Genomic DNA, 106538 nt, shown 5'->3' on the forward strand with positions numbered 1-106538 from the left:
AAAGATGGCTGATGTCATCTCTCTCTCTCTCTCTCTCTCTCTCTCTCTCTCTCTCTCTCTCTCTCTCTCTCTCTCTCTCTCTCTCTCTCCTAGGCTAAGAATAGAATTACAGGGAGTCCTTGCCTGGGGTGAGGATCACTCCAACCCAAGGAGAAGCTCCCAGCCACACATACTGAGCATAACAGATAGGAGTGGGAAGGGGAGCAGGCAATGGGTCAGGGGCATTAGAGAGGGGGTGAATGAGTAGTTGTCCATGTCTCTGGATAATATTTTGCATTCCAGTGGGAACCCAAGGGTTCCCCCTGACAATAAGAATGGGACTGTATTTCCAAAATTGTTATGGCAAGTGGGCCCCAAACAAGGCAAGACACAAGCAAAGCCAGTCAAGCACCCTCTCTCACTCAGCAGCACATCTACACATATAAACTTAGTGGGGGGGGGGTTTCTTCATCATGCATGCCCTCATGCACTGAGAGCCTCCAACAGGAAGTGTTTTGCAGAGCCCACAGCACTCACTCAGAAATACTCTCATATTCATTCATACACACAACAGATATACACATACAGTCACCAGCCCCCCCTATCACTCACACACAACTGCCCAGGAATGTATGAGTTTGCTGACTACTGACAGAGAGTGTGTGTGTGTGAGAGAGATTGGAAAGGGTTCGCTCTTTCTAGTCAGCATGTGGCAACCACATGGAGACAGTATCCCAGGTGACAGATAGGGGATCAATATTCTCGTCACAACCTCAACAGGCATTCCCCAAGGAGCCGTTCTCTCCAGTACTATATTTTCAGCATCTCTTCAACCACTTCTACAAGAAAATCCAAATCTACTGGCATATGCCGATGATTTAAAATTATTTATAATCTCCAAAGCCAGTGATGATATTCGCAAAGTTATCAATGATGCGAATTCACAGATTTGTGAAATCATCGAGTACCTGAAAGATCTCAATCTGAATATAAATGCAAGCAAATCTGCTCAAATTACTTATTCCTTTCAGAAACAACCCAATCACATAGAAATAAAAATTGCAGATGTCCCAATCCCAAATGTTTATGCTCACAAAGACCTTGGAGTTGTTTTTGATAAAAATCTCTCCTTTAATGCCCACTATTTATATGTTGCTCAAAAAATTCAAAAAGCAAAATGGTTAATCAAACAAGAAACAGCAGCGATTCAAGACAGAAAAACAGTCATTAAGCATGTTCAAAGATGCATCTTTCCCATTCTGTCCTATGCTTCCGAAATCTGGTCTGGTGCTCCTCGAGTAACCGTCAAGAAATTCCTTGCCCTAGAATATTGGGTTCTTAGATGGCTCAATAGTAAGCTTCGTTTTCCCCATACAATATCCAGGCAACAGCTTTATAAAAACCTAAAAACAAAGCCTTTGCAACAGATGATCAACGAGTCTGGAGTCATGCTTCTAGCAAAGTTAATCACCTCTGCATGCGATTCACCAAACTTAGCCAATATAATAGCTATCCCCAACAGGGAAAATTCAAGAAACCAGCAATTCAAATCCAACCTCTCCACGCTCAAAAAAATGGACAGAATGTTCCCCAATGCATCTCTTCACCTCATAAATCATCTCAACATTGATTGCAACAGGTTAATCAACTCTGAAGCCTACAGGAGTCAGATCTCCGATAAAATGAAGAAAAATAATCCAACCTAGTAATTGCAACTGAAAGCCAAATGTCCTGTCTGCAATTTTTTAAAATTCATAACTGTTCTGCAATTTTTAAATTCATAATTAAAATTCCTAGGCATTGTTAATATCTATATAAAATCTGCTATGTACATATACTTGATTATTTTATGTCGTTCCCATTGTATTTTTATCTGCCCCTAGCCATGTGCTGTGATGGGCTTGCTGTATTTGCAATAAATGAATATTTATTTATTTATTTATTTAAAGTGATAGAGTCAAAGTCAGGAGGGATCAGCCTGGAGGTTAAGATATATTAGTAGGTTTCTCAAACTGCAACTGCATAGGGATTGGCCTTATGGTAGCATTACCAAGGGCATATGATGCAAGAAAGCAAGCTTATACAGCATCAGCCAAAAAAAAAAAAAAAACCATTTCCCATTTTGCCCATTCATTCACTTTAAAAGTTTGTCTGGTTTTTCCTTGAATTTATTTAAGCTATGAACTTCCAAAACGACAGATGGAAGTTTGTTCCAGCAATCAACTACCCGCTGGTTAAAGGCAAATTTCCGCACATCTATCCTACAACTGTCTTTCCTCAATTTGAATTTATGCCCTCTCAGGCAATTATTCTGAGCAAGAGGAAGAATCCCATCAGCATTGAGCATGCTCAAACCATTCAAGGCCTTATACACCTCAGTCAGATCATCTCTCAGGTGCCTAGTCTCCAGACTCTACAATTTGCAGAACTTAAGCCTTTCTTGGTAAAAGGACCCCCGTCATTCTCCTCACCAATCTTGTTGTCTTTCTCTGTACTTGTTCTAGCAACTCTTTCATTCTTCCTAAAATGAATCCTCCAGACCTGTATACATTGCATGACCATTGCCTTATACAAAGGGATAATCACCCCCTTATTCAATAAAAGACAAGACCTCCATGACCTGCTCTGGCAGCCTGTCTGCACTGCTAAGAAAACTTCATATCTGACTGCACAATTACGCCCAGGTTTTTCTCATTCTCTTCTACCCTGAGAGTGTAGTACCACCCAGTTGATATGTTTCTCTGGAGTTACTGCTATCCAGTACTTTGCATTTGTCAATGTTAAACATTAGTTACTACTTCTCACCCATATCCAGTACTTTGCATTTGTCAATGTTAAACATTAGTTACTACTTCTCAGGTTGGTATGTGGAGGACAGATGAGGTGTTATGTCTTAGTGTCTGTTTTCTCAATTCAAAGACAGTTTGAGAAAACTTGGTGAGAGCTTTATAATACTTAGTTTCTGTGATGAACAAATATTCTTGGTTTCTAGATTGTAGGCTGTGATCCTTGTAATAAGTAGACTTCGGGATTGTCATAGATTGGGCACTCATATAAATAAGTCCTGCCAATCTTCAGGAGAACCACAGATGCAAAGCAAATCATCAGTGAGGCCAATTTGATGCAGCTTGGGCTTAAAGGACCCATGCTCAGTTAAGAGAACAGTCACAAACAGTCCCAAGCAAACCAGGGAGACCAGATCTGGTCTCCACTGGTTTGAAGACCAGAGCCACATTGGGAGGAATCTGTCACCACACAGTTTGTTGACTGTTCCCAGGCTGTTTGGCAAAAATGCTGAATAAGCACAGTGGTAATGCTTTCCCTCCCTCTCTCTCTCTTTTAATTTGATATATATTAATTTGGTTGGCTAACTCAAGTGTTATACCCCAATATTCTGCAAGTGTGGCAGAGAGTAATACTCTTCATCTGATTATTAGTAGTGATTATTCATGCATAAAAAATCTGCAGATAAAAGAACCGCTAGATGACAGCAATCACATTGTACTGATGTGGGATTTACTTAAAGATGTAGCTACAAGGAAAAGGTTGGGTTTTTGCTTTCATAAAGGTGACTACAGTGGTCTCAGACAGATTTTATATTCTATACAATGGGACCAACTGATGAAGTTACCATCAGCAAATTCTAAATGGAAAGTATTCAAGGAAATACTCATAGAAGCTACTAAGCTTTTCATACTAACTAAGAAATACCATTCAAGGTTTAGATCTAAATGGATCTCAGAATAACTAATAAGACTCGTTGCAGAGAAGAAAAATGCATGGGTTCATATAAATTATATATAAGCCTGGGGTAGATATAAACTAGCCTGCAATCAAGTCACAAAGTATATTAGCATTAGCATAGGCATACGATGCAAGAAAGTAAACTTATGCAGCATCACCAAAAAAAAAAAAAAAACTCCCATTTCATCCCTCCATTCGTTCCAAATGCCTGTCCAGCTCAGCCTTAAATTTGTTTAGGCTATCAACTTCCATAACAAAAGCTTTAGCATTAGCATTAGTAGAGGCATATGATGCAATAAAGCAAGCTTATGCAGCATCAGCCAAAAAAAAAAAAAAAAAAAACCCACTCCCATTTCACCCCTCCGTTCGTTCGAAATACCTGTCCAGCTGAGCCTTAAATTTATCAACTTCCACAACAAGGGATGGAAGTCTGTTCCACCAACCAACTGCCCGCTGGCTAAAGGCAAATTTCTGCACATCTACTTACATCTGTCTTTCCTCAATTTGAATTTATGCCCTCTCAGGTGACTATTCTGAGCAAGAGGAAGAATCCCATCAACATTGAGCATGCTCAAACTATTCAAGGCTTTATACACCTCTATCAGATCACCTTGCTGGTGCCTAGTCTCCAGACTGTAATTTGCAAAACTTAAACCTTTCTTCGTAAGAGCACCCCTTTGTTCCATTCACTAATCTTGTTGCCCTTCTCTGTACTCGTTCCAGCAGCTCTACAACCTTCTTGAAATGAGGCCTCCACAACTGTATAAAGTACTCAAGGTTTGGCCTGACCATTGCCTTATAAAAAGGAATAATCACCTCCTCATCCCTGCTAGAAAAATTCCTGTATATCATTGACAAGACACCATGAGCTACTCTTGCAGCCCGTCTGCACTGCTCAGAGAACTTCATATATGCCTGCCCAATTTCCCCCAGGTTCTTTTCATTCACTACCATTGTCAGTGTAGTACCACAGAGTTGATGTGCTGCTCTGGGGTTACTGTTTCCCATATGTAGTACTTTACATTTGCCACCTCTCAGCCCATTTGCTCAACCTTTTCAGATCCTGTTACAGCAGCATAGCGTCAGTAATGTCCTTAACAACCCTGCCAACTTTTGTATCGTCTGTAAACTTGGACATTAAGCTTGATATACCATCATCAGTATTATTTATAAATACAGAAAACAATAATGGACCCAACACTGAACCCTGAGGGACTCCACCAATAACATTAGTCCACGATGAGCAGTGTCCATTGATTACCACTCTGTCTTCTCTCCCTCAACCATCCCTTTATCCAAAGCAGCAATTTGCCTCCAATTCCACACTGCTCCAATATCAAAATTATTCCCTGCATCCAGTTCTTTTGTAACTGCATCATAGTATCCAATCAAATTGGTCAGGCAAGACTTTCCCTTAACAAAACCATGCTGAGCTATAACTGAAGTCTTGTCTAGATGATCCTGCAGTGCCTCTTTAACCAGTGCCTCTATTAATTTTCCTGGAACAGAAGTTAAACTCACAGGCCTATAATTACTTCTGTCAGCCTTTGATCCTCCTTTATGAATTGGGGTCACATTTGCACATCACCAGTCTATGGGTATCTCCCCTGAGTCCAAAGAAGCTCTCATAATTATGGCTATGGGTTTGCTTACTTCCTTTGCTGCCTCCTTTAATATAACTGGATAGATCCCATCCACCCCAGGTGCCTTTTTTATGTTTATTCTCAACAATTTCTCCTCCACTTTCCTCTCAGTTATTACAAAATCATCTAGCTCACTGCCAGAGTTTACTTCACCTCTGGCATTCCCCTTCCTGAATAACTCCTCAAAGTACTCATGCAAAATACTCGTTTAGTTTGTTAGCCACCTTAGCAGGATCCTCAACTGTTGAACCATCAATATCCAGTGGACCAATCCGATTTATCCCTTTCCTTCTAGAGTTTACATAGGTAAAGAACTCTTTTCTGTTTATCTTTGCATCCTTTGCCAAGGATTTCTCATAATCTGCCTTTGCCTGCCTAATCTCCTTTGTGACTTGGTTACAGACCAGCTTATATCTATCATAGGCTTCCATGTCAACCTTTAATTTCTATGTATCCCATGCATTTTTCTTCTCTGCCATATGTCTCATTAGTTTATCTGACATCCATTTAGGCCTAAACCTTAACAATATTTCTTAGTTGGTATGTAAAGCCTAGTAACTTCCAAGTTAAGTTCTTTGAATGCTTCCGATTTTGAATTTGCTGTTGGAAGTCTGTTCCACCAATCAACCACCCGCTGGCTAAAGGCAAATTTCCACACATCTATTCTACAACTGTCTTTCCTCAATTTGAATCTATGTCCCCTGAGATTCTTCCTCTTGCTTGTATATTCCCAGGGGCTCACATCTGGTGAGTATGGGCTTGGCGCACCCAGGGTCCTGAGCTGGATATCATCATTCTTCTTTTTCTTGGTGATTCCCTTCTACTTTTGTCTCTCTCTGTCTCTCTCTCTCTCTCTCTCTCTCTCTCTCTCTCTCTCTCTCTCTCTCTCTCTCTCTCTCTCTCTCTCTCGGGGTAATTCAGAAATTTTTTTTTTGGCTGGTGCAGCGTAAGCCTCAGGCTTCCTTGCACCATATGGCTAATAATAATAATAATAATAATAATAATATTCAAGTCCTTATACACCTCAATCAGATCGCCTCGCAGGTTCCTACTCTCCAGGCGCTGCAGTTTGCAGAACTTAAGCCTTTCTTGTTAAGAGCAACCCTTTGTTCCTCTCACCAATCTTGTTGCCCTTCTTTGTACTTGTTCTAGCAACTCTATATTCTTCCTAAAATGAGGCCTCCAGACCTGTACACAGTACTCTATGTGTGGCCTGAATTAGGCAAGCCAAGGCAGATTATGAGAAATATTTGGTAAAGAATGCAAAGGAAAATAGCAAAGGTTCCTTTTCTTATGTAAACACTAAAAGAAAGGGATGAATCACATTGGTCCACCTGATATAGAAGATTCAACCATTGATGATCCTGCTCAGGTTGTTGACAATGTGAATAAGTATTTTGCATCTAAATCTCACACAACCTAATTCTCACACAAATCAATGAGATCACCATGTTTTTTTGATTGTTCTCCAATAACCTGTTTACTGCCTGATCCAAATTTACAGTTGGGAGAATACTAGGTAACACTGATGGTATTCTCTTTCGATATATCATCATGAAATGTGATAGCTGGTGTTTTTTGGTGACCTGTGTTAAATTCAAAAGGACTTGATGGTAATTAATTATAATTATACACATTTCATATAATTATTTAGACTAGTTGTTTATCATTTCATACATTAAATTTCAGGTGGTAGATGACTTTCATCGACCGGTGAAATATCACCACTTTGCTTATTGGAGGCTTGAAGTGGTGAAACCCATGTTTAGTCTCTAGAGCAAAGTTTCCGGTATCCCCCTCCCCCCCATATTTCTCCTTCAACCCATGCACGGTACTAAGTACTATAGGTTTTGATACCTTTCGTGTTTGGGGTTTTCATAAAAAAAAAAAAAAAAAGGAATGAGCTGTAATATGGGGATGTATGTGAATTGGCCGAAACATTTTGTTTTCTTTCATCATTAGTCTATAGGTAATTAAAATTCTGAGAAATCACTTGTTAGATAATTAAACAGTTAAAAATACCTCATCATTATCACAAAATCCTTCATTTTATTTTTGAAAATTTTATATTCCAGAACTTCTCCCAGATTCTTTAAGAAAAGAGATCCTTGAAAGGGTTTACAGCATGATACCTAAATATGGTAACAGTTACAGAATTTTTTTTAAAAATTTTACTCATTAGTAGTCATATACAGGGCAAGTCATAAGTTGTTTTACCTACCATTTGTTTTTAAAAAAGCAATCTATGGTTTTAAACCTGCTAGAAAACAATAATGTAAACATATTAATAAAAGACTCAACATTTTTTTAACTATTTTATTTTACATCTACCCATTCAAAATGATGGCCTCGCTCCTTAAAACAAGAAGCAAGTCTTTTTTAAAATTTTTACAAACTTTGAAACATAATTTCTATCAGCTGCTGCAAATGCTTCTGTAATTATTGTTTTCATCATCTCAATAAAGTTAGGTTCCCAGTCATAGACCCTATTTTTTAAATGTTCCCACAAAATATAATTCATGGGTGTTAAATGTGGAGATCACGCAGGCCACTCAGTCAAGCTGCAACTTCCATTCCATCTGTTTGGGAATTTTTCATCCAGAAATCTTCTCACCATTAAGGAATAATGGGAAGGTGCACCATCCTGCACAAAATACAAATCTTTTTTAGCAATTTTTGGCCGGATGAAATCCTTGAGCATTGCAAGATAACTCTCACCTTTTACATTTTCATCAAAGAAATAAGGCTCTATAACACCTGAACAAATTCTGCTCAGACAGTCACTCCAGGCATGTTCAATTTTTGCTCAATCACATGGAGATTGTCAGTAGCCCAGTAAACACAATTCTGCCTATTCACATTACCATTTAATTTAAAAAATGGATTTATCTCTTCACATAATTTGATAAATGAAATTTTAATTTTTTTTTTTTACACATCTCAAGCATCTTCTCTGAAAATTGTAATCTCTTGTGTGGAACATCCTCATTTAAGGCATGTAACAATCTTGGAATATAGGCCTTATATCCAGAAGCCTTTAAAATTTTGATTATTGTGGTCTGATTCTGATTATTAAAGGATATTCAGTTCCAATGACAATATTTTGGTTGATTTTTGTGGACTTTTTAACAAGGACACATGTAACTTATAAATATTTGTTGCAGAAACAGATGAAGTGGGTCTTCCACTTTTGCGAAGGTCTGAAACATTATCTGATTTCTCACATTTCTTCATAATGCTATTAACAGTGGGTTTTGAGTTGAGGAGTCACTTCTGAATGTTTAGTGCATTGTCACTAAAACAGTTTTTTTTTTTTTTTTTTTTTTTATCACAACCAAAATTCTTTTTTTCCAACTTAAAAGGTGACATGGTCATGTAAATCTTCTATCTTTCCTTCAACAAACAAAACAATAATTAGAAAAATATCTTTAAAATGGTAAAGTGACTTATGACTCGTCCTGTATATGGCACATTTTTAATTTGAGAATTTATTTTTAATTTCAGAATTTATTTCCAAATAAAAGAAATATTTGACATCAGTAAGATTAAAATTTTTGTTTCCTTTTAATTTTTAAGACAACAAATCTCTAGAGTAGTAAGAACATAATTTTGCAGAATTTTTTCGAATATTGTAATGTAATTACCAAGTGAGCTGATTAATGTTTTTAAACATTACAAAAATAATGGTTTAATATAAAAGTGAAAACTTTTTGAGAATGTATATAATGTAAAACACTAAAATGCATGTGAAACTCCAAAATACAGAAATTGAAAAGAATGATAAACTATCCCTGAGAGATGGGTAACATCTTATATTAACATATTTTTTGGTGTTTTCATTTAGTCATAATATAAAGGTATGGGTATTAAAAACTTAGAATATATTAGTACCAGTGGTCACCATAAGTTTAAAAAGCTGGAACAATAGTATATACTAGAGATATGTTGTAGTTTTAGACATATGACCAGAAGTGTAATCTTTTTATATAAATATGTTAAAGGATAATATCATTTCTCTTTTCATTTTTTGTGCAAAAATGTCTTGTTTGGAATTTATTTTAAGCAACCATAAATTCACAATTATTGAGTCTCAGGACATCAGTATGTTTGGGACACCCGGATGTGAACAGCTAAGCAGACTCAAGGATTAAGTTGTAGGAATACTCTTTTGCATTTTAACATGATTAAGGGGATGCAGTTGGCTGCTCTGAACCTGTTTTTTCTATTGAATCTGTTCATTGCAGACGTACTTTCCAGCATATCAAAGTTGACTGTTTCATGTTTAGTTAAATGAGAAGGTAAGGCAGTTGTGTAAAAAAGAAATCTGTTGTGATATTACCGTTGGAAATTTCTCAGGTGGTAAGTTTGATATCACAGTCATTGTGCCAAAGTGTGAACTATATACACTGTGTTACAGCACAGATAACACACTCCACAATGTGAGACACACACACACACACACACTCTTTTTTATTTTTCAGATATCACAGGAATCAAAAAGTAGATAGGCAGTGACCATAAGGAATCAGTTTCATGTAGTATTTTTTTTATTTTTAATAATAAACATTGAAGTTTCTTCATGCTATGGAAATGTTAGAAGAATTTTTGATAGACATTTTCTGTTTAGTTGATAAATCTCACCTTGTTTATCCGCAATTATTGGATGTGGAAATAATGAGAACTTCCATGAACAGAAGATTTATTGAAGCAAAGCACAACTACATTTATATGGAAGAAAAGCCAGATGAGGAGACAAGGCTTTTGCTGTATTCACTGTTTAAGCAAGTAATGTAATTTTATTTAGTATGTATTAGAAATATTTGTGTTAAGTAAGCTGTTTTTCAGAACAGAATAAATTAATTTATATTTTCAGTTTGGAGTGAATGAATTATTATTATTATGAGAGAGAGAGAGAGAGATTAAAGGAAGCAATTTTCTTTTTACTAAATTTATAATGTTATAATAATGACAGGTAAGTTTAATAAAAATATTTTTCAGACACACTAAGCATTAAAATAAATAATTATAAAATTCCTAAAAATTGAGTCCTAAATAAATGCATATGATAATGAAAGTGTTTAGTGAAAGTGTATCTGTTATCTCAAGTGTAACTTGAGATAACAGAAGAGGAGAAAAAGAAGTATGCATTGGAACTTAAGAACAAGTCTGAGCTTCTGCAGATCTTTCAGGACCAAGATATTGACGAGGAATACAACTTTCTGAAAGTGATAAAGCCCAAAAAACCCTATAGGTAAAAAGAAATTAAAAATTAAAAAACAAAGAATTAAAAATTAGTCAAGAAACACTTGTCTTGATGAACCAAAGATGAAGAGTGAGGTAAACACTGATAAGGACAAAATTGAGTATACTGAGTTATGCAAAGCCATTAGAAAGAGACTCAGAGAAGACATAAGAAGGTTTAATACAAAAAGAGTAGAATAAGCATTAAGGGAAAACAAAGGACTTAAATCAGCAGTCAAGAGAAGCAATACAGAAAGACAAATTATACTGAAACTATAGAATAGTGATGATGTACTTATAAATAGCAGAGATGGCATAATTCAAATAGAAGAAGACTATTTGAATAGTCTTCTGCTATTTGAAAAAAAAATTATATAAGGAGTGAGGGAATGATGCCAACAATGGGGTAGATGGATCACAAATTAGCAACACATACAACACACACCCAATATCCTTCCTGATGAGGTAGAACATGCATTGAAGAAAATGATGAATCAGAAAGCCCTGGGTGAAGATGGAGTTACTGTAGAGCTGTTAAAATTGGGAGGAAAAGACATGACACAGAAACTCTCAACTCTTCACAAAATACATTAGAAAAGGTGTGTGATGCCTAAGGAGTGAAATAATGCAATCATAATTTTGCTGCATAAGAAAGGAGATAAATCAGAAATTGGAAATTATAGACCAATTAGCTTGTTGTTCCACATCTACAATTTGTTCACAATGGCCATTACTAACAGATTAGAAAGAATACTTGATGAGAATCAACCAAAACAACAAGCTTGCTCTCCTCTGCATCTGGTCTAACATATCCACATCTTTCAGCAGATTAAGCTTCCAGACCTGTATGCAACACTTAAGACATAGCTAACTATTTCCTTATATAATGGGGTAATCATCTTCTTATTCCTACTGGCAAAATTCCTGTATATCATTGACAAAACCCCATGAACTGTACTGGCAACCCATCTGCACTACTCAGAGAGCTTCATATCTTTGTATTGCACAATTATCCCCAGATCTTTTTCATTCTCCACTACCCTAAGTGTGGTACCACTTGATTGGTAGATTAAACTGGGATTCAACTACCAATATGAAGCACCTTGCATTTGTCAAACTTCAACTTCCACTTCTCTGCTCATCTACCTAATTTATCTAGATCTTGTTGCAGTAGCATACTTCCTTGATTACTGTCATTAGCCACTTCACCAACCTTCATATGATCTGTAACCTTAGACTAGGCCTGATATGCCTTCATCAATATCATTAACGAATATTGAAAACAACAGTGGGCCCAGCACTGAACTCTGGGAGAACTCCACTAATAACATTTCTTCAGAAGAGTAATGCTCATTGATAACAACTCTGTTTTCTGCCACTCAACCAACACTTTATCCATAACAGTAACTTGCCCTTACTGTGACTTTGTTCCAGTTTGTACCACAGACTTTTATGTGCAACATAAGTTTTCAGAGGATATGAAGGTTGGCAGAGTGGACAGTAGCAACAGTATGCCACTCCAGCAAGAGCTGAGAAATGGTAGTTGAGGTTTAACATTGACGAAAGCAAAGTACTGTATATGGGTTGCAGTAATTCCAGATTAACATATCAGCTATACAATACTACACTAAGGGTAGTGGAAGATAAAATATACATTCACAGTATGAGATATAACTAAAACAATGCCATTTTTAGCTTTTTTAAGAATTGCTGCATATTATTATGCTGCATTTGGACAAGCTTGTACGGTGTCTAATTCTTTTGCAGCCTGAGATTTAAGCCCTTAAAGTGCTCTAGTCTAATTCACTTTATACGCCATCAGGCATCTCTCATATTGTGGAGCTATACTTCATAACTGTTTTGTCATCATTGCACACCAAGGTACCTACCAACCCACCGAAGAAGGGCCAGATAGCCCAGAAATGGTACCGTGTGGGTGGTGGTATCTGCTGAGAATAAGTAACAATAATCTTCTCCTTGGGTAAAGTGTTACTTATTTGAAGTAAGTAACTTCAATATCATGGCAACTCGTAAAGATATTCACAATATGAGATATAACTAAAACGATGCTGTTTTTAGCTTTTTTTAAAAATTTCTGCATACCAATATGCTGCATTAGCGCAAACTTGTATGATGTCTAATTCTTTCGCAGCCTGAGGCTTAAGTTCTTAAAGTGCTCTATGACATTCTGATTTTATTGGCCCATTCTATATGTCCGTACAGTTGCTCATTTTACTCATCAGTGGCATTAGCTCTATAACACACTCCTGCTCTCATTTTTCTTTTCCCATTGTTTGTTACACATTTGACTGACTACATATTGCCCTGATCACCCATGTCAACTGGACGCACCGCCTTAGATTTTGTGTTTTTTAAGTTAGAGCATAACCCTCACTTCCTCCGGCGTCTCCGTAGCCAGGTGGGAAGGAGCAGCAGTGCGTAGCACACGCTTCTTGATTAGACCGGGGTTCGAGACCGTCACCACCAAATACGGAGGATGCGGAAAGGCCAAGGGAATGACCACCGCATATTCCCGGAGCAATATGGCCTTAGTTGCTAATGCTCCTAAAAACCAAACAAACAACAACAATCACTTCCTCCTGTCCTATGTATCCTTTCTGTGCATATTATACTTCCCATATTCAAATTCTGCATCCCTAATATCTGAGTGATACCATGTCTCTGATATCCATGTCACAATGTCTGAACATGGTGATTTGATCAGAACTTCAAATTCATCAGATTTATTTACTGTTCCTAGCAATCATTGGTGTATATTCAAGGATATGTGCACCTGTTTTTACTCTTAGTAACCCTAACACAACCCATGTATTTGTTTCTTCCATGAAGAACTCCAGCAGGTTTTGTAAACCCTGATACTTCATTTTCCAGGCTGCTACATGTTTCAGTAGAAGCAATGCAAGGATCACTTTCACCTCTGCCTGTAGTTGTGGTTAATCTGTTAATCATTGTATTCCTTTTTAGCTAGCAGTTTTTCAACCCACCTAACACTGTCTTGATGGCATGAGCAAATAATCTCATACCTTCCCTGTAAAAACAATCTTTCCTGTTAAAAAGCACAGAGCATGCTGAGAACAATTCCATCTCATGAGTTTTGCAGTCTTTTCTTGGCTGAACTGATTGACATGGCTCTCATTATGCATTCCCTCCCATGTGTCCCACCTATTGTGGGTGGATTGCAGCCTTTTAGTTTCATTCCCAACTTCTTTAACATTGTCTTGCACTTGTAAATTTAATCTGCTGATCTTCCACTCTTGATATCATTAGTATCAACTAGGGCTGTTGAATGATTAAAAATTTTAATCTTAATTTTAATCTTAAATTTCAAGTTACAGGTAATCCAAATGTACAATGAAAACTAAGCATTAAAAACTACTAACAAACAGTAATACAGTGAATTATTACCAAAGTAAAAGTTTTCATTTAAAATAAAATAGTAAAATAAAACTAGAAATTTACTGTTTATTAGGAACTTTAGTCCTGAGATAATTAAAAATATAAAATATATAAAAATGTAACTTGTTAACAAGAGAGACTGCTTCTGTGGATGGGATACACTTAGATAGAAAGGGTGCAAGAATATTTCCTGATGCTATCGAGGCAGTGTTAGGTGCATTAGAAAACAGCTAACTTCGGGGGGGGGGGGGGATTCACAGACTAAACGGTTAACAGTAGCCACAGGTAGAGGTGAAAGTGATTCTGTCATCATGGAACAGGTAAATACATGGGATGTGCTAGGGTAACTAAGAGTAAGAATAGGTGCCTGCATACTAGGATGTACACCAATGCTAAGAGTATAGTTAATAAATTTGATGAATTTGAGGTGCTATTCAAGACATCAAAGACAGAAATTGTTGGGATATCAGAGACATGGTGTCACACTGATGTTAAGAAACACAAAATCTAAGGAAGTACATCCAGTTGATGTGGGTGGACAATGAAATTTTGATTCAGTTTGGTGACATAAGCACTGGAAAAGCAAAATTGAGAGTAGGAGGAGGAGTATGTTATAGGCCAAATGACTCTGATTAGTACAGTGAACATCTGTACAGAGAAATAGAATGGGCCAGTAAATCGGATTGTCTTATAATGGGGGATTTTAACTTCCCAGACATTGACTGGAACTTGTGAGTTGGTCGCTCGGATATTAGCAAGACATTTGTAGATTTATTGGATGATTGTTTTCTACAGCAGTAGATAGTAGCATGTTTGAGAGGCAACAAGAGGAAGTAATACTCTTGATCTGATTATCAGAAGTGATTATTTATGCATTAAGAATATGCAGATAAAAGAACCACTAGGTGGCAGTTCTCACAGTGTACTGATGTGGGATTTACTTTATTTACTTAAAGATGTAACTAACATCAGGAATAAAGTTGACTTGCTTTATTATTGCTTTTGTAAAGGTGATTACAGTGGTCTCAGACAGTCCTTAAATTCTATACAGTGGGACCAACTGATAAGGTTACCAACAGAATACTCTAAATGGGAAACATTCAAGGAATTAATCTTGGAAGCTACAAAGTACTAAGTAGCAATTAAGAATAGTGCATTAACATTTAGGCACAAATGGATGCTAGATGAACTAATGAGATTTGTGGCAGAGAAGAAAATGCATGGGATGCATATAAATTATCAAGTGACACAGAAGCCTATGGTAGATATAAGCTAGTCTGTAATCATGTCACCAAGGAAGTTAGGCAAGCGAAGGCAGATTACGAGAAATCTTTGGCAAGGGATGCAAAGAAAAATAGCAAAGACTTCTTTACTTACATAAACCCTAGAAGGAAGGGGATGAATCAGATTGGTCCACTTGATATCAATGGTTTGACAGTCAATGATTCTGCTCAAGTAGCTGACAAACTGAATGAGTATTTTGCATCTACATTCACACATTAGGAATTCTTTAAGGAAGCGGATGCCAGAAGTTTATCAAACTCTAACAGGGAGCCAAATGATTTTGTAATAACTGAGAGTAAAGTGGAGAAGAAATTGTTGAAGATAAACATTAGAAAGGCACCTGGGGTGGGTGGATGGGATCTATCCAGTTATATTAAAGGAGGCAGCAAAGGAAGTAAGCGAACAATTAGCGATGATTATGAGAGCATCTTTGAACTCAAAGGAGGTCCCTTTGGACTGCAGATGTGCAAATGTATCTACAATTCACAAAGGGGGATCAAAGGGTGACATGAGTAATTACAGACCTGATAGTTTAACTTCTGTTCCAAGGAAAATAATGGAGTCACTGGTTAAAGAAGCACTGCAGGATCATCTAGATGAGATTGCAGGTGTAGTTCAGATGCAGCATGGGTTTGTTAAGAGAAAGTCTTGTTTGACCAATTCAATTGGATACTATGATGTGGTCACAAAGGAACTAGATGCAAAAAATGATTTTGATATCATATACTTGGATTTCAGAAAAGCTTTTAATACTGTTGCACATGGAAGACTACTGTACAAATTGGAGCAATATGGTATTAAGGGCAAGTTGCTGCTAGGGATAAAGGGATAGTTTAGTGGGAGAAGATGGAGAGTGATAATCAGTGGACTATTCTTTGTGGACTAATGTTATTAATGGAGTCCCCTAGGTTTCAGTGTTGGATCCAATGTTATTTTTCTGTATTTATCAATGATATTGATGAAGGTATATCAGGCTTAATGTTGAAGTTTGCAGATGATACAATAGACGGCAGTTTTGTTAATGATGGTAATAACTCTATGGTACTGCAACAGGATCTAAAAAATTTTGGCAGATAGGCTGAGAAGTGGCAGCTGTAGTTTAATATTGACAAATGCAAAGTATGGTATATGGGTAGCAGTAATCCCAGAGTAAAATACCAATTGTGCGGTATAGCACTCAGGTAGTGGAGAATGAAAAAAAGACATGGCGTAATTGTGCAGTGAGATATCAAGTTTTCTGAGCAGTATAGGAAGGCTGCAAGAGTAGCTCATGGGATCATATCAGTGATATACAAGAATTGGAATTTTTCTAGCAGTGATAAGGTGCTTATCCTCTTGTATGGGACAATGGTCAGGCCACACCTTGAGTATTGTGTACAGGTCTGGAGGCCTCATTTTAGGAAGGATGTAGAGTTGCTAGAACGAGTACAAAGAAGGGCAACAAGATTGGTGAGGGGGACAAAGGGTTACTCTTATCAAGAAAGGCTTAATTTCTGCAAATTGCAGCATTTGGAGACTAGGCACCCACAAGGTGATCTGATCGAGGTGTATAATATCTTGAATGGTTTGAGCTCGCTCAATACTGATGGGATTCTTCCTCTTGCTCAGATTGTTCACCTGAGGGGACAAATTCAAATTGAGGAAAGACAATTGTAGAATAGATGTGAGGAAATTTGGATTTAGCCATTGGGTGGTTGATAGTTTGAACAAACTTCCACCTTAAATAAGTCCAAGGCAGAACTAGGTAGAAGTCAAGCATTTGGAGTAAATGGATGGGTGAAATGGGAAGTTTTTTTGTTTTTTTTTTATCAGCTTGCTTTCTTGCATCATATGTCTCTGTTATGCTAATATTATTAATTTCCTCGATTATGCCACTTATTGGGACAAATAATTCAATTTAAGTTGGCAGCAGCATTGAGCTAAGCCTACTTTTTATCAAGTAATGTCCAGCAAGCAAAAAAGACTCACACACGGCACTGTAGTTGTGGGTAACATCAGCTATTAGCATTAGCATTAGTAGAGACATATGATGCAAGAAAGCAAGTTTATGCAGCATCAGCCAAAAAAAAAAAAAAAAAAAAAAAAAAAAACAAGCACTTCCACTTCACCCCCTCCATTCGTTCAAAATACCTGTCCAGCTGAGCCTTAAATTTATTTAGGCTATCAACCTCCACGACAAGGGATGGAAGTCTGTTCCACCAACCAACCAACTACCCGCTGGCTAAAGGCAAATTTCCGCACATCTATCCTATATCTATCTTTCCTCAATTTGAATTTATGCCTTCTCAGGTGATTATTCTGAGCAAGAGGAAGAATCCCATCAGAATCCCTCAAACCATTCAATGCTTTATACACCTTTATCAGATCACCTCGCCGGTGCCTAGTCTCCAGACACTGTAATTCGCAAAACTTAAGCCTTTCTTTGTAAGCGCAACCCTTTGTTCCATTCACTAATCTTGTTGCCCTTCTCTGTACTCGTTCCAGTAGCTCTACATCCTTCTTGAAATGAGGCCTCCAGACCTGTATACTCCAGACCAAGGTGTGGCCTAACCATTGCCTTATACAAGGGAATAATCACCTCCTTATCCCTGCTAGAAAAATTCCTGTATATCATTGACAAGACACCATGAGCTACTCTTGCAGCCCATCTACACTGCTCAAAGAACTTCATATCTGCCTGCACAATTACCCCCAGGTCCTTTTCATTCTCTACCACTGTCAGTGTAGTACCACAGAGTTGGTACGTTGCTCTGGGGTTGCTGTTTCCCATATGTAGTACTTTACATTTGTCAATTTTGAACTTCATTTGCCACCTCTCAGCCCATCTGCTCAACCTTTCCAGATCCTGTTGCAGCAGCATAGTGTCAGTAGTGTCCTTGACAACCTTTGTATTGTCTGAAAACTTGGACATTACGCTTGATATACCATAATCAATATCATTTATAAATACAGAAAACAATAATAGACCCAACACTGAACCTGAGGGACTCCACTAATAAAATTAGTCCACGATGAGCAGAGTCCATTGATTACCACTCTCTGTCTTCTCCCCCTCAACCACCCCTTTATCCATAGCAGCAATTTGCCTCCAATGCCACACTGCTCCAATTTGTGCAGCAGTCTTCCATGTGCAACAGTATCAAAAGCCTTTCTAAGATCCAAGTATATAATATCAAAGTTATTTCCTGCATCCAGTCCTTTTGTGACTGCATCATAGTAGCCAATCAAATTGGCCAGGCAAGACTTCCCCTTAACAAAACCATGCTGTGTCCGAGCTATAACTGAAGTCTTGTCTAGATGATCCTGCAGTGCTTCTTTAACCAGTGCCTCCATTAATTTTCCTGGAACAGAAGTTAAACTCACAGGTCTATAATTACTTGTGTCAGCCTTTGATCCTCTGTGAATTGGGGTCACAGTTGCACATCTCCGGTCTATGGGTACCTCCCCTGATTCCAAGGGAGCTCTCATAATTATGGCTATGGGTTTGCTTACTTCCTTTGCTGCCTCCTTTAATATAACTGGATAGATCCCATCCACCCCGCGTGCCTTTCTTGTGTTTATATTCAACAATTTCTCCTCCACTTTATTCTCAGTTATTACAAGATTATCTAGCTTACTGCCAGAGTTGAATACACCTCTGGCATTCCCCTCGTTGAATAACTCACGTGTAAATGTCGATGCAAAATATTCATTTAGTTTGTTAGCTACCTGAGCAGGATCATCAACAGTTGACCCATTGATATCAAGTGGACCAATCTGATTCATCCCCTTCCTTCTAGAGTTTACATAAGTAAAGAACTCTGCTGTTTTTCTTTGCATCCCTTGCCAAAGATTTCTCGTAATCTGCCTTCGCCTGCCTAACCTCCTTTGTAACTTGGTTGCAGATCAACTTGTATCTATCATAGGCTTCTGTGTCACGTGTTAATTTATATGTATCTCATGCATTTTTCTTCTCTATCATATGTCTCATTAGTTCATCTGACATCGATTTAAGCCTAAACCTTGAACAATATTTCTTAGTTGGTATGTAAAGCCTAGTAGCTTCCAAGATAAGTTCTTTGAATGCTTCCCATTTTGAATTTGCTGTTGGTAACATCTTCAGTTGGTCCCACTGTATAGAATTTAAATACTGTCTAAGACCATCGTAGTTGCCTTCACGAAAGCAATAACCCTTCCCTTTACCCCTGATGCTAGTTTACCTCTCTGAGTAAATCCCACTTCAGCACACTGTGATCACTGTCACCTAGTGGTTCCTTTATTTGCATTATCCTATTTCAATGCAAGCTGTGCAATAAGTGGATACGATGCATGTGTAATCCACCACTGTAGTGGAGAAGCAATCTACTCTGCGTGAGGCTCAGATTTGTAATGTTTACTTGCAATATGCACATCAGATTCTGCTGTTTCACTTTTATTATCATCTGTATCAGATGAAAAATCAAATAACAATTTGACTTTCTTTCCTGGAATTTCATCATATACAACATCACTTACTGGAACACGAGCAGCTTTAAGATCCTTAAGTTTGCTTTCAGTAATTGACCATACACTGTTTCTCTCATGTTTCTGCAAGCACTTCAACTTTTTAAATCTGGGATCTAAAGCTAAAGCAATTTTCAGTCATTTTTGACTGCAACTTTACAGAAATTTCTCCATATCATCATGGAAAACAGTTTTAAATCTTAAGGCATATGCAGGCTGATTGATATTTTTGCTGTTATTATTAGTAATAGCCATATAGTGCAAGGAAGCCCGAGGGTTAAGCTGAGTGAGCGAGCGAGCGAGCAAGCAAGCACAGCAGTCATGCCCCCCATCATTTTTAAAGAGAGAAGACATCAGAGCCTTCATTAGTGATTTAAAAATACTTATACACACCTATCCAGAAGGAGGTGATTATTCCATTCTATAAGGCAGTGATCAGGCCACATCTTGAATACTGCAGTCTGGATGCCTCATTTTAGGAAGGATGTAGAGGTGCTGTTACAGAGAAGTGAGGGGAACAAAAGGTGCTCTCACCAAAAAAGGCTTTAGTTTTGAAAATTGCAGCATTTGGAGACTAGGCATCTGGAGGTGGTCTGATTGAGGTGTTTAGGCTTTGAATGGCTTGAGCAAACTCAGTGCTAATGGGATTCTTCCTCTTACTCAGACTATGCACATGAATGGCAAATGAACCTTAAGTTCATTTGCTATTTTCACAACAACAACATTCCACCCTTGTCTATTGCTTTGTTTCCATACAGCCAACAGGAAACAGGCTTGGTCACTTGTGGTATGGAAATTTGTTACAAAGTTACTTGAAGGAGTAACTTGGGAAAACAAAAAAATTCAGCCAATCACAGAATTTTTCATCCAGCTGTTATCCAGAATCATGTACTATTCCGTAATTCTAAATTTTCAAGTATACTGATCTACAAGTTTCTCAGAGGATGAAAAAAATTTACCCATTACTACCATTCCTTTCTAACTTGTGATAGAAAGGCTGAAGACGTAAGTGAATTTATTATTTGTTTTCATTAGTCTACATGATGGACCATTCACAAATTATTTCCAGGGGCTCACATCTGGTGAGTATGGGCTGGCAAACCCAGGGTCCTGAGTTGGATATTATTCTTCTCTTTCTTGGTGATTACTTCTCTCTCTCTCTCTCTCTCTCTCTCTCTCTCTCTCTCTCTCTCTCTCTCTCTCTCTCTCTCTCTCTCTCACAGAGTAACTCAGGGAATATTTGTTTTTGCTGGTGCAGCATAAGCCTCAGGCTTCCTTGCACCATATGGCTAATAATAATGCGTGACATCGGCAATTGAAAATGCTGTCCAGTTTTGATACTAATATATGTTATTCATTGCTGAAGATTTATATATTTATTATTTTTTTTTTTACTATTCTTTGCATTTTGTTACAATTTGACAGCATGATTTATAATATTATTACTCTGGTGTCAGCAATTTTTTTTATTGAAAATTTGTTTTAGGATCATTTACAGATCAGATAAAGATATAATATGAATTTCAAAAAGTTATTTTTCTTGTCCGCACCTTTTTTTTTTTCTTTTTCTTTTTTGTGCTCAGTGAACAGTGAATGTGCACTCTGAATAGAGAAGTATGCATTGATTTGCTTTATGTGCACAGTTCAATGCCAGCTTTGTAGCGATTCTGTAATAAGCAATTTTATTATTCCATACAAGTGAATTTATTATTCCAGTTTCTTAAGTTTATATGATGGACCATTCATAAATTATTAATGGTCCATGGAGTTAGCGATCAAATGTTGTATAGTTTGAGATACTAATATATGTTCCTCATTGCTGTAGATTTATTTACTTTTTTTTTTTTTTTTTTTACTTTATTATTTTTTTTTTTACTATTCTTTGCATTTTGTGTTCGCGGGTAGCACAGTAGTAGCATCGTCACCGTCCTCCTCACACCAGGCAGAAAAGGCCTGGGTTCAAATCCTTTCAATAATGCGAGGAACTTTTATGGGCTTTTTTTGCTCCGTGGCCTGAGTTAGTTGGTCTGAGGTGTAGATAGCAAGGTTTTTCCCCCGAATCCTGGGGTTTTTCGTCCAGAAAAACAGGCAAATCGACCAGAGAACACACACAATTTACAGACACAATACACATAGGTAGTTGAATTAACATTCCGGCTGAGCCTAATAAATAGTTTTTTTATTCTTTGTATTTTGTTACAATTTGACAGAACAATTTGTAATTTTATTACTCTGATGTCAGTAATTTTTTTTTATTGAAAATTTGTCGGATCATTTACAGATCAGAGAAAGATATTATAATATAAATTTCCACCAATAATTAAGAACTCTTCAACTTCCTTTCTCTTAAATTCCGCTTTCTGCAGTCTAACTTTTCCTAATATATAGGATCCCTTTATGCTGGTTCAATTTTCGAATTACTGGTGTATCCTTCTCAAAACGTAGATGCAGTAACTTAAATCGTTTCTGCATGCAAACCACTGTTCTGAATAGGTTTAACAGAGTGTTAATGAAAACTTGTCCTTTTTTGTTGATTCAATTACTTTGAGTAGGTAACTATTTTTTTTTTCACTTGTAAATTTTCATATTAAACTATAGTGTGTAATTTTTCTCCTTTGTGAAAATGAGCAAAAGATAGATTCAACACTTTTGTGATTGATGGATCAAAGACGCTAAATATATATGAACTGGCTTTGCAAATTAGATTATTTAAAACATCTTAGTAAATATTGTAAATGCACACTGACAGCCAAATTAAGTGATATTGAAAGGCATCTCACATCGTAAAACAAATGAAGCACGAGAAAGCCAAAGAGACCTTTAGTTTTCAGCATCAGAGAGTATTACTGTTCAAGAAAATTGGCGATACAGAAGATGCAAAGGGAAAGAAGTAGCATTTCATTTTTCATAGCTGTGCATTGTGCATTAAGGGTAGTTTATCATTTAAGGGAGCTTTGTAAATTTCATTTTTCAGACAGAGGGAATGTCAGGGACTTAAAACTGCAAAGAACAAAATGTACTTCAATAATATGTAATGCTATAGCACGACATATAAGAAAATTTTTACTAATTCCTCTGTCGCCTTATTTCTTTTTAGAATTGTAGAAAAAAAGAATACAATTCTGAAGTTGTCTTCTTTCTTCACAGGGAGCAACGTGAGCTCTTCTATTACTAAATCAATGGATACAACAGCATCAATCAACATGACAATCTTTTACAGCCCATCTACAGATATAGACGTAAAAAACCAAGCAAATAAACCTAAAAATCAAACCAAATAATTGATATTGTAATTATTACCAATGTCAAAAATTTCTGTTATTTTTTTAACAGTTAATAAAAATGTATGTATTACTATGTATGTAGCATTTTATATGCACCCTTTGATGAGCATGAAATGCTATTAAACCTAAAATTTACTCAGTAGAGGGGGGGGGTCTCTTAAAAGTTATAGCTCTAAAGAGGGCTGGATTTAAGGTTGTTGTGGCCAAATTTAAAAACCAAATTATGATTTTTTAAAAGAGTAAAATGTAAAATGCAATGAAAAACCATCTACTAGGAGCCAAGTTATTACATATGGATGGATCGATGGGCATGGCAAAGACAATGTGCTTTGTGCATATATTCTTACAGTACATGCTTAAAAATCTGTCAGATGATTATAAATGATCAAGGGACACAGTTAAATCAGGCATGTTAAGGCAGGCAATGAGAATTCCTTGACTAATAACACAAATAAATGTAGCAAGAATAATTTCATATTCATCCCTTTCTTTCTTCTTTCCTTTCCCCCCTTAGAGTTAATAGTAGAAGGAAGGGGATGAATCATATTGGTCCACTGAATATGAATGACATAACTATTGATGATCTGGTTCAAGTTGCTGTGCAGAGCTTTCATATCAAAAGAACATCTTCCACATGAAATACTGCTGTATAAATTGGAGCAGTGTGGCATTAGGGACAAGTTATTGTTATAGATAAAGGGATGGTTCAGTGGCAGAAGATACAGGGTGGTTATATAGGGGCAGTGCTCTTCTGTGGAACTACACTATTGTTATTAGTATAGTCTCTGACAGAAATATAGGCATACTACTGCAGCAAAACTTAGAAAAATTAGGCAAATGGGCTGAGATGTGGCAATTGAGGTTTATCATTGAAAAATACAAGGTATGGGATAGGGGCAACAGCAGACCCAGAATAAGTAAAGGTTGGCACCACAGTTTCTGAGACAAGGTGTAAAGAAAAAGAGACCCAGGTAATTGTATGGTGCAGACAGGCTTCTAGAACAGTCCATGGAGTGCTGTCAATGATATATAGAAGCTTTGCCAGAAGTGACAAGGTGATTATCAGTGGTTAAGCACTGTATACAGTTCTTAAGTACTGCATACAGGTGTGAAAGACTCATTTTAAGAAGGATACAGATCTCTTGGAAGGGTATAGAGAAGAGTAACCAGATTAGTCAAGAACACAAAAAGGGGTACTAACTGTAATTGATTGGCATGAACTTCCAGCTGGTGTTGCAGAAGTGGATAGTTTGAATTAATTTAAAAAAGATTGGAAAAATTATCAGAAGTGATGAGAAAAAATAAGGTGGGTAATTTTTTTATTTTATTTATTTAGTTTATAGCTGATGCTGTATAATCTTACTTCCTTACAAGCTTGTATACCACCAGTAGTAGAATGACTTGTATTGCAGGATGGTAGAGATGGAATGAAGAGCAAATATGATTTTCTCCACTTCAAGTCTCTGTTAAGAAAAGTGGTAGTATTGTGCCCAGATGGTGAGAATTATCTATTTCTTAGTGTCAGAGAGGCTTAACCATTCTTCTGTGTATTGTGGATGCCAGATCTTTAACCTTTGCTTATGTTGGTTTGCAACTGGTTATAAACTTCAGTATATTAGGTATTTCAGTTATTCTTAGACCTTGCAAACAGAGGATATATCCAAATTATTCAGCTGTTCCATCAGCATGAAGGAGCAAACAGAGAATTTGGGTGTTTTCATGTATTGAAATCTGGACTTTGCCAGGTTTTCAGAATGTAACTCATTCTAATTTATAGAGAAATGAAAGTTCCAAAGTTTGTTTTTAATCCAGGAATATTTTCTGAGATATATATATTTCCACTTCATACAGTGATTTCCAGGAATGTATTAATTGGAATGTATTAATTTTGTGTACACAAGGGTTACATGTATTAAATTTTTATGTTTGCAATATTGACTTTTGCATGAATGATGCAAGTAAAACCACAGAAATTGGTCTGTATCATAGGTTTTCTATAAAGAGTTTTAAATTAAATTTGGTGTTTAAAATGTTAAGATTAGGAAATTCTGAGTTTTCAAAGATTCCATAAATGGTATTAACCCCTTCATGGATTATCCTGAGATATCTCACTTTTAGTTTTAAAAGTTATTTGGAACTACAAGAAATATCTCGGGATACAATAATACCCAAAGCAAACAATAATACCTCCAAATTTAGGACTAAAACATATTTTTTCTGGCATTTATCTGGCTAATTTTGCATTAGGCAGGTAAATCCCAAGTTTTCTCAGGATTTTTTTATGCCTGGCAGCAAAGGACTGGCTTTAGTTTTACTTATATTGTACAACAATGTTAGAACAGTAGCACGCGTTCCTGTGCCACCAGTAAGCAAAATATAATTTGCCATCCTAAATGCAGAATACCGAACCCACAAAAACTGATGCTATTGAGGTAGTGTTAGGTGGGTTGGAAAACTGCTAGCTTTGGGGGGCGATACACAGACTAAAAGGTTAAGAGTGGCTGCAGGCAGAGGCAAAAGTGATTCTTGCACTGCATTCTATTAGAAGGAGCAGCAGCCAGGAAACCAAGGCAATGGAGATTTTCACAACTGCTTGGAGTCATAGTGGAACAAATAAATACATGGGCCATGTGCGGGTAACTAAGAGTAGAAACAGGTGTATGTATACCTGCATGTACACCAATGCTAGGAGTATAGTTAATAAATTTGATGAGCTTGAAGTGCTAGCGCAGATATTGTTGGGATATCAGAAACGTGGTGTCACACAGACATAAGTAGTGTAGAATTGGATTATGGGGGAGTACACTTTGCACAAGAAGGATAGACAGGACAGGAAGGGAGAAGGGGTTATGTTGTTAGTTAAGAAACACATAAAATCTAAGGAAGTGCATCCAACTGATGTTGGTGGACAATGCAATGTTGAGTCTGTTTGGTGACATAAGCACTGGGAACAGAAAAAATGAGAGCAAGTGCGTGTAGGCCTAATGAATCCGATGGGTATAATGAGCAATTGTGCAGAGAAACAGAGTGGGCCAGTAAATCAGAATGTCTTATAATCGGGGATTTTAACTTTCCAGATATTGACTGGAACTTGTGCTTTGGTCACTCATACACTAGCAAGACTTTTGTGGATTTATTGGATGACTGTTTTCTACACAACTGTTCGAGAGGCAACCAGAGGGAGTAATACTCTTGATCTGATCATCAGCAGTGATTATTCATGCATTAAGAATTTGCAGATAAAGGAACTACTGGGTGACAGTGATCACAATGTACTGATGTGGGAATTACTTAAAGATGTAAGTACCATCAAGGCTAAAGGGAAGGGCTTTTGCTTTCGTAAAAGCGAATACAGGAGACTCGGACAGTTTTTTTAAATTCTGTATTGATGATGTTACCAATGTTGAATTCTAAATTGGAAGCCTTCACGGACTTAATTCTGGAGGCTACTAGGCTTTTCGTTCTAAGAAATACTGTTCAAGGTTTAGGCCTAAATGGATGTCAGATGAAATAATGAGTCTCATGGCAGAGAAGAAAAATGTATGGGATGTATATAAAATATCAGGTGACACAGAAACCTATGGCAGATATAAACTAGTCTGTAATCAAGTCACAAAGGATCAAGTCTCATAATCTGCCTTTACTTATGTAAAATCTAGAAGAAAAGTGATGAATCAGATTGGACCACGTAACATACATGGATTGACTATTGATAATCATGCTCAGTTAGCTGATAAACTAAATGAGTATTTTGCATCTACATTCACACATGAGGAGTTATTCAATGAGGGGAGTGCCAGAAGTTTATCAAACTCTAACAGGGAGCTAAGTGATTTTGTAATAAATGAGAGCAAAGTAGAGAGAAAATTGTTGAAGTTAAACATAAAAAAGGCACCTGGGGTGGACAGGATCTATCCAGTTATATTAAAGGAGGCAGCCAAGGAAGTAAGCAAACCCTTAGCCATAATTATGAGAGCTTCCTTGGACTCAGGGGAAGTCCATATGGACTGGAGGTGGGCAAATGTATCACCAATTCACAAAGGTGATTCAAAAAGTGACACAAGTAACTATAGACCTGTTAGTTTAACTTGTGTTCTGGGGAAAATAATGGAATCACTTGTTAAAGAAGCATTGCAGGATCATCTAGACAAGACTGCAGTAATAGTTAAGACACAGCATGGGTTTGTTAAAGGGAGATCCTATATGACCAATTTGATTGGATACTATGATGTGGTCACAAAGGAACTGAATGCCAAAAATAATTTTGATATCATATACTTGGATTTCAGGAAAGCTTTTGATATTGTTGCACATGGAAGACTGCTGTACAAATTAGAGAGGTATGGCATTAAGGGTAAGTTGCTACAATGGATAAAGGGATGGTTGAGTGGGAGACAACAGAAGGTGGTAATCAATGGACACTGCGCTTTGTGGACAAATGTTATTAGTGGAGTTCCCCAGGGTTCAGTGTTGGGCCCATTGTTCTTTTGTATATTTATCAATGATATTGATGAAGGTATATCAGGTTTAATGTCCAAGTTTGCGGAGGATACAAAGGTTGGCAGGGTTGTTAACGACAGTAAAGACAGTAGTCTATTCCAACTGGATCTAGATAAGTTGGGCAAATGGGCTGAGAAGTGCCAACTGAAGTTTAACATTGACAAATGCAAAGTACTGCATATGGGTAGCAATAACTGAAGAGAAATGTACCAACTGTGTGGTACTACACTCAGGGAAGTTGAAAGTGAAAAAGACCTGGGGGTAATTGTGCAGTCAAATATGAAGTTTGCTGAGCAGTGCAGACTGGCTGCCAGGGCAGGTCATGGAGTCTTGTCAATGATATATAGGAATTTTGCTAGCAGGAACAGGGAAGTGATTATCCTGTTATACAAGGCAATGGTCAACCACACCTAGAGTACTGTGTACAGGTCTGGAGGCCTCATTTTAGGAAGGATGTAGAGTTGCTAGAACGAGTACAAAGAAGGGCAACAAGATTGGTGAAGGGAACAAAGAGATGCTCTTACGAAGAAAGGCTTAAGTTCTGCAAATTTAAGGACCTGCAGAGTAGGCACCTGTGAGGTGATCTGATTGAAGTGTATAAGGTCTTGAATATGTTGAGCAAGCTGAATGCTGATGGAATTCTTCCCCTTGCTCAGATTAAGAACCTGAGGTGGCACAGATTCAAATTGAGGAAAGACAGTTGTAGAATAGATGTGTGGAAATTTGCCTTTATCCAGCGTGTAGTTGGTTGGTGGAACAGACTTCCATCTTTTGTTGTGGAAGTTGATAGCCTGAATAAATTTAAAGCTGAGCTGGACAGGCCTTTGGATCAAATGGAGGGTGAAATGGGAGGATTTTTAAAATTTTGTTTTGGCTAATGCTAATTTCATTAATAACAGGCTAGTTTCTAGTAATTTGAATATCATTGGTGTATGTATGAATGTCTGATGGAGATACGTGTAAGGCCTGTATTTCTATGGCTGTGAGGTAAAGCTCAGTTAATAATATGAATAAGAGATATGTTCAACAAGCATCCAGACTGCTTATATAGTGAAAATAAGCATGCTTGTGTGTAGGAAACTTAATCCCTTCCAAATAGTGCCCTTCTGAGGCATCATTTAGCCCAACAAGTTTCCCATTTTTGGAAGCAGTTCTGGAAAGCAGATTTCAAAACTGTCAAAATTTTTGAAAATACACCGACAAATTGACATATTTTCATGGTTGTGGTGGTGGTGGTGAGTTATATAAAGCAATATCTGCTGAAAATAGGGGTTTGCTAGACTTGAACCATACCATGTTTGGCCAAAAATATATGCACAAGTAGTAACAAATATAATGTTGTATTATTGTGGTGGGGCAACCAGTGTTTGACTTCCACTTTTCCAGTCTTTTTCTTCAACTTGCATTACAAAGGCATCTTCAACATAGAACTATTTATTAATTGTCTGTCCCTCTAGAGCATATTCATGGTGGCCAACACCATCAGTGTCATAAAATACTAGCAAAATCACCTTTGTTTTGCTGCACACTTGCCACACTTTTTTTTTTTTTTTTTCGGGTTAGGGAAATGGAGTCTTTCACTGAGATGACTGGCCATTGATTTCTGGATCATGCCCACCCATAAACTTGCATTTCCTCTTCAGTTATGAAACATTTCAAAATTGACTCATCATTAGTTACATGCTCAAACAACTTGCTGGGTAGTATTTATATTGTTCTTCTGTCAACAGTTGTAGCATAAACTTTGTGGAAATGTGTCCTGTTCAAATTTTTAAAAATATTTAAAATTTCTTAAAAATTTACTTCAGAAATTTCACAAACAGTTCTGTTGTTTGGTTTTAGGCACTTAGGCCATATTGTGTGAATGTGTATTATGTCTGTGTTTGTTCCATTCTGATTTACATGTTGTGTGGGCTGAAACCCTACTTCCTTTGGCTAACTATATACTCAATTGAGCAGACTTTAGAATCCAATCATAGGTGGAAACTGAATTAGATTTCTTCAATAAGTGACAAAGCGACTACACTATCACAGAGATTCAAATTGCTGCTTTGTATAAGTGCCAGTAGAAACTTCAGGTGAGTGCAGAGTCCCCATTTGCTATTTTAAAAAGATGAAAGGTTTAACTTGCAGTTTTTCATATTTTAAAGCAAAATTCAATGCACGTGTTAATTACTCTGACATTTATTTTGAAATACAGAAAGATATGACACACCACTTTGTTATTGGCTGACAACAACAGACTGTTGTAAACAAGGGAACAGCTTATTGTGTGAGGTAAGCATGAGATATGTTTGAAGAATACATTATGCTTTATTGTGGTACACTCTTTGGCCTCATTTATGAAGAATGAGTATGTAGTAAAGTCTATATTAATGCTTGCATACATAGAATAAAGTATAATTTAGTCTGTGCAAAAAAAAAAAAAAAAAAATGAAAAGCTATAATTTAAATTAGTCTTTTATCCCATATAAGAATGAATTCTTTCTTCAACACCTGGAGAAAGAAGCATCTGAACACAAATTTGTGCTGTATGTGATTATTATAGCTTTATTTTTTATTTCAAGATGGTTGCAATGCAGAATGTATCAGGAATGCATCTACTTGTTATTGCCACAGTACTCTTTCTCTCAGTAAAGCTTACTGCCACAAATTTTGTTTCACAAAAATCAGAGCAGAACTTTCAATTCATAGTCAGTTAACACAATATCTTTATGAAACTTCCATCTAATTATAAATTATTTGCATTTAAATCCCTTGCAATAAAATGAATTTCATCAAAGTCACCTGACCTGGTTAATGATTACATCACTAATGGAAGTTACTTCATGATAGCACTTAATTGGAAGATTTTCTTTATCTCATCACACATAATTCTGTGTACATTGAGACAGTGCTATTTCATTGCAGTTTTTTTCTTTTCACTTGCATATTCATTCTTCCAGATCAAATGACAGTGAGGTGACCTTTAAGGCTCAGTTTGCTGTATTTTTTTTAAATCCTCATGAAGAAACTTGAAGTGCACACATGCTGTTTAGGTGATCATTTTTAGTTTAATTTTCAAATTTTAATTTCACTTTTATTATTGAAGAGAATTACATATTGAAATTACATTTACCTATTTATTATGGTTGAAATTTTAACATAAAAGAAATTTTCTCACAATTTAAAAAAAAATTTTTTCTTATGATTAGGCAACTGTTGGCATATGCACTATACCCAGCCCAGAACACTGTGATGATTTCCTTAAAATCAAGTGGAAGGCTTGGAATGCTCTTGGTGGCATGTCCCAGGTAAGGATTTCATAGTAGCAGATTTTCAGTTCTTCCCAATATATTCTGCTATATTTAAAAAAAAAAAAAAAAAAAAAAAATCCTTTATTTTGGGTGGAGGGGAAAGTATAGACCTCTCAAGTCTTCCCAAATGTTTGAAACAGTAAATATAAGCACTTCCATTCCACTATTATGAATAGTGAAACTTCAGAAATTTAATACTGGAAACTGCAATAGCATATTCCATTTTTCATTTCATGAATTATTAGGCAAACCTGAACTTCACTTTGGTATGCATTTCATTAGAAGATATAATTTAAAATATCAGTGTACTTTATAAGCAGAAATTTGGTATTTGATGGATGATACTGTCTAAGAAAATGTTGGTACCCTGGAAGCAATTAAATTAAATTAGAGGACTCATCAGGTATTCAGGGTTCCTATTCAACACTTGAGTCTGCTCCAATGAATCTGGTTGTAGAGATGGAATGATGTATTTCTCAATGTATACCATATTTCTCTAACAACTGAATTAGAAATTATATTTGCAATGACCAGTCAAAGACAAATACTAAACATATTTTGATAAAATATATGTATAAAAGAATGAAGAATTTATTACATGTGATCTGAAGATCATAGCTGTGGATGTAGGAACTATTGTTCGATTTTTTTTGGTGTATTAGTGACTTAGGCCACATTATGGGCTGATTTGCATATGCAGGCTGAAACACCCATAACTTACTTGGGGAGGAGGAATCCTTCTCCTACCACTTGAGATTTGCTAACTATAGCCACGATTGAAAAGGTATTTAGAAATTACCCCCGTCATCAATGGGATTCAAACCCAGACATCTCCAAATGAGTTACAAGTGGTGGAACCACTATACTGACACCAGGAACTACTAATATGAGATACACTACTCTGTGATGGATTAAGACAATTTAAAGCTTTTTTAATCACCAGCTACATACATACTAATACAACCAGAAGTTTTGAAGTGCTCTGTGGCTCTTTTATCTATGGTTTAAACTGGAAAAAAAAAAAAAACAACAATATTAAACTTTACACATTAGAATATAACGGCTAATTTTCAGCTGTCAGACACAAAGGGGCTGGCTTCAGTAGCGGAGAACCATTAAGATTGGTTGCAAGGTGCAGTAGAACAAAGCCCTTTCTTCACAGCAAGCTGTCACAAATACACCGATGAGCCAAAACATTATGACCACCTACCTAATATGATATTGGTCCTCCACGTGCAGCCAAAACAGCTTGCACCCAGCGATGCATAGATGCTACAAGATTTCTAAATGTGTCTTGTGGTATCTGCACCAATGTGTAACCAGCAGATCCTTTAACTCCTGTAAGGTCTGTAGTTCAGATGCTGCAGATTGCAGTTGCTGTTCCAACACAAACCACAGATGCTCAATGGGATTGATGTCTGGGGAATTTGATTTGGAGGCCAGGGCAATATTATTATTATTATTATCAGCCTTATGGTGCAAGGAAGCCCGAGGCTTATGCTGCACCAGCCAAAAAAAAATTTGAGTACCCTGAGAGAGAGAGAGAGAGAGAGAGAGAGAGAAGTAGGAGTTAATCACCAAAACCTGAAAGTCTTCTTCATGTTCTGTGAACCAGTCTCGAACAATCCGAGTGGTGTGGCATGGCGCATTATCCTGCCGAAAGATGGCACCGCCAGGGGGGGGAAAGACCGTTGCCATGAAAGGGTGTACCTGGTCAGCAATGATGGTTAGGTAGGTAGTAGATGTCAGAGTGCTCAGAACATGGATGACTGGTCACAGGGTATCCCAGCAGAAATCACCTAAAGCATGACACCACCGCCACTGGCTTGCTTTTGTTCCACAGTGCATCCAGGTGCCATCACTTCCTCAGGTAAACGATGCACACGTACCCATCCATCCATCCACATGGTGCAACAGGAAACATGATTCATCAGACCAGACAACCTTCTTCCAATCACTGAGGGGCCAGTTTCGATGCTTGCGTGCCCATTGTAGGTGCTGTCGCTAGTGAACTGTGGTTGGCATGGGCACTCGGAGTGGCCTGTGGCTATGCAGCCCCATTTTCAGCAGGGTTCGATGTACTGTGTGTTGTGGCACATTACTCCCATCACCAGCATTCCAATTATCGGCGAGTTGCGTCACAGTTGCCCTTCTGTTGCCATGTACCACCCAGGAGAGCCTTCGCTCATATCGAGCATCAATGAGCTATGATCGTCCAATACCTTGCCAGCGGTTTGTGGGTTTTCCCTAATCAGCCGTGATTTTCAGCCATGATTAGTACCTACCAAGGGTGGTCCTAATCGGACCACTCTTGGTAGGTACTAATCACAGCTGACCATGAGCATCCCACCAGCTGTGCCGTTTGGATATGCTCTGACCCAGTCATCTGGCCATTACAATTTGGCCTTTGTCAAACTCGCTTAAGTCTGCAGCCTTTCTCATCTGAAGAACAAGAGTAACACTGATTAAAGGAGTTCAGTAGCAGGTGTTTTTTATACTGTGTCCCAACCTGTGCATGCGCAGTTGCTTTGATTTGCATACCGACTCGCTGGTCATAATGTTTTGGCTCATTGGTGTATCTGGGTAGAAGAGGTGGAGGGGCTCAAGGAGAGCTGACAGCTACTCTGAATGGAGAGAGGCTTGTGGTTTGATGGTCTCTGAGTGGCTGTGTTAGGGGAGTTCCAATTTTTTTGGCCAGGTCAGAGTGTGCTTGGACTCCTTATATATTTTGCTATCCTGTTGCTGCTGGAGTACCACAGAATTTATACAACTCTATTAAGGATTATCTCAGTAACAGGAAAATTGCAGTGACAACCAGATATCAATGCATACAAAGGAATGTTACCCATGGATGACTGCAGGGTTCAATGCTGGGCCCCTGTTTTTGAAACCTGCTGCTGGACGAGTTCCTGGGAGCAAACATAGGGCAGGTGAACAAGGTCACCTTTTCCAATGACCTTGTTCTCCTTGTGAAGGGTAACACCAGAAGGGGCCCTAGAAGCCAGTGCAAGCCATGCCCTCACCTTCTGTAGGACTGGATAAAAATGCACAATCTGATTATCTCAAGCACAAAAACCAAATCCATCCTCTTAAAAGGAAAGTTAAACATAAGAAGAATGGCCTCAGATAAAGATTGCAGACAAAAATTAGCCTTGACAACAGAGTTAAAATATCTAGGAGTCATTTTTGACTAAACTAACCTTCTTCCCTCATTGTGCAAATGTTGGTAGCAAAGTGAGAAGCTATGCTGGCATGATAGCCAGAGTTAGCAGAACTGACTGGGGCTTAAAAAGGAAAACACCTGCACTCATCTACAAGGCTATCTTCCTCCCAATAATAACTTACGGGGCTGGAGTCTGGTATTCTAGGATGTTGTTCACCAACAATAGAACTAAACTAGAATCTATCCATCATGTCATTCTACTCGTAATAACTAGGGCATGCTGCACTGTCAGTACCCCAGCCCGGCAGGTCCTGGCTGGTGCCCTGCCACTAGATTTGAATGCAATACGAAGAAGCTTGAACTACAGGCTTAGAAGACATATCCCTGCCAATATCTTGGGAATTAATCTTGACTTAATAGCTGATCCCAAGCAAGAGAAGAAGTGAATACTCACCTATCTATAACAGCAATGGCAGGACAGGTGGGATCAATCAGACAAATGGGAAGTCACTAGGAGGTTCCTGCCACAGGTAACCCTAGTCCCACCCCCAGACCACCACCCTGGTTTGCACAAGGCTTATACACCACATTTTTGCTAACAGGGCATTGTGCCCTGAATGCAAAACTATATAAACTGTGCCTCATTAGCATTAGTTGAGGCATATGATGCACAAAAGCAACAGTATACAGCATTAACCCAAAAAAAAAAAAAAAACCTTCCCACCCATCTGGTCACTCAAATTATTTGTCTAGTTCAGCCATAAATTTTTTTAAGCTATCAACTTCCAGAACAACAGATGGAAGTCTGTTCCAGCAATCAACTACATGTTGGCTAAAGGCAAACTTTCGCACATCTATTCTACAACTGTCTTTCCTCAGTTTCAATCTATGCTGTGTGCCCCCTCAGGTTCTTAGTCTGAGCAAGCCGGAAATATCCCGTCAGCATTGAGCCTGCTCAAACCATTCAAAGCCTTATATACCTCAATCAGATCATCTCGCAGGTGCCTAGTCTCCAGATGCTGCAACTTGCAGAATTTAAGCCTTTCTTCATAAGCATACCCCTTTGTTCCTCTCACCAATCTTGTTTCCCTTCTCTGTACTCGTTCTAGCAACTCTACATCCTTCCTAAAATGAGGCCCCCGGACCTGTATACAGTAATCAAGGTGTGGCCCGACCATTGCCTTATAAAAAGGAATAATCACCTCCTTGTCTCTGCTAGCAAATTTCCTATATATCATTGACAAAACTCCATGACCTGCTCTGGCAGCCCGTCTGCACTGCTCAGAGAACTTCATATCTGACTGCACAATTACCCCCAGGTCTTTTTCATTCTCCACCTCCTTGAGTGTAGTATCACAGAATTGGTACTTTTCTCTTGGGTTACTGCTACCCATTGCAGTACTTTGCATTTGTCAATGTTAAACTTCAGTTGCCACTTCTCAGCCCATCTGCATAGCTTTTCTAGATCCTGTTGCAGTAGCATATTGTCTTTTGTGTCATTAACAACCCTGCCAACCTTTGTATCATCTGCAAACTTGGACATTAAGCCTGATATACCTTCATCAATATCAGTGATAAATACACAAAACAACAATGGGCCCAGCACCAAACCCTGGGGGACTCCACTAATAACATTATTCCACGTAGAGCAGTGTCCATTTATTACCACTCTCTGCCATCTCCCACTCAACCATCCCTTTATCCTCTGCAGTAACTTGCCCTTAATGCCATACTATTCCAGTTTGTAATACAGTCTACCAAGTGCAACAGTATCAAAAGATTTCCTGAAATCCAAGTATATGATATCAAAATTATTTTTAGCATCCAATTCCTTTGTGACCACATCGTAGTATCCAATCAAATTGGTCAGACAATACTTTCCCTTAACAAACCCATGCTATGTCTGAACCATTGCTGCTGTCTTGTCTAGGTGATCCTGTATCACCTCTTAAACCAGTTACTCCATTATTTTCCCCAGAACAGAAGTTAAACTAACAGGTCTATAATTATTTGTGTAACCCTTTGAACTCCCTTTGTGAATTGGGCATACAATTTGCACATATCCACTCCATGGGGACCTCCCCTGACTCCAAGGATGCTCTCATAATTATGGCTAAGGGTTTGCTTACTTTCCTTGCTGCCTCCTTCATTATAATGGGATAGATTCCATCTGCCCCAGGTGCCTTTTTTTATGTTTAACTTCAACAATTTCTCCTCCACTTTGCTCTCAGTTATCACAAAATCACTTAGCTCCCTGTGAGAGTTTGATAAACTTCTGGCATTCCCCTCCTTGAATAACTCCTTATGTGTGAATGTAACTTCTCATATAAGACCCTAAATGTACCTGTTGTGCTAATGAGGACTGGGCCCATGTCTTATATATGATTGCCCCAATTATCATCCTCACAGATGTATATTAATCAGCAAAACAGGACCTATAAACTGCGGAGATGAGCAGTTGGTCATCTTTGAAACGAGGGGAAGAAACCATGCATCTTTGAAAAGTTTTTGAGATGAGGGGAAGAAACCAAGCTACAGCTACTTAATGAGACCCCCCACTTGACAACTACTTACCCGATTATGACTTGAACTCAAACGTGTTTCCCATCCAGCTCCAGGTTACTAAATTCATTTTATTTTCAATGTATCATATTATATTATATGTACGATTTTATTTACATGTTATTTATTATCCTGTGTATGAATGTGAGTGAATATGTATGTAAGTGAGTGTATTTGTGTAAGTATATGAGTGCATGTAAGTGTGTGTGTGGGTGAGTTCCACCAAAAACACACACACACACACACACACACTTACATGCAGCTCCAGGTTACTAAATTCATTTTATTTTCAATGTATCATATTATATTATATGTACGCTTTTATTTACATGTTATTTATTATCCTGTGTATAAATGTAAGTGAGTGTATTTGTGTAAGTATATGAGTGCATGTAAGTGTGTGTGCGGGTGAGTTTGGGTAGGTGTATATGTGTTAGCATCAGCATTAGAATTAGAAGAGGCATATAATGCAATAAAGCAAGCTTATGCAACATCAGCCAAAAAAAAAAAAAAAAAACCCACTCCCATTTCACTCCTCCATTCGTTCGAAATACCTGTCCAGCTGAGCATTAAATTTATTTAGGCTATCAACTTCCACAACAAGGGATGGAAGTCTGTTCCATCAACCAACTACCTGCTGGCTAAAGGCAAATTTCCACACATCTATCCTACATCTGTCTTTCCTCAATTTGAATTTATGCCCTCTCAGGTGATTATTCTGAGCAGGAGGAAGAATCCCATCAGCATTGACCATGATCAAACCATTCAAGGTTTTATACACCTCTATCAGATCACCTCGCCGGTGCCTAGTCTCCAGACACTGTAATTTGCAAAACTTAAGCCTTTCTTCGTAAGAGCAACCCTTTGTTCCATTCACTAATATTGTTGCCCTTCTCTGTACTCGTTCCAGCAGCTTTACATCCTTTTTGAAATGAGGGCTCCAGACCTGTATACTCCAGACCAAGGTGTGGCCTAACCATTGCCTTATACAAGGGAATAATCACCTCCTTATCCCTGCTAGAAAAATTCCTGTATATCATTGACAAGACACCATGAGCTACACTTGCAGCCCATCTACACTGCTCAAGAACTTCATATCTGCCTGCACAATTACCCCCAGGTCCTTTTCATTTTCTACTACTGTCAGTGTAGTACTGCAGAGTTGATACGTCCCTGGGGTTTCTGTTTCCCATATGTAGTACTTTACATTTGTCAATGTTAAATTTCATTTGCCACCTCTCAGCCCATCTGCTCAACCTTTCCAGATCCTGTTGCAGCAGCATAGTGTCAGTAGTGTCCTTAACAACCCTGCCAACCTTTGTATCGTCTGCAAACTTGGAAATTAAGCTTGATATACCATCATCAATATCATTTATAAATACAGAAAACAACAATGGACACACCACTGAACCCTGAGGGACTCCAATAATAACATTAGTCCGCGATGAGCAGTGTCCATTGATTACCACTCTCTGTCTTCTCCCCCTCAACCACCTCTTTATCCATACCAGCAATTTGCCTCCAATGCCACACTGCTCCAATTTGTGTAGCAGTCTTCCATGTGCAACAGTATCAAAAGCCTTTCTAAGATCCAAGTATATAATATCAGAGTTATTCCCTGCATCCAGTTCTTTTGTGACTGCATCATAGATCCAATCAAACTGGTCAGGCAAGACTTTCCCTTAACAAAACCATGCTGAGCTATAACTGAAGTCTTGTCTAGATGATCCTGCAGCGCTTCTTTAACTAGTGCGTCCATTAATTTTCCTGGAACGGAAGTTAAACTCACAGGTCTATAATTACTTGTGTCAGTCTTTGATCCTCCTTTGTGAATTGGGGTCACATTTGCACATCTCCAGTCTATGGGTACCTCCCCTGGGTCCAAGGAAGCTCTCATAATTAGGGCTAAGGGTTTGCTAACTTCTTTTGCTGCCTCTTCTAATATAACTGGATAGATCAAATCCACCCCAGGTGCCTTTCTTGTGTTTATCTTCAACAATTTCTCCTCCACTTTACTCTCAGTTATTACAAGATTATCTAGCTTACTTCTAGAGTTGAATACACCTCTGGCGTTCCCCTAGCTGAATAACTCCTCTTGTTTGAATGTCGATGCAAAATATTCATTTAGTTTGTTAGCTACCTGAGGAGGATCATCAACAGTTGAACCATCGATATCAAGTGGACCAATCTGATTCATCCCCTTTCATCCCCTTCCTTCTAGAGTTTACATAAGTAAAGAACTCTTTGCTGTTTTTCTTTGCATCCCTTGCCAAAGATTTCTCATAATCTGCCTTCGCCTGCCTAACCTCCTTTGTAACTTGGTTACAGATCAACTTATATCTATCATAGGCTTCTCTGTCACGTGTTAATTTATATGTATCCCATGCATTTTCTTCTTTGCCATATGTCTCATTAGTTCATCTGTCATCCATTTCAGCCTAAACCTTGAACAATATTTCTTAGTTGGTGTGTAAAGCCTAGTAGCTTCCACGATAAGTTCTTTGAATGCTTCCCATTTTGAATTTGCTGTTGGTAACACCATCAGTTGGTCCCACTGAATAGAATTTAAATACTGTCTCAGACCATCGTAGTCGCCTATACAAAAGCAATAACCCTTCCCTTTACCCCTGATGGTAGTTACCTCTTTGAGTAAATCCCACTTCAGCACAATGTGATCACTTCCTCCTAGTGGTTCCTTTATCTGCAGATTCTTAATGCATGAAGAATCACTACTGATAATCAAATCAAGAGTATTACTCCCTCTAGTTGCCTCCCGAACATGCTGATGTAGAAAACAATCATCCAATAAATCCACCAAAGCCTTGCTTGTGTGTGTGTGTGACCAACCCACAAATTCCAGTCAATATCTGGGAAATTAAAATCCCCCATTATAAGACTCTCTGATTTACTGGCCCACTCTATTTCCCTGTACAGTTTCTTATTATACTCATGAGAGTCATTAGGCCTGTAGCACACTCCTACTCTCAATTTTGATCTCCCAATGCTTATGTCACACCAAACTGACCTTGACACTGCACTGTCCAGCGATGTTGACTGGCTTCACTTCCTTGGATTTTATGTGTTTCTTAACTAATAGCATAACCCCTCCTCCCTTCCTATCCTGTCTATCCTTTCTGTAGACATTGTACTCCCCCAATTCCAGTTCTGCATTCCTTATATCTGTGTGACACCACGTCTCTGATAGCCCAACAATATCTGCCTTTGATGCTTTGAGCAATACCTCAAATTCATCAAATTTATTTACCAAACTCCTAGCATTGGTGTAAACGCAAGTACACATGCACCTGTTATTATTCTTAGCTACCCTAACACAACTCATGTGTTTACTTGTACCGCAATGACTTCCAGCCATCTCTGAAGTACCCTGCATCTTGTTTTCCAGGCTTCTGCTCATGCTCATTCCAATAGAAGCAGTGCAAGAATCACTTTCACCTCTTTCAGTGGCTACTGTTAATCTATTAGTCCTTGTATCCCCCCAGTCTAGCAGTTTTCCAACCCACCTAACACTGGCTCGATAGCATCAGCAAATATTCTTGCACCTTTTCTATTTAAGTGTATCCCAACCCTGTAGAAGCAGTCTCTCCTGTTAACAAGTACAGACCAGGGTGAAAAAAATTCTTCCCCTTGAGCCTTGCACAATCTTTCCAGGGCCCAATTGATCGACAAGGCTCTCATTATTTACTCCCTCCTATCGTGTCTGGGCAGAATTGTAGACACTTTCAAATTCAATCCTAATTCACGGCTTTTTTACAACAGTGACCTGTACTTGTTAAGTAATTCTGTCGGTCTCCTACTCTTAATATCATTTGTGCCAACGTGTACAAATATATCACCTTTTGTGCCCTTAAAAGATTATATCCGATCTATAACGTCATCAATCTTTGCCCCTGGCAGACATACCCTGGTCCTGTTCCACCTATCCTTTTTACAAAGCATGTTCTCTATTTCCCTGACAATAGAGTCACCAACAACTACTAGTTCCTTTGGGACCAGTGCATTCTGCCTTGGGGGTTGCCGCTGTGTTGCGCGATGACCAAGTGCAAGCTCTGGTGTTGATGTGGGCAACTGAGAGCTTGATGGGCTCCTCAATTTAGATCCTTCAAGGGGTCCTTAAGGGGTCCACCCTGTCCTTCAAGCTCTCATATAGGCCCATAACAACGCTGAGAGTGTGTGTGTGTGTGTGTGTGTGTGTGTGTGTGTGTGTGTGTGTGTGTGTGTGTGTGTGTGTGTGTGTGTGTGTGTCTTCAAATTAGTGACTGAGTAAATTAGGTGTTTTGCTTCTGTGTGTGTGTGTGTGTGTGTGTGTGTGTATGATAATCTTATTCAAGGTACTGTTATGAATGATTTGAATGTGCATAATGCAGAATGAATGAGAATGTCCCACACATGATTTTTTTACCCTGAATATATATAAAAATTCAAAGTTATCTCTGGGTTAACAGCACAAGTGAGAGTGTAAAGACTGGTCACTTGTATAAACTATGCAGTGATTGTGTGAATGCACTGTGATTTGGTCAAATAAAAAAAAAAAAAAGTTCCTTTCTTGGTAGATATTTTCCTTTAGGTGGCCCTTGTGCCCTGTCTGAATGTGTGATGTTGGATGAAACAAGGTAAATGAGTGAATGTTGTGTACTGTTAAAAACCAGTCTGTTCCTAACAGTACACAACATTCACTCATTTACCTTGTTTCATCCAACATCACACATTCAGACAGGACACAAGTGCCACCTAAAAAAAAAAAGTGTACTTGTGTAATTGTTAGTGTGATAGTTGTATATTGAGTGGAATAAATGGTTAGTATGTGTTGTTCTAGCAGGCCCCCCTCCAAATTGAACTGCACATATGGGGAAACCTATGTGGAATCACCTGCACTGCTGATGCCATTCCCTCTCATTTGTGGCATGGCATGGGATATGCTGATACCAGCTACAGCACTGGTCTGGCTGGTGTAGGATTATTCTTAGGGAACCACTGTCCTCAGTGCAATCTCTGCCCAACATAGAGTACCCTAGTCCTCTGCTTTATTCTCAACTTACTCATATTCCTTTCCCCCACTTCCCATTCCTATTTTTCACCTGGTGGACCCTACCACCACAGATCTTTTACTTTTCTTGTCCTCCCCCAGTGCAAATGATTTTCTTCCACAGGGGTGCCCCCCTCTGTTTCTTTAACTTCCTGCTTCCTGGTGGACAGCCTTCCTGTTATCCACCCCAACCTTCTTGCTCTGCTTCCCCCCCACTGTCATCCCGTTCACGTCTTCCCCTTCTAGAGGTTTTTTTTTACACTGGCCCCTCTCTGGCAAGCTCAGGCACAGTCTGGGGTTTGCCCCCACCAGGTACAGTAGAGGCTTTCTTCTACTATATCTGGCTACCTCCTGAAGCGGTGGACGGAAATGTGGGGTCCCACTAGGGGGGCCCTGATGGCTAAATGCCAGAAGTGATCCCACACTGTACTATGCAAACTAACACAAATACTTACAATCTCTGGCATTTACAGAGTTTGTACTGTGTCACAAAGCATATTTCACGGTTTGTAGGGGGAACCCCCAGTGCCGCTAGACGAGAACCACTATATCCTGTTGCTGCTTGGAGAGATTGTTGCTCTTATATATGTGGTGACCAAATCCTGGAAGAGAGTTATCCAAGCCAGAGGGATGGCTAACTTTTGACCATCCTGTTCACTGTATTTTTATAGTCACTTTGTAGAAAGCCACTGAAAAGTCTCTCCTTTTTTCACAATTTCACACCCAAAAGTCTGCAATATTGAGGACTTTTGGGTGTGAAATTGTAAATGAGTTGGTTTCAGTTATAGAATGGCAAGCAGTCTGCTTTGTTATCTGTTTCCATATTTAGTTTGGTTGATGTGTTCATTGATTTTTATTTATAATTTTTCACATGTCTACCCAGCATATTCTTCCTGCAGCCACAGCCATGCTGGTAGACAGAATCCTTTACTTGTTGGGGTTGGAGGAGGGTAGGGGTTTCTTCAGGTTCTTATTGCTTGTAAATCTAACATTGTGTCTTTTGGCTAATCTTTTTATAATGTAACATGGCCCTGAGTGGTAGAAGAATATGAAGTGAAGCTGTTCTGGAGTTGGTATATTGAGGGAATGATGAATTTGGAAATTATCCATGGCTTGATAAGATAACCTTGTTTATATATTGCACTGATATGTGTAAGAAATATGTGTCTAATTGTGTGTGCATTTCTTATTTCAGGGTGTTGGATTCAGATCCCTAATGCCTTGCAGGTTCATCCCTTGATTATGCCTGTTTCTACTGAGGGTGAGTGGTTAGAGTGGTCAGTACATTCATATGCCAAAGACCCATGGCCACTCTAATTGGTAGCCATGGATTTTTGGTATATGGATGTGCTGAGCCAGCTATTGAAAAATATTTGTATTAATGTCAAGGAAGGCCTTTTCAGTGGTTCCTCATCAGTGTGGTTCCAAATTGCACAAATGTCAATGAATCTTAGTCACACTTGGGGGTAGATATTGGGGTGTCTGCTAATGCTGTAAGTTCAAGGTTGCCCATGCATAGGCCTCTGTTTTTAAAAACATTGAACTGGTTGCCAGCTGAGAAATATACTGGCCACTAGTGAGGTCTAAGGCTTTTTTAATATTGTTAGTGTCTGAGGGGTGAGGGAGGGAGAATTTGGCTATGATGAACATGTTAATCCTATTCAGGAGGTTGTTAATATCTTCTGAGAAAGAAATGTTAGTAAAAACATAGACTTTATATCAAAGCTGACCAGCATGTCCTCATCCTGTAAGTGGAACTCCTAAATCTTGTTGAAGTCAACATTGTTCTTAATGGTTGTGGAGTGGGGAGAAGAATCCTCATAGCCACTAGACCAAGTTTTGAATTGAGGAGCTCATCAGAATTGTTGGGGTTAAGTTTTTTTTAACACATGTTTGATTTGATTTTCTTTTCATTCAAGAGTATTTTAATGAATTTTTTACTTTTTTTTCTTTTTTTTCTTTTTTTTCCTAGACCTTTTTTTGGGTCTTTTTTAAGGATGTACTGTACAAGTATCACTGAGGAGGGATAAATTTTTTCTGATATAAACTTCTTTATCCAAAATCATGAACCACCTCCCTTGTCTACTTTGATGATATGTGGGTTGGAGTCTTTCTTAAGCTGGAATAGGACTGTTTTCTCTGCTCTGAATTGGTTGTCTTGGTAATTACACCAAAACAAGTGTAATCCCTGTTTTACTTGTTAGGGACCTGTAGTAGGTCTAAGATGAGGGATTCTTGTGTGCTAGTATTCTCAATTTTCTTAACTGAAGTGCCTAAAAAATAAAGCATCTCTAAGATGGGACAGTTTTCTTGGAATGGGGAAGAATTAAACAATGCCTTTGCAGATAATTTGGATTGTTGATGAGGTGGAGGTGGACAGGTATGTTGTTAAAGCTATGGATTGGGGGCAGGAAACATGATGGCTGTTAACAAAAGACCTTGGATTTTAATAAAATGAGTTAGAGGAAGACTATTTAATTTAGCCTAGTCTATGAAATTTTCTGGCACTTAGCAGCATGCATTCTAAGGTTCTAAAGTCCAGTTTGTTTAAGGTGGTTGGAGATTTCTTCAAAACACTTTGAAACTTTCACTGGAGGAAGGAATGTTTCTTTTAGAACCTTCCTTGCTACCTTCATTGAATTTGGTGGTTGCTATTTGTCCTCGAAGATGACTACTTTGAATCTTAAGATTTCCTTTTCCATATCTGTGTTTATTTGGCTGGTATTCCTCATCTAGTAACTCCATCCCTAATTTTTCTTATCACAGAAGTCAGACTAACTAGCCTCAAATTCTTTTTGTATGAGAGAGGCATTTGCAGTCTTCTGAAACTTCACTTGAGTCTAAGGAAGTGTGTTATTAATTTTTTTATTTTGTGTTGTTTTTATTATGAACTGTTTAAAATACCAAATAATATTAGACAGAAAGGGCCTTGAACATCACGAATCATTTCAGTAAAAATTTTACTGAAATGATTCGTGATACAACTGATAAAAGTTTATTAAAATATGGTAAATATAGAAATAAGAATAAAAATAAGTAACAACTGAAAAGCAGCAAAAATACACAGATAAAATGAATAAGATGAAATAAAAAAATTTGAAACAAAATTAGAATTGAAATCTCTGTGCATTTGAAATAAAATTTTAGATTGTGCCAACTTTCATCAGAATTAGCAGACTCCATAATGGGATGTTTGTGTGAGTGGCCAGTCACCTAAACATTACCACAAGGGTTGAGCTTGTTGTGCTGCTCACTTTGGTAATGTTCAGCAAGGGTGGAACAGGTAAAATTAGCAGTGCAATATCATCCTAATGTCCACTGATATGGTTGTTCAATCTTCTGTCTCACCATGTAACATCAACATAACTTCTATCTCACTAACATAAACAACCACTTTGCATAAACAGGAATGGGAATTTTTAATGTCAGTAGTAAAGAAGTGTAGTTTCCTGCCAGGTGTACCCACCTGGTAGGAAAACCAGTTTTATATATTTGCTCGTGCAAACCCAAACATAAATAATTTTTGAACATCACATTTTGAGTAATCATTTTTTTAGATTTTAGAGCTGAACTGAATGTGGAAGAAAGTGAAAATAATTTCATATTATTTTTTGGATAATAAAATGCTCTTTAATGGTATTAGCAAAAACCTTACTCTGTTTAAGTAAGTACCATCTTTACACGATAAATTCCATCTACCAACTAAAGCCGACCATAATGAGAAAAATTTCACCCTATAGTCTTGGAGAGTCCTCAAGCCTAAAATTAATCCTCAGGGTTGTCATTGTGAAATTCTCCCTGTCATGCCTGGGCAGAATTGAAGGTAGATATTCTGCCCTATCTCATGACACATTTTCAATGTGAGCTTATATCATCATCATCATGAACTTGGTCCGGCTTACGTCTTTTAAGACCTGTTCCATTGTAGCTCTTGGAGGTGGTCTTGATCTTGCCATCGTTGTCTTGGTCGACCGACATCTCTCTTCCCTGTAGGTTTGCAGTTAAAGGCTAATTTTGGGATCCGGTCTGGATTCATTCTTTCTATGTGGCTGATCCATTTTTTCTGATACCATTTTATGTCATTTACTATGTTATCTACTTTTAATTTCTTGCAGATATCTAAATTTCTTTGGTGGTCTAGTCTTGTAAAGCCTAATAATGGTCTTGAAAATCTCATTTGTGCTGCTTCTAGTTTGTGTGCATATTTCTTATTTATGACCCAAGTCTCACAGCTGTAGAAGAGGGCTGGTTTTGAAGTGATGTTGTGCAGTCATAATTTTGTTTCAGTTGTCATTTGTTTTCCGAGATTTTTCCATTCATTTTATTATATTTTTGTAGTTTAGTGTGAATATCTTTCCCTTCATTTGATATTAAATTTCCCAAATAGGTGAAGTCAGATATTTGTTCTATTATTTTATCATCAATAACAATTTTGACTCTTTGTATGTTTTTTCCACATAATCCCATTGATTTTGTTTTTGAGGTGGCGATTTTCATCTTGTACTTTTTACCTATTTTATTAAGTTCATTTGCTGCTATCTGTAGTTCATCTTTGGATTTTGCAATTATAACTTGATCATCAGCATATAATATAGAGGCACCTCCGTAGCCAGGTGGGAAAGAGCAGCAGTGCGTAGCACACGCTTCTTGATTAGACCGAGGCTCGAGCCCGTCACCACCAAATACGGAGGATGCGGAAAGGTCAGGGAATGACCACCGCATATCCCGGAGCAATATGGCCTTAGTTGCTAATGCTCCTAAAAAAAAAACCAAATAACAATAACAATATAATATAGGTTGGATTTTATTCCTGTTGTTCAACTGTATTCCGTTGTTAATTGTTTGTTTCCATTCTTTAAGAATTTTATTGATGTAGATATTAAATAAATTTGGTGATAGTCCACATCCTTGTTTCACTCCTTTATTGGTGTTAATTGGGTCTGATAGTTGGCCATTAGAATATTTTATACAGACTTTTGAGTTTTTATATAGGCTTTGGATCGCTTTCCGGAGTTGGGTTGGGATCTTTTCTTTACGTAGAATCTGCCAAAGTTTTTCCCGGTTTACATTGTCATATGCTTTTTAATAATCAATAAAGAGCGGACACGTTGGTAGACTGAATTCTCTTCTTTTCTCCAAAATTTGTTGTAGTGAGAAAATGGCATCTATTGTGCTTCTCCCCTTTTCTGAACCCACATTGTTCTTCTTCTAAGAATTGTTCACTGTATTTATTAAGTTTATTCTTTAGTATATTAGAGTATAGCTTTGCAGCAGTTGACAGCAGTGTTATCCCTCTGTAGTTGTTAAGGTTAATTCTGGAGCCTTTTTTGTGTAAATTGATTATTTTCCTGTTTCCCAATCTTTGGGTATCTGTTGCTTATGCCATATGATGTTAAATAATTTTAGTAGTGCATTTTTTGGTAAGGTGCCCCCCCCCATATTTAAATAGTTCTATAAGGTAGGCTGCCACCTTATAGCCTCTAGACAGGCTTCACGTACAGCATTTCCTCTGTATGTGATGGGACAGTTATACCGCTCTGACTCGGTCACCAGACCCTCGTCTGTGGAAACATGTCAGTTTGCCCCGAGAAGGTGAGGTTGACATTTGGGTAGGAGAGGTTATGGAATGCACGTCACCACCCCTTGAACACACCCGTGAGCTTATATTTCATAACCAATTGATCAGTTTGTTTAAGCTTTAAATCATTAGTCACTACATGCAACCACTAGTACTTTTACAAGCTGATAAATTGTTTGTTACATCATCATTTTTATTACTGCAGCTGATGAAGTCAGGCACCTTGCAATAGCTAGTAGGATTGTATAGGGTGATCTGAAAATGGAAATTAAACGTTATATTTTTCTTTTTCCTTTAAACATAAGGCTTAGAATGTGATGCTTGGGAATCTTTCCTATGGCCACTGCTTCTGCAGCCTCAGGAAAGTTTCCAAATTTGAACAATATTCTAAAGTACCAATTATGCAACTGAGAAACAAATACACAGTATGGGGTTATGCAAAATATGAAAGAGCATACATCACTGAGTCTAATTCACATTGGAAAACATACTACTTCAGAAAGATATAGCAACAGGATGAAGCATCGTAATTTCAAAGAAATTTTTAGATTTTTTTTTTATTAAAATTTTCGTATGGAGCTGGATTTATGGGATTTGTATTTTCATAATTCTAAAAAAATCATTTGTTTTGAAAAGCTGTTATTTAATGTGCACTTTGGATTGTTTTTTTTCTGCCTCTGCCTTCCTCACTCACTTTCTTTTCATTTTTTCCCCTGTTTTTAGGATGCAGCAAAATATCAGTATATTGATGTGGTTAATGAACTACTGGCCAAACAAGCTTTAGAAAAGGAAGCTAGAGAAAGAGCTAGACAGGAACTAGAGGAAATCAAGAAAGCTAAAGCAAGAGGCCCATATGAAGGCTTATTGGTTACAACAGAGAATGGAATTACAACCATTTGCCTTAATAGGCCAGAGTGGAAAAATGCTATTAATTTGCAGGTAATCACAGCAGCATTTTCTCCTCCTCCCTCCACCTCTCCCACCATTTTATAATATTTCAATAGATAATCATTACACAATACATCAAGGTATCTCCGTAGCCAGGTGAGTAGGAGCAGCAGTGCATAGCACACGCTTCTTGATTAAACCGAGGTTCGAGCCCCTGACCACCAAATACGGAGGATGCGGAAAGGCCAGGGAATGACCGCCGCATATCCCCGGAGCAATATGGCCTTAGTTACTAATGCTCCTAAAAACCAAATAACAAACAAACAATACATTAAAATTATTGAATATTAGTAGCAACACAGCAGATGTCAGCCACTGCATATATTATAAAAGACCAGTTAACATTCTTTAATGAATTGACAAGGGCCACAGTTGTTTGTTCCTTTGCATGGGTTTGCAGACAATGGTTGTTGATGGGAAGAGAAATTGGCAGGAAAAAAAAAAAAAACAGCCAGCTAACATGAAACTTGTCAATAACAGGAACATATTTTCATGTTTTATTATAAAGTAGATCATCTCCAAATATATTCATATCAGAGAGTCTGTAGTACATAGTAGTATTAAGATAAGACTGACAAGATTTGACTTTGATTGCTGTATTATATCTTTAATTAAATTGATTATTGTATTATTTCATTTATTGCTACAGGTGTTAGTCAGAGGTGAAGCCTACACCTCTGACTAACCTGGCCTTGCCTGAAAAGAATTTAATCTATTCCTTCTATCAGAATTTGGACTCGGAGCTTTCCGACTAGGTAATGAATGACAAATATGCTGTCATATGTGCCAGTCTTTGAGTTTTGTCATGTACACTCTTCCACTGATGACAGATTTGGCTGCTATTTGGGAGTCTAAAATACCAAGTTAAGTCAAATGCAATTTTTCGTAAAATCTAGTTGTTCTATGACAATCATCTCTGTTTGCACTTTCATAACGATGGGGACTGTTAGTTACACCGAGTATATTCCCATATGCAAGGTCAAAAACATCGCACTTGTATACAGTATATTGGATATTACCACTTAGCCATGAACCAACTTAAGCATGAGCAGAGGTGTGGCATCTGCACTACACAGAAGAATTACTTGCTCTCTGTGACACCAGGTAATACTAGGTAATAGATAACTCTCATTATGCAATACCAGAAATTTATTTATTGGAAGCTTGAAGTGTTGAAAACCATGTTGGGTGGCCTGAAGACCAAAACTGCAGCATCTATCCATCTCTTCTATTATGCGGTATAAATAATGTTTTTTGAGAGAAAGTCATGCAGGTTTAAAGTGGTTTTCACAGCCCAGCTGCTTGATAGCCCACGAGATAGAACCTGTTGGTAACTCTTTAGAAGTCATCGGTATCAGCTAGGGCAGAGTCACACTGCCTGTATTCTGAAAGCTTGGATGGGGGAAGTCAAAGTAATGTATATGTGGGAGGTTTAGATCCCTTCTCTGAAGAGATCTAAACCTCCCAAAAAATTTCATAATTCATTTTGCAGATACATGGTCCCATTTTCAATAACAGCAATATTACCATTAGAATTAGTAGAGACATATGATGCAAAAAAGCAAGCTTATACAGCATCAGCCAAAAAAAAAAAAAACTTCTCATTTCACCCATCCATTATCTCCAAATGTTTGTCCACTTCTTCCTTGAATTTATTTAAGCTATCAACTTCCACAATAACAACAGATAGAAGTTTTTTCCAGCAATCAACTACCAGCTGGCTAAAGACAAATTTCTGCACATCTATTCAACAACTGTTTTTCCTCAAGTTTGTAATCTGAGCAAGAGTAAGAATCCCATCAGCACTGAGCAAGTTCAAACCATTCAAGGCCTTATACAACTCAATCAGATCACCTTGCAGATGTCTAGTCTCAAGAAGCTACAATTTGCAGACTTAGTCTTTCTTCGTAAGAGTACCTCTTTGTTCCTCTTACCAGTCATGTTGCCCTTCTCTGTATTTGTTCTAGCAACTCTACATCCTTCCTAAAATGAGGCTTTCAGACCTGTACACAGTACTCAAGGTGTGACCTGACCATTGCCTTATATAAGGGGATAATCACCTCCTTATCCCTGCTGGCAAAATTGCTGTATATCATTGACAAGACCCCATCACTGACTCTGGCTTCCCGTCTGCACTGCTTAGAAAACTTCATATCTGACTGCACAATTACTCCCAGGTCTCTTCCATTCTCCACTACCCGAGTGTAACGCCACCCAGTTGGTATATTTCTTTGGGGTTGCTGCTACCCATATGCAGTACTCTGCATTTGTCAATGTTAAACTTCAGTTGCCGCTTCTTAGTCAATCTGCCCATTTCCATACTGTCATTACTGTTATTAATAACCCTTTGACATTAAGCTTGATATACCTTCATCAATATCATTGATAAATATACAAAACAACAATGGGTGTAACACCGAACACTGAGGGGACACCACTAATAACATTAGTCTACGAAGAGCAGTGTCCATTGATTACCACTCTCTGTCTTCTCCCACTCAACCATCCTTTTATCCATTGTAGCAACTTGCCTTTAATGCTATACTGTTCTAATTTGTACAGTAGTCTTCCATGTGCATCTGCTCAACTTTTCTAGATCCTGTTGCAGCAGTGTACTGTCATTAGTGTCATTAACAACCCTGCCAACCTTCGTATCATCTGCAATCTTGGACATTAAGCCTGATATACGATCATCAATATCATTTATAAATACAGAAAACAACAATGGACCCAACACTGAACCCTGAGGGACTCCACTAATAACATTAGTCCACGAAGAGCAGTGTCCATTGATTACCACTCTGTCTTCTCCCACTCAACCATCCCTTTATCCATAGCAGCAATTTGCGTCCAATGCCACACTGCTCCAATTTGTGCAGCAGTCTTCCATGTGCAACAGTATCAAAGGCCTTTCTAAGATCCAAATATATGATATCAAAGTTATTCTTTGCATTCCAGTTCCTTTGTGACTACATCATAGTATCCAATCAAATTAGTCAGACATGACTTCCCCTTAACAAATCCATGCTGTGTCCAAGCTATAACTGAAGTCTTGTCTAAATGATCCTGCAGTGCTTCTTTAACCAGTGCCTCCATTAATTTTCCTGGGACAGAAGTTAAACTAACAGGTCTGTAATTAGCTGTGTCTCCCTTTGATTCTTCTTTGTGGATTGGGGTCACATTTGCACATCTCCAGTCCATTATCATTTATAAATACAGAAATATTGTTGCCTCCCTGAGTCCAGGGAAGGTCTCATAATTATGGCTAAGGGTTTGCTTACTTCCTTTGCTGCCTCCTTTAATATAACTGGATAGATTCCATCCACCCCAGGTGCCTTTCTTATGTTTATTTTCAACAATTTCTCCTCCACTTTACTCTCAGCTGTTACAAGATTATCTAGCATACTGCCAGAGTTGAATACACCTCTGGCATTCCCCTCCCTGAATCACTCCTCTTGTGTGAATGTATATGCAGAATATTCATTTAGTTTGTTAGCTACCTGAGCAGGATCATCAACAGTTAAACCATAGATATCAAGTGAACCAATCTGATTCATCCCCTTCCTTCTAGAGTTTACATAAGTAAAGAACTCCTTGCTGTTTTTCTTTGCATCCTTTGCCCAATATTTCTCGTAATCTGCCTTCTCCTGCCTAACCTCCTTTGTAACTTGGTTACAGACTAATTTATATCTATCATAGGCTTCTGTGTCACATGTTAATTTATATGTATCCCATGAATTTTTCTTCTCTGTCACATGTCTAATTAGTTCATCTGACATCCATTTAGGCCTAAATCTTGAACAATATTTCTTTGTTGGTATGAAAAGCCTAGTAGCTTCCAAGGTTAATTCTTTGAATGCTTCCCATTTTGAATTTGCTGTTGGTAACATCATCATCAGTTGATCCCACCGTATAGAATTTAAATACTGTCTCAGACCACTGTAGTCACCTTTACAAAAAGCAAAAACCCTTCCCTTTACCCCTTATGGTAGTTACCTGTTTGAGTAAGTCCCACTTCAGCACACTCTGATTACTGCCACCTAGTGGTTCCTTTATCTGCAGATTCCTGATGCATGAAGAATCAATACTGATAATCAGATCAAGAGTATTACTCCCTCTAGTTGCCTCCCAAACATTCTGCTGTAGAAAACAATCATCCAATAAATCCACAAAAGCCTTGCTAGTGTGTATTTTGGTGTGTGTGAGTGACCAACCCACAAATTCCAGTCACTCTCTGGGAAATTAAAATCTCCCATTATAAGACACACTGATTTACTGGCCCTCTCTATTTCTCTGCATAATTGCTCATTATACTCATCAGATTCATTTCGCCTATAACACACACTTACTCTCATTTTTCCTTTCCACTTGAAGTGCCCAGAAATTACAATTCTGTAAAAGTCCTTACTCTTGTTCTGGAGAGCTTCGCAAACACTGTACTTGAGCTGGTCATCGCCTGCAAAATGGATTTTACAGAGTGCATCCTTCAGCAGGCCAAAGAGATGATAGTCAGAAGGTGCAAGATCCGGCTATGAGAGGGGGTGAGGAAGAACAGTGCACCCCAGTTTTGCAATGGCTTCCCTCTTGCACAGACTGGTGTGGGGTCATGCATTGTCATGAAGAAGAAAAACCTCGTTAAGGTTTTTGTCTGGTTGAACTTTACAGATGCGGGCTTTTAACTTTTTCAACATTTCCAAATATCGATCTGGTTTGATTGTGGTGCCACGCTCTAAGAAGACCACAAGCAAGACCTCATCTTTGTCCCAAAACACTGTTGCCATGACTTTACTGACAAAAGGCTATCTTTTGAACTTCTTGCATGGTGAATTTTGATGGTGCCACTCCCATTTTCCTCTTTGATCAATGCATTGGTCTGGCTTGTTTGTTGTCACTGATATTACTGGCCAAGTGCTTGTCAACAGTGTCACTTTCCCCACTCTTAAAGTGTCTTACCCAATGTCTAACTGTACTCATATGTACAGTATTATCACTATAAACATTTTTTAGATACATATGGAATTCAATAGGCATTACTTCTTCCTTGGTAAGAAATTCAATCACCACTCTTTGCTTGCTACATAAATCTGTAACATACACCATTTTGAACTATCCATGTGCTGCACTCACAAGACCCATCACAGCGTGACTCAGTATGGTGAAACTAGATACCTCTAGTGACCACTCAGTGACATGCAAAATTAGCATTAGCATTAGTAGAGGCATATGATGCAAGAACCCAAGCTTATGCAGCATCAGCCAAAAAAAAAAAAAAACTTCCACTTCACCCCTCCATTCGTTCAAAATACCTGTCCAGCTGAGCCTTAAATTTATTTAGGCTATCAACTTCCACAACAAGGGATGGAAGTCTGTTTCACCAACCAACTACCCGCTGGCTAAAGGCAAATTTCTGCACATCTATCCTACATCTGTCTTTCCTCAATTTGAATAAAAATGATCTATGGCACCATATTTGAAAGCAAAAAATTAGGAGACATTACTTTCATACTGGTCCTCATAGTTACTAATATCAGCAGTAACTAATCAAGTAACAATTACAGTAATTACAGGTTACTGTTAATAGCAGTAACTAATTGAATGTTTTTTCACTGGTTCATTAGTTACTTCTGTTGTCAGTAATTACTTCAAACCAAAAAATGTCTCATTACTTAATACTATACCATTTATATTATTTGTTATTGTATGTTGTTTTATGCCATTATTATGGAATTTTGAATTGGTATACATTATGAATTAATGCAAATAAATATTTGAACTGAAGAATTTAACTAATTTGTTATTACTGTTAATAAGAAATTATAGGTTTCTGTGATTTTTGCAGATGTATTGTGATATCAAAAATGTTCTAGAGGAAGCAGCAAATTCTAATCAAGTAAAAATTACAGTAATTACAGGTATTTTTTTATGAACAATTTTTATTTATTTATTATTTTTTTTTTTATGATATCCCCAGACATGAACAGTATTAGGATGCATAGAACTTAGTACCAAGCATGAGTCGAAGGACAGACGATACTTGTTGATAGACTCTAATTTCTGTATATTGAAATTTTTCAGAAATATGAAGAAGAAAGTGTTTTTTTATTTCCTTCAAATAGGCTTCTGGGGTTGGGAAAATTCTGACTCATAATAACTGCAATGCAATACACCAATCATATATGACTGAAAAGTTATTAACATAAATTAAAATAGAATAATAATAAAATAAGACAGGATAAAATTTTGTGGTAAAAATAAAATACACTGACAACTGCAGACTTAAAAGTGATAAAACGATAGATAAAATTAAAATATATGAAATAAAACAACTGTAGCTTTTAAAGGCAACCACCTCCATTATTTACAGTAAAACTTGACTGTCATGGTGCATTATTAAATAACATTAGCAGGATCATGGCTCACAGCACATTACAAAGTATTACTATAGGAGCATGGGGATTATTCTCTACATGTGCATGAAGACCAGAAATAGCTTGAGTGTTGCCAGATGGAACTGTTCATCCCCTCCAAGAATTACAGTTTCAAAGTGGGGATGAATATGGGTTCTCTTACCTCTGTTGATGGTATTATGTTCCGAAGAACAAATCCGCAAGCTCTCAAGCCATTTCTAGTTCCAATTCCTATTTGAATGATCAGCGATGACAGCATTACCTAGAGAAATTCTTCTTCTTCTAGAAGTGTTCAGTCACAGTAGATTTCCGGTCTTTATTGCACTAATATGTTTCTATATGATCTTTAAACCTGCATTCTGTCTCTCCAACGTAACATTCCCCACAGCCCAGATATTTGATCTCATAGAAATTTTTTTTTTTTTTTGGCTGGTGCAGCATAAGCCTCTAGCTTCCTTACACCATATGGCTAATAATAATAACAATATAATCCCACTTGTAAAGTGGGGTTATATTGTTATTATGATAAAGACCGTGGACTATGGGAAATCTGAACGCTTCTGGGAGGAGAATCACCAAATTTCTCTAGGCAATGCTGTCATTGTTGATCGTTCACATAGGTATTGGAACAGAAAATGGCTCAAGAGCTTGTGGACTTTTCTTCAGAACATAATACCATCAGTAGGGATAGGGGAGTCCATATTCATCCCCTCTTTGAAATCATAATTCTTGGATGGGCCGAACAGTTTCACCTGGCATACTCCCAAGCCATTTTTGGTCTTCATGCACATGTGAAGGATAATTCCCATGCTTCTACAGTTACATGGCTCAGAATCACAGCTCATGTGCCATGAGCCATGATTCTGCTGATGTTATTAAGGATGTGCTGTGACAGTCAAGTTTTACTGTTGATAAAGAGAGTAGTTGCCTTTGAAAGCTGCGATTGTTTTATCACTTTTAATTTGTAATATTTCGTATACTTTAATTTTATTTATCTTTTTATCCCTTTTAATTCTATAGTTGTTAATGTATTTTATTTTTACAACAAAATTTTATCCTGTCTTATTTTATTATTCTATTTTAATTTATGTTTCATAAATAAATATTCATAATTAATAAAGTTTCAGTCATATACGGTTGGTGTATTCCATTGCAGTTATTGTGAGTCAGTATGAAGAAAGGTTGTTCCAAAGCACAGAAATAGAAGGAATAAATGACGAAGAAGAAGAAATTTTAGTTCTGTCAGTTTGGAGTTGGACAGCGAATGGATTTTGACCAATTGAGACTCATATTGGGACTGGTTTGGAAGAGAGTGGTGTAATTAGAGATGCCAATTCCAATGGACACTGTCCATGGATGGACAGTGTTCATTGGAAAAGGTTTGCAGTGTTCATCTATAGAAAAGGTTTGCAGCAGAAACTGAATGTCTGTGATAAAGAGAATGGAGAGACTTCATAGGAGTTGAGTCATTAAATTAACCTGACTGCCCTTTTTTGAACAAAATTCAGGAGCTTGAGAGAAGTATAGGAGGACATTTGCCCAGATGTGGGAACAATATTCTTTGGTTGGATAAATTTGAGATTTGTAGAGAGCCAGTAGCTGTTCAGAAGAAAAGCAATGTTGAGAGTGAAAAAAAATCCCCTTTCAACTGACATCATTCATCATCAACCAAAAGTAATTATGTTTTCAAACAATAAAAGAATGATATAAACACTGTATTACTGTAATATAACATTGATGTTATTGTAGTTGGATAGAAGTTCATCGGTATATTGTATTGGATAGAAGTTCATCCAGTTTTACAGTATTGCACAGTATTTCTTGAAAGATTAGATGTGATAGCTCTTATGAATGGTAATAGAAGTATAAAGCACATACACCAAAGTAAAATATATACAATGCAATAATTTTCAATGCAATAAAATATATACAATGCAATAATTTTCTCATGAATTCTTACCTGTAAATGATCTGCATATTGTTAATTTTGTGTTTTCTGGTTTATTCAAGACTTTCAGGTGTTCTTTATCAGCTGGCACAAACACTTTTTGGAACCAATATAGGAAAATTTCTCTATCTATCCATGCATTACTTTGTGCTTTGCATATAGAATGTGCAATTACATGGTACAGTAGAGTATTTTATTAACATAAATGAAAAAAACAGATTTTTCTTGAACAGTTCTATAGTATAGACAGTGAAGAATTATTTTTGCAGTATTTTACCAATATTAATGTAGTTTTAAGTATAGGTAGTGAACAGCACACATCTTGAAATATTTAACATATTAACTTTAATTCAGAGATTCAAGATCAGTATTAGTGGTTCCAACTCCCCTTCAAGTTGAAACTCATGAATTAAGTGTACCTTTCAGAAGGAATTTTCTTATGTCAGATGGTTTGCACATTTGATTCCTTTTGTCATCGAAATTATTTATCAGTATGATTTTGCATAACTTCAAATTACAGAAATAAAGATTGCTGGTCTGATAAATTTAATAATGCCTCTCAAGCTTTAGCGCCCTTAGCCATGTAACTTTTCTGCCTTGATTTCATTTTCATCATTTGTTTAATTCTTTGTTTGTGATTCAAGATTTGAAAAATTTCTTATGATATCAGAATGATTGAATTCTTTTACAGCTTTGTTTTGATATCATTCATCATTTTATTTATTTGCATTTTACCATATCCCAAGCACAAGCCATTAAATGAATTGCCTTCATTTAGTAGCTTGTTCTTGGGATATGGCAAAATGTGAAATGCTTAAAAGGTCTTGGAGAAAACTGATTCTTCTGTATTCTTTGTTGAAGGATCATTAGATTTGAAGAATAGGGCAAAATTTAAAATTCCAACAACCCCGGTTGTTGTGTCTGCTTTTTTTTTTTTTTTTCACATTTAATCTTCATTTTCTGATGGTCCATCAACAAAGAATACAGCAATATTTAGTTTTCTCCAATACCTTTTAAGACTTTCACATTTTACCATCCCAACCAGAAGCCACTAAATGAATTGCATTTCTTATCATGAATTATGTGGCTGAAACTCTGGAACTAGGTATGCCACATGGCTCAGTCATCATAATGCAATAATTTTCTCATGAATTCTTACCTGTAAATGATCTGCATATTGTTAATTTTGTGTTTTCTGGTTTATTCAAGACTTTCAGGTGTTCTTTATCAGCTGGCACAAACACTTTTTGGAACCAATATAGGAAAATTTCTCTATCTATCCATGCATTACTTTGTGCTTTGCATTCAACTGGTAAATGTCCAGTCACCAAATGTTTCATCAACTAGTGGGCACCAACTGCACTGCAGACAAGTATTGTTCTGCTTAAATCTGGGAACACCTTTCTCCTCTGAACCAACCAATGTTGAGCCTAGGTAAATATTGCCATAACAAACCAGTTTCATCAGCATTGTACAAATGTCTGTGTTATGTTCTTCCATCATTTTTTTTAAAGGCATTCACAAAATTCATAGGTGTTTTTTGATATGCTGATCTTCTTCACTTGCCATATCTAATATTCAGATACTGTGTAGCACCATAACGTATGTAAGCCAACCATCCAAAAAGTCACACGGCTCAGTGAGTTCCATTTACTCATAAAGTCCTTCGCCTTCTCTATTAGAATTGGTCCAGAAATCGATGATGCACCATCTGAACATTTCATCTTGAACCATTCATGTAAAATTGTGTCCATGTTTTATGCTTTTTTTTAGCAGCAGCAAGCTTCATTTAGGCCTATTTCTGTGTCTTAATATTATAGAGAGTTGACCAACTGATGTTATATGCTTCCATTGTTACCCCTTTTCTAGCTTACTTATTATTTTTAGTTTCTGGGTTAACATTAGCACTATGCACTTTGAAGTGTATAGTGCTAATGATAACCTTATGTATCACATTCTTAGTGCATGGAGTAGACATTATGATGAATAAGCAAATATTTCATCAGAAAGGGGTTTCTGGTTGGCATGATGCATGGACCAGCTACTCTCATAACAAAGATAACAACACTAATCAGATGTGCATTAAATAGAATAGACTTTATGCATACTCAATGGGTATACCATTAAAACTTTTTTACTGTAAAGCAAACAATCGCATTTTGTCGTTGGCATTCGAGTTGAGCAGACGCACTTCGTCAGGGCTCCTCAGTTAAGTGGATTGGATTACTGTTGATTAGTGCTTTTAAATATTTGATTTATTTAGATATTGTTGGATTATTTTTTTATAGGTTTTCCTGTAACAGTTTGATTTTAATAATATTATAGATATAATTTTTTAAAGTTAATTTTCATTGAGATTTAGCTAATTTTATAATGGTAGTTACAAGATCTGCCTTAAACATGTCACAGGGTATCGTGACTCACACGGAAATAGCCAATGGCGATTTATGGGTGAGTCGTGATTTAATCCGTTGTGGAACCTGTGGAATGTTTTCCAAGTCGACATAGTGACTAATAATAGCTCACCTGGGGATTCTTTTCTTTGTAACCATTGTAAAGAGTGCACCGATCTTAAATTACAATTTGGTGCACTGATGGAACAATTTGAGTCCCTGAAAAAAACGGGTGCTTGCCCTCGAGAATAATGCATCTGGGAGCTCGTCAGGGACTCAAGACTCCAGCAATCTACCAAGTGATGCACACCTGATTCGGGCCTCAAAACAGAAAACCAAGCGCAAACTACTCTAGTTAAAAAGGACATTTTAACAATGTCCTTTTTAACCAGAGTAGTTTGTCACGATGTTAAAATTGGTAGAGTAGTTAATGATCACTGTCAAGCTGAGCTTCTTCAGAGAGACCTAATAGATTTCAGGAATGGTCAGAAAAATGGTAGCTATGCTTTAATCCAACAAAGTGTAAGGTATTACACCTGGGAAACAGTAATCCCAAAATAACTTATATATTCACTTGGTGGAGTTCAACTAAACCCAGTACTGGAGGAAAGGAACTTGGGTGTTACGATGCGGTCAGACATGAAATTCTCTGAGCATTGTAAACAGGTTGCAAGGAAGGCTCATGGTGTCCTATCGATGATCTATCGAACTTTTGCAAGTAGAGATAGGGATGTGATAATCCCATTATATAAGGCTTTTGTTAGACCACACTTGGAATACTGTTCAAGTATGGAGACCGCACCTAAAGAAATAAAGGCATTGAGCTTCTTGAAAGAGTGCAAAGATGGGTAACTCGCCTGGTGAGATTGGCAAAAGGGCGTCCTTATGAAGAAAGACTTCGAATATGTGGGTTGCAGAGTTTGGAAACTAGACACCTGAGAGGAGATTTGATTGAGGTGTTTAAGGCTCTGAGAGGCATCAGTAAAATGAATGAGGACAAAATTTTCAAGATTATAAATGATACTAGAACTAGGGGACATAAATTCAAGTTACGGGGGGGAGAAATGTTTAGATTGGACTGCAGGAAGTTTTATTTTAGCCAGTGAGTTATAAATTACTGGAATAAGTTGCCTACATGGGTGGTAGAGGCTGACAGTTTGGGGAAATTCAAAGGTCATCTGGATAGTACCTTCGGGTGAGGTAAGCGCCTAGGATGATAGGTTTAATTTCCTTTTCTTTTATTAATTATTATTATTCATTTATTTATTATTTATTATTTTTTTATCATTGTTTTATTGGGGGGGGTTTGGTTAGTGCAGCATAAGCCATAGGCTTTCTTGCACCATGTGGCCATTACTAATACTAATACTGATCTTCTACACTGAGGTATTATTTACAGAGAAACCAATTTGTGATGCAATACTAAACAAGCACGTCACCTCCATAGCCAGGTGGGCAGGAACAGCAGTGCATAGCACACGCTTCTTGATTAACCCGAGGTTCGAGCCCGTGACCACCAAATACGGAAGATGCAGAAAGGTCAGGGAATGACCACCGCATATCCCCGGAGCAATGTGGCCTTAGTTGCTAATGCTCCTAATAACCAAATAACAAACAAGCAACAAGGATTGGCTTGGTGAAATCAGTTTTTATGAATCTCTATTGTGATACTAAGAATGCACCGATAAGAAAATTTCCCAATTACCAATTAATCAGCTTCTGTTAATTGGCTGATTACCAATTACTCAGCCAATGATTAGTTATTACACTGCTTTCCCACCTTAATAGCTAGCAGCCCACTGAAAAAATTTCCTATTGCTTAATTACAGTACATACAGTCAAATATCAATTAAATGATACTAATATAAGGAATATTACAATGATTCATGTCTAAGAGTGTTCAATTACAAAATTAGTAAACATATTTGTAACTAGTTTTATAAGTATCTCTAGCTAGGTCTTTTAGCCTACCTTCTGGCAGGCATTTGTTGCATCCCGGCAACACCGATATATCATTTACATCTCAAAAGCACTTCCCTGATACATACAGACAGTTAAATGCCAGTCACGTGACTCCTGCTTTGATAGTCTGACACTTGAACCCATTAAGAAGAATTGCAACTTATGGATGAAAATTTTTTTTTCTACTTAAGTCTTTCTATGTTGCTACCATTCTGGACTTAGAAAGTTTTGGCAGCGGGGAGTTCGATAATTCTACTTGACACCAATAAGTTTAATGATTTTAATGGTTTTACTAGGTAAATTGAAGGAAATTTAAGTGATATTTTGTTATTTGCAGTATTAATAATGGTGTTAGAATACATATTAATGGTTTTTTTTTCAAACTTGGGATTTGAAAAAGTCGTGTAAGAAGGCAATGCTGGAAATTTAGAATGAAAACTAACACGCGAATGAAAAACATGAGTACTTTCATATATTTTTTATTAACAAGTGAATGAGAAAATTACTTCAATAATCACTTGTAGAACACTTCGATGCTGACACTCTATTATCCAAATGAATGTAAAAAATTAAAAATAACTTAAATGAATTCTTTACCCCTGAAGAAAAATTGATGATCCAACATACCCAGAATCAATGGTTTAAGAGCTCCAGACCTGACCCCAAAATACATTAAAGCACCAACCAATATTTATGAGTGACAAAAGACATTAGTACCATAAATAAAAATGAATACAAATATGATATAATAAAATTACTATCCTGAAGCTGATTAGGCTTTTCAACACCAGTCATGATCACCATATTCGTATTTGTATTCGTTTTTATTAATGGTACTAATGTCTTCTTTCACTTGTAAGTATTGGCTGGTGGTTTGTACACCTTATTTTTTAAATTAATATTTGTAAATTTATTTTTTACATTAATATATGTACACCTTATTAATCCATAATGTGTTTTTAATCCTCTTATTGTTTTTTCAGATTAAATTTTATTAAGATTTAAGTAATTGTCAAGGTGACCATTATGGCACCAGGTATTACATGGAAGTATTTTAAGATAAATCCATAGGACAAAACTGTTTGCAAGTGTAATTTATGTGATACCACCATATCAAGGGGTGGTAAAACAGCCAAAACGTTTACAACCACAAATATGATGCATCATCTTAAAAGTTTCATACAGAAGAAGTGGAAAGAGAAACAGAAGCATCAGATAAGTTGAAAAGGACACATGCCGAATGTTCAGGAAATAGCAGCACCATTAAACCTCCTGTTAAAGTGCAAACTACTATAGAAGCAGTATTAACAAAGAAGCTTTGGGATATTATTGACCACAAGGCCAAAGAGATCTATTATTTAACTGGAGAAATGATAGCTGTTGAACTTCAACCATATCTGTAACATCTGACATTGGATTCCAAAGACATTAAAAAAAACTGCCCAAATTACAATATTCCAGTAGAAATTATTTCACTGATAAAATCATTTCAGATATATTTCAGAAGGTAAAACAAAACTTCAAACATCCCTTAATAAAGCCACCAACATTTCTTTCTAATCCTCTTATATGGCCTGTAATACTCCATTTTTGAGTATTACAGGCCACTGGCTTTGAAATAAGTTCAAACAACACAGGGCTGCTCTAAGAGTTCTTCCTTTTTCAGGCTATCATACAGGAATACAGATCAGTGAAGAGCTGAATAATGTGCCAGAAGAATATAAACTCTCAAAAAGCAAAGTCTTCCTCGTACTGTGAGATTCTGGAGCAAATATGGTAGCTGGTGTCACTGATAGTGGTTTACAGTCACAATCATGTTTCATACACATATTAAAACTTTCAGTAAATAACTCCATATTTTCCCAGCAGGCTGTAAGGACTGTTGTTACTATCAAAAGGAATATTGTAAAATACTTCAGTCATTTTGCTTCAGCAGTTAACAAATTAATGGAAATACAGGAGCAGTTAAATTTAAAGAAGCATAAATTAATTCAAGATGTATCCACTTGTTGAAATTCAATGTATTACATGCTAGAAAGAAACACGGAACAGTGAAAAGCTCTCACAACATATGCTGTGGATAGCAGTATTCCAACATTAAGTTCATATCAGTGGGGTCTTGTAGAAAAAAATTGTCCAGCTCCTAGATCCATTTGAAGAAATCATTAATGAAGCTAGTAAAAGAGAATCTACCACTTCAATGATAATTCCTACAATTTTGACTCTTAATTTATTTTTGTCCAAAGCTGTCCAAAATGATAATTTCAGTGGAATTCCTACCACAGTTGAGGAGCTTAAATCATCAATTGTAAAAAGATTTTGTACTTACATGGAAATTAAATCTTTATGTTTATTTACTTTTATAGACCCTAGATTTAAGATAAAATTTCAAAGAAGTGATATGAAAAACAAATAAAGGAAAGGGTTTTCAACAGGATATGCTTCAACGTTCTTCTGAAGATCAAGATACCCCAGGCTTTATTCTGATTTTTTCAAGTTTGTTTAATGAATTAGCTTCTGCTAAGACAGATAGTGTTCAAAACAAAGAAACATAAGAAATGCCACCCGGAGTAAGTTCAAAAGAGAAGCAATCCTCAAAAAAAAAAAAAAAAGAACAAGCATTATTCATTGTTGCACTCAAGAATTGAATCCATATTTAAATTTTCCATTACTGCCTAGAAATGATAGCCCATTTCTGTGATGGAAAAATATCCTAGACAAACCACCTCTTCTGAGTAAGCTGGCTTTGAAATATTTAAGTTCATCAGTTGAAGGTGAAAGAATATTTAGTACTGGTGGAAATTTATATGAACCTGCAAGAAATAGGCTATGTCCTGAAAATGGGGAAACTCTGATGTTTTTGTATTACAATTTAAGAGTATTCAATTTTGAATACTCTGTGTAAAACTACTTGTTTTTTTTCCTTTATACTATGTTAAAAAGGTGATAAATTTGATTAAAATACCTGTTAAGTTGCAATTATTTTTTATTGTATTTTGTATTAATAAAACTAAATTGGCTATAACAGCAGCCAAACTCAGAAAATGTTTACTTAATCCATTTCAGTATATCAAAGCTATCTGATGAATCTTCTTAGTAGTGATTAAGTGGCTTAAATTTAGCAGGAAATGGCAGATTAATCAACAAAAAAAAGCTGATTAATGATTAATCAATTAAAGAGCCGATTACCGATTATGTACTGATTAACTGGTGAATCCTTATGTGATATTAATCAAAGTATCCCATTTAGAGAGAGTAATAGAGAAGGCAGGTCACCTTAGTTGACCTACTTTATCTCATCATTATCATCATCAGCCATATTCAATCTACTGCAGGATGAAGGCCTCTCCAGCAACTTTCCAGTTCCTTCTGTTTTGTGCAATGGCCATCCATTTACTACCCACAAACTCATGAATTTCATCTATCCATCTCCACCATCTACTTTATCTATTATACTCTAATTTCAGTGCTGTAAGCAAACAAGCATAGATGATAAATTGTTCAGTTTGTTATATGTGCAAAATACCACAAGTGACTACTTTTTTGTCTTTTGTCTTTATAATTTAATGCACAAATAATTTAATATACAATTTTACTACACAGTTCATAATCATGTTCAACCAAAATTGTATGAAGAAAAGCATGTAAATTGAGAACTTTCTGTACCATGCTGTTTAGCATTAGCATTAGTAGAGGCATTTGATGCAAGAAAGCAAGCTTATGCAGCATCAGCCAAAAAAAAAAAAAAAAAATCCACTTCCACTTCACCCCTCTGTTTGTTCAAAATACCTGTCCAGCTGAGCCTTAAACTTATTTAGGCTATCAACCTCCACTACAAGGGATGGAAGGCTGTTCCACCAACCAACCACCCGCTGGCTAAAGGCAAATTTCCGCATGTCTATCCTACATCTGTCTTTCCTCAATTTGAATTTATGCCCTCTCAGGTGATTATTCTGAGCTAGAGGAAGAATCCCATCAGCATTGAGCATGCTCAAACCATTCAAGGCTTTATACACCTCTATCAGATCACCTCGCTGGTGCCTAGTCTCCAGACACTGTAATTTGCAAAACTTAAGCCTTTCTTCGTAAGAGCACCCCTTTGTTCCATTCACTAATCTTGTTGCCCTTCTCTGTACTCGTTCCAGCAGCTCTACATCCTTCTTGAAATGAGGCCTCCAGACCCGTATACAGTACTCTATACAGTTTATACCTAGTACTCTATACTTGTATACAGTTTATACCTAGTGTAATCTTGTATGCTAAGTATAAATAGTACAATGTGGGATGAATATCTGATGCCATAATAATATTTTTGAAGATCTTTGAAACATCCTGAGTTATAGAATAACCACCACTTTTTTTCCTGCTGGCAATCCTGTATGTCATTGATAAAATGACATAGAAAACTGGGGTATGTGATGCTGTAACTCACTTCAGTAACTTTACTTCATGCACTGGACAGAGTAATCATCATTGCTATGCCCACCTGTCTATAAAATCATAGTCAACTGTCAGTTGATCAGCTTTTTGTGTAATTTTATTGGCTTTATGCTTATTTGATAAATAATGATTTTATTCTGACCTCAGTACATTTTATTAATGTGTAAACTACCGAAACAAACAGAACTCACTATCCTTCTGCATGTGTTATAGCCAGGATCATGCAATGAACTACAGTGTTCTGCCTAGCATTTTGATCAAGGAACAAAACTGTAAAAATAATTTAAAAGCCTTAAATTTTTTTTCTAAATGCAAAGTATCACTTGGATTGTCAGTCAACATTTGCTATGTTTTTTTGTCTTTCTTGATTGTGGGCTTTTCTGCAGCAGCAAATGCAACTTAGTTTTGTGACTTTTTACATTGCATTGCACTGCACTCACTGGCAACAGAAAAGTGGCACACTGCACATTTTCTAAATTTTAATATACATTGTATACATTTTACTTCTGATGCATGGTTGGAGATAAGGATCAGATGCTCCTCATATGGAAGAATTATATGAAAATTACAAATTATTTTAATAAATAATGACTAATAAATATTTGTGCAATATGTGGAACTTGTCAACCTGAAAGTGACTGCACTTCGTGGGATGGAGCCAGGCTATACAAAATATTGTTGCATTTTGTTTGAATGGATCATGCAATGATCCTCAAACAGGCCTTTTTTTGATATATATACCTGTCTTTTGCTCAACCTAAAATAAAAACCTTATGTAATGCCTGTCTTTTAGACAGGCATTACAGGCATCTAGTTGAAAATGCATTTTCAACTAGAGTAAAAGACAGGCATTACATAATAAGTCAAGAATGGCCCATTAGGTTGTTCCAGGGCATAAAAATGTGTTGCATTTAATTACATTGCATTAAAAACTTTACCTCCTTCCATATAATATTAGGATTAATGAAAAACTTAATGAAAGCTGCAAATAAGGACAATAATAGATTTTTATATCTAAGAAATAAATTCCCAAGAATTAGGAAACTTATACAGTACAGAAGAATTGGACAGGACTGAACACCGATCAGCTCTTCAGAGCTACTAGAGACAGAGAGACATTTGCATTGGTGTTCGCCAACCTCTATTAGGAGATGGCACACAGAGAAGAGAAGAGAAGATCCAGGACAGCATGTTTGAAGCCAAAATCAACTCTTTTGAAAAAGCACAGTGGAACTCTATTAAAATAGTCCAGCAAACTTGTTAGATATGTTAGAGCAGAAAATATGGTAATATTATTAGAGAATTCTTAGACATCATTTAAAAAACTGAGCTTTAAAAAAATTATTATTCAAATACATTCTCAAGATTTGCATTTAGATTTTTTTCCATGAGTGTTGACAGTGATGAACATGGTAAAAAATGATTTCATCAAGAGATATCTGATATGGAAAAGCATGACAATAAAGATGGAATCCAGATGTGCTGGCTGATTACTGTTTGATGTCGACTGGAGAAGGTTCTATTTTCTGCATGAAAAAAAAAGTTGTTTATTTTTTAATTCTTTTTTCCTCTCTCATTCTTTCATTTAATTTCTCTTAATTGGTGGGTGATACAAATTCTCCAGCCCAGATTTAGATTAAACACACAATTAGATTTACTAAAATCACCTGTTTCTCTTTAAAGGAGAAAAAAAATTTCATTATGTTGTTCAGTGTATTAATTATAGATTATTTATTCACATTAATAAATGGATAAATAATCTATATATTATTTTGGATAAAAAAAAATTACTTATCCAAAATAATCCCTTAATAACTAATAGGCATGTGCTAATAACTGAGGTGCAACTTTGATTTTTAGCTACTCCCCCATTATAGTCTGCTAAAATTGTTTCTGTAAGAACTTTAAAAGTATATTCCTCCCTCCCCCATTTCACTTGGAGCAGCAAGGTCTTTTATTTGGGTAGCAGAATCTTGCTGCTCAAAGAGAAGCTTGTCCAATAAATAAAACCCACAGGTAATGTATTTAATATTACCAGTTTGAACTTTCCATATTGGCACTTGATAATCCTTTTGGTTTTTTTTTATCTTGAATTCTGACAAAAACTTTTTGTAGGATGAGCATCTGAACTCTGCCTCCAGATTAATGTCCAGCATGTGCAATCAATAATTTGATTTCAAGAAATTCACTTAGAAATTTAAACCTAGAAAAAGTGAATTCACAGAGCTCCCTACCACCCATTGTCGTAAACGGTAAAAACAACTTTTCTGCTGTCTTTAATGAATTGCCCTGGATTTATTTTCATTCTAATGCTGAATGAAACATCAAATGGATTTTTTCCTTTGGTCAGTATTTTGATCTGGCTTTGAAATGAACTTTATATATATATATATTGCACCTGAGACAAATCTTAACCTTACCAAAAAAACCAATTCTTTCCTGTTCCATCATGCTACACATAAGCAAACCTCTACCTTTCAATGTAGCTCTCATAACACATTCCAGATCAAAGAAGTAAAAATAAATAAGTTTATTACATGTCTTGGCCTGATTTTCCATATGCAGCTGGTGGTAATAATGTTGGACAGTGCAGGCCTAGCATTACTGGTACTAAATACAAGACCTTTCATTTAAACTTGCTGCTGCCTGTAAGGCTATGTGTAATGAATTTTACATAATTCAATTAATAGTAATGGAGGGAAAATTCTAGTTTTGGTTTCAGGTTATAACTGCTTTATACTACAGAATATTATACAGTATGAACCAGAGCTATAATGCTCAACATGTTCTATGTTGATATCAATATTTGTAAAAGAATAAGAGAAGTATTAGACAAAATACAATACAATACAATACAATAGACAGAATTAGGGTACAAGCTAAGGATTGAATACAAAAAAATACACCAACAAACAATAGTAATATCAAAAAATACTTTATTTCTGTCCCATATGTTGAACAGTGGCACAAACAACTTAACAGATTCTTTAAAGATACCAAATTTAAAATTGTAGCCAGGCCAATACGGAAATTACACACTATACTGAACAATCACTCAGTCCTTTCTCCTCATTCACAACACAAATAAATGACCTAGTATACAACATTTCTTGCGGTGATTGCGACTCGTCTTATCAGGGGTCTATGCGGTTTCCCTCTGAATTTTCATGTTAATCAACATGTGGCCTCAGTTTGTGCTTCTCGTTCAGCAGCATCAGAATTAGTCTTTCATGCCATTAATGAAAAACATACTTTTTTATTTATAAGGCCAAAATACTTAGTGTCCAACATAATTATACGAGGCTATTAATTGCAGAAACCACCGAAATTAAATTACATGAGAATTCTGTTAATTTTTGCCGGCCATATCTAATCTCCAATTTTGTGGTTCTTTACGTGCATGCGCAAAGACAAATAATCCCTATTTAAGTTCTATTCTCACCCCTATTCAGTAATTTTCATTCCTGTGATCACGATATACAGTCGAAAAGCATTGTCAGCTTCAGAAAGGAAAATCGTTTTGCAATTTTTTTCATTAAATTAATTTTTTACTTAATTTTTAATTGCGTTAAATTGATTTTTAATTGTGTTCATTGATTTTTAATTATTGTTAATTATTTCTTACTGTAATGTAAGATTTTCGATTTTTTAATTGTTTTCGTTTTAATTTCTGGAGAGTATCATATGGAAGTGTTCTACATATCATATTGAGGTAAATTTTCTCTTATTCTTTTACAATTACAGAATATTAAATCATTTACTCACTTTTACTTACCTAGAAATAATCATGTTGAAGTAGGTGCTCCAGTGAGTGCTTTACATAATCATCACTGCACTTGATGTGACATGGGTGTTGTGCTCACCTCATCCTGATTGGTTAACAGTAGTATAGTAACCAAGACATGAAATAGAATAAAAGACAGGAAATTAGAACAAAACTAGATGCACTCAGTCTGTAAAAAGAATTTCATTTATAAATTCTAAAGGAATTTCAGTAAATATTCCTATGGCTTTTACTCTGTATATTCTTCTAAGCAAAGAGGCACAGAGCAAAACAAAGCTATTATTTTCCCAATTAATTGTGCAAAATAATAGCTTTGTTTGGAGCATAATTCATTATTATTCTCTTATGTTGTTACTATACCAGGAATAATTGTCTCCTACTTTAGACCATGGAGGAATTCTAGTTTCATAGGAGTTCACTAATAAGAGGAAGAAGAGGCTACATAAATGTTCTTTTTGTAGTGATACTCATTATTTCAAGTATGCCAAATCTTGTTTTCTTACAGTGATCAGGTTAATTAATTTGTGAGGAAATTCAGCCTGATTTTCTACAGAATCTATTCAGGAACTGTTCACATTCAAGCTATTCTGAAATAACGGTTAAATCAACAGTAGTTTAAAGGAAACTTAGGAACTCTTACTTTGATTACATGTTTAGAATCATATATTTGCTAATATCTTAAGATATTTTCATGTAATGTGAGCTGTTATTCTATAACTGTTAAGTTTTGTTTAAGTAAAGAGGCCTCCTATTAAAATTAAGTTACATATCATATTTAGAGAATTTATCAGAATGTTATATTGTATTTCACTAATGTATATTCAGTGTCACACAGACACACAAATCTGCAAATAAATTCCAGTTATTATTTTCTTTTTTATATAAGAGTGAGAGTCGTAATTTTCTAGTTAAGGCAGTTAACATGTTAAAGTAGATCTGATAGTGAAGAGGATATCCTAAACTTGTCTTAATATTAATTTTATCTCTTTTCTTGATTTTGAGATAAACAAAAATCAAAGTGTGGTTAATTTAATTAATATTTTAATAGAATAGTTTGGTCGGGCTGATACACATCAGACAAGCAGTTAATGACACCACTTGTCATGACACATCTGTAAAGGTAAAGTTAGAGTAAAGCATAATAAAGTTTCTAGAATATCTCTGTTCAAACTAGCACACGTTAAGTTTTAATCTAGTACTGCCTGCTTATGTATTGATTAAAGAATATTTACTGTAGATGGTGACTGATAGTCATTGATAATTCAGAACAATTATGCATGTTGTAACTGACTGAATAAAATACACATGGGTATGTCATTCACATCTATTATATCATTGAAGCTTGATTAATACTTCCCTTGATTCTGATTTTTATTTCCAGGTACAGGTGATGTGTATTCAATTGGCAGTGACTTCACCCATTTTCAGACAGCAGGGGTTGAATTAAAATCCATAGCTAAAAATACTGCTGAAGTACTTAGGTATCATATTTTTATTATTTTACAGGACAAGTAAATTGAAAGTGGATCAAGGACACTTAATAGGGAAAAAAGTTACATTTATTTAACAATATTCTCCAAAAGATTTAATATATTTATCATATTGTGTCACCATCCTACTCTGCTATGTCTATAATAAGAATTTAGCCACTCCACTATTATTTCTATACTTGCATGCTTGACCTCATCATCTCAGTTAAACCTTCAGCTTTTGTTTAAATTTCTGAAAATTTGGAGGGTGCAAGACAACTGATCGGAGCTGTGTGTTGGGTACTCTTAACACTTTCTATCAAAATTTGTTCCACATGTCAGTTGCCATTAGGATAGTAACTTAGGATAGTGAAATTAGGATAGAGCTTAACATGTGACAACATCCAAATTGTCAAGAAATGTCTGCACTTATTTCTTATAGCTTTAGAATCTGATATTATTATTAAATTGCAAGACTGTTGGACATTCTTTCTTTCCATATCTTGTAAATTTGATAAGAGGAGATCGTCTTTATGGTCACAGAACAAGATTGGCAAGGTTTTTGCGATGCTAATCAGAATCTTCCACTGATAAGTTTGATGCTTAAATTTTGGTTCAGTAAAACATTATTTGTAAACAGTGACAGTATGTCACAAAAAACTGTCACATTTAGTGGTGTAACAAAGATGTGTTAGTGTTAAACTGAATGTTTGTTTTCTTCTGAACAGGCATTTTAAAATCCACCAGGCACAGAACAACCAATGATAGTTATTTATGAAGGATATTGTGTACTAATTGATGGTTAATGTCAAGAGTGTCAGCCAGGTCATCAAAGGACAGCACTGATTGTCTGCCACCGAAGCATCCATTTCAGAATTTCTCAGGTGTAACGACACTGTGCTTCTGTACTGGTAGCTCATCATTTTCTTTGGTCATGTGCCTCCTACTGAATCATTTTTTACATTTATAATGCTGCCAGGAACATTCCATAAATAAACACAATTTTGTGCTATTTTTGTTCTGCTTTCTGCCATTAGGAATCTAAGTATACCATTGCTCTTTCACAAGATATAAGATTACCAATAAGTCTTTTTTGTGATGAACAATTTGAACTGTGACTGTGAATATTAAGCTTTAATGAGTGAGCATACAGCGTGGCAATTATTATTGTAATCATTCACGGAATTCTGAATAGGTCCATTTATATACATGAGGTGTTGATTCACTTTCATTTAAATGGCTCTTGGGCTGTTATTATTTTATTTTTCTTGTCTCTGTTAAAGTGCACATTTTATTATGGTGCAGTTATGAAACTGAAAGTAACTTTGGTCATGGACTTAAGTTAAGGAGGTCAACACATCATAATACCTAACCATTCTGTTAGTTGGGATAATTAATGTGGATGAACTAATATTCAGGTTACACATGGGGCAGGATTTTGGCAATATTTTGAACAGAGTGCAGTAGTGGAATCTACCCAATACTATGTGATAGGAGTAGTTAGTGTCTTCCCCACACTTGCAAGGTTCAAAAGTAATATAGAGGCCTATTATATTGGAGGTGACTGCCCCTCCCACATGAGGATGGCTGAACATCCTTTGCCTAGGCAGTACTATATAGTAGTCAGTTTACATCATCCAGTGCAATACCTCTGGCTTCCACTTTGCATCATGAAGACGAAGTGAATTTCAACTTTCTACAATCCAGCTTCTGTAAAAATGATTTTCCTTGGTGACTTTTAATATTCATATCTTCAGCTGATTTTCTTTTACCAAATATGCTGTGGTAGGGAAGCTGAAGTGCTTTTGCTAGCACCAATGTACAGGTGCAAACCCTTGACTTTTGGAAAGCATATTTCTTTAAATCCAGACTTTGGATTTAAAGAGATTCACATTTATTTCTTCTGTGCTTCTCTAGCTAAATTAAAAAATAAAATAATGAGCATGACTATTCCTATAAATTATGATTTAATATGACAATTTTGTCGATAGAATGGCAAAATTTTTCAAAAACTTATCTTTTTCTTGGAGAGCTGAAAATTCTTTGACTATATGTGGGCACTCTCATCCCTGAGAAACCTTAGAAAGTGTAGTAGTATCACCAAAAATATTATAAAGTCTCAAATCTCATGACTTATTAGTTGAAACCATCAACTGCAAACATTCTGAGGCTTTTCTGAAACTTTGATTAAAACAGTTTTAATCAATGCATGCCACCGAAATGAAAAAGGTTTTGATGTATGTACATGTTGGTTGTCACTGGGTAAATATTTAACTAGACTTGTGGAACAATGGGTAAGAAGAGAAGTCTATATAAGAAGACTGAGAAGTCTTCTTATATAGAGAAGTCTATTTACAGACTTCTCTATATAAGAAGTCTATTTACAGACTTCTTATATAGAAACCGTCCTTTGTCTTCTTCCACTCAACCATCCCTGTATCCATAGCAGTAACTTGCCCTTGTTGCTACACTACTCCTAATTTGTACAGCAGTCTTTACGTGCACAGTATCAAAAGCTTTTCTAAAATCTAAGTGTATGATGTCAAAATTATTTTTTGCATCCAGTTCCTTTTTTACTGTCATAGCATCCAGCCAGATTAGTCAGACAAGACAACCCCTTAAAAATTCATGCTGTGACTGTTTTATAATTGCATTCCTGTCTTACTTCTGCATTACTTCTTTAACAGGTAACTTCATTATTTTCCCTGAAAAGAAGTTAAGCTAATAGATCTATAATTACTCATATCACTTTTTGACCCCCCATTGTACACATCTACAGTGATTAGGCATCTCCGCTGAATCCAAAGATGCTCTTATAATTATGACTAAGGATTTACTTATTTTCTTTGCTGTTTCTCTTAATATAATTGGATAAGTCCCATCCACCCCAGGTGCCTTTTCATGTTTAGCTTCAGCAATTTCTCTTCTACATTCTTCGGTGTTATCACAGAATCATTTAGCTAGCTTTTAGAGTCTGATAAACTTTTGGCATCTTCTTCCCTAAAGAATTCCACATATGTCAAGGTTGTTGTTGTTGTTGGTAGTTTTACAGCTGAAGGCCATTATGCATCATATATGAAGGTAGTTGCAGAATTTCTATATAGTTTGTCAGCAGTCCAAGCAGGCTGAACAACAATTAAACCAATGACATCAAGAGAACCAATGTGATTCAACCGCTTACTGGTTTTCTTTGCATTCTTTATCAGAGACTTTTCATAATCAGCTTCAGCTTGCCTAACCTCCTTTGTGACTAGATTACAGATTACCCTATATCTCTCAAAGGTTTCTGTATCACCTGATAATTTATACACATCCCATGCATTTTTCTTCTTTGCCAGACATCTCATCAGTTTATCTGACAGCCATTTAGGTGGCCTTGAACAGCATTTCTTAGTTGGTATGAAAAGCCTAGTGGCTTCTACAATTACTTCCCTGAATACTTTGCATTTAGAATTTGCCATTCATAACATCAGTTGGTCTCACTGCATAGAATTTATAAACTGTGTCAGACCACTGTAGTCATCCTTAGAAAAGCAAAAGGCTTCCCTTTACCCTTAACAGAAATTGCCTTTAAGTAAATCCCACATCAGTACACTGATCTCTGCTATCAGTAGACTGATCAGTACACTGGGTAGCAGAGATCAGTACACAGATCAGTGTACTGATCTCTGCTACCCAGTGGACCTTTTACCTGCAGATTGCTTCCTCTTGTTGCCTCGCTAATGTGCTCTTATAGATAACAGTCATCCAATAAATTCACAAAAGGTTTGCTAGTGTGTGAGTTGACCAACTCACAACTTGCAGCCAATATCTGTAAAATTAAAATCCCTCATTCCGATTTCTGATTTACTGGCGCACTGTATTTCTCTGTATAGTTGTTTGTTATACTCATTAGTCATTAATTCTATGACACACCCCCTACTCTGATTTTCATGTTCCCAGTGCTTTTGTCATACCAAACTGACTCTACATTGCACTAGCTACCCATGTCAACTGGGCACACTGACTGGATGTTCTCTTATGCATAATTTATAAAATAACTTTACCACAAATTTACAAGAGAAACTTTATGAAAATAAAAAAAAAAGTATTAGAGCCAATACAAATGTAGTCATCAATGCTGCTTGCACATGTATACTCTTTCTGTTTAGTCTTTTTTTTTTTTCTTGCGGTCCTTCCTGTTTAAGTGTATGCTGCCTTTGTAAAAAGCAGCCTGTTTTGTTATCATGAGCAGGGCATATATTGAGAGAAATTCTACCCCACGAACCTTGCACAATCTCTCTCTCCCAGGTTGAATTAATTTACAAGGCTTTTTATCATGGACTCCCTCTTACTATGTTTGGGAAAAATTCCAGACACTTTTCAGTTCAGCCTAATTATTGAAGGAAAAAAAAAAAAAAAAAAAGTCATTTATTTCAGGGGTTGCTAACCTGCAGTGTGGCACACTGTCTAATTTAAAAAAAAAATAACATAAATCAAAGTATACAACTGATTTGAAAAATCAGAAATGATTCTGATAACTAAGTTTAATTCAACTTTTATCATCAGGTTTATATCAATCATACCTCAGGTTTAATGAGGGGAACCAATGGTTCATATTTAGTGAGTGTTAGTGTTAGTTTAGTTTAGATCGGTAGGTACTAGTGTGCTTCTCCTGACATTAATTCTACAAGAATATATATTCGTTAATCTATATTACATTTATAAAATAAATGTAAAATTTTTTTTTTTTTTTTTTTTTTACAATTTCAAGCATTTAAGCGTGAGATTCTTTTACATACTTTGTGAAAATGCTGACTTATTCCTTTAATTTTTTGCATAAGATTTTTTTTGGCTTTTCTATAAAAAAGTATAACCGAATTCTAAATGTAGTCTGCAATGCTCTTTCCCCCAAAAATGATTTACCTTGGGCGGCTTCTGGATCTGTTCTTAGGTGGCATGCCGCTGGAAACGGTTGGACCCTACTGATTTATATTATATTAAGATTATTGTTTACTAGTATATGAGTAACTGTAATAAATTCATTGTATTCTATTTATAATACATTCAAAAAAGTTTGTACACTCACATATGTATTGAAACTAAAATTAATGAACTGCTCTTGCTTGGATTTGGATTTTAATAGTTTTACTGTTAAATGCATTCAGATACCAAAATACTAATGCATTCAAATACCAAAATTTCAGTACTTTTTTTGAAGTGCTGTCATTTTCCAGTTAAATGTCAAAACTATAATATTTAACTTTAGAAGTTGCTGGATTTTTCAGTTTTAAAGGGTTACTTGGCAACAAAATAGGAGTACTTAGAAAATTGTAAAAAATAAAAATATATAGCTTCTCAGCAGCGATCTAGTTTTTTGCTTAAAGTACGAATTTTATTATTATTGCATTCATATGGCAGAGATCAGTAAGAAGGGGTGAAAAAAAAGAAAGAAAGTATGTGGATCATTAGCTCAGTTGACTGGAATCAATAAGAGACGATACAAATTAATGTAATACAGAATTAAAGTTTTAATGTACAGAAGCACATACTTGCATACTGTGAGAGATTAATTTTGAAAAAAAAATTAAGAATATCACTCATTTTAACTGTGAAATTTGTTAGGAGATCTTGTTTAAGACTGTGGAGCTAAATAGAGAATATTTGATCAGCTGAAAAGGAGAGAAAGTAATTAAAAAAAAAATTGTAGAACTAAAAAAAAATCCTGTTCAACTACAAAACTTGTTAACATTATAAAGGTCTTCGGTAACCCTGCATGTCTCAGTCAAGCTGTTTTACACAAATTTAAATGCTGAGTATAAGAATCTGTATATTATTATTTTTACAGAAACACAGTTCATCTGATCATAAACTAAATTCTGCTTGTAATTTAAACTTGTTGTTTTAAGTTGCTTGCTTAGTCAGGTGAAAGAAATCACTGATAATCACTTTCAATTCATAAAACCATGCAAACTTTAAATAGATAAATTATTTCAACTTTTGCAACTTAAAGTATCAGATGAGCCTACAAGAAGATACACATTTTGAAAAGTTTGGTATGGAAGGGATCCCAGAGAAGACATTCCAAGCATTTCTGTCCCTTGCTGTTTGTTGTCTTCTCCTTTAGGGCAACACTTCATTATCTATTTAATCCTCAGATTGTTTTTGAAAGTACTAAAGATCTTAACTTGATCAGTCATGTGTGGAAATGGGTTTTATAGCAGTGGGGTAATAACAGTATGCTACATGCCTGCTGATAAGTTTAACAAAAAAAAAAGTATTTAAGCTGAAATTATTGCTAAATTTGTTTTTTATATGAAGGAAAGTTATATCACTATTATAGAGAATTCCCTTATAGATTTTTATGTAATTTCAGAAAACTTGTAAAGAGTTTAATTGTTTTTCCTAAGCCATTGGTGGCAGCTGTGAATGGTCTTGCTGTTGGTATTCCTGTAACCTTGTTAGGACTGTGTGATGTTGTTTATGCCTCTGACAAGGTAAAAAATATTTTATCGTTATACAAATTTTGTGAATATTTTCAGTACTATAAGATATCTTGTTACTTTATTGCTACATGAACAGAATGTTAATACACAGAAAAGGTATGTAGGTTAGTTACCTACACCTTACTCACTACATTTTCAATACTTTAACCTTTTGTATCCCAGCATTATATCTGCTGGCTTCTCATTCCAGTCTGGCTAAAAAACAAAAAAAAAAATTAATACCGAATATGAACTCTTCAAAAATTATTTATATATATTGGTTTTCTGGAGCATGTCTCACACTACACTGAACAACAAATTTTGGGTCATATCTTGTTATGGTTATGAACATTAGTTTATTTTATAGATTTTGGGGTGCTAACATGAAAATTGTGCTTAAAATGGCAGATTAGCTCTTGTTTTCAAAAAAACTAGTTTTTTATATCTGTACAAGGTATTTTTTATTTATATGGCAGTAAGATTGTAGCTACGAACATACCTATATCAAACACTGGACCCTTTCGCTTGTATTCAGCTTTGAGAGTATCCCATTTTACCATTCAACAATAATCACTTAACATGGTAGCACTCCATTTGCTTTTGTATCTTTGTTCCATCTCTGTGATGTCTTGATGAAAGCACTCATCATGTTTTCCACAGTTTGGCTGGAAGAAATCCAGGTGTGAGTGCAAGAAATGCATCTTCAATGATATGTTACACCCCAGGTTTTCGTAAAACATAATGAGATCTTCCACAAGCTGCCTGTAGTTGCGGGCTTTAATATTTCCTAGAAAACCAGTCAAAACATTGCGAAAGACTTTCCGTACTGATTTCTCGCTATTACTAAGGATGCATTCGAATTGTTTGTCTTTGAAAAGTTGCCTTATTTGTAGACCAAACACCTGCCTTAATCTTCTCTGTACTAAGTCCAGGGAATTTCTCTTGCAACTATGTGAATGCAGGACCATTCACTTCCAAAGCCTTCACAAAATTTTTACGAGCCCCAATTTGATGTGGAGTGGTGGAAGCAAAACTTTAATTAGACCTATCAGAGGTTCAAATGCTATTTCCTGGTGTTAATGATTTTCATTGAGGCCAACTCCTCTTCTCATATTGCATTTTTTTTTTTTTTTTTTTTTTTTTGATTTGGTAGTTGTTGGCGCATCGGCTTCTGTGGCCATATTGCACCTCCCAAGGTTTTTGCAGTACTTTGATCCAAGCCCGAGGCGGGAATCGAACCCGCGACCTTTGGGTTGCCAGGCAGGTACTTTACCCACTCGGCTAGCCCGGTCGGCCTCATATTGCATATCCGACTATCCCACTTGCAGAGAAAGCAACAATATTTAGTGTAACCCTTTTGTAGTACTAATAAAATGGCGATTACCTTTAAATCACCATACATCTGCCACTCATACCTCTGATGGTGTACACCTAAGAGGATGTTCTCCATGTTTGCATATGTTTCTTTTTTGTGGACAGCATATGCAAGAGGTAGCATATTTCCATTGTGTAATAACACAGTCTTAAGGCTAACCAGTATCTATAAATAGTCGCATTCTTCGGGAATGCACCTCACATTCATTGCTGCCATTAAACCATCAACATCCTTACAAGCAGTGAGGTTATCACCTTTTGTTTGTTAGAATTTATCATAATATTTATTTTGAACGAAATGTCACTTTCACAGAATGATCGGCCCCGAGTGCCAAGCGTTTCTAGTGATCAGGCGATTTCTGTGCAATTCTAAAGCGATTCATAAAGTGAAAGAGTGTTAGATATATCAAGAGTTTAAAGTTAATTCTCTTCTGTAAATATATATAGTTACTGAAAAGTATCAGTGTAAAGGTTCCTAAGAAAGGAAAGTCACCTTTCTTTTATATATATTCTAGTCCTACTAACCACTAATCTACTTCCGCTTGGTCACTAGGTGGCACCGCTCCTGCCTCCCCGTGGCGGGGCCGGAAACCTGGGAGGAAAAGCTCTCACTCCCAGGGCCAAAAGGAGCAAACATGAATGACTCAAACATTACCACGAATCCCAAAGATCTGACTCCTTTGAGTCGGAAAAATGAGGACAATGTGACTACTGCAACCAAAAGGCAAAAAAAGGAAATAGCATCACTTAATGCACCTACCTTTATTGTCTTTAATTCTACGACAGAACAGCCATTAGGAAAATTGTCGCCATTCGTCATCCAGAAATGTTTAGAAAGTGTGGCTGGAACACCAAAAAATGTTAAGCGACTAAAATCAGGCGACATTCTAGTCGAGACAGCAAATGCCAAACACGCAGAAAGACTGCTTCAAATGAAAACATTTGGTGGGATCCCAGTAAAGGTCTCTCCCCATAATACGCTAAATACATCGAAAGGAGTAATTTCTGAGTGGGACCTTATCAGCGTCTCCGAAGAAGAAATTAAAAATGAACTTGAAAATCAAGGCGTTATAGCTGTGAGAAGGATTAAAATTACAAGAGATGGGACACTTATCCCAACCAGAACTATCATACTAACGTTCAACACTCCTAAACCACCTACAACTGTGAAGGCCGGATATCTAAATTGTAACATCAGACCATACATTCCAAATCCTCTCCGCTGCTTTAAATGCCAAAAGTATGGTCATTCACAAATGGCATGCCGTGGTGTAGCTATCTGTTCCAACTGCGGGTCCCAGGATCACAGCAATCAGAACTGTTCATCCGAGAAACCGAAATGTCCAAACTGCAAGGGAGACCATTCTGCCTATTCCAAGAATTGTGAATATTGGAAAAGAGAAAAGCAGATTCAGCGGTATAAAGTGGAACATTCTGTCACATACCAAGAAGCTAAGAGAACTATACACCCGACTATCTTAAACAGACCTTCCTACGCGCAGGTCATAACGAATTGTCGTACAATAGAAACCCAAACAGATTTTACAATTCCTCCAAAGAAATCTATCTCAGACTGGGCACGAGCACTACTCACAATTTCCCAGCCAAAACATCAAGAGAAACTCACCAACACACCACTTTCCGTGCCTCCCGATAAGAAACACTCAGAATCGAAAGCACCTCAAGGAAAACATAATGTCATAAGTCAGAAAGCAACCGAACAAATGGAGACAGAAGCACCCAACCAAGCAGATGAACCAGTATTAGAGATTTTCGCGGAAGACGATATGGACACCGGAAAACCATATTTCCCGAAAAAGGAAAAACCAACGTGTGAAAGACTTAAAACAGCATCTAGGAAACAGACCGAAAACCTCTCCAAAATCAAATAATGAAAACCATAATCCAGTGGAATTGTAGAGGACTCCGCACTAACATAGGTGATATATATGACCTGATTACACAGTATGCACCATTATGTCTTTGCTTACAAGAAACCTACCTCAGACCTCAAGACTCTACCTTAATAAAGAACTATACAGCATACCGAAAGGACAGAGTAACAGGTGGCACAACCCATGGTGGTGTGGCAATACTAATAAATTCTCGCATTCCTTCCCAGATTGTCCCGCTAAACACAACCCTTGAAGCGATTGCAGTACGCATAGCCGCTAGATCCCTCATAACAGTAATAACTATTTATGTTCCACCAAACCAAAATTTATTACAACAGGACTTAGAAGACATTGTAAGGCAGTTGCCAACCCCCTTCTGTATACTAGGCGACCTCAATGGGCATAGCCCTGTGTGGGGTAACACAACCACAGATCGGAGAGGAAAACAAATTGAAAAATGGATAGACGAGAATGATTTAACTTTGTTGAACGACGGCACACATACTTATACACATCTTCCATCAGGAAATACTACAGCTATAGACCTATCTATATGTTCTCCAATACTATTTCCAAGACTTGATTGGTCAGTGCACAGTGATCCTCTCAGCAGTGATCACTATCCAATAATCATCACCATGGCACTAGGAACCACATGCAAGTCACGCAAAACTCCCAGATGGAAAATAAATGAAGCAGATTGGGAAACTTATAAAACATTAGCAAAACTAAATGTTGATACCATCAAGCAAAAACCGTTAGATGCAGCAGTACAATATATAACAAATAAAATAATTCAAGCTGCTGAACACTCTATCCCAAAAACATCGTCTCACTTTCCAACACATCCAAAATCATGGTGGAATGCAGAATGTGCGCAGACTAAGAAAGAGCGAAACAAAACCTGGAATACTTTTCGCAGATATCCAACTTTAGAAAACCTCATATTGTTCAAGAAGGCACGGGCAAGAGCCAGATATATTAGGCGGGCCAGTAGGAAAGAATCCTGGATAAAATTTGCATCTACATTAACAAGTTCCACACCATCTAAAACTGTCTGGAATAAAATTAACAAAATGAGTGGCAGATACCCGATTACCCCAACTCCGATCCTAAACTGGAATGGACAAGTCACTGCAGAGCCATCAGAAATAGCCAATGCACTGGGCGAAACCTTCGCCAGAATATCAGCGACCACTTCATATACTCCCAGTTTTCAAATATACAAGGCAAGAATGGAAAGACATAAACTGAATTTTTCCACAAGAAATAATGAAGAGTACAACCTACCCTTAACATTCTACGAATTGAAACACGCTCTATCCCAGACAAAGCAAAGTGCTGTAGGTCCAGACCAAATCCACTATATGATGTTAAAACAACTCGATGATCAATCCCAAATGGCATTACTAGAACTATATAACAGAATCTTCTTAGAAAACCAATTTCCAGACAGTTGGCGTCATGCAATAATTCTTGCTTTCCCAAAATCGGGGAAAGACCTCTCTGACCCACGCAACTACCGTCCAATTGCTCTAACCAGTTGCCTGGGAAAAGTTATGGAGAAAATTATCAATGCTCGTCTAACATGGTTTTTGAACAGAAATAACCTCCTCAATCCAGCACAGCATGGTTTCAGAAAAAATCGTTCAACACTAGATTTACTGATCAAATTAGAAAACAGTGTGCGGAATGCCTTTATCCGAAAAGAGCACCACGTAATGATATGTTTCGACATAGAAAAAGCTTACGATACTGCGTGGCGTTATGGAATTATTCAAAACCTATACCACCTTGGATTACGTGGACATCTTCCTAAATATATTCAAAATTTCTTACTCCACAGGTCATTTCAAGTTAGATTGCAGAATACTCTTTCAAAAGTTTTCACCCAAGAAGAGGGTGTACCTCAGGGGTCTGTGCTTAGCACAACCCTCTTTGCTATCAAAATAAACTCCATAACTGAGCATATACCAAAACCTATTGATACCGCTTTATACGTTGATGATTTCAGTATGTCCTATCATTCTCAGAGTATGCGAACTATAGAACGGCAGTTACAGGGAGCAATAAATAAAATAAGTCAATGGGCACAAACAAATGGCTTCCGGTTTTCCACACAGAAAACTGCATGTATACACTTCTGTAGGAAACGAAACCTACACCCAGATCCTGAACTTAAACTAGATGGATATATGATCCCAGTTGCACCAAACATAAGATTCTTAGGACTTCTCTTAGATAAAAGACTGACATTCCTTGAACATATTAAGCAACTAAGACATTCTTGCATCAAGAAGTTAAATCTACTCAAAGTTCTCTCCGCAACAACTTGGGGTGCAGATCGACAGACACTACTTAAACTTTATCGAGCAATAGTGCGTTCCAAGCTGGACTATGGAGCACCAGTTTACGACTCTGCAAGACCAAGTGCACTGAGATGGTTAGATCCCATACACCACAGTGCACTCCGTATAGCACTTGGAGCTTTTCGCACTTCACCTGTACAAAGCCTATATGCAGAAGCCCATGAACCTTCACTACAACTTAGACGACAGAACCTATTATTACACTATGCTGCAAAGATAAAATCCATCACCGACCATCCAAATAGAGAGGTTCTGTTTTCATCGTACTTGGAAAATGTATACCAAGCCCATCCACGAATAAACCGCCCTTCCAACATCCGACTAAAAGATTTACTGTTATGCCGAGAGCTTAATTATGATAGCATAGCTACCACGACTACACACATTATTCCACCATGGATCATAATTCAACCTGTGTGTGACCTGCATTTCCAATCTTGGGGGAAAACAAATCTCCCGAGAACAAACTACCAGCAACTACATGCAGCATACAAAGAAAAATATGAACATTCAACTTTCATATACACAGATGGCTCAAAAACAGAAACTTGTGTAGGAGCTGCGATTCACTCTGAAGACTGTACTCTCATCCAACAACTTCCAAAAGAATGCAGCATCTTTACAGCAGAATTACAAGCCATTTTGATGGCCGTAAACAAAATTAAACATGAACAGATAGCAGACAGCATAATTTTCACGGACTCGCTTAGCTCTGTCATTGCTTTACAGAATGCCAATACTAAAGCACACCCAGTTTTACAACAGGTACAATATACAGTATCTAAGCTATTGCAAAATAATCACAAGATCAGTTTCTGTTGGATTCCAGGCCACACAGGAATAACTGGGAATGAAAAAGCAGATAAAGCGGCAAGAGAAGCTGCTACCTCTTACTATGCATTCCGCTCAATACCATATACCGATTACAAGTCGTTAATCCACCAAAGCAGTTTAAAACAATGGCAACAACATTGGAAAGATCAAAGTAACAACAAACTTCGTGTAATTAAACAAACACTCCGACCATGGACTACCAGTTGCCGATCCAACAGACACGAAGAAGTGATCCTTGCTCGATTGCGAATTGGGCATACCCATATGACCCATTCTTACCTACTCAGAGGTGAAGACCCTCCTCAGTGCCAAAACTGTCAAGTTCCACTCACTGTACATCACTTCATGGTGAACTGTCCAAGATTTACTTCAGAACGTATAAAAGCCTTTCAAATAACCACGAACGCACAAAACAACCTAACGCTCAAAACAATTTTAGATAACCGGCCAAATATTACCGACGTTTTCTTTTTCCTTAAGTTAATCGGATACTACCAATACATATAAAAATAAATAGTATAACATTTACCAAAAAGTTACGTAATTATAAAATAAAATCTTGGCTTCCCATCTGAACAACATAATAAAAAATGTCGAAATATGAAACTCTAACCTAGATTAGGCGCATTATAGCCTAAGCTGCTCTTGCGCCAATAGCTCTCAAACAACAACAACAACAACAACAACAGAATGATCTAGAAGTTCCCAATCTTTTTTGACTCACAAACCCCTTTTAGAATAATATTTTTATTGTGATCCACTAAGCCTATATCCACTGAAATCGTATAATAGTTGTGAATTTTTATTATAAAATGTTTCCAATACTACATTTTTATAAGTGATATTGCATAATAATATAAAATTATTATTAAGTACCTATACATAAAAATGGTCTTTGAGAATGAAAAAAAATTTAATATAAATTTTGTATGGAAAAAATTTATTTAACATGATATATTGTAAGATAGTAAACTAATTATAAGGAATTGTGGGAGATTGTTTCTTTTGTTGGCAAATCTTTGCTTTCTATTTAATTTTATTTTACTTTATTCTATCTTTGTTTATTATTAGTTATAATTTTTTATAAACCCTTTTACCACAACTGAACGGTGTGATACATATTGGCATGTTCGCACCCAATTCCCCCCCCCCCCACACACACACTAACATCCTGTTGCATATGTTCGCTATGTAAGTGCGCTTGACCCAAACCAGAACTAAATATAAATTCTGAATCAAACTGCATAAATTAATATTAAACTATTTTGTAGTTTATACCTATGTAAATCTAAGCAGACACCATTACAGAATTTTTAGTGCGAACCTCTTGGAACACTTTCACAACCCACCGGTTTGGAACTGCTGATCTAGAAGATTCCACTGTTGTAGCCTTGAGGCCAAAAGCTCTGCCTTATTCTTCGGCAGTTTGAGATCTCTGATGAGGTCATTAAGCTCGCTTTCTGTGATCTTGTGTGGCATCCAATTTCTTCAGAAGGATAAAGGTTGGACAAAATGGTGAATCCCTTGACGTAGACTGCTGCTGTACTTCTTTAAGTATATCAAGTTGATGTTCATAAGTGTCTTCATCAGAGTGTACAGAAAACGGTCGGGTTGTTCAGGATTGTTGTTTGTTTGTTTATTATTTGGTTTTTAGAAGCATTAGCAACTAAGGCCATATTGCTCTGGGGATATGCGGTGGTCATTCCCTGACCTTACTGCATCCTCCATATTTGGTGGTCACGGGCTCGAACCCTGGTCTAATCAAGAAGCGTGTGCTATGCACTGCTGCTCCTGGCTACAGAGGCGCCAGTGGTTCAGGAATAGGAAGTACTTCACCATGAGGCACAGGATGAATTGCAAATGGTATATTTGGGTATGTCACTGTCCACTTTTTCTTCATTGTCATCCCTTTTCTAATAGGAGTCACCATACAGAGTAAGAGTCTGTGACGTGATTTGTTGGCTCCCTCCATATCATGAGCACTGCAAAAGACATAAAGCATCCCTTTCAATTCACCCACATGTTGAGCTTTGAAAAAAAGATAGTGCAGCATATGTGTGGAACCCAGTTCTTTTTCTGGTCGCCTAATTTACACCCGAAGTACAAGAAGTACTTTGGGTATAAAGTAGGTGTAAAAATCACATGATTCTTATTTTAGCCAGCAAGTTATAAGTTACTGGAATAAGTTACCTACATGAGTGGATATAATAAGTTACCTATGGAATGGAACAAAGGGTTGCTCTCATGAAGTGGAATGCACGCCACTAGTATTATTATTATTATTATTAGCCATATGGTGCAAGGAAGCCTGAGTCTTATGCTGCACCAGCCAAAAAAAAATTCCGAGTTACCCTGAGAGTGAGAGAGAGAGAGAGAGACAGACAGAAGTAGAAAGGAATTACCAAGAAAGAGAAGAATGATGATATCCAGCTGTGGACCCTGGGTGTGCCAAGTCCATACTCACCATATTCAAATTCTGGATCACACATGCCCGAGTGGCACCATATTTCTGATAGCCCTATGATTTTTGCATTTGATGGCTTAAGCAATATACTTTAAATTGATCAAATCTGTTTACTATACTCCTAATATCAATGCACAACAAATATATATATGTACCTGTGTTTGCTCTTAGAATCTAAAATAGCTCATATGTTTTATTTATCCTATGAAGATCCCCAGCAGGCTTTGAAATCCCAAGCACAACCCATGAGCCTTGCACTATTTACCGTTAAATTTAAAATGCCATTGGATTAAAAATGCCACTGGATTAAGGAAGCAAGTAAGCAGAACTGACCAGACCAAAACATAACAAATCCTTTTTGATAAGCTTCTTGAAGGGGTTTCAGAAAGATGCTGATCACAGATATTTTTGAAGAGATGAGGCATTCCAATTCAGGTATAATGAAGGAGAAATAGGAAATGGAGCGGGAAAGAGAGAAGGAAAAATTTCCTCTTCCTTTTCCCTTGTGACTCTCATAGCTTAAAGTTATGTAAAGTGGAGTTTAGTAAAGAAAAAAACATACCAAAAAGATTGAAGTTTTTTTCTTGGAAATGCGGATGTGTTGTTGGCTGTCCTCTTAGTTGAGGTATTGAATATGGTTTGCAGATATAATCCCCCCCATTCCCCAAATTTATTCTCCGTAGATTACTTTTTGTTCCCAAAAATCATATTCATGCTGAAAGGAATGACTATTTTACTGCATAAAACACATAAAAATGGAATTGGTGGAATCAGACACACTTGTGATTTCACTTGTATAGCTGAACAAGATGAAGATTTTAAAAAATATTAAACTTTTTTCATTCTAACATCTGTTTTTTTTTTTTTTTTGTTTTTTTTTTATTTAGACCTGGAACTTATTTGTTGGACATAGTTTTTGGCATTTTTTTAGTTCAGATATAAACGCTTTATTTTATTTTAATTTTCAGTATCAGCCCTTTCTCTTTCCCATCTAATTAATTAAAAAATTTTATTGCTCTATCACAGGCCACTTTCCATACTCCATACAGTAGGCTTGGTTTATCACCTGAAGGTTGTGCAACTTACACTTTTCCTAAAATCATGGGATATGCTCAAGTAAGTTATGAAATATTCCAAAACTAAGAAAATTTACTGGCATAGAATCCTTTTCCTCAGCATGCGAAACTGCACAATAGTTTGTGTGTGCATTGGGCAAAATGCTTGTCTTTGTCAGTTCAAAGACACAGGCATTTTCATTTATGTTATTATGATTGTCATACAAGGAGTAGTGTATTGATCTGTGATTTTCTGCTATTTAAAAAATGTATAAAAATATTGTTTCATGTAATGGGAAGTCAGTTGAGAATCTGTACTTCCTTATAGTACAGTTAGATGGTGGTTTGAATAATTTAAAGGTGGATGTGAGCAGAGACAAACTTATGCTTAGACAAATAAAGGTATTGTTTATGGTCCATAAAATAGTGTTTCAAACACTGTTATTTTAAAATTTTTGATATGACTCAGTAACAAAGACCAATAGTTCAGGTGTTTATAACATCTGCAGAAAGCAAAACATGAATATTGTTGATACTATTGTATATGACGATTGCTATCGTACTTTTCAGAATGTTGCTAGTATTATGAATACTGTGAAACTTGAAAGGACATCTCAAAAGTTTGAATTATAAAAAATAGTTTTTTTAATTAAGTTAAAGTTGTAACCATAACAAGCAACTACAAGGTCTGTTCAAAACCTATATGGATTATGCTCATTGTTCAAGGTTATGACAACACAGCACACTGCAACAAAGCATAACATGTTTAAACATGTCACACTTTACCTTTATACAGTAAGCTTATTGTCAGCTGATAACAGAGCATTAGCATTAACATTAGTAGAGGCATATGATGCAAGAAAGCAAGCTTATGCAGCATCAGCCAAAAAAAAAAAAAAAAAAAAAAAAAACCTTCCACTTCACCTCTCTGTTCATTCGAAATACCTGTCCAGCTGTGCCTTCAATTTATTTAGGCTATCAACTTCCACAACAAGCGATGGAAGTCTGTTCCACAACCAACTACCCACTGGCTAAAGGCAAATTTCCACACATCTATCCTACATCTGTCTTTCCTCAATTTGAATTTATGCCCCCTCAGGTGATTATTCTGAGCAAGAGGCAGAATCCCATCAGCATCGAGCATGCTCAAACCATTCAAGGCTTTATACACCTCTATCAGATCACCTCGCTGGTGCCTAGTCTCCAGACACCATAATTTGCAAAACTTAAGCCTTTCTTTGTAAGAGCAATCCTTTGTTCCATTCACTAATCTTGTTGCCCTTCTCTGTACTCGTTATAGCAGCTCTACATCCTTCTTGAAATGAGGCCTCCAGACCTGTATACAGTACTCAAGGTGTGGCCTGACCATTGCCTTATACAAGGGAATAATCACCTCCTTATCCCTGCTAGAAAAATTCCTGTATATCATTGATGAGACACCATGAGCTACTCTTGCAGCCTGTCTGCACTGTTCAAAGAACTTCATATCTGCCTGCACTATTACCCCCAGGTCCTTTTCATTCTCTACCACTGTCAATGTAGTACCACAGAGTTGATATGTTGCTCTGGGGTTGCTGTTTCCCATACGTAGCACTTTACATTTGTCAATGTTAAACTTCATTTGCCACCTCTCAGCCCATCTGCTCAACTTCTCCAGATCCTGTTGCAGCAGCATAGCATCAGTAGTGTCCTTAACAACCCTGCCAACCTTTGTATCTTCTGCAAACTTGGACATTAAGCTCGATATACCATCATCAATATTATTTATAAATACAGAAAACAATAATGGACCCAACACTGAACCCTGAGGGACTCCACTAATAACATTAGTCCACGTTGAGCAGTGTCCATTGATTACCACTCTCTGTCTTCTCCCCCTCAACCACCCCTTTATCCATAGCAGCAATTTTCCTCCAATGCCACACTGCTCCAATTTGTGCAGTAGTCTTCCATGTGCAACAGTATCAAAAGCCTTTCTAAGATCCAAGTATATAATATCAAAGTTATTCCCTGCATCCAGTTCTTTTGTGACTGCATCATAGTATCCAATCAAATTGGTCAGACAAGACTTCCCCTTAACAAAACCATGCTGTGTCCGAGCTATAACTGAAGTCTTGTACAGATGATCCTGCACTGCTTCTTTAACCAGTCCCTCCATTAATTTTCCTGGAACAGAAGTTAAACTCACAAGTCTATAATTACTTGTGTCAGCCTTTGATCCTCCTTTGTAAATTGGGGTCACATTTGCACATCTCCAGTCTCTAGGTACCTCCCATAATTATGGCTAAGGGTTTGCTTACTTCCTTTGCTGCCTCCTTTAATATAACTGGATAGATCCCATCCACCCCAGGTGCCTTTCTTGGTTTATCTTCAACAATTTCTCCTCCACTTTACTCTCAATTATTACAAGATTATCTAGCTTACTGCCAGAGTTGAATATCTCTGGCATTCCCCTCGCTGAATAAATCCTCATGTGTGAATGTCGATGCAAAATATTCATTTAGTTTGTTAGCTACCTGAGCAGGATCATCTACAGTTGACCCATCAATATCAAGTGGACCAATCTGATTCATCCCCTTCCTTCTAGAGTTTACATAAGTAAAGTACTCTTTGCTGTTTTTCTTTGCATCCCTTGCCAAAGATTTCTCTTAATCTGCCTTCGCCTGCCTAACCTCCTTTGTAACTTGGTTACAGATCAACTTATATCTATCATAGGCTTCTGTGTCACGTGGTAATTTATATGTATCCATGCATTTTTCTTCTCTGCCATATGCCTCATTAGTTCATCTGACATCCATTTAGGCCTAAACCTTGAACAATATTTTTTAGTTGGTATGTAAAGCCTAGTAGCTTCCAAGATAAGTTCTTTGAATGCTTCCCATTTTGAATTTACTGTTGGTAACATCATCAGTTGTTCCCACTGTATAGAATTTAAATACTGTCTCACGTAGTCACCTATACGAAAGCAATAACCCTTCACTTTACCCCTAATGGTAGTTACCTCTTTGAGTAAATGCCACTTCAGCACACTGTGATCACTGCCACCTAGTGGTTCCTGTATCTGCAGATTCTTAATGCATGAAGAATCACTACTGATAATCAAATCAAGAGTATTACTCCCTCTAGTTGCCGCCCGAACATGCTGATGTAGAAAACAATCATCCAATAAATCCGCAAAAGCCTTGCTAGTGTGTGAGTGACTAACCCACAAATTCCAGTCAATATCTGGGAAATTAAAATCCCCCATTAGAAGACTCTCTGATTTACTGGCTCACTCTATTTCCCTATACATTTTCTTATTATACTCATCAGAGTCATTAGGCCTATAGCACACTCCTACTCTCAATTTTGATCTCCCAATGATTATGTCACACCAAACTGACTCGACACTGCACTGTCCAGCGATGTCGACTGGCTTCACTTCCTTGGATTTTATGTGTTTCTAAAACTAATAGCATAATCCCTCCTCCCTTCCTGTCCTTTCTGTAGACGTTGTAATCCCCAAATTCCAGTTCTGCATTCCTTATATCTGTGTGACACCACGTATCTGATATCCCAACAATATCCGCCTTTGATGCTTTGAGCAATACCTCAAATTCATCAAATTTATTTACCAAACTCCTAGCATTGGTGTACATGCAAGTATACATGCACCTGTTCTTTTTCTTAGCTACCCTAACACAACCCATGTGTTTACTTGTACTGCAATGACTCCCAGCAGTCTCTGAAATATCCTGCATCTTGTTTTCCAGGCTCATGCTCATTCCAATAGAAGCAGTGCAAGAATCACTTTCACCTCTGCCAGTGGCTACTGTTAATCTATAATCCTTGTATCCCCCCAAGCTAGCAGTTTTCCAACCCACCTAACACTGCCTCAATAGCATCAGGAAATATTCTTGCACCCTTTCTATTTAAGTGTATCCCATCCCTGTAGAAGCAGTCCCTTCTGTTAACAAGCACAGACCAGGCTGAGAAAATTCTACCCCTTGAGCCTTGCACAATCACAGGGCCGAATTGATCGACAAAGCTCTCATCATATACTCCCTCCTATTGTGTCTGGGCAGAATTCCAGACACTTTCAAATTCAACCCTAATTCATGGGTTTTTTTCAACAGTGACCTGTACTTGTTAAGTAATTCTGCCGGTCTCCTACTCTTAATATCATTAGTGCCGTGTACAACTATATCACCTTTTGTGCCCTTAAAAGATGATATCTGCTCTACGTCATCAACCTTTGCCCCTGGCAGGCATACCCTGGTCCTGTTCCACTTATCCTTTTTGCAAAGCATGTTCCCCTGATAATAGAGTCACCAACAACTACTAGTTCCTGTGGGACCAGCGCATTCTGCCTTGGGGGGGGGGGGTTGCCGCTGTGTTGCGTGATGACCAAGTGCAAGCTCTGGTGTAGATGTGGGCAGCTGAGAGCCTGATGGGCCCCTCACTTTAGATTCTTCGAGGGCATCCACCCTGTCCTTCAAGCTCTCATATAGGCCCATAACAACGCTGAGTTGTCGCCTGATTTCGTTACACTCCTTGCGTTGCGCACACACAAAGACATCCCCCATGGGAATATCATGTCCTGTACCTGATTGCTCCACAAACATCATGCAAGCAGTGCATTTTAAAAGGCTGTGATTCAGCGGGCAACTGCCCCCCCTCAGTTCTCCTATGAGCCACAGCATTCCCATTAGCTTGAGCCTGTTGCTTTGCTGCTCTGGTCTGAGAGCAGAGGGACGTGGGTTTCTCATCTCTAAAATGTGTGAATGCACTGAACAGTGTGTGCGTGTTAAATTTTACTTTAAAAACAGGAAAAACATTGACTTCTCGTCCATTGATTTCTCGATCTATAATAATTTAAAAATAATGAACACAATAGTTAAACATAAAGATGCACACAAATATACATGGTCCGCAAGAGAAACAAAATCTATTATAGATTTTGTTTCACACCTTGGCAAACAGCAAAGTAGGAAAATTCGTACTCAACACAAGAGTATTTAGAGGATATGAAATTGAATCAGACCACTTCTTAACTGTGACTACCTTGAGATTCCCTCCATCATGGCTGAGGCATAAAAATAGCAACCTTCTCAAGAATGTCTCTATAAAGTAAGCTGCTTAAATGATCCCAAAATACCGAAGAAATACCAACAAGAAATAGATAAGAAATTAACAAACCATCTTGCAGGAGTAAATATAGAAGGTAACTGGAGCCACCTCTGCAAAATCTTGGAAGAATCAGCAGAGGCAACACTAGGTGTGAAAAAGCGATGGCAGAAAAAAAAGGTTTGCAACAGTGGGATGCAGAAATCAACACTATCATTCAAGAAAAAAGGAATGGATAACCACAAAAAAACTAGAAGATTCATTGGAATATAAACTTATACAGAAGTTTATATTCCAAATACTAGAGGATACAAAGTAATAAGACAAATGAACAATAACTCAAGGAAATAGTCAAAATTAACACAATACCATTAGAAGATTGGCTTAACTATTATAAAAACCTATGGACCACGGTTGATCCTCCCCAGGCTATAACAACATCTAACAATAATATAATAGAAGCATTCACTAATGAAGAACTGGAAACAGTGCTTAAAAATAGTAAAACTGTAAATGTCCAGGCAATGATGGATGTAACATAGAGCTTATCAAATACTCGTGAAAAAATTTTGAAATTAAACTACTCAAACTAATTTTTGCGGGGGCCACCCGCCACCAGATAGCTGGCAAAATGCTCTTGTAATGCCAATTTTAAAAAAGGACAATATAAATGACTGCAATAACTACAGAAGAATCAGTGTTTTAAACTCAGAATATAAAGGATACTCAAGCCGTTTAAAATCGAAACTTATACAACAATATACTACATCACCGAGAAACCAGGAAATAAATATAAATGGCTGGATTAAAATCGTTCAATAGAACAAAATAACAAAATATAAAAGTAATATACACACAAAAGCTTTCAGATGGATGTTGTCCTTCCTCAGTTGTGATGGTTAACCGTTATTGTAAAATATAGAACACCATGTGTGTGTGACACAGGTGCTTGCAACAATTAGCTGGTTGAAGTGGAGACTTGTGGTTGTAGTTGTAATACTCAGGAATGCTCCAAGTGCAATGTTTGTCAGCTAAGAGGATGGTTGCCTCAGTTATGGGATTGTTGTGACAACCTCTGTTCCTGTTGAAGAAACCACAACACGAGATGTGGAGCGATTCCATAAGACATGGCAACGGTAGTTGTAGGATCGGTCAATTATCTCGACGTCATGTGGATCGATGTTGTGCCGTGTTGACCAGAAGTGCTTAGCAATTGCTGAGTGATCCCTGTCCGCTAAACGGAGGGCTTTCTCGTGCTTTGAGACTCGATTACTGAGTCTTCTACCGGTTTCCCCAATGTAGCAGCTAGTGCAATCACGGCAGGGAATATGGTACACCAATCCACTCTTGTAGGGGGGAACTGGTGTTTTAACCCTTGAGACGAAAGATCGCAACTTTCTCTCAGGAAGTTGTAAACACTTTATCCCATGAACGTGTAGGACCCTAGAGATTTGTTGCATCAGGTTCGGGTAGTACGGGATAAATGTGGGCAGTCGTAGTGGAGTCATCATTGCATGGGGGCCCTGCAGTTGGCAACACGGTCACGGGCCTGCAGGTTGCACCTATCCAGGGTACTGGTAGGGTATCCGCACTTTGCCAGATCTGCCTTAACCTTAGTAACCTCAGTGTGCCTATCATCCTCAGAACTGGAGTGTGTCTGGCCACGGGTTAGTAGGGTTCACACCATGCCGAGAAGATGATTGCATGCATGTGACGACCGGTATTTGGTAAACTAGCCAGCACACATCTGCTTGTGAAAGACTGAGTCTTTAAATGCGAACCCTCGCGTCGGACAAGGGTGCATAAGAAAGGAAGGGCATTGCCTGACTCAGTTCGATGGTGAATTGAATGAAGGGTGACAGAGAGTTGAGGTGTTGTAGGAGCCAGTCTCTTGACCCGAGGGATGACCACAAACATATCATCCACATACCGGCACCAAAAGGCTATGGGATTTGGCAAACCCACAAATGCTCAGAGATTTGATGCCGACTGAAATTAGAGATGACGGAACGGGCATATTGTAGTATTGCTGTGGTTTTTAGATGAATCACATTCCTAGTTTCCTCTGGGATACGTGTTAATGATGCTTCAACACCCAAGGCAATCTCAGTGATGGGGGGTCTACGGGGGAGAACAGCAAACTTCATCCCCAAGGTGAGTAAATCTAGTTGCTCAGCAGATAAGTGTTTGTCACTTAGTTTCAGTATAAACTGTGAGCAGTCTGTAGTGTGGTCTCCTTGCTGGTGGCGGGAATTATACATCTCACGAACCAATCTGTCAAACTTACTCTGTTTACACAATGCGATAGCGCTCAGATTCCCATACTGCTTGGGAACATAAAGTCCGGGTAACACGAGTAAATGGAGGTGGGAACTAGACTCCTGAGTTCAAGCATGAGGACTGCTTTGGTGGTGGAAGCTTCTTGAAGATCATGGTGGAGGCAGCTAATCCATTATGTTCAGAGCCTGAAACTGAAGTTCCAGCAGCATGCTGCATACATTCATCAGGAAATGGAACTCTATAGATGAAACCTTTCGGTATGATACTACAACGTCCCCATCATCATCTCTAATCTCAGTCGGCATCAAATCTCTGCCCTCAACTCATTGAAACATGATGACTTCATTCTCATCTTGCCGGCAGACAAAGGACATTGAACTGTCATTTTAAACCGTTCTCACTACAATGCTAAGGCCCTGTATCTTCTACAAGACATGCCTGTCTGCGAAAGCATTCTTGCCTCCCCTGTCAGGATTTTTGAATGATGGGAATCTGAAGTGAACAAGCTTGTCTACAGCTGGCTTCGTACAGGGAAGATCACAGAGTCTGTACGTTGGTGTGTACATGCTTCCCGGGTGCCAAATTCTACAGCTCTATGGACAATCAAAGGTTCACAAGGAGAGTGTACCCTTATGACCCATCGTCTCCTCTTGTAGTTTGCCAATATATGAGCTATCCAAGTTTGTACCCAGCCTGCTCTCGCCCCTGGTAGGCAAGACTGCCCAAACCATTTCAAACAGTAGGGAATTCTTGGACCGAGTTAGGAGCCTATCCATTTCAGATGACCAAGTGATTGCCTTATTTGATGTAGTGTCTCTCTTTACTTCAATCCCAGTACAACTAGTCAAAGGAGCTTCTAGACAATGACCAGACCCTAATCAGCAGATCTTTGACATTCAATGACATTTGCACCACCCTTAGATTGTGCCCGACTGGTGGTGCTGTTATGTTTGGTGAGTCCTACCAGCAGATACACATCACAGCCATGGGTTCACCAGTTCGAATTTCCCCAAAGGTATTATAACCTATAGTACTTAGTACCGTGCTTGGGTTGGAGGTTGAGAAGACGAAAGAAGATATTTGTTGATATTGGACTTGAACTTCTGTAGATTGTAATTTTCAGGAAATACGTATGAAGGAAGGTTGTTCCAGAAAACGGCAGTTGAATGAATAAATGAGGAAGATGAAAAGTTGGTTCTGTGGGTTTGAAGTTGGACAGTAAATGGATGTTGGCTGGTGGCGGCACGTGTTCGGACTGTTTTGAAAGAGAGAGCGGAAATTATAGAAGCCAATTCAGAAGAACAGTGCCCATGGAAGTATCTGTAGAAGAGGCATGCAGCAGAAACAGTACGTCTATGAGAAAGCGAGTGGAGAGACTCTGTTAGAGATGAATCATTAATTAACCTAACTGCCCTCTTCTGAATGGAATCAAGAAGCCTGAGAGAGGTTTTGGGGGCACCACCCCAGATGTGGGAACAATATTCCATGGCAGGGCGGATTTGCGATTTATACAGAGTGAGCAGCTGTTTGGGAGAAAAGTAACGCCGAGAGCGAAAGAGAAAACCAAGTTTTTTAGATGCAGAGGAAGCAATATTTGTAATGTGCTTGTGCCAAGAGAGATTAGAAGTCAGGGTAATCCCCAAAAGAGATATATCATTTTGCCTAGAAATCGGAGTGTCACTAAAGATAAGCATAGGAGCAGAAGAATCCTTTTTGCGAGATATAAGACAAGATTGAGTTTTAGAAGGGTTGAAATCAACTAAGTTGTCTTTGCCCCACTGGAGAATTACCTGAAGATCGGCATTTAAGGAATTGGCAGCAGATTTTCGAGAACTTGAAGCTGATTGAGCTGGACAAGGTTTCTCAAAATGGAAAGTTGAATGCAATGTGCTATCATCGGCAAAACTATGGATAGGATTTCCAGTCAATGGAAGAAGGTCATTGATATACAAGAGGAAAAGAGTGGGGGAAAGAACTGAACCTTGGGGGACACCGGCATTAGTGGAGAAGTTAGAAGACAGAGAGCCATCTACCATCACCCTCAGTGAGCGATCAGAGAGAAAACTGGATAACCAATTACTAAAAACAGTTGGCAAACCATAAGATGGAAGCTTGTTTAGAAGACCTTTATGCCAAACACGATCAAAAGCCTTTGAGATGTCAAGAGCAACTACTTGTGTTTCACCGAACCTTTCCATTGAATTAGTCCATAAATGGGTAACATAAGCCAGAATATCACCAGTGGATCGACACTGACGGAATCCATACTGGCGATCGTTGATCAGACGGAAGGTTTCTAGGTAGTTTAAGAGTTGGCGGTTAATTGATTTCTCCATTACTTTAGAAAGAGTAGAAGTAATTGCAATGGGACGATAATTGGATGGGAGGGATTTGTCACACTTTTTAGGAACTGGCTGGATATGAGCAAATTTCCAAGCAGAAGGAAAAACACCTTTGGAATAAGAAAGTGAAAAAAGGCGGCAAAGAATAGGAGTAAGTTCAGGAGCACAGGTTTTGAGAACAAGTGGAGAAATACCATCAGGACCCGGAGCTTTCTTAGCATCAAGGTTCATCAAAATCCTTCTGATATCCTTTTGACGGAAGACCACAGGAGGCATTGAATGGAGCGTGTTAGGAATGGTGGGAGGTGTTTTACCAAGATCATTAATACATGAGCTCGAAGAAAAATGGGATGCTAGCAGGTCAGCTTTATCCTTCGCTGAAGTGACAACAGAACCATCTGGTTTGGACAGAGGTGGGAGCAGAGATGGGCAAAAGTTGCGGCCAATAGCTTTGGCAAGAGACCAGAATGCTCGGCTACCATTAGGGCAAGAAGCAAGTTTTCTACTCTTAGCCTGTTCAAACTCTAGTTTGGATTGATTAATAACTGCTTTACAATTGTTGCGAGCTTTGGTGTAGGCAGAAAATGAAACTGAAGAATTGGAAACAAGCCAATTACGATATGCAACGTTCTTCTCTTGGACAGCCTTAGCACATTTATTGGAAAACCAAGGTTTAGATAAAGGACGAGATTTTAAAGTGGAGTGTGGGATAAAGGATTCCATTCCTGCAAGAATAATTTCACTGACACGATCTGAGCAAACATTGACATCAGAAGTTTTGAAACAGTAATCCGACCAAGGAAAAGAAGAAAAGAAGTCTCGCAGGTCATCCCATTTTGCATTCTTGTAATGCCAAACAATACGAGGTTGGGAATAGCCTTGAGATAAAGATTCCATTGGAGAAGAGGCAATCACCAAGTTGTGGTCTGAAGTGCCTAAAGGACCTCTCACTTCAACCTTGTACTTAGAAGGGTTGTTTGTGAGAAAAAGATCAAGCGTATTGACTGTATGATTAGGATTGTCCGGTATTCTTGTAGGTAAATGAACAATCTGTGCTAGGTCATTAGTAATTGCAAAAGCCTCAGCATCTCGACCTGCTGGGTCGGTGTGACTAGAAAACGGAAGCCAGCTGGAGTTGTGAACGTTAAAATCACCAAGGAAAATTACCTCACTGTTAGGAAAGTTGGACTGGAGAAAGTCAAGTTGCAAAGAGAGGAAGTCAAAGAGCTCCAAGTGATTAGTGGAGTTGGGAGAACGGTAGAGACAACAGATGAATTTTACACAATGAGATAGAGAGATTTTAAGCCAGAGAAGATCAAAGAGAGGAGATTCCAAATTGCCAAGTCTCTGACAGGGAATATCAGAACGGACATATGCACAAGTACCACCTTTGAGGCGAAAGGAATCATACAGCAAATAATTTGGACATCTGAGATGAGCAGTAGTTGAATCAACTGATAACTGAGATTCAGTCAGAAAAAGTACATGGGGTTTGGCAGACTTCATGTGGAAATGGACATCGTTGAGATTAGAATTGAGACCACGTATATTTGTGAAATGAATTAGGAAGTCCTTGGGAGGCTTAGATCTTTTCGCAGATAAGCTTGCTCTATTATTTTGACAATTCATGGTGTATTCAATAGTAAGAAAAAGTGGGTGGGACATGCTGTATGAAGTAATGAAATTTTTGGATATGGCGTACATGTGGTAAGAATATACCCAGATCCTTGACATAACGTGGCCTCGACAATGCTCCCCGCATACACACTACTCGGACTCCCTCCAGTCACTATCTGGCAGAGTAGAGGTAGCAAGATTATACACTAGCTGATCCGGAAGCTTCCTAGAGAGTTACCAATAGGTTCAGTCCGGTGTACTAACTAGCGGCCGGCCTGCGAACACCGTTTTAGAGCTGTACTCTCGAAATGTAAGGAATATTGGATCTCGCCACGACATTCATCATAATATCAAAAATCATCAATCATACTGCATTCTAATTTGCTCTCTAAAATAAAACTACCTGCAATCCAGTCTAAACATCTCTCCCCGTAACTTGAATTTTGGCCCCTAGTTCTAGAATCATTTATAACCACGAAAATTTCATCCTCATTCATTTTACTATTGCCTCTCAGAGCCTTAAACACCTCAATCAAGTCTCATCTAAGGTGCCTAGTTTCAAAGCTCAGGCGAATCGCATTTGCAGTTTCCTCAGGAATACATGTTAATAATGCTTCAACACACTAAGGCAATCTCAGTGATGGGGGATCTGCGGGGGAGAATGGTAAACTTCATCCCCAAGGTCAACCCACATATTCAAAGTCTTTCCTCATAAGCAGAACCATACTTATGAACAGGCATGTGTGGCACTAGCCTTGGGCCTCACCATAGAGGGGGCTTGCATGGCCTGTGTAATCTCACATTGTTAAAGTGATTTCTTTTTTTTTTAACACCCTGATCTAAACTAGGCCCACTTGTACCTACCATGTAAAGAGAGACACATGAAATTTCTTGAAAGTGCGGTTCACTCATTTCTGCAAAAAAGAAATTGCCAGAATAAAGGAAAATCACTCTCTCCTAATTCTCTGATGGGGTGTAATAGTAGAACACAAGTTGACCACGGTGTTTTATCCACATCGGGAATATGCTTTAATCTTTTCCACTGGCTATGAACACAATAAAGCAACTGACCAGCACAACTTCTCGGTACATGTGGGAGTCTGTTGTAAATGTGTTACGGACACCATAAATTGTGGAATGCCCCTTTAGTTCTTAATTTGTGCATTTTGCAGCAGCAGCTCTATTTCCTAAAGGCCAAAAGTGTGAACAGTGCCAGGTCTCTCGAAATCTATTCGTTTATATGGAAATTGTATTAATTCTACGGAAACTATTTTAATTGGACCACCCATAGATTTCAGAATCTATGCTAAGATCTGAAAAATATGAAATTTAGTTCAATTTTGCAGTTAATAATGCAGCGAAAATATGAATCTGGAGCATCTAAATGAAAGAGGCAATGAGAAAAGAAGATTAAATTCGAAAACAAAACAGATCGGTAAAAAAATATATATTTTTTTTTTCCTAATTATATTTATATATGCAAAAGGCGGTTTTTTTTTTTTTTTTTTGGATTCTGGTATCATTAAAGGGGCCCCACAAGAACTTAGCACCTTGGGCCATGAGAGGTGTAAGTATGGTCCTGCTCATAAGGACATTCTTTTACCGATCTCACCAGACGAGTTATCCATCTCTGGACACTTTCAAGAAGCTCGATGTCTTTTTTTAGGTGCGGTCTCTAACACTTGGAATACACAGTGTACAAAGTGTTGTCTAACAACAGCCTTATATAATGGGATTATGACATTCTTATCTCTACTAAAAAAAAATGTTTGATTAATCATTGATAGAACACCATGGGCCTTCTTTATAACCTGTCTACAATGTTCAGAGAACTTCATGTCTGACTGTATCACAACTCCCAAGTCCCTTTCTTCCACTACTGGCTTTAGTTCAACTCCACCAAGTGTATAAGTTATGTTATTTGGTTTTTAGATGCGTTAGCAACTAAAGCCATATTGCTCCGGGGATATGCGGTGGTCATTCCCTGACCTTTCCGCATCCTCCGTATTTGGTGGTCACGGGCTCGAACCCCGGTCTAACCAAAAAGCACGTGCTACGCACTGCTGCTCCTGCCCACCTAGCTACGGAGGCACCTGTATAAGTTATCTTGGGGTTACTGTTCCCCAGGGGTAAGACCTTGCACTTTGCTCGATTAAAGCAAAGCTGTTAATTTTCCAACCATCCCTAATCTATCTAGGTCACTCTGAAGAAGCTCTGCTTGGCGGTGATCATTAATTATTCTACCAATCTTTATATCAACTGCAAATTTGGACATCACGCCCTCTATCCCTTCATCGATGTCATTTATGAAAATCGAAAACAACAGTGGTCCTCCTATTACTGATCCTTAGGGAACCCCACTTCTTACATCAACCCATCTGAGGAATAACCATTTATCCCAACCCTCTGCCTTCTGCCCTGAATGCACCCTGATATCCATCTAAGGATTTTTATTGTGATTCCAACCTGTTCCGGCTTATAAAGTAACTGCTCATGTGGAATTGTCAAATGCTTTGCTGAAATCCAAATAAACAATGTTGAAATTATTCCCTATATCCAGCTCATGAGTGACTCTGTCAAAATAGCTAACCAGATTTGTTAAACATGATTTTCTCTTTACAAAACCATGCTGCGTATCCTTCAGAATTCTATTTCTATCCAAATGATCCTGAATTCTACCCTTGATCATTGCCTCTATGATTTTCCCTACTACAGAAGTTAGACTGACCGGTTGGTAACTTCCCACTACACTTTTAGAACTGCCTTTATGTATTGGAGATACATTGGCACTTTTCCAATCCAATGGAATCTCTCCCGAGTCCAGTGATGCTCTCATAATTAGCATCAATGTTCAGTGCACTCACCGGCCGCCTCCTTTAAAATTATATAGTATATGCCATCAACCCAAGGAGCCTTACTCGCCTGTAGGCTCAAAAGTTTTTTCATTAAATAATCATGTGAAATTTCAGTATCACTAATTACAGTTTTCAAATTCACTCCCATAATTTCTCACTGACGTAAAGAGTTTTTCTTCTGCAAATACCAATGCAAAGTAACTGTTGAGTTCATCCAACCAGGGCCGCGTTTCCCACTAGGCAAAATAGGCACATGCTTAGGGCCCACTGAAAAGAGGGGCCCACACAGAGGTATTTGTCATTACTGCATGAAATAAATAAATCCACTGGCTTTGACTTCTAAATTTAATTAAAAAATATGTACCAATAATAATACTTATTGCAATGCCAACATCATATTTGGGCGGTATCTTTTGTCGATACTTTAGTGGCAGGGGAAAACATACGTGTCAGCTCAGCTGTGCACTGTGCATAAGTATACATTTTTTTCATGAACCACTAGTACAACATGAGTGGAGGCAGGAGAAAACGTTTGTCTACACATAGCTTGACGCATACAGTTGCAGTCGAACCACTATCGGTATATCAACGCACATCAAAGGACCCGAACATTGATGGTAAGAAATTTTACTTCCAACGCATGAGTTCCTCACACAAATTTTTTGTTACTTGTATGAAAATAATTTTTTTTTCTTTATAATTATAAATGATAAGATGTACTTACATTTTGCTTTTTGATAATAACTATGGGCGAAGGTAAAGAAAGCCTGCACGAGAAGCACGCAAAAGTTCGATGAAATTTACTGGTAAAAGTATTTTGCCGTAATGGAATTTGTATTGTTGCTCACTCGCTAAACATACAGTGGGTGTTATCGGTCAGGAGTAGAAATTGAATTCCATGGGAGATTGAAACCCTACCGAAGTGGAGGGGATAACCTGACCTCTTTTCTTTAGAATCCCTGGTGAACTAGTGGTTAAATTGTTTATTAAGGAAAAAAAAAAAAAAAAAGGCAAAGGAAGCCCACACAAGAAGCACAGCAAACTTCAAAAAAGTTTACCGGTGCAGTTACAAACATTTTTTACTACGCCAGAGCTTCCAATATGACTGTTCGTGATTCAATTAGTTAATTCAGTTAGTGATTCTAAAGAAAAGTCAGGTTACCCCCCCCCTCCACTTCAGGTGGGTTTCAAGCTCCCGTGGGATTCAACTTCTACTCCAGACTGACAACACCCACTGTCTGTTTACCGAGCGAGCAACAATACAAATGCTGTTATGGCAAAGTGCTTTTACCGGTAAATTTCATCGAACTTTTGCATGCTTCTCGTACAGGCTTTCTTTACCTTAGCCTAACTATGTTTTACATTGCAAAATTGTTTAATTTTCTATTTAAACAAAGATATATTTTAAAATATATTTTATGAGGATATTATTAATAAGTTTACAGATGTCAAAATTAGAAAACAAAAATTAAATTTCTTAAAATAATTTAATATTGATTTTTTATTTTCATTTTTTATTTTTTTTGTAATCTCAAACTAATAATATAAATTAACACAGCTTCAAAAATTGTGAGATTTTTAACAAATATCACCCTCATTATTGTTTATATAAGAAGGGGCCCTGACTTTCATGTGTATGCCTAGGGGCCCAAAAAACTGAAGATGCAGCTCAGATGCAGCTGGGATATCTAATATCATCCTACAAGGGATAGTATTAGATATTCCATCACATAGGATAGCCTATGTGATAGCCCACAAAAACTATCACATAGGCTATCCATATACCATATATTTATAGCTAAAGCACTAGATATTATGATTGTTGCCATGCACTGATTGGAGGAATGAATGAGAAATATGGTGGATGTGCAGAAATGAAATGAAATGTTCTTGGTTTGGGCATAAAAATCATTGCATTTTTTTTTTTTAAAATAAATCATTAATTGTTATTATTTGTAATGTGTCTGAAATCTAATGCACTGCGTACATTAACTAGCTTGTTTAATGAAGTGAACTTAAAAATAAACTTAATGAAGTGAACTCCACAGAACTTAAAAATGGCGTCATTTTTGGAACCAGCAAGCAGAAATGGGATATTTTTAGGTGATCATGGTACTCATAACAGGTGATCATAATATGTAGCTTTTAAATTTCTAGGAGGAAAAAAAGTGCTATCATAAATAATGAGTCATCTGATGCAACACTGATACAAAATGTTAATATTTTTCTTATGTTGAACAAAAAATAAAAGGTTTTTGCTTATAACATCTTTATTTTTAAATAAAGACAACTATACATTTTGAAGCAATTGTTCTCTTGAAAAAATAAATGAGTTGTGTGTGTGTGCAAGAGAGAGAGAGAGTCTGTCTGTCTTTAATTTCTTGAAGTTATACAAATAATTTCAGACATTTTGTCAATGAATGAATTGCCTTCCTTATGACATTTCAACTTTATACACTTGTAATAAGGACAGCAGTTTAGTCACTAAATAAATCATTTTATATTCCTTTGAGGCAGGCTAAACACAGGTTGAAATGCTTTTTTTTTTTCTTTTTTCACTATTCTCCAAAATAATAACTGCATTACATTTTATACGGTAAAAATGTCTAACAGGAAACATAGGAAGCAATAAATTTTTATCCAAGTGCTACATTATTAAATGTTACTATTATTACAGATCATGTTCAGGGCAGTAACAATTTACAAAACATTTAATCACTGAAAGATGTACACAATATTTCACTTGAATTTTGTTCATCACTGATGATTATTATTCATGATATTATGATTCACTTGTAATTTTTCAATTTGCATATGCATCATTAGCATGAATGCATAAAATTCACTAAAAACTTTTTCTAGTAGGATTAAATTGCTAGCCAAGTTTCAAAACCCTAACTCTGATATTTTCTAGGTAAGGGTAAATATTTATTGACAGGTGTGTGTGTGTGTGTGTGTGTGTGTGTGAGAGAGAGAGAGAGAGAGAGAGAGAGAGAGAGAGAGAGAGAGAGAGAGAGAGAGAGAGAGAGAGAGAAATTGATTTAATATAACAAAAATGTTCATTTGAAAGTGACAAGATATGCAATGGTGGAAAAAAAGTATGTTTGTAAAAAACTGTATTGCCTTTGCCCGTGTGGATAGGTATTTATTCCTGAACAAAGATTATATAAAGGCAAATGGCTTGAACTTGAACACACAAAAATCGTAGCTGAAGTTTATGTTTATTCTTCCAAGATAGTCTTATGACAGGAGGATTTTAATAACTTCATTGTTACAACAGCATACAGAGTGCTCAGTTAAGAATGGATTGCGTAATTTTTTTTTTTTTTTTTTTTTTGTGGTGTCGTGAGCAGTTGGAAAAGAAACAGCATGCATGACTTTATTTAAAGTTAACTAAAAAACACTGTCTATTAGTTCCTCCAATGATAATAATGTTTTAAAAATTAAGTATAAATTACTCTTTCAGGCTAATGACATGTTGCTTTTTAATAAGAAGATAACAGCAAAAGAAGCCCAAAAATGTGGTTTAGTTACAGAAGTACTTCCTCATAATAACTTCAAGAATGAGTTAGATACTCGTCTCAAAGAAGTATTAAAGCTTTCTAAAACGGTATGATTATATTTTCATTCTATAACGTAGAACATACCATAATACAGGAGATACTTGAAGGTTTACAGATTTAACTTGTCTCCTTTTCATAATGCATTTATAAATCCAAAAATACATTTCTACCTGCAAGAAACCCTAACCTTAGTTGGATGCACTGCTGTTGTATTGCCATCTGTAGCAGGCTGCTTCATGTTGTTTTGCATCCCTCGGTTATACATCTTGGATTGCTGCATAAAGAGATCTAAGTTTTATCAGATACTTTTACAGAAGAAGAAGAAAGTTATATTCATATATTATGTAATTGACACACTCTTATACCATGTGAGTAATTCAAATTTGTTTAGAATATTTTTAGTAATGACCACTCTTATACAATACAAATATTAAGATAGTTTATTCAGTTAACAACTAAATTCCTATATATTAAGGTGACGTTTTGGAAACCTGGTTGGTACCCATCATCAGACCATATATTAGCTGTTGTCAGCCACCTGCTTGCTGAATGTCTCGATCCCTACTATGTGTTCTCTATGTATTCATCAAGCAGGGGAATGACAACAGCTAATATATCGTCTGATGATAAGTACTAGCAAGGTTCCCGAAACATATAGGAATTTAGTTATTAACTGAATAACTATCTTAATATTTGAGACATAGTATAAGAGTGGTTATTACTAAAAGTATAATTCTATGGAAAATCACCATGTAACATCCTTCCCCAATTATATCAAATTTGTTTATTAATAAAGTAATTTAGTGTAATTAGATAATAAGTATTTATTACCTAATTATGCTATATTTGATACAAAGACAGCATTTCAGGACCCTTGCCAGAATTTATCATCAGACCAGTTTGGGAGCTGATAACAGCTTCCTCTCTGGCTGAATTGTGCAGCAGTCTAAGACTAATAGCCAATGAGCAAGGAGTTGATATCATATCAGTTTATAGGATCTGAAACATCACCTTTTTATCAAATTTAGTGTAATTAATACTTAATTAGCTATTTTGAATTACTCACATGTTATAAGAGTAATTTGTTACATTGTTCATCACCACATCTCATCATTCCCAAATTACATAACAGACATATTAGCAAAAAGATGCAAAGAAGCAGTTAATTTTTAAAAAAATATATGTATATTTAATATAATTAGGTATTAGAATTAGTATTAGCAATGGCTACGTGGTGCAAGGAAGCCTATGGTTTATGATGCACCAGCCAAAAAAATTTAAAAAAATAAAAATAAAAATAATAATAAGAAAATTAAATGAAAGAAATAATTTATAAATAATAATAAGAGAAAAAGAAATAGACAACCTATGCATTTCCCTCCTCCCATATGTAATTATTCAGCTGACCTTTGAATTTTCCAAACTGTTGGCCTCTACCACCCATGTAGGTAACTTATTCCAGTAATTTATAACTCACTGGCTAAAATAAAACTTCCTGCAATACAGTCTAAACATCTTCTCCCCATAACTTGAATTTATGGCCCCTAGTTCTAGAATCATTTTTAACCGTGAAAATTTCATCCTCATTCATTTTACTTTTGCCTCTCAGAGCTTAAACACCTCAATCAAGTCTCCTCTGAGGTGCCTAGTTTCCAAGCTGTGCAACCCACATATTTGAAGTCTTTCTTCATATGAATGCCATTTTGCTGATCTCACCAGGCAAGTTACCTGTCTTTGGACCCTTTCAAGAAG

At 37.1% G+C, this 106538-nt stretch overlaps 1 protein-coding gene across 1 annotated transcript; it reads left to right on the plus strand.

The window, feature by feature from the left end:
• Positions 1-7439: 7439 nt before the first annotated feature.
• LOC150080949 (enoyl-CoA delta isomerase 2-like) lies at positions 7440-105423 on the plus strand. The gene is made up of 9 exons (XM_090380861.1): positions 7440-7507; positions 30769-30867; positions 47941-48156; positions 54005-54077; positions 70481-70580; positions 76924-77044; positions 86995-87084; positions 104690-104833; positions 105262-105423. Exons 1-9 carry the CDS (start codon positions 7505-7507, stop codon positions 105421-105423), a joined length of 1008 nt encoding a protein of 335 aa, XP_090236987.1. The 5' UTR covers positions 7440-7504.
• The last annotated feature ends 1115 nt before the right edge of the window (positions 105424-106538 follow it).

Source organism: Mastigoproctus giganteus, chromosome 9 (assembly GCF_048544385.1).
Source record: "Mastigoproctus giganteus isolate SK-2022 chromosome 9, ASM4854438v1, whole genome shotgun sequence".
Taxonomy (NCBI): Eukaryota; Metazoa; Arthropoda; class Arachnida; order Uropygi; family Thelyphonidae; genus Mastigoproctus; species Mastigoproctus giganteus.

What these genes read in the sequence shown, in the direction of transcription:
- LOC150080949 (XM_090380861.1), top strand. An exon ending in AAAAATTACAGTAATTACAG is followed by an intron (nt 54,078 to 70,480) that starts GTATTTTTTTAT and finishes TTTTATTTCCAG; the next exon opens with GTACAGGTGATGTGTATTCA. An exon ending in TTGTTTATGCCTCTGACAAG is followed by an intron (nt 77,045 to 86,994) that starts GTAAAAAATATT and finishes GCTCTATCACAG; the next exon opens with GCCACTTTCCATACTCCATA.